Consider the following 144,179-nt stretch of genomic DNA (forward strand, 5'->3'; position numbering starts at 1 on the left):
ACGGGGGCAAGCTTTAAAGATCGGTAATCCATTTGTACATCTATAGATGTAGCTTGCATGTAGTTAGTGGCGAAGCTATTGTGGAGGCAGTGCTCGATGCGATTTCTAATCAGAATCCCAGTGCATCCATGTCCTTTCCCGTCTGGGTGATTCGTGTTGTAGAAGAAGTAGCCTCGAATTTGGAAATTATATTTATTTGTAAGATGAGTTTCTGCGAGTAGCATTACATCGATATGGTTATTATTAAGGAATTGAGTTAACTCGAGTATGCGAGTATGAGACGCCGTTGGCGTTCCACAGTGATATACGGAGTGGAGCCATTGATTACTTAGTCTGTTTTTGAGCAACAAGCAGCTCAATCAAAACGTTCTGGTTTTGCATAAGATCTTGCATAGTTGTCTGCATGAATGACATGGAATCCATTATACTTTGTTGAAGATTACATATCATTGTTTCAATTTTGTTCGTAGACTGTTCTCCTGGTTGATAAGGGGAAACTGATGATCGTTGGTTGGTGGGAGCGGTACTTTTCAGACCCAATTTTAGAGCAGTTGCAAAGCTTTCGGGTTTGTCGATGAATTCATTATTAGCTGAAGATTTAAAGGCTGTAAGGGGGAAAAAAAATATCGATATATTGATATTTTGATATATTTGATATATATATATATATTATGATAAATTATCATCAACCATAATGGGAGCTATAATCTGCGTACACATGTTTCAGGACGACTGTAAAAGTTTCAGATCGCTAGCTTTTAAACTGAGCTCGCAAACGGTATTGAAACAGACGGACAGACGGACATGGCAATATCGACCCCCCTTTTGATCCTGATCAAGAATATATATACTTTATGGGGTCGGAAACTTCTCCTTCACTGCTTTACAAACTTCTGAAAAAAATTATAATACCCTCTGTATAAAAAAAGATTAGCTATATGTCGCAGTGTGCATACATACAGAGTACAGTGTGTACAATCGGCAACAATGTTAGCCAAATTTGCAGGATCAGCACTATTCAAGTGCAAACGTAATTTGACCACGCACGCCACCAGCAAGTGAGAATACCCTCTGCAAGGGTATAAAAAAAGATTAACTGTATGTTGTAGTGTGCATACATACAGAGTACACACTGTACCATCGGCAACAATGTAAGCCAAATCTGCAGGATCAGCACTCTTCAATTGCAAACGTAATTTGACCACACACGCCACCAGCGAGTGATAAGTCGCGCCAGCTTATACTTACAGCTTGGCGACTGCAACAAATACATCCATGTATGCAAATTAATTAATTTGATTATGCCACGGGTGGTCCCTCGCAGTTGCAGATTATCCAGGGGGTGCGGGTGGCAAGGTCCGCCCCTGTGGTAGTTGGCCGGCTGGCCGAAGAATTCTCCAAGATGAATTATGAAGATTACTTTGGAAGGGTGACTGCCCTTCTTTACCTGCAGGCCTAGGGACTCCGACAGTTTTTCAGTAATAAGAATTTAAAATGACAAATCAACCTTCGTCGCATGCAGACGTGTATTTATTGTGCTCCGGGAAAAAGTATTCAATAAAATCACAAAAGTGCAGTGACCGTTTTAATAAATCTACTATAACGCGAAAAGACGCCTTCTGCGATGAAATCGCGAATGTTGATATTAATTGGTCATTTAATTAATATAAAACTTAACACTTAAAACTCTAATTAACTTTACCACGAATACAATGAGTCTGAACGACGTTCGCACACAACGTCAACGTGAGCAAGACTAGAGACGGCTCTCAGTACAAAGAAATAACGCGTACTTCTCTTTTAAAGCAACCGAAAATAATGCAAGCTCTGATCAAGCGAGGGCAATTTCCCCCAACTTGACAGAATTCTTAAACGTAGCGAGCGAGAGAGCGGGTTCTTGCTCCCCTTCGCTACCATCGACGTCTCTGCTGTCAAAGAGTGCTGAATGTGCTCCAATGCAGGTATGCAATAACCTAAGCTCATCAGCAGTAACTAGCACCGCAATTTCTTTAACAATGTCAACTGTAACTACAACAACAACTGCAACCGTATCGACTGCGCGTTAAATGACATCATCAGCTAGCAGCGCAAATATTAATACGTCTGCCGCTGCGCTGCCCGAAAAACAGAACAAAAACAATGAATATGCTAAGCCGGCTGTGCAGACTGGTATGGATCGCTACATCCAAATCAAAAGGAAGCTGAGCCCTCTAAATTCTCAACGCAAAATAACCCGTAACAATGCTAGCCTAGCTGGAATAGAAACGCCCATGAACTCAAACTGATTTAAAATCTTGCAAGACGCCTATGACGTTGAGGCGGCCGAATCTACTGAAGTCGAGAAAAGGAAGCTAAAGCCTCCGCCTATTTATATTCGAGAAAAAAGTTCCAATGTTCTTTTCAACAAAATTATCGAGCTTATTGGAAAGGATAGCTTCCACATAATACCTCTAGTAAAGGGCAACATCCAAGAGACAAAGGTTCAAATGAAGTCTGAAGATAACTACAGAGTATTATCGAAATATCTTACCGAGAATAAAAAGAACTTTTACACGAATCATCTAAAAAGTAGCAAGGGCCTGCAAGTCGTACTTAAGGGCATAGAGTCCGACGTAACGCCTGCAGAGATAACAAAGGCGCTACAAGAGAAGGGATTTAGCGCTAAGACAGTCTTCAACATCCTTAACAGGGATAGAAAGCCTCAGCCACTCTTTAAGGTTGAACTCGAACCAGAAAATAAGCCCCTAAAGAAATACGAAGTCCACCCTATTTACAATCTTCAGTTCCGGTACAATGTGCGAACTGCCAAGAATATGGTCATACAAGGTCATTCTGTAAACTGCGCCCGGTGTGTGTAGTTTGTGGAGATCTTCATGACTCCGCACACTGCCCAAGGAGCAACGATGACTGCAACTCGAAAAAGTGAGGCAACTGCGGTGGCAGTCACACTGCTAACTACAGAGGCTGCCCTGTTTGTAAGGAGCTGAAAAGTCGCATCCACCAGAGAGGAACTGCCGCCCGCACCCAAAATAAACAGATGACAGCATCCAGATCAAACCTATAAACTCTGATAAAAATGTGATTTACGCAAGCGCTTTAAAATTAGGTCTGGCTAACCCTGTCTCAAAAAGTTAATTTCTGCACTCAGCATACCAAGAACCGAACAAGGGTCAGCAGCAACAATTCCCGGAGCAGTCAAAAAGCAACTTTGAAGATATGATATACAGCCTGCAACAAAGCTTTACGGAGTTTATGTCGTTTATGCGCACAACTATGCAAGATTTAATGCGAAACCAAAATCTATTAATTAAATGCTGGTTTCACAACAATTTAAATAATGTCTTCCCTAAAGATATCTACGTGGACCGCTAACGGCGTCTCACAGCATAAACTTGAGTTAGCTCAATTCCTACTCGACAATCATATCGACGAAATGCTGCTTTCAGAAACACACCTTACAAACAAATACAATTTTCAACTACGAGGAACAAATCATCCAGATGGTAAAGCACATGGTGGAATTTTAATCAGAAGCCGTATTAAGCACCACTATCATAACAAATTTGCTAAAAATGACCTACAGGCCACATCTATAAATATACAAATAAATACTGGCAACCAACTTCCACTAGCCGCCGTATACTGCCCCCCTCGCTTCACTATAGCTGAAGATGAGTTTACCAAAAACATTCCAAAAAATCTGATCAGCGCCGAATGACTCTCGGATCTTTCATCTGAGCACTCCTGACCTGTTTATTCTACTTCGACATCCAGGCGCATTGGAGCAATCGTTTAAATTGACATCACAGAAAACCAATTGGGATAAGTACAAGAAATACATTAGCTCACACATTGCGCTAAGTCCTCATCTCAAGAAGATGCACATGTCCGCCGACGCTACATAAAGCAATTGTCAACGTCTAGTACAAAACACTCACTATGGAGAGCTCACCCAACTCTCAGCTCACCGAAAGTAACCGTGATGCCTATTAGAAATCCCACAGGCGGCTGGGCGCACAGCGATGCAGACAGAGCCATCACGTTTGCCAAACACCTTAAAAATGTCTTCCAACCAAATCCTGCCACTAGTGCGTTCACTTTGCCGACTTTAACACATGAGCCTCAGATTCAACATGAGCCAATTGAGTTTCGCCCAAACGAAATCGTTAACATCATCAAAAAACAGCTGAATCCGAAAAAATCCACGGGCTGCGACCTCATAACTCCCAAATTGATCATTGAGCTCCCATATTGCGCCGTTTGTACTATCACCCAGCTTTTTAATGCCATCGTATAACTTGGTTACTTTCCAGTGAGATGGAAAAAGTCGATTATAATAATGATAGCAAAGCCGGGAAAAGACCACACAATTCCCACTATACGACGCCTACTGTCATGCTTATCTAAACTCTTTGAAAAATGCGTATTGACTCGGATAAACACATACCTAAGAATCCAGGAAGGAATTCCGTCACATCAATTTGGGTTTCGTGAAAAGCACGGAACAATTGAGCAGGTCAACCGGGTAACATCAGATGTCTCTCAAGCATTTGATAGAGTTTGGCTAGAAGGTTACAAGATCAAGACAATGCTCCCCTACAACACCCATAAGCTTTTAGAGTCTTACCTCTATACAGAAAATTTGCTGTGAGATTCAACACTGCTATAACTGACGATTTCACTATTGGAGCTGGAGTTCCTCAAGGAAGCGTGCTTGGGACACCATTATATGTCCTCTATACAGCAGACATCCCAACAAGCACACGACTAACAACATCTACGTTTGCTGATGATACAGCCATTCTCAGCCGCTCAAAATGCCCGATGCAAGCAACTGCGCAGCTAGCTCTTCATCTGGTCGATGTTGAAAAGTGGCTACCAGATTGGCGAATTAAAGTGAACGAACAAAAATGCAAGCACGTTACGTTCACCCTGAACAGGCAAAACTGCGCGCCGCTCATGTTAAACCTTACTCTACTCCCGCAAGCAAACGAAGTGACATATCTAGGACCTCGACAGAAGACTCACATGGCGCCGGCACATTGAATCCAAAAGAACACACCTAAAGCTAAAAGCCAGTAGCCTTCATTGGCTTATCAACGCTCGGTCTTGAATATAAAGTCCTGCTGTATAACTTGGTACTAAAACTTATATGGATGTACGGCTCTCAGTTATGGGGGAATGCCAGCAATAGCAATATTGACATAGTCCAGCGAGCTCAGTCGAAGATCTTGAGAACAATCACCGGGGCACCGTGGTTCGTTCGCAACGAAAAAGTACATCGCGACTTAAACATTCTACCAGTCAAAGAAGTGATCGCAGAACAGAAGGAGCAGCAAGATCAACTCTACAGTGTCTCTAATGCCTTTGTCAATTTTAAGGCATGTGGCAAGTGGCGGTGCATTTGAGATGCTAACCCCGAAGTGATTTTCCAGCATGGCCCGAATGGTGTGCGAGTTCAATGAGGGTTCATTGTCGCAGTAAATGACTCTGGCTTTAGGGAAGACGTTAAGAAGTTGTAGTAAGGCCAGTTTGAGATCCTCTATTGTTCTAGAGGTAATTGGACCATTGCAAACTTTGAAAATTTGTCAATGCATGTGAGGAAGTATTTCTTATCAGTGCAGAAAATGTCTATGTGTAGCATTTCTCCCACCTGAGACGGAACTGGCGTTTCGCCGAGCTCGTGTTTCTTTAGATGTCCGTCGTATTTTGCCTTAGCGCAGGTTTTACAGGTCATTTTCGGGAAATAGTATTCCGAAAGTACCTGCTTGACATTCTGCTGTGCAGATCTGTGAGCCCTATTATGCTCAGTGGTGAAGACTTCTCGTCTCTCAGCGACTGCGAAAATATCTGTAACACGGTTCTTACAGTGCCAGAATTTGGTGGTTGGGAATTGCCGGACCAATTTATCCTGTATCATTGCCAGTGTGTGCAGATCGCAATGAATGGCGTTTACGCCTTTGGGGACTATAACGTCCCAGAGCTCCTCAAGCAGTGACTCCTTGCATGTGAAGTCAATGTTGTGCCGTCTCTTGATTCTAAAGAGCACGAAGTTGCGTTTAGACGTAAAGCGTGCTTCCTCCAGAGTTATCTGGTTCTGAAAGCAATTTAATGGCTTATCCGTGGTTTCGATGGTGTGAGTGAGCGACACTTCGCTGTGAATAGTGGCCGCACACGAATAAGCTTCTTCCGCCTCCACAACGTTAAGTTGCTGTCTGGAGAGGGCATCCGCGACGAGATTCTCTTTTTTCTGGGTCAGTTGTGGCACCGTTGTTGATGACAATAAAGCCCAAAAAGGTAACGATTTTCTAAAAAAAAAGCGATTTTTGCGTTGATACCCTCATATTGGCGTCGTGCAGGCTCTTAAGAACCCAATCCGCGTGCCGTATGTGGGCGTTTTCGTCATCTGAGAAAACGAGGACATCATCAACATAGACATAGAAAAATTTGCTAATCTGCTCTCGCAGTATGTCGTCGATGGTTCTTTGGAAGATGCTGGCAGCATTTTTCAAACTAAACGGTAGCAAGCGAAACTCGTACTTTCCTCCGTGAACGGAAAAGGAAGTTTTTTCACGGTCACGCCCTGCCAGAGTGATTTGGTGGTAGCCAGACTTTAAATAGAGTGTTGTGAAGTATTTGGCTTTGCCTAAATTCCCTAGTATCACAGAGATATTTGGCATAGGATAGCGATCAGGTATCGTCCTCTCGTTCAATTTGCGAAAGTCTAATACGAGCCGCATTTTGTGGTTGCCCGCTTCGTCAGTGCCCTTTTTGTCTACTACCCATATTGGGTTGTTGTAGGGGGACTTTGACTTTTGTATTACGCCATTTTTTAACAACTCTTGGATTTCGTTATCGACAAAATCAGCTGCCCCCATTGGGTATGGGTAGAGCTTGGCATAAATGGGCTCCTCACTAACCGTCCTGATGGTAGCTACCACCGATGTGTTGTAAGGTAGGGCCTCGTTAGGGTTTGCAAAGGCTTTTTTTCGTTCGCCGAGCATTTTTATAAAGGCCTCTCTAGCTAGAGGCGGCGCGTCCGAGCAATCAATGTTGGTAAAATTGACGTCGGGGCACGATTGGAATTCTAACTGTTCTACTTCGGAGCCCCATTTGAGGTGGTCGGAAGCTAGACAAAGCGATGCCCCTGCCTGTTTTAACAGGTCAAGGCCAATTATGGCATCGAAGGAGGACAAATCTAATAATATGAAGAACGTGGCCTTCAAGTTGAATAGGGAGACAAAGAACTTCTTAGTGATGGTGGTGACGCCATGGATAGAATGTATCGTAAATGGCGATTCTACCGGGCGAACGCCTTTCAATCCTCCGTATGGACGGATGAAATTTTTTGCCGCGCCCGTATCTGCCAAAAGCTTCATATCTACTTCCGCTACTCTTCGTCTGATGACGGGTAGCAGGGATTTTCCCCTAAAAAATTAATAACGTCTGAATCATATTCATGAATGGCGTTGTCATTGATTTCCTGGAACGCGCCTGAGGCTGCGGCGGTGTATTTTTCCTCTGTTTCGCCTGCGCTCTTCGCAATGTTGTTAACTCTCTGCCTCTTATGCGGGCCAGATCGATCGGACACGGCCGGTTTTCTGTTTTGGTAAGCCGGCGCTTGAGATGGCTTGAACATCCTGGACAGCGAAGGGTCGATGTCCATGGGCTCGGGAGTATTCTCATGAGACCTATCACTGCGTAGAGCAGAGTGGACTTGAACTTTGTGCTGCTTTGTGAAATATGGATTCTTGCTGTTTGGAAATTGTTATGAGGAGTGGCCTGTTGGCCTCCTGCGACTTTGGATATTGTTTGTTATCTCTATCCTCCGGGCTTTTTGCAAACGAAGCCGCGAAGGAATACCTCTCGTGATTTGCCTTCACCTCCTGGGTCAAAGCAAGCGCTGTTGGCATGTCCTTCGGCTTTGCCGAGAACAGGACATCTGTAAGGCTGCGTTTTAATCCCGAGATGAATACTCGAAGGGCATCATCCCGGAATTTCTCGCACAGGACCCTTGCCGCCGAAGCGTCGTGCGACATGGTGGCTTTGTTTGTGAGGAGGGTCAATTTTTTCTCGACCTCATCATAATATTGTAGCAGTGAGAGATTTCCCTGCCGGAGGGTGCCCATCTCTTGTTCTATGACATGCATCGGTCGCTTGTCACTGTATGTGAAATCGAGGCAATTTATAATCGCATCAAAATTCAATACAGTGCCAAACGAAGATAGCACGGCATCAGCAGGGCCCCTAATTTTGCTCCTAATAATAATTACCGCCTGGTAATGGCGCTAGTTATTTACATAATTTCTAAATATAAAATATGCAGCTACTGCCGCTTGCCGCCAAGAGGCATATGTCTCTTGTGCCCCCGTACATTCGGGCAGGCATTTAAAGGCGTCTAGGGGCTCGTTGCATTGAACATTGCCTGTGATATCAATGGTTTTCTATCTGGGCGGGTAATATCCGCGCCTCTGCCACCTGCCTAGCTAAGTCCTCTATAGTTTTGCGCATTTCATTTTCCCTGCGCTGGTCCTCGCCAGACTTTTCTGTTAGGGCGTTGGCGATAGCCGCCTGGATGACAGCTTGGAGCTGTTCCGCGTTTATGGACATGTTTGTATTGGGAGCGGCACTGGTAGCCGCCTGCCTCGGTGTAGAAGTAATTAGAAGCCTCTCAGAGTCTGACTCTGATTCGCTATTTTGTTTGGTATACCTATAATTTAGGAATGACATGGACAGCAATGCTAAATTCCAGAGCGCAGAGCGGGGCAGCAGTAAAAAAAACAAAAAAACCCCAAGATTGTTGCGAAGCTAATACAGAAAATGTTAGGTATAAGCAAAAAACACAACGACACAAAAGGGCTAAATTAAATGCCCACAATTCGATGAGACATCTATTTGTATTTCATATGTGGCCGTAATGTAGATGTTCAGCACTGAGATTTCCATATGTCTGATATATTTATATTTTTAGCAATTCAAAATACAAACAACACACAGAAACAAATATAATAATAACGCATATAATTCCACAATTTAAAATTCCACTATGTCACCAAATAATGAGTATGTCAATTAATATTGTATTTATTTTTTAAATTAACACCAAATTATGGAAGCTTAGCTTCAGAAAATATTCTGGCAAGGAGTTACTTGTTTTATTTATTCGAGCTGCAGAAGAATGTTCTGGCCGCGATTTATTTCTTTTATTTATTAGAAGTTACACACAAATACAGATGCCGGGAAGTACAAGAACTGAGGTGCTCACTTACATGATCCCTATTATACCGCTGTGGGTCCTTTTGCGTTGAGCGCCAATTAATTAATTTGATTATCCCACGGGATAATCACGACGGTTGTCGGAGTAGAATTTGTATGAGCCGCAGCTCTTTATTCATATAAAGTCAAATTTAAACTGAAACTTAAAGCATACAAAAAAGAGACTCATAGCGGCTACTCCAATGGGTAGTGTTTGCCGGCTATGCACGAGCTTCCGGCCAGACACTGTGTCAGCAATTTGGCCGGAGCGAGCCTTCGGACGATCGGTCATTGCCGTCGCCCAGTTAACTTAGTTATCTTGCACATAACATTCCATTCCCTCTCTCTGAGCAACGCTCTCAGAGATAAACATAAACTAACATATAAGGCTGTTGCGTCGCTGCAGGCATGACCAACAGCGCCGACTGCGCAGCATAGAGCTAAGCTAGGCCAAGAATATAGGCCAGCAGTCTAGAGACGACGGCGAACTAAATGAGTACTTTAATAAACGTATATGAATATGAATATATCTGATTGGCAACAACTTTTACCCTGAGCAAGGTATATATAAATAAATTAGATTTGCATAGTTTCATGTCAATAGCTTTTGTACTGCAAAAATGTCATATAGAAATAAAAAAAAGGAATATTTTCGCAGCCTTTAACTATTTTTTCTACGGAAGCTATAAGATATAGATTGGAAAAATTTATGTCAATAGCTTATACACTGCGCGAAATATTCTGGAAAACACCAAATTTTGACCGATTTCACCCTATTGTTCCTATGGTAGCTATAGGATATAGACTTCCGATCGGCACCCGCTTTTACCCTAATCAAGGTATGCATAAAAAATACGATTTGACAAGATTCATGTCAATAGCTTTTACACTGCGCGAAATATCATATAATTTGCCGCATTAATCGCCCCAGCGACCGTGTAGTTATTGTTGCTGTTTTATCATTCTCTCTCTCCCCCGGGTCCCTCACGCATGCACTGCGCTGCCGACAGCATAAACCAGTGAGCATTTCTCCTGAACCAAAGCCAAGGTCTTAAGTTCACCGTTCCGGCTCCGTTCGAAAATAATTTACAATTAAAATTATTATTTAATTATAAATATTATTAATTTATAATTATAACTATTATTTAATTATAAATATTATTTAATTATTTACGGCCTTTGATTAGTAATTAATTCATTTATTTTATTGCGAGTTTTCCTGATTTTTTTGAGACCGTAAATATTTCCCAACTCCCAAAAAATAAAGCTTCCCAAAATCACACTTTCGATGTGATGGGCAATCCATTCACAACAGGGCTGAAACCATAGAGTAAGAAACTATATAGAGGTTTCATTTGCTCTGCCCGGGCCTCTGCCAAAGCTCTGCTGAGAGCCAAGTTCGAAGCTAACTTCTTCTAACTTCGGTTTCTCACCACTTCTAACATGTGCGAAGCACAAGCTATAGTATGGGGAGTTCTCGCACCTATCCTTAGGAATAAGAGCGAGCAGTGCAGCAATAAGAATTCACCATGGGCATGGAATGAAGCTCGATTCGAACAAATGAAAAACTCTCTTTTTTTCCGTTTTTCCCCTACGTGGCATCACTGGCAAAGTCACTCGAGAGCGCGGGCAGAGCAAATGACGCCTCTATACATTATTACTCTATGCTGAAACTCCAACATGGAATGAGTAAGACTCGTTCTTGACAGAGCGTCATCGTACTCTGGAGGCTATCGACGACATCAGGCCTAGCAGTTCGGGGCAGTTTCCGTCAAGGTCGACACCTGCGACCGCCCCGGCGCGCAGGCTCAATTCCTACGAGGCCAGAGGATGCGATCTCTGCTCCAGGGAGAATCATCCTGTTCGCTTATGTCCGCGCTTCCTTTAGATGGATGTAAATGGTCGCTGCAGCTTTGCATGAACTGTTTTGCACGAGGGCACCTGCAACGATTGCACTAGCGCCCATAGCTGCTTCACATGCCACAGCCGTCATCACACCCTCCTGCACCGCGGTAATCCATTAGCGGCCGCTCCAAGTCCGTCTAAGGCAGCCAGGTCTCGACCGCGCCTATTACAAGAGGCACGGGCGCCTTAGAGGATCACTCTGATGTGCAAGTGTGCTTCGCTTCCGGCTCAAGAGCCGTTCTACTGGGCACAGCCCTTATTAACATTTGTCATCTAGGGTGCAATTACCAGGCGCGAGCCTTGATCGACTCTGGTTCCGAGGCAACCTTTATTACAGGCCCAAGTCTCTGGCCTTAATGAAACCGTGTTGCCGCTCAGTCCACGAAACTCTGTCATTTTTCTATTCAATCGCCTTCCAGACCGGGCTGCAATTAGAAACTGCAGCATACGTTCATCCGAAGCTGCCTTCGTATCCAGTCCCTCGCGATCTTCTTAAAGGAATTCCTGACAACCCTCTTGCGGACCACAAGTTCTTCGAGAGCTCCCAAATCGATGTGTTGATAGGAGCCGACATTCTTTCGTCTATCCTCCTCGGCAACTCATGGGCTAACATTTGCGGTTCACTTCTCGGCTAGAAAACCATTTTTGAATGTGTGTTGACAGGCCCAATATCTCCAGCGTGCAAGGTAACCGTCATCCACAAAATGAAGTTGCAAGCGTAACTCATGGGACACTTACCCTAAGAACGGATGTCCTTCTCGCGTCCTTTCACATATACTGGTGTGGACTATGCCGGTCCCTTCGACATCAAAAACAACAAGGGACGTGCCTGTCTTATTACAAAAGGGTATGTTTTGGTGTTCGTGTGCTTCGTTACTAGATGGCCATAGTGCCTACGTCCGAGCCTAGTGCCTAGGCTCTAACTACGTCCGACCTTACGACTGAGAAGTTTCTCGCCGTCTTCGCTCGTTTCGTGTCCCGAAGAGGATACCCTCGTCAAGTTCAGTCGGACAATGGGAAGACCTTTGTGGGTGCGACTGCCAGACTCTCCTGCGAGTTTCTCCAAAATCCAGCAGCTGCTCTGGCAGTTCATTCCTCCGGGAGCCCTCCACATGAGAGGCTTGTGGGAAGCAGGTGTTAAGAGCTTGAAGACCCTATTTTACAAGTCGACGCCAAAAATACGCGTTCGAAGAGTTGTTCACCCTTCTGGCTAGAATCGAAGCAGGATCCAGGGATCGCGGGGACTCAGTCGCCCCTTCACTCCGGTGTTCTAATTCATCACTCCAATTCGTAGCTTTAATTCATAGTTTCAACTCATCGACCGTTGTACGCCTACGAGCTGCATCGACGCGTCGCTAGCAGGGAGTTTCCGCTTGCCGACCACCAACGTTGGAGGCAAACATGCTGTCCGGCTCGACGTCGTCTTCAAAATAGAGCCTCACGTGCGCATCAGCACGCCAATCCGGGAGCTGAGCGACGCCGTGCGGACCCACTTCCAGGATATTACGCTGGCTGACGAGCACTTCTACCGCTCCGTCGATCTCTATCATCCTGGGCGCGGATATGTATCGGAATGAGATGCGGCCGGGCTTCCTTAAAATCCAGGATGGAGTACCCGTGGCCCAGGGGGCGCAATGTTTAGATCAGCGCTCTCCCCCTCTTGGACTCCCGCGCTCAATTTTTTAAGCTGCAGGATCGCCCCTTACAATCAATTCCTTTACTGGAAATAAAAAACTCCTTTACGGTCAATCACGAATACGGATAGTCTCAGTTAAATTTTTGTTTACCCATTTGATAATACAACATGTAACAACATGTGTGAAAATTTGCATACAAAAATATTGAAAAGTGAGTGAGATATAGTCGGTGTACATCGTAACTAATCACAAAACCATCCGAATTGAAAAAATAAAATTGCATTATTTACAGAAAAAAATGTTCCTAGGTAATGCTGCCGAGTTTTTATTTATTAATTTTTTCCGATTTTTAAAGGCACTTGAACGTCAAAAACCTCGATTTTCACAACTTATTTGTTGTTGTAAAAATAATTAATTTTCCCAAAACCGTAAAACTCGTCAGCGTTACCTGAGGAATTTAGTAAAAAAAGTACCGTGCAAAATTTCAAAACGATTCGTCTTTGAAAATGGCAACTTTTCAGGAGAGCGTTGTAAAGTTTTAGACACCCAAAACTAAAAAATAAAATGCGCTCACTTACCTACGTTCAAGTGCCCATGTTACCTAATTGGGATAAAACTTCTTTAAATAACTTTTACCTGTGTTATTCCTCATTTCCACTCAATACAGGGAGGAAGGGTTTATTCTAAAAAATGTTAGTCGCTGTATTCTTCGGGATTGTTGTCAAGGTTAGAGCCTTGTGTGTAATGTTCAATATTGTTTTCTATTTCGTAATCTGTCAATTGAAGATCTTATTCGGCTTGCGCTGCATAATTTTCTACAACGCATGTCAGAGGGTCTTCAGTCTGTACGTTAAACTGTCTCTGTCTTTTTTCTGTATTCGCAATGAGCATCGAAGTTCTATTACCTATTACGAATTGTGTTGAGGTTTAGGAACTGCAGGATAATTAGGTCGTTGAAAAAAATTTGTGGTGATGGAATCGTTTTTTGGGAATTATATCTAAAGTAGGGGTTCGCCATTTAATCTGATATTCGAGAAAACCGAAGACTCGCTTATCGGCATAATGCAATGTCAAGCATTTTGCTATTGCTTTCCAATTCAGGGGAAGATTATATGTCACTAAAGCTGTATCACCATTGCCGTTCCCTCTTGATCTTCGTAAGTAGTTAAAAGTCTGTTCCGAGAACTGAATTTGGATGAATCCTTAGAAAATTCTTGAATGCATTTTACAATGCCGGGAATTTTATCTAGCTCACTTATGTGTTTGCGATACTCTGCGAGAATTATTTGAACGGACAAGTTTGTCGGGCAAGATTGGTTAAATTCTGATTGAGTATTTGATTTGCGATTGTGGTTAAAGGCTAACCTTGCCCGATTAGGTTGCATTTGTGGTCTTACTGAAGTAGAAGGAGGGGAGCGTTAAGGACAGAGGGTCTAAAAAAAGGGGCTGTATCTGTTAGTTTTGCATTATTAAAGTGTAATAAAATTATGTTAAAATATAAGGATTTAAAGTAAATAGTAATGAGTAATACTCCCACCATCAGATTCGACCCTTGGCACAACAACAACGTGCAGCTGTATAACTTCTACAATCGAACCAAAAGTAACAGCAACAACTACAGCAACGGAAGCAAAACCAACTACTTCTACAGCAACGGCTCTTACCGCGGAATCGACTGCGATGTCATCTACTGCAGCGCCAAATATAACGTCAACTAAAATTATGCCAAAACAAAACCAAGAAAATATTGAACAAGCGGGACCGGCCATACAGACCGGCATGGATCGCTACATCCAAATTAAGCGTAAGCTTAGCCCGCAGAACACCGCGGTGGGTAATAAGCCAAAAATAAACCGTGTCCAAAGGGACAACGAATTACGCGGGAGATCCAATAATATCAGATTTCCCCTCCTAGCAGAAATTCAACCAGAACTGGGTCAAGAGAACCAACCGAAATTAAATTTACATTACGGAGAAAATCTCTGACGTCGTGGTCAACAAAATTGTTGCGCTGCTAAAGAACCGAAATTTTCATGTTGCTCCGCTCACTAAAGTGAATATCCACGAAACCAAACTTTAGTCCAAATCTGAAGAACATTTCCGAGCTGTGTCCAAATACCTGGAGGAAGCTAAGAAAAACTACTACAATTTTCGATTTGCAGTTTACTTTTTCTTTAGTTTTTCTCTTTACAGGTTGTTTGTATGTAAACTTAAACTTTTGAAAATTAGAGTAAATTTGTTGAAGTTTGGCTTCTTTTGTTGGGTTCCTGGGTGCGGTACTTGCAGGAAGTGTAGTCCACCGATGGGACGTTCCCATAACTTTTTTGCTGTTTTATTCACTAGTCTGGATTTTGACACAGAATGAAGTCGACAGCGAAGTCGGAAGTGGAGTTGGCAGCATTAAGAAATTAAGGAAATTCGGCAGCCAATTCATCGATTTTACACTTGAGTGTTATTGGAGACGGAGGCGTGGTGTTGGATTCGGATTCTGAGGTGGGGCAACAGTTCTTTTTGAAGAAATGTTAATGTGCTTGAGATCAGCAGGAAACTGATCAATACCCTTGGGTACAATGTTTTTGGGTTTTCTAAGAGGGCAATAACATATTGGGCAAGAGTTCCTGCAGTTTTTATTTTGATTGTCGTTTTTTGTGATTACAATTTGTAAACTTACACAATAACAAGGAAAATACCTTTCTATTATATGCTTATAATGAACTGAATTTCTAAAAAATGTCAAGTTTTAAACATATGTACACGTGTTTTTACGCCCGCAACACAGATTTTGAAAACTGATTAATTTTTTAAAACATTTCTTTTGGAAAATCTTTCGAATGTTTGTCTCTGAATGTACCCATATTTCGTTTAAAGATAAATTTCACAATTTTTTTTGGAAAAGTGTATAATATAAATGTTAGTGTAGCTTGCTATAACTAGAATATTTTAAGTGGGCATTCTCTTTTTCCAGTGAACATTTTGAAATGCGATTACTCAGTTTTAGTTGAAATCGACCTACAAACTAGTTTAAGTTATGTTTCTTTTGTTCCAAATATCTAATTTGCAAGCGTGGTAGAGTTGCGACCGTTGTCAATCTATAAGTTCTGCAGAGTTGCATGACAAAAATTCAAGCTCATCTACAAAATTGGATTGTTATTAACATTCAAAAACACTTTCTACTTTAGTTGTTCATACATTACATATCCCAGAGACACACAGAATATGATCAATTTGGTTTGGTTATTCTCTTTTACAAATCAATACATATAAAACTTTTGGTTTCCAAGATCTAAAGTATTTATTTTCTTAATTTCTCTTATCATATAAGACCAGGTAATAGGCATCGTGAAATGTTAAAAGTATGAGAATCGCCTTTTGGTCCCGGCTAAAGTTGATAAGGAAGAAATCATCGCGTTGGTGGGCACTGCCAAAGCTGGTGTACGACGAATTATACCAGATGCTGCTGTTAGGTGAAATCCTCTCTTCGAGTAAGACGATCTACAAGTTAGCTAGCAAATAATGTAAAGTTAATTTCCGGACAACCAAAACGCATGTGCAGCTGCCACACATAGAATGATAATTAAGCCGACTCCAGAAGACAATCTGGGATTGGTTGTGGGTGGCTTATGCAAATGGACTAGTTCTGTATCGACTTGATGGGACCATATCGCCAGTACAAAGCTGGATAGTCCCCCACCATCAGAATCGACCATTGGCACAACAACAACGTGCAGCTGTATAACTTATACAATCGAACCAAAAGTAACAGCAACAACTACAGCAACGGAAGCAAAACCAACTACTTCTACAGCAACGGCTCTTACCGCGGAATCGACTGCGATGTCATCTACTGCAGCGCCAAATATAACGTCAACTAAAATTATGCCAAAACAAAACCAAGAAAATATTGAACAAGCGGGACCGGCCATACAGACCGGCATGGATCGCTACATCCAAATTAAGCGTAAGCTTAGCCCGCAGAACACCGCGGTGGGTCATAAGCCAAAAATAAACCGTGTCCAAAGGGACAACGAATTACGCGGGAGATCCAATAATATCAGATTTCCCCTCCTAGCAGAAATTCAACCAGAACTGGGTCAAGAGAACCAACCGAAATTGAATTTACATTACGGAGAAAATCTCTGACGTCGTGGTCAACAAAATTGTTGCGCTGCTAAAGAACCGAAATTTTCATGTTGCTCCGCTCACTAAAGTGAATATCCACGAAACCAAACTTTAGTCCAAATCTGAAGAACATTTCCGAGCTGTGTCCAAATACCTGGAGGAAGCTAAGAAAAACTACTACAAGTACCAACTAAAAAGCAGCAAGGGCTTGTACTAAAAGGAATCCAGCCCGACGTAATACTTAATGAAGTTTTCAATGCCCTCAAAAACGTCAGCTAAGTCTTGACTCCGACTTCCAGGAGAACTTGCCTACAACGCAACGACCTTATAATAATTTTCAGTACCCCATAACTCAGAGCCAATCACATGACCGTTATTTAGGTTATTACTACAAGATTTTACACACTTATTGTTAGTAACGGAAAGGGGAGTTTTCAATAAATAAATAGCAAAGCATAAACAAAGTTTAAAAACATTTATATTATAGATAAATAAGACCTCTAGTCTTCACGGTACTGAGAGTTTTTTGCTTTTTGTTATAGGATTTTCGATTTGCAGTTTACTTTTTCTTTAGTTTTTCTCTTTGCAGGTTGTTTGTATGTAAACTTAAACTTTTGAAAATTAGAGTAAATTTGTTGAAGTTTGGCTTCTTTTGAACTTACTGAGGTTCCAGTCGCTGCTTCTTTTGTTGGGTTCCTGGGTGCGGTACTTGCAGGAAGTGTAGTCCACCGATGGGAACGTACTAACTTTTTTGCTGTTTTATTCACTAGTCTGGATTTTGACACAGGATGAAGTCGACAGCGAAGGCGGCGAAGTCGGAAGTGGAGTTGGCAGCATTAAGAAATTAAAGAAATTTAGCCTGACTTAAACAAAATTGTACAGCCGCTATGGTAAACAAAGAAGCGAAGCTAATAGAGTCGAAGTGTGAATGCGCGGTGTCGGGTTCGCGTACCGGCACAAAGCGGGGAAGCAGTAAAAAAACAAAAAAAAACCCAAGATTGTTGCGAAGCTAATACAGAAAATGTTAGGTATAAGCAAAAAACACAACGACACAAAAGGGCTAAATTAAATGCCCACAATTCGATGAGACATCTATTTGTATTTCATATGTGGCCGTAATGTAGATGTTCAGCACTGAGATTTCCATATGTCTGATATATTTATATTTTTAGCAATTAAAAATACAAACAACACACAGAAACAAATATAATAATAACGCATAAAATTCCACAATTTAAAATTCCACTATGTCACCAAATAATGAGTATGTTAATTAATATTGTATTTATTTTTTAAATTAACACCAAATTATGGAAGCTTAGCTTCAGAAAATATTCTGGCAAGGAGTTACTTGTTTTATTTATTCGAGCTGCAGAAGAATGTTCTGGCCGTGATTTATTTGTTTTATTTATTAGAAGATACACACAAATACAGATGCCGGGAAGTACAAGAACTGAGGTGAGGATCCCTATTATACCGCTGTGGGTCCTTTTGCGTTGAGCGCCAATTAATTAATTTGATTATCCCACGGGTGATCCCTCGCAGTTGCAGATTATCCAGGGGGTGCGGGTGGCAAGGTCCGGCGCTGGGGTAGTTGGCCGGCTGGACGAAGAATTCTCCAAGATGAATTATGAAGATTACGTTGGAAGGGTGACTGCCCTTCTTTACCTGCTGGCCTAGGGACTCAGACAGTTTTTCAGTAATAAGAATTTAACGACGGTTGTCGGAGTAGAATTTGTATGAGCCGCAGCTCTTTATTCATATAAAGTCAAATCTAAACTGAAACTTAAAGCATACAAAAAAGAGGCTCATAGCGGCTACTCCAATGGGTAGTGTTTGCCGGCTATGCACGAGCTTCCGGCCAGACACTGTGTCAGCAATTTGGCTTCAACAAATTTACTCAGTTAACTTAGTTATCTTGCACATAACATTCCATTCCCTCTCTCTGAGCACCGCTCTCAGAGATAAACATAAACTAACATATAAGGCTGTTGCGTCGCTGCAGGCATGACCAACAGCGCCGACTGCGCAGCATAGAGCTAAGCTAGGCCAAGAATATAGGCCAGCAGTCTAGAGACGACGGCGAACTAAATGAGTACCTTAATAAACGTATATGAATATGAATATATCTGATTGGCAACAACTTTTACCCTGAGCAAGGTATATATAAATAAATTAGATTTGCATAGTTTCATGTCAATAGTTTTTGTACTGCAAAAATGTCATATAGAAATAAAAAAAAAGGAATATTTTCGCAGCCTTTAACTATTTTTTCTACGGAAGCTATAAGATATAGACGTCCGTTCGGACTTGGAAAAATTTATGTCAATAGATCATACACTGCGCGAAATATTCTGGAAATCACCAAATTTTGACCGATTTCACCCTATTGTTCCTATGGGAGCTATAGGATATAGACTTCCGATCGGCACCCGCTTTTACCCTAATCAAGGTATGCATAAAAAATACGATTTGACAAGATTCATGTCAATAGCTTTTACACTGCGCGAAATATCATATAATTTGCCGCATTAATCGCCCCAGCGACCGTGTAGTTATTGTTGCTGTTTTATCATTCTCTCTCCCCCGGGTCCCTCACGCATGCACTGCGCTGCCGACAGCATAAACCAGTGAGCATTTCTCCTGAACAAAAGCCAAGGTCTTAAGTTCACCGTTCCGGCTCCGTTCGAAAATAATTTACAATTAAAATTATTATTTAATTATAAATATTATTAATTTATAATTATAACTATTATTTAATTATAAATATTATTTAATTATTTACGGCCTTTGATTAGTAATTAATTCATTTATTTTATTGCGAGTTTTCCTGATTTTTTTGAGACCGTAAATATTTCCCAACTCCCAAGAAATAAAGCTTCCCAAAATCACACTTTCGATGTGATGGGCAATCCATTCACAACAAGGCTGAAACTCCAACATGGAATGAGTTAGACTCGTTCTTGACAGAGCGTCATCGTACTCTGGAGGCTATCGACGACATCAGGACTAGCAGTTCGGGGCAGTTTCCGTCAAGGTCGACACCTGCGACCGACCCGGCGCGCAGGCTCAATTCCTACGAGGCCAGAGGATGCGATCTCTGCTCCAGGGAGAATCATCCTGTTCGCTTATGTCCGCGCTTCCTTTAGATGGATGTAAATGGTCGCTGCAGCTTTGCATGAACTGTTTTGCACGAGAGCACCTGCAACGATTGCACTAGCGCCCATAGCTGCTTCACATGCCACAGCCGTCATCACACCCTCCTGCACCGCGGTAATCCATTAGCGGCCGCTCCAAGTCCGTCTAAGGCAGCCAGGTCTCGACCGCGCCTATTACAAGAGGCACGGGCGCCTTAGAGGATCACTCTGATGTGCAAGTGTGCTTCGCTTCCGGCTCAAGAGCCGTTCTACTGGGCACAGCCCTTATTAACATTTGTCATCTAGGGTGCAATTACCAGGCGCGAGCCTTGATCGACTCTGGTTCCGAGGCAACCTTTATTACAGGCCCAAGTCTCTGGCCTTAATGAAACCGTGTTGCCGCTCAGTCCACGAAACTCTGTCATTTTTCTATTCAATCGCCTTCCAGACCGGGCTGCAATTAGAAACTGCAGCATACGTTCATCCGAAGCTGCCTTCGTATCCAGTCCCTCGCGATCTTCTTAAAGGAATTCCTGACAACCCTCTTGCGGACCACAAGTTCTTCGAGAGCTCCCAAATCGATGTGTTGATAGGAGCCGACATTCTTTCGTCTATCCTCCTCGGCAACTCATGGGCTAACATTTGCGGTTCACTTCTCGGCTAGAAAACCATTTTTGAATGTGTGTTGACAGGCCCAATATCTCCAGCGTGCAAGGTAACCGTCATCCACAAAATGAAGTTGCAAGCGTAACTCATGGGACACTTACCCTAAGAACGGATGTCCTTCTCGCGTCCTTTCACATATACTGGTGTGGACTATGCCGGTCCCTTCGACATCAAAAACAACAAGGGACGTGCCTGTCTTATTACAAAAGGGTATGTTTTGGTGTTCGTGTGCTTCGTTACTAGATGGCCATAGTGCCTACGTCCGAGCCTAGTGCCTAGGCTCTAACTACGTCCGACCTTACGACTGAGAAGTTTCTCGCCGTCTTCGCTCGTTTCGTGTCCCGAAGAGGATACCCTCGTCAAGTTCAGTCGGACAATGGGAAGACCTTTGTGGGTGCGACTGCCAGACTCTCCTGCGAGTTTCTCCAAAATCCAGCAGCTGCTCTGGCAGTTCATTCCTCCGGGAGCCCTCCACATGAGAGGCTTGTGGGAAGCAGGTGTTAAGAGCTTGAAGACCCTATTTTACAAGTCGACGCCAAAAATACGCGTTCGAAGAGTTGTTCACCCTTCTGGCTAGAATCGAAGCAGGATCCAGGGATCGCGGGGACTCAGTCGCACCTTCACTCCGGTGTTCTAATTCATCACTCCAATTCGTAGCTTTAATTCATAGTTTCAACTCATCGACCGTTGTACGCCTACGAGCTGCATCGACGCGTCGCTAGCAGGGAGTTTCCGCTTGCGCAATGTTTAGATCAGCGCTCTCCCCCTCTTGGACACCCGCGCTCAATTTTTTAAGCTGCAGGATCGCCCCTTACAATCAATTCCTTTACTGGAAATAAAAAACTCCTTTACGGTCAATCACGAATACGGATAGTCTCAGTTAAATTTTTGTTTACCCATTTGATAATACAACATGTAACAACATGTGTGAAAATTTGCATACAAAAATATTGAAAAGTGAGTGAGATATAGTCGGTGTACATCGTAACTAATCACAAAACCATCCGAATTGAAAAAATAAAATTGCATTATTTACAGAAAAAATGTTCCCAGGTAATGCTGCCGAGTTTTTATTTATTAATTTTTTCCGATTTTTAAAGGCACTTGAACGTCAAAAACCTCGATTTTCACAACTTATTTGTTGTTGTAAAAATAATTAATTTTCCCAAAACCGTAAAACTCGTCAGCGTTACCTGAGGAATTTAGTAAAAAGTACCGTGCAAAATTTCAAAACGATTCATCTTTGAAAATGGCAACTTTTCAGGAGAGCGTTGTAAAGTTTTAGACACCCAAAACTCAAAAATAAAATGCGCTCACTTACCTACGTTCAAGTGCCCATGTTACCTAATTGGGATAAAACTTCTTTAAATAACTTTTACCTGTGTTATTCCTCATTTCCACTCAATACAGGGAGGAAGTCTTTATTCTAAAAAATGTTAGTCGCTGTATTCTTCGGGATTGTTGTCAAGGTTAGAGCCTTGTGTGTAATGTTCAATATTGTTTTCTATTTCGTAATCTGTCAATTGAAGATCTTATTCGGCTTGCGCTGCATAATTTTCTACAACGCATGTCAGAGGGTCTTCAGTCTGTACGTTAAACTGTCTCTGTCTTTTTTCTGTATTCGCAATGAGCATTGAAGTTCTATTACCTATTACGAATTGTGTTGAGGTTTAGGAACTGCAGGATAATTAGGTCGTTGAAAAAAATTTGTGGTGATGGAATCGTTTTTTGGGAATTATATCTAAAGTAGGGGTTCGCCATTTAATCTGATATTCGAGAAAACCGAAGACTCGCTTATCGGCATAATGCAATGTCAAGCATTTTGCTATTGCTTTCCAATTCAGGGGAAGATTATATGTCACTAAAGCTGTATCACCATTGCCGTTCCCTCTTGATCTTCGTAAGTAGTTAAAAGTCTGTTCCGAGAACTGAATTTGGATGAATCCTTAGAAAATTCTTGAATGCATTTTACAATGCCGGGAATTTTATCTAGCTCACTTATGTGTTTGCGATACTCTGCGAGAATTATTTGAACGGACAAGTTTGTCGGGCAAGATTGGTTAAATTCTGATTGAGTATTTGATTTGCGATTGTGGTTAAAGGCTAACCTTGCCCGATTAGGTTGCATTTGTGGTCTTACTGAAGTAGAAGGAGGGGAGCGTTAAGGACAGAGGGTCTAAAAAAGGGGCTGTATCTGTTAGTTTTGCATTATTAAAGTGTAATAAAATTATGTTAAAATATAAGGATTTAAAGTAAATAGTAATGAGTAATACTCCCACCATCAGATTCGACCCTTGGCACAACAACAACGTGCAGCTGTATAACTTCTACAATCGAACCAAAAGTAACAGCAACAACTACAGCAACGGAAGCAAAACCAACTACTTCTACAGCAACGGCTCTTACCGCGGAATCGACTGCGATGTCATCTACTGCAGCGCCAAATATAACGTCAACTAAAATTATGCCAAAACAAAACCAAGAAAATATTGAACAAGCGGGACCGGCCATACAGACCGGCATGGATCGCTACATCCAAATTAAGCGTAAGCTTAGCCCGCAGAACACCGCGGTGGGTAATAAGCCAAAAATAAACCGTGTCCAAAGGGACAACGAATTACGCGGGAGATCCAATAATATCAGATTTCCCCTCCTAGCAGAAATTCAACCAGAACTGGGTCAAGAGAACCAACCGAAATTGAATTTACATTACGGAGAAAATCTCTGACGTCGTGGTCAACAAAATTGTTGCGCTGCTAAAGAACCGAAATTTTCATGTTGCTCCGCTCACTAAAGTGAATATCCACGAAACCAAACTTTAGTCCAAATCTGAAGAACATTTCCGAGCTGTGTCCAAATACCTGGAGGAAGCTAAGAAAAACTACTACAAGTACCAAATAAAAAGCAGCAAGGGCTTGTACTAAAAGGAATCCAGCCCGACGTAATACTCAATGAAGTTTTCGATGCCCTCAAAAACGTCAGCTAAGTCTTGACTCCGACTTCCAGGCGAACTTGCCTACAACGCAACGACCTTATAATAATTTTCAGTACCCCATAAGCCAATCACATGTCCGTTATTTAGGTTATTACTACAAGATTTTACACACTTATTGTTAGTAACGGAAAGGGGAGTTTTCAATAAATAAATAGCAAAGCATAAACAAAGTTTAAAAACATTTAAATTATAGATAAATAAGACCTCTAGTCTTCACGGTACTGAGAGTTTTTTGCTTTTTGTTATAGGATTTTCGATTTGCAGTTTACTTTTTCTTTAGTTTTTCTCTTTGCAGGTTGTTTGTATGTAAACTTAAACTTTTGAAAATTAGAGTAAATTTGTTGAAGTTTGGCTTCTTTTGAACTTACTGAGGTTCCAGTCGCTGCTTCTTTTGTTGGGTTCCTGGGTGCGGTACTTGCAGGAAGTGTAGTCCACCGATGGGAACGTACTAACTTTTTGCTGTTTTATTCACTAGTCTGGATTTTGACACAGGATGAAGTCGACAGCGAAGGCGGCGAAGTCGGAAGTGGAGTTGGCAGCATTAAGAAATTAAAGAAATTTAGCCTGACATAAACAAAATTGTACAGCCGCTATGGTAAACAAAGAAGCGAAGCTAATAGAGTCGAAGTGTGAATGCGCGGTGTCGGGTTCGCGTACCGGCACAGAGCGGGGAAGCAGTAAAAAAAAAAAAAAACCCAAGATTGTTGCGAAGCTAATACAGAAAATGTTAGGTATAAGCAAAAAACACAACGACACAAAAGGGCTAAATTAAATGCCCACAATTCGATGAGACATCTATTTGTATTTCATATGTGGCCGTAATGTAGATGTTCAGCACTGAGATTTCCATATGTCTGATATATTTATATTTTTAGCAATTAAAAATACAAACAACACACAGAAACAATTATAATAATAACGCATAAAATTCCACAATTTAAAATTCCACTATGTCACCAAATAATGAGTATGTTAATTAATATTGTATTTATTTTTTAAATTAACACCAAATTATGGAAGCTTAGCTTCAGAAAATATTCTGGCAAGGAGTTACTTGTTTTATTTATTCGAGCTGCAGAAGAATGTTCTGGCCGTGATTTATTTGTTTTATTTATTAGAAGTTACACACAAATACAGATGCCGGGAAGTACAAGAACTGAGGTGAGGATCCCTATTATACCGCTGTGGGTCCTTTTGCGTTGAGCGCCAATTAATTAATTTGATTATCCCACGGGTGATCCCTCGCAGTTGCAGATTATCCAGGGGGTGCGGGTGGCAAGGTCCGGCGCTGGGGTAGTTGGCCGGCTGGACGAAGAATTCTCCAAGATGAATTATGAAGATTACGTTGGAAGGGTGACTGCCCTTCTTTACCTGCTGGCCTAGGGACTCAGACAGTTTTTCAGTAATAAGAATTTAACGACGGTTGTCGGAGTAGAATTTGTATGAGCCGCAGCTCTTTATTCATATAAAGTCAAATCTAAACTGAAACTTAAAGCATACAAAAAAGAGGCTCATAGCGGCTACTCCAATGGGTAGTGTTTGCCGGCTATGCACGAGCTTCCGGCCAGACACTGTGTCAGCAATTTGGCCGGAGCGAGCCTTCGGACGATCGGTCATTGCCGTCGCCCAGTTAACTTAGTTATCTTGCACATAACATTCCATTCCCTCTCTCTGAGCACCGCTCTCAGAGATAAACATAAACTAACATATAAGGCTGTTGCGTCGCTGCAGGCATGACCAACAGCGCCGACTGCGCAGCATAGAGCTAAGCTAGGCCAAGAATATAGGCCAGCAGTCTAGAGACGACGGCGAACTAAATGAGTACCTTAATAAACGTATATGAATATGAATATATCTGATTGGCAACAACTTTTACCCTGAGCAAGGTATATATAAATAAATTAGATTTGCATAGTTTCATGTCAATAGCTTTTGTACTGCAAAAATGTCATATAGAAATAAAAAAAAAGGAATATTTTCGCAGCCTTTAACTATTTTTTCTACGGAAGCTATAAGATATAGACGTCCACTTGGAAAAATTTATGTCAATAGATCATACACTGCGCGAAATATTCTGGAAAACACCAAATTTTGACCGATTTCACCCTATTGTTCCTATGGGAGCTATAGGATATAGACTTCCGATCGGCACCCGCTTTTACCCTAATCAAGGTATGCATAAAAAATACGATTTGACAAGATTCATGTCAATAGCTTTTACACTGCGCGAAATATCATATAATTTGCCGCATTAATCGCCCCAGCGACCGTGTAGTTATTGTTGCTGTTTTATCATTCTCTCTCTCCCCCGGGTCCCTCACGCATGCACTGCGCTGCCGACAGCATAAACCAGTGAGCATTTCTCCTGAACAAAAGCCAAGGTCTTAAGTTCACCGTTCCGGCTCCGTTCGAAAATAATTTACAATTAAAATTATTATTAATTTATAAATATTATTAATTTATAATTATAACTATTATTTAATTATAAATATTATTTAATTATTTACGGCCTTTGATTAGTAATTAATTCATTTATTTTATTGCAAGTTTTCCTGATTTTTTTGAGACCGTAAATATTTCCCAACTCCCAAAAAATAAAGCTTCCCAAAATCACACTTTCGATGTGATGGGCAATCCATTCACAACAAGGCTGAAACTCCAACATGGAATGAGTTAGACTCGTTCTTGACAGAGCGTCATCGTACTCTGGAGGCTATCGACGACATCAGGACTAGCAGTTCGGGGCAGTTTCCGTCAAGGTCGACACCTGCGACCGCCCCGGCGCGCAGGCTCAATTCCTACGAGGCCAGAGGATGCGATCTCTGCTCCAGGGAGAATCATCCTGTTCGCTTATGTCCGCGCTTCCTTTAGATGGATGTAAATGGTCGCTGCAGCTTTGCATGAACTGTTTTGCACGAGGGCACCTGCAACGATTGCACTAGCGCCCATAGCTGCTTCACATGCCACAGCCGTCATCACACCCTCCTGCACCGCGGTAATCCATTAGCGGCCGCTCCAAGTCCGTCTAAGGCAGCCAGTCTCGACCGCGCCTATTACAAGAGGCACGGGCGCCTTAGAGGATCACTCTGATGTGCAAGTGTGCTTCGCTTCCGGCTCAAGAGCCGTTCTACTGGGCACAGCCCTTATTAACATTTGTCATCTAGGGTGCAATTACCAGGCGCGAGCCTTGATCGACTCTGGTTCCGAGGCAACCTTTATTACAGGCCCAAGTCTCTGGCCTTAATGAAACCGTGTTGCCGCTCAGTCCACGAAACTCTGTCATTTTTCTATTCAATCGCCTTCCAGACCGGGCTGCAATTAGAAACTGCAGCATACGTTCATCCGAAGCTGCCTTCGTATCCAGTCCCTCGCGATCTTCTTAAAGGAATTCCTGACAACTCCAACATGGAATGAGTTAGACTCGTTCTTGACAGAGCGTCATCGTACTCTGGAGGCTATCGACGACATCAGGACTAGCAGTTCGGGGCAGTTTCCGTCAAGGTCGACACCTGCGACCGACCCGGCGCGCAGGCTCAATTCCTACGAGGCCAGAGGATGCGATCTCTGCTCCAGGGAGAATCATCCTGTTCGCTTATGTCCGCGCTTCCTTTAGATGGATGTAAATGGTCGCTGCAGCTTTGCATGAACTGTTTTGCACGAGAGCACCTGCAACGATTGCACTAGCGCCCATAGCTGCTTCACATGCCACAGCCGTCATCACACCCTCCTGCACCGCGGTAATCCATTAGCGGCCGCTCCAAGTCCGTCTAAGGCAGCCAGGTCTCGACCGCGCCTATTACAAGAGGCACGGGCGCCTTAGAGGATCACTCTGATGTGCAAGTGTGCTTCGCTTCCGGCTCAAGAGCCGTTCTACTGGGCACAGCCCTTATTAACATTTGTCATCTAGGGTGCAATTACCAGGCGCGAGCCTTGATCGACTCTGGTTCCGAGGCAACCTTTATTACAGGCCCAAGTCTCTGGCCTTAATGAAACCGTGTTGCCGCTCAGTCCACGAAACTCTGTCATTTTTCTATTCAATCGCCTTCCAGACCGGGCTGCAATTAGAAACTGCAGCATACGTTCATCCGAAGCTGCCTTCGTATCCAGTCCCTCGCGATCTTCTTAAAGGAATTCCTGACAACCCTCTTGCGGACCACAAGTTCTTCGAGAGCTCCCAAATCGATGTGTTGATAGGAGCCGACATTCTTTCGTCTATCCTCCTCGGCAACTCATGGGCTAACATTTGCGGTTCACTTCTCGGCTAGAAAACCATTTTTGAATGTGTGTTGACAGGCCCAATATCTCCAGCGTGCAAGGTAACCGTCATCCACAAAATGAAGTTGCAAGCGTAACTCATGGGACACTTACCCTAAGAACGGATGTCCTTCTCGCGTCCTTTCACATATACTGGTGTGGACTATGCCGGTCCCTTCGACATCAAAAACAACAAGGGACGTGCCTGTCTTATTACAAAAGGGTATGTTTTGGTGTTCGTGTGCTTCGTTACTAGATGGCCATAGTGCCTACGTCCGAGCCTAGTGCCTAGGCTCTAACTACGTCCGACCTTACGACTGAGAAGTTTCTCGCCGTCTTCGCTCGTTTCGTGTCCCGAAGAGGATACCCTCGTCAAGTTCAGTCGGACAATGGGAAGACCTTTGTGGGTGCGACTGCCAGACTCTCCTGCGAGTTTCTCCAAAATCCAGCAGCTGCTCTGGCAGTTCATTCCTCCGGGAGCCCTCCACATGAGAGGCTTGTGGGAAGCAGGTGTTAAGAGCTTGAAGACCCTATTTTACAAGTCGACGCCAAAAATACGCGTTCGAAGAGTTGTTCACCCTTCTGGCTAGAATCGAAGCAGGATCCAGGGATCGCGGGGACTCAGTCGCACCTTCACTCCGGTGTTCTAATTCATCACTCCAATTCGTAGCTTTAATTCATAGTTTCAACTCATCGACCGTTGTACGCCTACGAGCTGCATCGACGCGTCGCTAGCAGGGAGTTTCCGCTTGCGCAATGTTTAGATCAGCGCTCTCCCCCTCTTGGACACCCGCGCTCAATTTTTTAAGCTGCAGGATCGCCCCTTACAATCAATTCCTTTACTGGAAATAAAAAACTCCTTTACGGTCAATCACGAATACGGATAGTCTCAGTTAAATTTTTGTTTACCCATTTGATAATACAACATGTAACAACATGTGTGAAAATTTGCATACAAAAATATTGAAAAGTGAGTGAGATATAGTCGGTGTACATCGTAACTAATCACAAAACCATCCGAATTGAAAAAATAAAATTGCATTATTTACAGAAAAAATGTTCCCAGGTAATGCTGCCGAGTTTTTATTTATTAATTTTTTCCGATTTTTAAAGGCACTTGAACGTCAAAAACCTCGATTTTCACAACTTATTTGTTGTTGTAAAAATAATTAATTTTCCCAAAACCGTAAAACTCGTCAGCGTTACCTGAGGAATTTAGTAAAAAAGTACCGTGCAAAATTTCAAAACGATTCATCTTTGAAAATGGCAACTTTTCAGGAGAGCGTTGTAAAGTTTTAGACACCCAAAACTCAAAAATAAAATGCGCTCACTTACCTACGTTCAAGTGCCCATGTTACCTAATTGGGATAAAACTTCTTTAAATAACTTTTACCTGTGTTATTCCTCATTTCCACTCAATACAGGGAGGAAGTCTTTATTCTAAAAAATGTTAGTCGCTGTATTCTTCGGGATTGTTGTCAAGGTTAGAGCCTTGTGTGTAATGTTCAATATTGTTTTCTATTTCGTAATCTGTCAATTGAAGATCTTATTCGGCTTGCGCTGCATAATTTTCTACAACGCATGTCAGAGGGTCTTCAGTCTGTACGTTAAACTGTCTCTGTCTTTTTTCTGTATTCGCAATGAGCATTGAAGTTCTATTACCTATTACGAATTGTGTTGAGGTTTAGGAACTGCAGGATAATTAGGTCGTTGAAAAAAATTTGTGGTGATGGAATCGTTTTTTGGGAATTATATCTAAAGTAGGGGTTCGCCATTTAATCTGATATTCGAGAAAACCGAAGACTCGCTTATCGGCATAATGCAATGTCAAGCATTTTGCTATTGCTTTCCAATTCAGGGGAAGATTATATGTCACTAAAGCTGTATCACCATTGCCGTTCCCTCTTGATCTTCGTAAGTAGTTAAAAGTCTGTTCCGAGAACTGAATTTGGATGAATCCTTAGAAAATTCTTGAATGCATTTTACAATGCCGGGAATTTTATCTAGCTCACTTATGTGTTTGCGATACTCTGCGAGAATTATTTGAACGGACAAGTTTGTCGGGCAAGATTGGTTAAATTCTGATTGAGTATTTGATTTGCGATTGTGGTTAAAGGCTAACCTTGCCCGATTAGGTTGCATTTGTGGTCTTACTGAAGTAGAAGGAGGGGAGCGTTAAGGACAGAGGGTCTAAAAAAAGGGGCTGTATCTGTTAGTTTTGCATTATTAAAGTGTAATAAAATTATGTTAAAATATAAGGATTTAAAGTAAATAGTAATGAGTAATACTCCCACCATCAGATTCGACCCTTGGCACAACAACAACGTGCAGCTGTATAACTTCTACAATCGAACCAAAAGTAACAGCAACAACTACAGCAACGGAAGCAAAACCAACTACTTCTACAGCAACGGCTCTTACCGCGGAATCGACTGCGATGTCATCTACTGCAGCGCCAAATATAACGTCAACTAAAATTATGCCAAAACAAAACCAAGAAAATATTGAACAAGCGGGACCGGCCATACAGACCGGCATGGATCGCTACATCCAAATTAAGCGTAAGCTTAGCCCGCAGAACACCGCGGTGGGTAATAAGCCAAAAATAAACCGTGTCCAAAGGGACAACGAATTACGCGGGAGATCCAATAATATCAGATTTCCCCTCCTAGCAGAAATTCAACCAGAACTGGGTCAAGAGAACCAACCGAAATTGAATTTACATTACGGAGAAAATCTCTGACGTCGTGGTCAACAAAATTGTTGCGCTGCTAAAGAACCGAAATTTTCATGTTGCTCCGCTCACTAAAGTGAATATCCACGAAACCAAACTTTAGTCCAAATCTGAAGAACATTTCCGAGCTGTGTCCAAATACCTGGAGGAAGCTAAGAAAAACTACTACAAGTACCAAATAAAAAGCAGCAAGGGCTTGTACTAAAAGGAATCCAGCCCGACGTAATACTCAATGAAGTTTTCGATGCCCTCAAAAACGTCAGCTAAGTCTTGACTCCGACTTCCAGGCGAACTTGCCTACAACGCAACGACCTTATAATAATTTTCAGTACCCCATAAGCCAATCACATGTCCGTTATTTAGGTTATTACTACAAGATTTTACACACTTATTGTTAGTAACGGAAAGGGGAGTTTTCAATAAATAAATAGCAAAGCATAAACAAAGTTTAAAAACATTTAAATTATAGATAAATAAGACCTCTAGTCTTCACGGTACTGAGAGTTTTTTGCTTTTTGTTATAGGATTTTCGATTTGCAGTTTACTTTTTCTTTAGTTTTTCTCTTTGCAGGTTGTTTGTATGTAAACTTAAACTTTTGAAAATTAGAGTAAATTTGTTGAAGTTTGGCTTCTTTTGAACTTACTGAGGTTCCAGTCGCTGCTTCTTTTGTTGGGTTCCTGGGTGCGGTACTTGCAGGAAGTGTAGTCCACCGATGGGAACGTACTAACTTTTTTGCTGTTTTATTCACTAGTCTGGATTTTGACACAGGATGAAGTCGACAGCGAAGGCGGCGAAGTCGGAAGTGGAGTTGGCAGCATTAAGAAATTAAAGAAATTTAGCCTGACATAAACAAAATTGTACAGCCGCTATGGTAAACAAAGAAGCGAAGCTAATAGAGTCGAAGTGTGAATGCGCGGTGTCGGGTTCGCGTACCGGCACAGAGCGGGGAAGCAGTAAAAAAACAAAAAAAAACCCAAGATTGTTGCGAAGCTAATACAGAAAATGTTAGGTATAAGCAAAAAACACAACGACACAAAAGGGCTAAATTAAATGCCCACAATTCGATGAGACATCTATTTGTATTTCATATGTGGCCGTAATGTAGATGTTCAGCACTGAGATTTCCATATGTCTGATATATTTATATTTTTAGCAATTAAAAATACAAACAACACACAGAAACAATTATAATAATAACGCATAAAATTCCACAATTTAAAATTCCACTATGTCACCAAATAATGAGTATGTTAATTAATATTGTATTTATTTTTTAAATTAACACCAAATTATGGAAGCTTAGCTTCAGAAAATATTCTGGCAAGGAGTTACTTGTTTTATTTATTCGAGCTGCAGAAGAATGTTCTGGCCGTGATTTATTTGTTTTATTTATTAGAAGTTACACACAAATACAGATGCCGGGAAGTACAAGAACTGAGGTGAGGATCCCTATTATACCGCTGTGGGTCCTTTTGCGTTGAGCGCCAATTAATTAATTTGATTATCCCACGGGTGATCCCTCGCAGTTGCAGATTATCCAGGGGGTGCGGGTGGCAAGGTCCGGCGCTGGGGTAGTTGGCCGGCTGGACGAAGAATTCTCCAAGATGAATTATGAAGATTACGTTGGAAGGGTGACTGCCCTTCTTTACCTGCTGGCCTAGGGACTCAGACAGTTTTTCAGTAATAAGAATTTAACGACGGTTGTCGGAGTAGAATTTGTATGAGCCGCAGCTCTTTATTCATATAAAGTCAAATCTAAACTGAAACTTAAAGCATACAAAAAAGAGGCTCATAGCGGCTACTCCAATGGGTAGTGTTTGCCGGCTATGCACGAGCTTCCGGCCAGACACTGTGTCAGCAATTTGGCCGGAGCGAGCCTTCGGACGATCGGTCATTGCCGTCGCCCAGTTAACTTAGTTATCTTGCACATAACATTCCATTCCCTCTCTCTGAGCACCGCTCTCAGAGATAAACATAAACTAACATATAAGGCTGTTGCGTCGCTGCAGGCATGACCAACAGCGCCGACTGCGCAGCATAGAGCTAAGCTAGGCCAAGAATATAGGCCAGCAGTCTAGAGACGACGGCGAACTAAATGAGTACCTTAATAAACGTATATGAATATGAATATATCTGATTGGCAACAACTTTTACCCTGAGCAAGGTATATATAAATAAATTAGATTTGCATAGTTTCATGTCAATAGCTTTTGTACTGCAAAAATGTCATATAGAAATAAAAAAAAGGAATATTTTCGCAGCCTTTAACTATTTTTTCTACGGAAGCTATAAGATATAGACGTCCACTTGGAAAAATTTATGTCAATAGATCATACACTGCGCGAAATATTCTGGAAAACACCAAATTTTGACCGATTTCACCCTATTGTTCCTATGGGAGCTATAGGATATAGACTTCCGATCGGCACCCGCTTTTACCCTAATCAAGGTATGCATAAAAAATACGATTTGACAAGATTCATGTCAATAGCTTTTACACTGCGCGAAATATCATATAATTTGCCGCATTAATCGCCCCAGCGACCGTGTAGTTATTGTTGCTGTTTTATCATTCTCTCTCTCCCCGGGTCCCTCACGCATGCACTGCGCTGCCGACAGCATAAACCAGTGAGCATTTCTCCTGAACAAAAGCCAAGGTCTTAAGTTCACCGTTCCGGCTCCGTTCGAAAATAATTTACAATTAAAATTATTATTAATTTATAAATATTATTAATTTATAATTATAACTATTATTTAATTATAAATATTATTTAATTATTTACGGCCTTTGATTAGTAATTAATTCATTTATTTTATTGCAAGTTTTCCTGATTTTTTTGAGACCGTAAATATTTCCCAACTCCCAAAAAATAAAGCTTCCCAAAATCACACTTTCGATGTGATGGGCAATCCATTCACAACAAGGCTGAAACTCCAACATGGAATGAGTTAGACTCGTTCTTGACAGAGCGTCATCGTACTCTGGAGGCTATCGACGACATCAGGACTAGCAGTTCGGGGCAGTTTCCGTCAAGGTCGACACCTGCGACCGCCCCGGCGCGCAGGCTCAATTCCTACGAGGCCAGAGGATGCGATCTCTGCTCCAGGGAGAATCATCCTGTTCGCTTATGTCCGCGCTTCCTTTAGATGGATGTAAATGGTCGCTGCAGCTTTGCATGAACTGTTTTGCACGAGGGCACCTGCAACGATTGCACTAGCGCCCATAGCTGCTTCACATGCCACAGCCGTCATCACACCCTCCTGCACCGCGGTAATCCATTAGCGGCCGCTCCAAGTCCGTCTAAGGCAGCCAGTCTCGACCGCGCCTATTACAAGAGGCACGGGCGCCTTAGAGGATCACTCTGATGTGCAAGTGTGCTTCGCTTCCGGCTCAAGAGCCGTTCTACTGGGCACAGCCCTTATTAACATTTGTCATCTAGGGTGCAATTACCAGGCGCGAGCCTTGATCGACTCTGGTTCCGAGGCAACCTTTATTACAGGCCCAAGTCTCTGGCCTTAATGAAACCGTGTTGCCGCTCAGTCCACGAAACTCTGTCATTTTTCTATTCAATCGCCTTCCAGACCGGGCTGCAATTAGAAACTGCAGCATACGTTCATCCGAAGCTGCCTTCGTATCCAGTCCCTCGCGATCTTCTTAAAGGAATTCCTGACAACCCTCTTGCGGACCACAAGTTCTTCGAGAGCTCCCAAATCGATGTGTTGATAGGAGCCGACATTCTTTCGTCTATCCTCCTCGGCAACTCATGGGCTAACATTTGCGGTTCACTTCTCGGCTAGAAAACCATTTTTGAATGTGTGTTGACAGGCCCAATATCTCCAGCGTGCAAGGTAACCGTCATCCACAAAATGAAGTTGCAAGCGTAACTCATGGGACACTTACCCTAAGAACGGATGTCCTTCTCGCGTCCTTTCACATATACTGGTGTGGACTATGCCGGTCCCTTCGACATCAAAAACAACAAGGGACGTGCCTGTCTCATTACAAAAGGGTATGTTTTGGTGTTCGTGTGCTTCGTTACTAGATGGCCTTAGTGCCTACGTCCGAGCCTAGTGCCTAGGCTCTAACTACGTCCGACCTTACGACTGAGAAGTTTCTCGCCGTCTTCGCTCGTTTCGTGTCCCGAAGAGGATACCCTCGTCAAGTTCAGTCGGACAATGGGAAGACCTTTGTGGGTGCGACTGCCCTACTCTCCTGCGAGTTTCTCCAAGATCCAGCAGCTGCTCTGGCAGTTCATTCCTCCGGGAGCCCTCCACATGAGAGGCTTGTGGGAAGCAGTTGATAAGAGCTTGAAGACCCTATTTTACAAGTCGACGCCAAAAATACGCGTTCGAAGAGTTGTTCACCCTTCTGGCTAGAATCGAAGCAGGATCCAGGGATCGCGGGGACTCAGTCGCCCCTTCACTCCGGTGTTCTAATTCATCACTCCAATTCGTAGCTTTAATTCATAGTTTCAATTCATCGACCCTTGTACGCCTACGAGCTGCATCGACGCGTCGCTAGCGGGGAGTTTCCGCTTGCCGACCACCAACGTTGGAGGCAAACATGCTGTCCGGCTCGACGTCGTCTTCAAAATAGAGCGCATCAGCACGCCAATCCGGGAGCTGAGCGACGCCGTGCGGACCCACTTCCAGGATATTACGCTGGCTGACGAGCACTTCTACCGCTCCGCGTCGATCTCTATCATCCTGGGCGCGGATATGTATCGGAATGAGATGCGGCCGGGCTTCCTTAAAATCCAGGATGGAGTACCCGTGGCCCAGGGGGCGCAATGTTTAGATCAGCGCTCTCCCCCTCTTGGACTCCCGCGCTCAATTTTTTAAGCTGCAGGATCGCCCCTTACAATCAATTCCTTTACTGGAAATAAAAAACTCCTTTACGGTCAATCACGAATACGGATAGTCTCAGTTAAATTTTTGTTTACCCATTTGATAATACAACATGTAACAACATGTGTGAAAATTTGCATACAAAAATATTGAAAAGTGAGTGAGATATAGTCGGTGTACATCGTAACTAATCACAAAACCATCCGAATTGAAAAAATAAAATTGCATTATTTACAGAAAAAAATGTTCCCAGGTAATGCTGCCGAGTTTTTATTTATTAATTTTTTCCGATTTTTAAAGGCACTTGAACGTCAAAAACCTCGATTTTCACAACTTATTTGTTGTTGTAAAAATAATTAATTTTCCCAAAACCGTAAAACTCGTCAGCGTTACCTGAGGAATTTAGTAAAAAAGTACCGTGCAAAATTTCAAAACGATTCATCTTTGAAAATGGCAACTTTTCAGGAGAGCGTTGTAAAGTTTTAGACACCCAAAACTAAAAAATAAAATGCGCTCACTTACCTACGTTCAAGTGCCCATGTTACCTAATTGGGATAAAACTTCTTTAAATAACTTTTACCTGTGTTATTCCTCATTTCCACTCAATACAGGGAGGAAGTCTTTATTCTAAAAAATGTTAGTCGCTGTATTCTTCGGGATTGTTGTCAATGTTAGAGCCTTGTGTGTAATGTTCAATATTGTTTTCTATTTCGTAATCTGTCAATTGAAGATCTTATTCGGCTTGCGCTGCATAATTTTCTACAACGCATGTCAGAGGGTCTTCAGTCTGTACGTTAAACTGTCTCTGTCTTTTTTCTGTATTCGCATGGAGCATCGAAGTTCTATTACCTATTACGAATTGTGTTGAGGTTTAGGAACTGCAGGATAATTAGGTCGTTGAAAAAAATTTGTGGTGATGGAATCGTTTTTTGGGAATTATATCTAAAGTAGGGGTTCGCCATTTAATCTGATATTCGAGAAAACCGAAGACTCGCTTATCGGCATAATGCAATGTCAAGCATTTTGCTATTGCTTTCCAATTCAGGGGAAGATTATATGTCACTAAAGCTGTATCACCATTGCCGTTCCCTCTCGATCTTCGTAAGTAGTTAAAAGTCTGTTCCGAGAACTGAATTTGGATGAATCCTTAGAAAATTCTTGAATGCATTTTACAATGCCGGGAATTTTATCTAGCTCACTTATGTGTTTGCGATACTCTGCGAGAATTATTTGAACGGACAAGTTTGTCGGGCAAGATTGGTTAAATTCTGATTGAGTATTTGATTTGCGATTGTGGTTAAAGGCTAACCTTGCCCGATTAGGTTGCATTTGTGGTCTTACTGAAGTAGAAGGAGGGGTGCGATGTCATCTACTGCAGCGCCAAATATAACGTCAACTAAAATTATGCCAAAACAAAACCAAGAAAATATTGAACAAGCGGGACCGGCCATACAGACCGTCATGGATCGCTACATCCAAATTAAGCGTAAGCTTAGCCCGCAGAACACCGCGGTGGGTAATAAGCCAAAAATAAACCGTGTCCAAAGGGACAACGAATTACGCGGGAGATCCAATAATATCAGATTTCCCCTCCTAGCAGAAATTCAACCAGAACTGGGTCAAGAGAACCAACCGAAATTGAATTTACATTACGGAGAAAATCTCTGACGTCGTGGTCAACAAAATTGTTGCGCTGCTAAAGAACCGAAATTTTCATGTTGCTCCGCTCACTAAAGTGAATATCCACGAAACCAAACTTTAGTCCAAATCTGAAGAACATTTCCGAGCTGTGTCCAAATACCTGGAGGAAGCTAAGAAAAACTACTACAAGTACCAAATAAAAAGCAGCAAGGGCTTGTACTAAAAGGAATCCAGCCCGACGTAATACTCAATGAAGTTTTCGATGCCCTCAAAAACGTCAGCTAAGTCTTGACTCCGACTTCCAGGAGAACTTGCCTACAACGCAACGACCTTATAATAATTTTCAGTACCCCATAAGCCAATCACATGTCCGTTATTTAGGTTATTACTACAAGATTTTACACACTTATTGTTAGTAACGGAAAGGGGAGTTTTCAATAAATAAATAGCAAAGCATAAACAAAGTTTAAAAACATTTAAATTATAGATAAATAAGACCTCTAGTCTTCACGGTACTGAGAGTTTTTTGCTTTTTGTTATAGGATTTTCGATTTGCAGTTTACTTTTTCTTTAGTTTTTCTCTTTGCAGGTTGTTGTGTATGTAAACTTAAACTTTTGAAAATTAGAGTAAATTTGTTGAAGTTTGGCTTCTTTTGAACTTACTGAGGTTCCAGTCGCTGCTTCTTTTGTTGGGTTCCTGGGTGCGGTACTTGCAGGAAGTGTAGTCCACCGATGGGAACGTACTAACTTTTTTGCTGTTTTATTCACTAGTCTGGATTTTGACACAGAATGAAGTCGACAGCGAAGGCGGCGAAGTCGGAAGTGGAGTTGGCAGCATTAAGAAATTAAGGAAATTCGGCAGCCAATTCAGCGATTTTACACTTGAGTGTTATTGGAGACGGAGGCGTGGTGTTGGATTCGGATTCTGAGGTGGGGCAACAGTTCTTTTTGAAGAAATGTTAAAGTGCTTGAGATCAGCAGGAAACTGGTCAATACCCTTGGGTACAATGTTTTTAAGTTTTCTAAGAGGGCAATAACATATTGGGCAAGAGTTCCTGCAGTTTTTATTTTGATTGTCGTTTTTTGTGATTACAATTTGTATACTTACACAATAACAAGGAAAATACCTTTCTATTATATGCTTATAATGAACTGAATTTCTAAAAAATGTCAAGTTTTAAACATATGTACACGTGTTTTTACGCCCGCAACACAGATTTTGAAAACTGATTAATTTTTTAAAACAATTCTTTTGGAAAATCTTTCGAATGTTTGTCTCTGAATGTACCCATATTTCGATTAAAGATAAATTTCACAATTTTTTTTGGAAAAGTGTATAATATAAATGTTATTGTAGCTTGCTATAACTAGAATATTTTAAGTGGGCATTCTCTTTTTCCAGTGAACATTTTGAAATGCGATTACTCAGTTTTAGTTGAAATCGACCTACAAACTAGTTTAAGTTATGTTTCTTTTGTTCCAAATATCTAATTTGCAAGCGTGGTAGAGTTGCGACCGTTGTCAATCTATAAGTTCTGCAGAGTTGCATGACAAAAATTCAAGCTCATCTAAAAAATTGGATTGTTATTAACATTCAAAAACACTTTCTACTTTAGTTGTTCATACATTACATATCCCAGAGACACACAGAATATGATCAATTTGGTTTGGTTATTCTCTTTTACAAATCAATACATATAAAACTTTTGGTTTCCAAGATCTAAAGTATTTATTTTCTTAATTTCTCTTATCATATAAGACCAGGTAATAGGCATCGTGAAATGTAAAAAGTATGACAATCGCCTTTTGGTCCCGGCTAAAGTTGATAAGGAAGGAATCATCGCGTTGGTGGGCACTGCCAAAGCTGGTGTACGACGAATTATACCAGATGCTGCTGTTAGGTGAAATCCTCTCTTCGAGTAAGACGATCTACAAGTTAGCTAGCAAATAATGTAAAGTTAATTTCCGGACAACCAAAACGCATGTGCAGCTGCCACACATAGAATGATAATTAAGCCGACTCCAGAAGACAATCTGGGATTGGTTGTGGGTGGCGTATGCAAATGGACTAGTTCTGTATCGACTTGATGGGACCATATCGCCAGAACAAAGCTGGATAATCCGACATGTTTGTTTGCTTAGACGACTTCTGCAAATTTGTTTGGCTTCAACCGATTTGACATGCAGTCGCCAGGTCACCGAGGTCGTTAAATTCCTTAAAGTAAACCTTTTTAACGGTTCGGGGTGCCAGAATATTCGCCGAATTACTTTTAATACTCAACGAAAAAGAAAAGTCTACTCGCTGTACGTGTTAGGTAACCATGGGAAAGAATGAAGGGGTATTTAATGCCAAGAATGGAGAACAACAAGACTTGAGCAGCATTGACCACGCCTTGGTCTACCTTAGAAGTTAGTTACAGCAAGAAGGCGTCCAAGGCAGACCGGCGTGAGGAGCTTCAAATCTTAAAAGAAAAATGTTTTACTGTAAACACAAGTTTCTTGCAAATGTAGTTAATCCCGTGAAACTGATCTGAGTGAAACGACCATTTAGGCCGGAAACACCGCCAACATAATAAACAACTTCGAAATTGTGGATCCATTTGGCAGACGAACACGTGTGACGGGGAAGATTTTTAAACGCTGTCCGATCGTATTACGATTAAGCGACTACTAAGCTTGTGAGACAGTGTGGACTAATGATAGGCGAACGTTACAATTACTTTCTTCTACAAGCACATTTAATATTTATTCTAGTTATGTAGGAAAGGGAAGACGCTTAACAAGAGAAGAGGGAAGAGGCTTCCCGAGAAACACGGCCAGATACGATGAGCTTATGCCGGCAGACAGATGCGTGATGATTGTCCTACATTGTCCTAAGTCCGTCAGGTCTAGGGTACTCTTATACCTCATGTTTCTACGGAGTGGTACTAAGAAAACAACACAAAATTACTTGTGTCTATTATAATTTATTCCAACGCATATATTTAAGGCTACTGGAATTCGATACATTTTTTATAAGCTCACTACAATTTTCTCAGTTTATAATTCGATTTGCAGACTACATTTCTATATATTTAAATGCCAATGAAAAAGTTTAGCCCTGAAGCCAGGGCGCCAGTTTTTATGCATGTTAATAGGCACATTTTAGTGTGATTTGAAGGATATTAAACATAAACTGTTTTTTTTGGTTTCATTATAAAAAAAATTAAGTTTTTCCTGCATAATAATTAATTAAGACATGATCTCTGAAAGGCGTTGCTCACACCTCTGCCAAAACAAAAGTATATATTATGGAAAATAAGTTAACGGTTTACATACAAAGTAAAGTGTACTTAAACACATTTGGACTCATTACACGTGGGTTTACTAATAGAATTTGCTATTTATCTTAAATATTTTTCTTCAGAAGTCAAACTATGGGTAATATAAAAAGGGTTGATAATTTTATAAAAGTTTTTATACCCGTTACTCGTAGAGTAAAAGGGTATATTGTATTCGTGCAAAAGTATGTAACAGCTAGAAGGAAGCGTTTCCGACCCTATAAAGTATATATATTCTTGATCAGGGTCACTAGCCGAGTCGATATAGCCATGTCCGTCCGACCCTATAAAGTATATATATTCTTGATCAGGGTCACTAGCCGAGTCGATATAGCCATGTCCGTCTGTCCGTCTGTCTGTCTGTCCGTATGAACGCTGAGATCTCGGAAACTATAAAAGCTAGAAGATTGGCATTTTGCATGCAGATTCTAGGAGTTCCTACGCAGCGCAAGTTTGTTTCAAAAAGGTGCCACGCCCCCTTTAACGCCCACAATCGCTAATATACGATTTTAAAAATTTAAATATTTCGGAAAAATAAAAATGCAGTTTTATTGTGTTTATCAATACCTATCGAAATGTAGAAGAAAGTTTTGAAATCGGACCATTCGTTAAAAAGTTATGCGTAATCAAAGTTTCTATCTCCATCTCCCTCGCACGCCCTTTACCTGAGTAACGGGTATCTGATAGTCGGGGACCCGACTATAGCGTTCTCTCTTGTTATACCCGTTACTCGTAGAGTAACTATAAAGTATATATATTCTTGATCAGGGTCACTAGCCGAGTCGATATAGCCATGTCCGTCTGTCCGTCTGTCTGTCTGTCCGTCTGTCCGTCTGTCCGTCCGTATGAACGCTGAGATCTCGGAAACTATAAAAGCTAGAAGATTGGCATTTTGCATGCAGATTCTAGGAGTTCCTACGCAGCGCAAGTTTGTTTCAAAAAGGTGCCACGCCCCCTTTAACGCCCACAATCGCTTATATACGATTTTAAAAATTTAAATTTTTCGGAAAAGTAAAAATGCAGTTTTATTGTGTTTATCAATACCTATCGAAATGTAGAAGAAAATTTTCAAATCGGACCATTCGTTATCGTTATCTCCATCTCCCTCGCACTCCCTTTACCTGAGTAACGGGTATCTGATAGTCGGGGACCCTACTATAGCGTTCTCTCTTGTTTTTAATTTAAATCTTTCATTTTATAATTTTGGATAAGTCTGTCACCAGTTATCCATAGAATAAAGAAAAGAATGACAAAATTTAAAATTTGGGTATTCCTGAGTAAAAATACAATACAAACTTATATTCGTTTACCTACAAGTTCCGCGATATTGCCAATAATAAGAATGTTTGTTGAAACACAATTTCATCGATCTTTCACAACCCCTAAAAATATATCTTAAATGGAAAACATTCTTATTTTTGAAATTTTGCAGTACTTATAGAGATATATAATAGCAATTCATGGACAGGGTCGTCTCATTGACATGCTACGGAAAGAAAAATAATCGAAATAGCCGAGTCGATCTAGCGGATGGTCTGTATGAAGATCGTGATCTCCGGAATTATAAAAGATGGAGAGTTGAGTTTATCATGTTCCTGTGATCTTTCATTTGCCACGCCCTCTTTTAAGCTATTAAGAAATTATTTAAGCATAATCAGTGACGTCACTACAGCAGTCAAAAATCCTTTTATGTAATTTTTCCACAACACATGACTCCTTTTAATTAGTGGTTTGCCGCGCCAAATGAATTGTTGGCTCTATCTGCCGGAGACATGTTTATTTTTATAGGGGGAACAGTGTAATGGGTTTCTTGACAGTCGACGCACTCGACTAAAGCGTATTGAGAATGTTGTTGTGTAGAGATTACATGAAGGTTTTTCCAATTATAAGGGCGTCACAATTCGAAACGTCACATTGGATCATGAAAACTGTGGGTTTATGGAAAATAAGTCTAAGTAAAAGCTTTACTCAGAATCATTTCAACAGCAGGGAAGTACAATGGATTCGTGAACCATTAACTTTAAACCATTAAAAAAATATTAAAAAACAAGAAAGGAAGCAAACCTTGGCAAGCCGAAGATTATACACCCCTGCACTTATTATAAAACGACTACATTTCGATATAGCTAATCGATAATCGGACGATTTTAATTTAATTAAAACCGTAATACCATAGTATTTAATTATTACAAAATCCCAAAGAGCAAATAAAAAAAATTAAATACAGCAAAGTTATACTTTCTAAATTTTGTTTACCGATTGTTCTTATGGGACCTTTATGATATACTCGCCCGATCCGGCTCATTCCGACTTATATACTATCTGCAATAGAAAGCAGATAGCTTTAAAGCTGAGGGACTAGTTTGCATAGAATCACGGACGGAGAGAATTTATAGGGTCAGAAATGTCTTATTCACTGTGTTGCTAACTTTTGACTGAAATTATAATATCCTCTGCAAGGGTATAAAAATGGTATTCCTTGATTAAAACTCATTAACCTCTTATTTGATATATTCATCGATTCGATGATTTTTAGGAGGACATCAAGTTTTGAATTTGAGCCGCGATTCAATAAAAATGCGAACTTTAGTTTAAGGAAATTCAATAAAGACTTAATTAGTTAATTTGTTGCTTCAAAAATAAAATAAGTACCAACAATAAATTTCGGTCAAATGGTAACAATAAAATAAACATATTAAATACGATTATCTAGTTAATAAGCTAGCCAAGCTGTTGTGCCTTTAGTCAGCCACGTCTACTTTATCTGCTTTTTCATCCATCAACCACAGGGGGCACATTCCAAGTAAACAGCCTACAGTGATGCCAACAATACGCCCCTAGAATTATAAACTTTTGTAATGATCAATTATCCATTTTAGGGGTGACCCTTAAAGCCTACATAACTGGATGACCGCTTGCTAGTCTTCAGTTCGAATTGCGCTGGAGTTAACTTGGGCTGCTTTAGACCCAATATCTGGCACCCATTCTCCACATAGGTGGCCATGGTGATGCCTAGAATATCGCTTATGGTGTTGCCAAGGCCAGCGGCTGCCATCGTAGATAGTGTTATAAAGTGGCCCAAATAATATTCAATATATTCGCCCTGCAAGTTGCATTCGCTAGAATAGTTAATGTGATAAGCCTGAAGACAAACTTACCGCCATGATCATGATAAAGTTGTCAAGAAATCCGAACGCGATAAACGGCACGGCATTCACAAAAAAAACTATAAATAAATGGCAATTTATTGGTTATTAAGTCAAAGTATTTGACACCTTACTTACTACTGTACAATTGGCCTGCGGTGGGTGGTGCTGCTGATTCAACTGAGAATTAGATAGAAGAAAGAATATATGTAGAAACGTTTAATAGGTGTGGTGTTAGTCCAAGTGCGTTTCAATTTTTCTGCACACGTCACTGAGTTAGTTGCTAATTAAGTCATTACCCATTTTTTTTCGCAGCCAATCATCTGGCACTGCACAAAAAGTGCCTGCAATGACCTGACCCAATGCCGCTTTATTGGAGAGTCGTCCGAATCGAGTGCGCCAACTGCCAACGGCCAGCTGGCCTGCAAACCCAATGATAGATTGATGTGTGAGGGTGGTGTAGACGAGACAGTTGAATGTTTTTGTTCCAGTGTTGTTTGTCGGAAGTGTAGGGTCGATTAGGAATAAATCGAAGATGGAAATCAAGAAGAATATGAAATAAATAAATATTGTTTTATTAAAGTCAAAAAGGATAAGAAAACTAAAAATGATGTAACATGAAATTTATACTAATCTGGCCCAAAAACCCAAAGTCGAGTTCCCTTACTAAGCAGCAACGTAGCTCGACCTGGAACAAAATTGAATTTTCTCCAAGAATATAATTGTTCTTTCTTGGTTCACGAACTTGTGAGATGGTAACTAGTGCCTAGTTAAGGTAAAGTACTGAATTGCGGTTGTCGAACGATCTGTCAAGGCACTAACCATACAACATATAGACTGGTCATTTCATTCAACCATAGAGTAAGAAACTATATAGAGGTTTCATTTGCTTTGCCAAAGCTCTGCTGAGAGCCATGTTCGAAACTAACTTCGGTTTCTCACCACACCCAACAAGTGCGAGGCACAAGCAATAGTATGGGGAGTTCTCTGCAGCTGCAGAAACTCACCGCCGGACTCGATTCCAGTTCGATCGAACAAAAATCACTCGAGAGCGCGGGCAGAGCAAATGAAACCTCTATATAGTTTCTTACTCTATGCCTTCTTCGAAATGCGCCTCTCTGCGACTGAACGACCGAACTCGTGCAATGAGTGCGCGAGCATCAAAATGAGAATAAGAATGAAAGCGCAAAAAAACCGAACGCGCACAATGTGTCCGGGGCCTGCCGCTTAGAGCCCTGGGTCCTGCCGCTAAGAAATTTTTGTGTCCATTTTCGTTGTATGAAATGACCAGTCTATATGTTGTATGGTTAGTGGTCATGGTCAGCTGTGTTAAAAATCACACAAAAAACGCTAGACAGAAATCAAAACAGGACAAATAAGCACCCCAAGACAACAAGCGGGTATTGCATTGCTCAACGGCGCCAAAATCTACAGTAGGTTAAGCTGAGATGGTCGGGCCATCTCCGAGTCCAACTTCAAAACACATGTTTTTGGCATAAACGCTACGCTCCTACAGCTGAAAAAAAAATCCATTTCCTATTATGGGATACCAAATCCGAGTATAAACGCAGACGCACAAAACGGCCGCACTCTACAGAGGCGCCAGGACCGACTTGCGAAATTAATCAGGTCGTGCAGTTTTCTCGAATCCGTTGGCCAGTATGTAAGTCTACAGGGTGAAAAGTAATCGATCTTATTTTTAACTTTTATAATAACGCTGTTTTCCATTTGGTCTTACAATGCAAGAGGCCCACGGCGTACGTTTCGGATTTAAGTTTCCTGCAGCTATAAGGCATTATAGAAATTATAGAAATCTATAAAATGATTAACTGTTAGTCTAAGGCGAGGAGGAAAGTATACAGGCGCAAGTATTACATTAACTCTTTCTATTGTTTAAGAATGTGGCTTGTACCGAATTTGTTAATTCTGATCAGGATTCCAGTTCTGCCATAATCATTTGGTTATATTGGTTTGTTCCATATGTAAGTTTTACTTATTTGTCAGGTGTGTTTCTACCAAAAACATGACTTGTTATGTAGGAATCGAATTAATTCAAATTCCACGATTGTCATTCCATAGAGCTTAGGGAAACCATTGATTATCGTGACTGTAGAGATGCAATTATTTGTTCGTTAGCTTCCTTTCAAAAGATGTTGCATTTTGTATATGAATTTTTTGCCGTATAGGAATTTCAGCAGCGAAATGTTCCGTTCTGTATTATAAACAGACGATGAGGGATTTATTGCTAAAGGTATAAGCTAAATTACTGAATGAACGGTAGGAACTTTTAATGTCATATTCTTAGAAATTACCACGCTGAACTGAACACTGATTGTGTTTTTTAAGAAGTGTAATTTGTAAAATTAATGCACTACATTTTTTTATCCCTGTCTGATTCCTGTGGCTTCCTGTCTTCATAAATGATATAAATAACGATTACGTGGTTCTACGCTTCAGAGACTTGTGCAGGGGTTACATTAGAATCAATACTGTTTAGTACAACTTGCAAGTGTTTAGTTGATTTGGACACAAATTCAATTTAATTCAAAGTACCATGTAGTTCTCTTCACATTTAAATGTTTCCTTTGACCAGATGGACTATGGAAAAGATTATCTTTCGTAATACGTTGTATTATTGTCGAGCGAACAGCTGACAACGTGACTGTAGTAAACGGTCAGCAATATACAAATGTTAAATAAATAATACAACAAATATTAAAAGATTTGTCCAATTTTTCACTGTTGTAGATTGTATTTTTTTCTTCAACTGCATTTGATTTTAATTATAACTACGAGAGCAGTTTGTAGACAAATAAAACAAAAACAATTATTAAACAAGAGAGAACGCTATAGTCGGGTGCCCCGACTATCAGATACCCGTTACTCAGGTAAAGGGAGTGCGAGGGAGATGGAGATAGAAACTTTGATCACGCATAACTTTTTAACGAATGGTCCGATTTGAAAAATTTTTTTCTACATTTCGATAGGTATTGATAAACACAATAAAACTGCATTTTTACTTTTCCGAAATATTTAAATTTTTAAAATTGTATATAAGCGATTGTGGGCGTTCAACTTGCGCTGCGTAGGAACTTCTAAAATCTACATGCAAAATGCCAATCTTCTAGCTTTTATAGTTTCCGAGATCTCAGCGTTCATACGGACAGACAGACGGACAGACGGACATGGCTAGATCGACTCGGCTAGTGATCCTGATCAAGAATATATATACTTTATAGGGTCGGAAACGCTTCCTTCTACCTGTTACATACTTTTGCACGAATACAATATACCCTTTTCTGCTACGAGTAACGGGTATAAAAAAGGACTAAGAATAACGTTGGCCCAAAGCAACATCGTATGTTTTAGAATAATAACACACGTATATATAGATGAGCAACAATTACAAGAGATGGTGAAACTAATCTAAGAATCAAGTTACACTAAAAACTATACATTAAAAAATGTTGAACAACATTGGAAAAAAAAGGGTAAAAGAAAAAAAATGGTTGACAAAAATGCTAAATGGTTTTAGAGTGAAATCGGCATTAGCGTATACGAAAGAGGGAAAGAAGAAAGAAAGAAACTGAATTGCTAAATATCAAATCACGCCTTACTCTCGCAGGCAAACTTTGAAAAAAGTTTAAAACAAGAAAGGCAAGCTAACTTCGGGCGGAGCCGAAGTTGCAGAATATTCTGTAAATTATATTCTCCAAAATTATTCATATGATGCATTCTTAATACTCATAAAAAATCCCAACTTTCTAACTTTAAAAACACCAAAGTTATGGCATTTCCAATCGTTCAGTTATATGGCAGCTATAGGATATAGGCGGCCGATCCTTATGAAATTTATTAGGTCGGATTGATTGGCCAAAAATAAAAGCTATAGAAAATCCCAACTTCCTAACTTTACAAACACCAAAGCTATGGCATTTCCGATCAATCAGTTATATACAGTCGGACATGCTTATATCAACTCAGGAGGTGATCCTGATCAAGAATATATATACTTTAGGGTCGGAGATGTCTCCTTCACTGCGTTGCACACTTTTGATCAAAATTATATTATAATACCCCCTGCAAGAGTATAAAAATCAAAAATGTTTTGCCAACAGAAGAAAAATAACAACAGAATAACAATAAACAAGAAAGTAAACAAACTTCAGCAAGCCGATGTTTATATACCTTTGCAGTTATTACAAAACGACTATATTTCGATTTCTATATATATATTACTCAAAACAATGAAGCTACATATGTCGATTTCGCGCTGTATTTTGCCATAGTTTCTATTTGATATTGTTGTCCGATTTTAATTTAATTCAAACCGTAATTGCATAATATTTAAATATTACCAAATCCCAAAGAACAAAAGAAAAAATGAAAAACAACAAAGTTAAATTATAAATTTTAAATAAATTATAAATACATTTTTTTTCCGTTTGTTCCTATTTACTACTTAAATAGAAAGACAACTTTTAGGAAAGTTTCAAGCAGATAGCTTTAAAACTGAGGGACTAGTTTGCGTAGAAACGGACGGACGGACGGTCGTACGGACAGAAGGTGATGGCTAGATCGACTCTCCTGGTGGTGCTGATCAAGAATATACATATATACATTATAGGGTCGGATATGTCTCCTTCCCTGCGTTGCAAACTTTTGGCTGAAATTATAATACCAGTTGCAAGTGTGTATTGCCGAAAAATGTATTAAAATCTAAGATCAATTTGGTAGGTCGGAATGATTTTCCAAAAATAATACCCATAAAAAATCTAAACCTCCTAACTTTACAAACACCAAAGTTATGGCATTTCCGATCAATCAGTTATATGGCAGCTTATATACTGCGTGCAAAGGAAAAAGTGTGTGTGCAAAGTTTCAATTAGATATCTAGATACCCTTTGCAAGGGTATTAAAATCTACCCAAACAAAATTCTTCATCACATTTTTTTCTTGAAGACCATATTCCAAATACGCATTATGCAAGATGGAATTGCTGGCACTGTCTTCGAAAATCTGAATCTAGACTTGCACAGGGTTTTTGGCAAAAAGCAGGGGGCTGTGTTTTAATGCAGTACTTACAAATAAATAAATTGTTATTAAAGTATTCGAGCGTTTCAAAAGGTAAAATATAGGCATGGTGAAAAAATTTTGCCTTGATTCTGATAAAACCAGGAGTGATGCTCCAATTTGGGGAGGAACTTCAATTTAACTTTTAAACGAAATGCGTACATGTATCCCCAGTGAATTGGTGATATGTATTCCGAAAATCTGACGACTATAAACCAAAGCTGTCATAGGAACGATCGGAAAATCGATTTAGATTAATTGTTTTTAAGCATTGAAATCGAACTATAGAATATTTCATTTTTATTACAGCTGTTTCATTGTGCAGTATAACCTAATATTCCACAAATTGATAAAGGTCAATAAGAAAATGGAAAGCTCTGACAACAAAAGGAGCCGAAGAGTGTGTAATGTCTTCAAAGAAACTCGCCAAAAAGTAGAAGCGATTTTCTCGAAAATAACTTTCGTGAAACTTGCATCTAAATTTTTTAAAAAAGCGAGTAAATGAATATTTATAAGCGACAAAAATGGCTAACTATAGAACGAAAGGCAGTCCAAAAAGAAATGGCCTTTTTTTCATGAAAATTTTACCAAATTGTTAAGGAAAACGAGCTATACAATACTGTATAACTTTATATTTTGCACAAGTTTATAGAAGTTAGCAACTAAGGTTGGTAGCTCTGAAAACGAAAGCATCGCTATTTTCTCGAAAACTGATGGTTTTAATACCCATTTCTCGTAGAGTAAAAGGGTATATTGTATTCGTTGGAAAATAGAGATGGAAGGAAGCCTTTATATATTCTTGATCAGGATCAATAGCAAAGTCGTCTATCGGCTTCGAAAATTACAAGAGATAAAACTTTGGGATTTCCCATGAAGATTTTAAATTTTCTTACGCAGCGCAAGTTTATTGCAAAATGTTGGCACACCCACAAATAACACTCAATATCCATCAACACTACAACAATTTTTATACCCTTGCAGAGAGTATTATAATTTCAGTCAAAAGTTTGCAACGCTGTGATTCCTTTCTTGTTCAAATTGTTATATTCGATGCAAATAAAAGCTTTTGTATATGTATGAATTCCTCAAGAAAAAGTCGTTTACCCACCCCATAAAAAAAGTTTATTGCAAATATACGAAATACTAAAATACTAATTTGACAAAATATTTATAAAAAAAATGTTTTTCCTGACAAAAAAGGTACGATTTCACCTTCAACACACAAACGTTGTGACGAAAAATGATTAAGCAGTCGACTTAATCCTTTTGTACATTTTTTCGTTATCGAAAGATATTCAAACCTGGAGATGAGCAAATTTGGCCTTTACATTACCAAAAATTCAATTTTAGTAGACCCAGCTTTTTATACCCTTGCAGAGGGTATTATAAATTCAGTCAAAAGTTTGCAACGCAGTGAAAGAGATATTTCCGACCCTAAAAAGTGTATATAAAATATTGATCAGCAGGAAAGTCGATCTAAAGTCTGTCAGTCCGTCCGTCCCTTTCTACGCAAACTAGTCTCTTAGTTTTAAAGCTATCTGCTTGAAAAAGTTGTCTTTCTATTGCAGGTAGTATATATGTATAATCATATAGCTCCCATAGGAACAATCGGAAAAAAAAAATGTAAAAAAGTAGAACTTTGTTTTTCATTTTATTTTGTTATTCTTTCGGATTTGGTAATATTTAAATACTACGGAATTACGGGTTTTATTCATTTAAAATCGGAAACTGATATATGAGTGCAGCTCCCATAGGAAAACCAAAAAATGATATATCAGAAATACGCTTTTAGTTTTATCAAAATCGGACAACAATACAATACTACAAATGTAGTCGTTTTGTAATAACTGCAGGAATATATAAACTTTGCTTATTTTCTTGTTTGAGTAAGTGTTCCCAAATCAATTTTGTGAAAGCAATCTTTCTTGACCCTGGTGTGCAGTTTTGACGAGAAGGAACCCATGGCCAAACTCATGGAGTTAGCCGCAGCATTGCTCTGCTTGCTGCTAACGGCAAGCTTGACCCGGAGGTGGGCACGAGATAGTCAAACAGTACGCGGTAAACTATCCAGCAAAGTTGAAGATGACCCTCTTAATCAGCAACAACGTCGGTAGCCATTACTGTGCCGCATTATCCCTGCAAGACTGCCGAATACTACGGAGCCTGTTCTAGGAGCGGGGCCATCAAATACGGACTTATGTAGTTTCCGCAACCCTCGTCTTGGACACGCAATGACCATTTCCTAGAAACGCACATACCCTTAAATTCGGTCAATTGAGAGTCAAGTGAAATAAACGTATTCCGAAAAGAACTCACTCTCGTATAACTTCTTCTCTTTGTCGGCGTCTATTTTGCCGAGGGCACAGCGCAGGTTGCTACGCTCCTCCTCGTCTAGGTTGCATAAAAGCTCCATGGCCCGCTCAGTAGACAGGTGGGTGCTAAACTTAGAGTAGTGGCTAGAAGAAGTGGTGCAGGTGGCGGCAGTAGAGGAGGACGGCAGGTTCAGCAGATGAGTCCCCAAAAGTTGGCCATAGGGCCATGACTGTTTAATCGTTGTAGAATTGCATTGGCGCACAAGGTTTCTGAGCGCGGAATGACATTGGTGTCGCATTGTTGATGTGCACCGGTTTGTATATAATTATTACACAATTTTAATCTCACACAGGATGTTTTTCCTCGCGCTTACGGTATAATTAATTATTTATAAATATGTTTTCACTGCCGGTTAAAATCGCTGAGCATTTAAACGCTATTGGTGCGAAAAAAATAGAGAAACTTATGTAGACACAAAAGGAAAACTCAATTATTTTAGTGATGGAAAAAGGGCATGAAATACTTTCCTACCGATAACAGAGTAAAAAAGCTTTTACACTTGGCAAACTCGAGTCTTCGAAACTGCTGTCATAAGCTTCATGTAAGCTTCTGCAATCGACTTTTGCGAATTTTTTGGAGTTTTGCCCTCCATTTCTTATAAAGTTCAGTGAGAAGCGCACGCCAAAAGATTAAATTTTTTAATCTTTTCGCTAGGGTTGACCCAAAGTTCATTTCCGCAGACTGGCAACGCTATGCAATTTTCTGGTATTTTTTTCGTCGATCAGGAGACCGAAGTGAAAAAAAGGCCCGACGAAAAGTGAACGCCAGCTGTTTGCCTCTCGCTCTCTCTCATGACTGGCGTACGGTTTACGTCGAAGTGGATACTAGGCTATATGTTGTTATTGTTTTCCTTTGATGGGCCTGAATTCAACGTCCACACGGGGCCCACATTTCAGTTGGGCTTGAATTTGATTTCACATGAAAGGCAACAAGTGGGACGGAATTAAAATCCTTATGGAAGTAAATTTATATTGTTTTTAGGAACTAATTTATTTAATATTGGGCCAGGAAAAATTATAATATTTTATATTGCGTTCATATACCTAAATTAAATTAAATATTAATTTATATGTACATTTATATTGTTTTAATTAGTTTTTTATACCCTTGCAGAGAGTATTATAATTTTGGTCAGAAGTTTGTAACGCAGTGAAGGAGACGTTTCCGTTTGTATATATTCTTGATCAGGATCAATAGGGGAGTCGATATAGCCATGTCCGTCTGTCCGTCTGTTTCAATACCGTTTGCGAGCTCAGTTTAAAAGCTAGCGATCTGAAACTTTCACAATCATCCTAAAACATGTGCACGCAGATCAAGTTTGAAAATCGGACGATCGGACGTCTATATCTTATAGCTCCCATAGAAACAATAGGGTGAATTCGGTCCAAATTTGATGATTATCAGAATATTTCGCGCAGTGTGTAAGCTACTGACATCAATTTTTCCAATTCTTATTTATTTACGCATATGTATCTTGATTAGGGTAAAAGCGCTTGCCGTTCGGAAGTCTATATCTTAAAGGGACACAGGGCGACGTAGGCCAATGCACGAAACAGGAACCCCGCTTGCGACTATTTTACAGGTCGTAAAAATTGTTTGAAACAAAAAATTCAAAAATTTTCTTATTTAGTATGAGTGTAATTATGGAATAGACTACTTTTATCGAAATTGAATAAAAAGTAACATGATTCCGAACTTATTTGGTCGGCCGTATACAGTGGTAATTGGTTCTAGATTTAAAGAAAATTATTTAATACGAATCGCATAAAATTTGGACTATTAATTACTGAAATCTGTTTTTATTACTTAAACAAAAAAAAACCATAGGTAGGGATTCGGCATTTATTCAATTCAGTTTCCACATTTCAGATGGGCATGAATTCAACGTCCAAATTTCGGATGGGCATGAATTCAACGTCAACATTCCACATGGGCCTGAATTCAACGTCCACATTCCACATGGGCCTGAATTCAACGTCCACATTTCAGATTTCTCTCATTTTACATTTATTTTGCACTCAATGGCTAAAAATTAGAGAAAACACAACTTTGTTATCGGTAAAACATGAGTGAAATGAGATTTGTGTTGAGAGCACGTTGTTGTATGGGTGCAACGTCGAGCCTCGTGACGTCACGTCAGGCCACGTCAGGCAGAGCGAACCGTTGAATTATACACAAAATCTGCTTGGCGGTTCGAAGTGTGGTGAAGGCATTGAAAGTAAACAAACTAAGGTTTTCCAGAAAAATCATTGAAAGAATAAGGAGTTTGCATTGCCATCGATTTATATCTAACCCCTGAGCCACATTTTCCAGAAAAACCCACAATTTCTACAAATTAAGCCATATATAAGCACATTTTTTGAATTTTATTTATGAGGCAACCTTGCTAAATGTCATTTGGGTTCTTTAAAGTGTAAATTTTGTTCTTTAACAGTACTAAAATATCATAAATCTCTCAAAATAAAACCAAAGCCCGCCAAATTTCTTGAATTCAACCCCTACTTGCTGTACTCTTCAATCGCACGCAGCTCTTACGGCGGTTGCATCCTATTCCTGGTCACTCGCACATGTTTGAACAGCTGATATTTTCACCACACCGTTCGAACATGGGCGTCGGGTCGGCGCCGAAAAATTGACAGGCAGAGCAAATGAAACCTCTATATAGTTTCTTACTCTATGCAGTGACCAGGAGCAATTTGTCGGCAATATTTGCTAACCATCACTGGTTTACTGGTAAAACTGTGACCAGGAGCAATTTGTCGGCAATATTTGCTAACCAGCCTCCCGTTCTGTGCTTTTCGGTTTGCCGTTTGACTTCCCCGTCATCACTCCCGATGCGATTAAATTAATTTGGGCGCCACCATGTTACAAACTGCTTATTTTGTTCTTTGGCAGTGCCGCTAGCTCAGTCTTCTCTCCGGGCGGATTCCCCCTAATGCCACAGCCCGCAACATAAACGTCGATGACTACACTGTCTCACATCACAAATTAATCGCTCATCACTAACAAACAAAACATACAAAATGTAAACAACGTAAATAATTATAGATGACGGGAAAATGTTTTGGTGGCTATAGTTGACCCAGCCAAGCACACCCACCCAACCAAGGATGCCCCGGAGGTTTTTGCAGGGACATCCCCCATATTCCAGTTGGTCCAAGTCACTCCTCGCGACTAGGACAGCTCCATCTCCCCCACAACGACAACTCACTCGCACATTTCAGTTTCCAGATATGTACATTTAATATCCACAGTAAGTACCTATGCTATACATTGTTAAAATGGCTCTCCTATAAACTAATTTATCCTTTCATAGCCTTTACGACCAAACTTGGCCACCGTCTTCAAATTTAACCGGTCAAAGCGGAAAATTACCTTCCCTCGGCAAAGGCTACAGGCGCCGCGGAATTAATGTTCCACCAGTCACTTATTGGTGGAACTAGCAGTGAACGAGGCGCACAAAAGCACACACACGGTTAGTGTGTCGGGTCACCTAATCCTGAGGAGCTCCTGGGGAAAAGAAGGGACAGGCCAAACGGTAAGTAATAAGCGCTGTAATCTATCCCGCCGAAAACTAACAATCGCGACCCTTTTTTACAGGCAACACGAGGACAACTAAGGTTTTCGGGTCTAAGTCCGAATAAATTCACAGGTCAACAACGGTAAGTATATATGTAAATTAAGTAATGGGTACATTTAAATAACATTCATGATTTTTAGCCGCTTCTGGGCTAGGCACCGGCAGTAAGCCAGTGGCGGGTCGCCGAAGGACAACTCGAGACCCTTATAAAGGGACGTGGCGGTCCGGAAACCGGTATTACGCCGTGCCTCGGCCACTGCAGACCGTGACGTCCGAGATGCCGGGTGGTAGGGGAGTCGCGTCGTGGTCGCGACGTTGTGCTGCTCGGGTTATATGGGCCGGAACGGACTCACCGAGGTAAAGTTGAATTTTATTGTGGTTAAATAACCTAACTGCCTGCGGCGGTGTTGGTTGGTGGTGATGGCTGTTACGGTGCCTGTGGCTGTTGATGTTGATGTTGCTACTGCTGCTGCTGCTGCTACCGCAGCCGCCTGTTGCTGATGCTGCTACTGGTGGCGGAGTACTCCCAACGAAAATCAAAGAAAACTGCCGGGGCCCTATGTACTAGGGTCCCCGGTGGACCTAAAATAAATAAATATCTACTTAATTTCCACCCGACACTAGCACTTTTCGCACCCTTACTTTTTTTTTGTATGAAACGTAAAACAAAAAAAATACAAAGAACTCCGTCTACATTGCTTTGGTCTCCGGCAGCAACTAAACCCGATTCCTGACCTACGCAATGTCATGCCCATCACGCCATATTCCCTTTCCCTCTCCCAAAAGTGGGTCAATGGACGAATCCAAGGCCATCCTAGCTATACCCAGAGCGAACCGGGCTAGTTTAAATAGCTAGATAGCCAAGGGCATGAGCAGAAGGGGGCACCACTAAAACCATCGCTCTATCATCCTAACCCATCGATAGAGTCCATTCCATTATCGACTCCAACTGCAACACTATTATCTAAACATAAATATTGTATATGTATGCAGTGAAGGATACATTGCCGACCCTATAAAGTATAAAATTCCAACTGTGCGTGAATTCATCAAAAATCAGCCGATATCATCATTGAAATTCATGGAAATGGAATTGAACATCTCCAAAACATCGATTTATCGCATTTTGACCAAACGAATGGTGTGTGCACCAGTTTGTTCCGCAAAAATTGCTCAGAATCCAACATTTGAAGGACGTCATTACAGAGGTCAAAAAGGACAAAAACTTCCTTGACAATATTGTGACTGGTGACGAAACGTGGTGTTTCCAAGATGATCCCGAAATGAAACGCCAGAGTGCTGAGTGGAAGTCACCGGACGAGCCGAAACCCAAAAAATCGCGCATGGAGAAGTCAAAAGTTAAGACAATGCTGATTTGTTTTTATGATTCCCAGGGTATTGTCCACAAAGAATTTGTTCCACCCGCCCAAAATGTTAATGCGGTAGAAGAGTTTTGAAGCGTTTGGAGCGCCGTATTCGACGTGTTCGGCCCGCATCTCGCGAAGATTAAAGTTGGCTCTGTAATGCGCCGATCGAGGCTTGTGACCGATTATTTGACTAAACACCTAATTTTAACCATTAACAACTCCTATTAACATTTGCCCATGAAAGGAAATCGTTATGCAGAAGGAGACTATTTTGAATTAAATAAATTCATTTCGACGAAACAACCATTTGTTCACTTTTTTTAGAGTCATATTTACTTTGAAACGCACCTTGAGTTTCAGAAAAAGTATTTCTCATTACAAATTAAACGGATGGTATGGCTAAGAAAGTGTGCAAAAAATTTGTTTTAAATCTTTTCGAGTGGCAACAACATTTCTAATAATTTATTACATCGAATAATATTTTTTTGTTGAACTCATTATACATATCTTAGATACAAACAAATTCTCGTTGTAAAATTTTGAATACTCTTGACTTTATTTGAAATTAAAGAGTAAATGGTTTTCTTTTTTGTTATATCTAAAATAGTTGTGGAACAAGAGAAAAAAATGTACTCGATTTTACAAAAAAAAAAAAAAACGAATTTATTGCATTTTCAAAATTAGTAAACACCAAAATTTTTTTTTTATTTTAGTATGGATGACCAATATGATTATAGATGACCTCAAACAGGTAGTTCTCTTGGATTCAGTGTTCTCTCGTTATTTATGTTTTGCGACACATTTCAGTATAAATAAGAGCGTCCTCAGCTCAGCCGGCAACAGTTTTGATTCGATGCCGCACGCATGAAGTGTACGCGAAGTAAGACAGCAAGTTATTGGATTTACTGCTAAGCAACTGAGTGAGTGTGAGCAAAGTGAATTAAATCATGGACACTTTCATTCAAGAAGTGTAAAGCAAGTTCATAGACATGAAGTAAATGAACGAATGCACAATGACGGAATGTTAACCCTGATGGTTCGATGTTTTGTACGCGTACGTGTACCGAATGAGAAATATACTGAGTCAAGCCGTTTAGAAGTGAAGTATATATGTAGATCTTTAACAAAATGTAAGTCTCCGCCTAAAGCAAGGAGGCTGAACTTTTTCTAAGCCAGAAAAAAAACGGGATGAATTTTGAACAGTCTCATGTGCCACATCGTTAAACCAATGAGGATCAGAAAACCATTCAGAGTTCTTGGCGTTCAATGAACTCACACAAGCAGCCAAGCCCCGACTTGATTCTGTGCCAGTGCGTCCCAATCCCCCCGTTGATTATCTCAAAACTTGTCCAACGTCTTTTTGTATATTTGGACTCTCCCTTAGGTTACATATTTATACCCGTTACTCGTAGAGTAAAAGGGTATATTGCATTCGTGCAAAAGTATGTAACAGCTAGAAGGAAGCGTTTCCGACCCTATAAAGTATATATATTCTTGATCAGGATCACTAGCCGAGTCGATATAGCCATGTCCGTCTGTCCGTCTGTACGTCTGTCTGTCTGTCTGTCTGTCTGTCTGTCTGTCTGTCTGTCTGTCTGTCTGTCTGTCCGTCTGTCCGTCCGTATGAACGCTGAGATCTCGGAAACTATAAAAGCTAGAGGATTGGCATTTTGCATGCAGATTCTAGGAGTTCCTACGCAGCGCAAGTTTGTTTCAAAAAGGTGCCACGCCCCCTTTAACGCCCACAATCGCTAATATACGATTTTAAAAATTTAAATATTTCGGAAAAGTAAAAATGCAGTTTTATTGTGTTTATCAATACCTATCGAAATGTAGAAGAAATTTTTCAAATCGGACCATTCGTTAAAAAATTATGCGTGATCAAAGTTTCTATCTCCATCTCCCTCGCACTCCCTTTACCTGAGTAACGGGTATCTGATAGTCGGGGCACCCGACTATAGCGTTCTCTCTTGTTTTAAATAAAATACCACCGGCGTTGCTACGTCGCAAGCTGTCTGGAATAAAAAAAAAAAAATAATTTCATACCAACGCCGAAACCGGTTCATACCGTTAGTTCTTAACCCAATTCTATACGGATTTAAGTATTTGCAAAAAGAAATAAAAAATTGGCGAAACAAAATATTTTTATGGAAAATAAGAAAGCTAAACGACAATAAACAAATGATTTTGGGTGACTATAATTAACTAACTAAATCCAATTGGTCTATGTAAATATTAATACAATACCATTAACCCCTTAGAATTTATTTATTTATATACTCATCTGCCCGAGCTTCCTTTTGAAAATTAACAACTCTCACACTATAAAAATAATTGACAGTTTGTTTAGAAAAAAATATAACTGATAGAGAAAAAAATTTTGTAACACTGATATAAAATTCTTTTTTGTTTAATTAAACCATAAGATCTCAAAGTGTAAACGAAAATGTTTAATGGACAGTGGACATGATCGCACATAAAGGGTCTAAAACATTAATAGAACATGAAAAAATTGTCGGGGCCACTTTTGACAAATGCTTAAAACTATTTTTCCCAATTTGTCACTAAAGAACGTACATACATACATACATATGTATATGTACATCTGAGATGAGTCGAGCCAACCGCAACGAAAAACTAATTTGTATGTTCATCACATTTCCAATCGTTTAATGTGCATGTACATATATGTATGTACATACATACATATGTATAAGAGGACACCAAAAACGTGATTATTTGAGCGAACTGATGTCTATTCAATTTATATACATATTACATTCTGTTTTTCTTTAACTGTGCCTCTTTGTTTTTTAAAGCAGAAAACAAGATTTATCTACATATCTACAGTGACAAACTTAATTATTGGCACAGCAAGCATGTTAAACTTTGAGGCTATTTTTCTTCTTATAATATGCTGATATTAATTAGATTAGATGATTAGATGTATTAGTGCCCTTATAACCACTGCCTGCAGTTCCGAAATTCATCACTACAAAAATTCATCGTCCTTTCATTAGCAGCAAACTGCGACGACGGCAAAGCTGAAACTCTCAGTCGCCGATCGTAGGACATGATACAAAAACAATATGCTATTATATCATGTCGTAGGAAACGCAGAAAAATTTCGATTTCCCTCTCTTACTCCGTCTCTATCCCCATAAGATGAGCTCGGTGGTGGAGGACAACCTATAAAAATCACAACGTCCGCTGCACACTTTTGATATTAAAAAAATATAATTTTTGTTTTTCTAATAAATATTTAAGTTGATACTTATTAATTATATTATTTTGTGGATATACGTTTTAAAATAACATACGTTATGATCGTTTTGAAAGAAATGGATTTATTTATTAGGTAAATTTAAATAATGTAATAATTTTGAATAGTCGGACATGCTTTTTATACCCTGCTTTGACGCGAAGCGAAACATGTAAAGACAAATTAGGCTAATAAAAAAATAATAGGATTAATGGAGCCCTGTTCTCAACCGAAGTTGTTTTAACCGTTTTTACATGCACTTGCATTTGAGAGAACCGAGAGAACAGATCGAAGCTGAAATTTTTGTGAAATGTTATAACTAAATTTATCAGAAATTTAGGTGAGTGTTATTTATTTAATTGTGTGAAGCTTTTAATAAAACTGTTGGTCGGCAAAGCAAGAAACGCAGTAAGTTTTTATATATTCTATATTTTCTATGTTAGATATACTAGGTCAGGAAGAGCCAGCACATAAAGCACGAAGTCAAAAAAAGGTGCCCAAGAGCATCGAGACCTCAAACATTCTCAACACCTCCGAGACAACTGAAAATGTAAATTGAATTAAGATTAATACTTAAAATTATAATAATTGATAATAACCATGAAATGTAAAAAAATATTATAATTAAATAAATGGAAATATTGATTAAATGATGTGTTTATTTACTGACGAAAATGCGTTGAAAAGGCGGTGAAAAAGCGATGAAATACTGATAAAAATAAGTTGAAAAAGCTATGAATTACTGATAAAAACAAGAGAGAACGCTATAGTCGGGTGCCCCGACTATCAGATACCCGTTACTCAGGTAAAGGGAGTGCGAGGGAGATGGAGATATAAACTTTGATCACGCATAACTTTTTAACGAATGGTCCGATTTGAAAAATTTCTTCTACATTTCGATACGTATTGATAAACACAATAAAACTGCATTTTTACTTTTCCGAAATATTTAAATTTTTAAAATCGTATATAAGCGATTGTGGGCGTTAAAGGGGGCGTGGCACCTTTTTGAAACAAACTTGCGCTGCGTAGGAACTCCTAGAATCTGCATGCAAAATGCCAATCTTCTAGCTTTTATAGTTTCCGAGATCTCAGCGTTCATACGGACAGACAGACGGACAGACGGACATGGCTATATCGACTCGGCTAGTGACCCTGATCAAGAATACATATACTTTATAGGGTCGGAAACGCTTCCTTCTGGCTGTTACATACTTTTGCACGAATACAATATACCCTTTTACTCTACGAGTAACGGGTATAATTAGATTAAAAAGCGATGAAAAAGCGGTGCAAAACCGATAAAAAAGCGGCGAAAAACCGATGAACTACTCATGAAATGTTATGAATTACTGATGAAAATGTGATGAATTACTGATTAAAAAGTGATGAATAACTGATTAAAAAGTGGTGAATTACTGATTAAAATGTGATGAATTTTTCACAGATTAACTCCTATGACATGGCAATGTTAAATTCATCACTGTTTTGATGAAATTTCATCAGTTAACAATCAGACATTTTTGGTGATGATTCATCGATTAAAAGGTGATGAACGGAACTGCAGGGTCGGTACTGCTAATTTCAAATAATTCAGACGTTATTTGACCCATTTCGATGGGCCTCGTTTGGGAGCTATTTTCATAAATTTTGAGGAACCTACGATCTCAAGTCTATAATTAAGATTAATAAGATTAGTTGAATAAGACATGTATTGCTTAAATCATTTATTACATTTAAAAAACTATTTTAAATTCATATATGTATGTATATACTCTGCTAAGAATCGAGCCCAGGCCTTTGCTCAAGAGTTAGCCGACTTCGCATTGCGCTCATATAAATCGTTAAAGGCCAAACCAAGGACTGCTTGAATTTTAAGAATTTTGTAATGATTATAATTTTATAAACATTTTTTTCACACTTTACTAAAAATGTAGGAATATAGTCTTAAAAAAAGTATTTCCTTAATAAAAAAATTTGTTTTAGGAAATTACCTAAATTATAGGACTGCAATTTAAATTTAACAAGAGAGAACGCTATAGTCGAGTGCCTCGACTATTAGATACCTAGCTAAACAACTTTAGATTTTGCATTAACATAATGTGAATTAGAGTGACCACAGGAAAAAGGACAAAAAGTTCAATTTATCAATTTGAATTAGGCGATCTCTTAGAGCTGGCAGCTTTACAGCACGAGCATCAGCACCAGCGCTGCTTTAGCACAGGCTGCTTTTGTCCTGCACCAGCATACACACATACGCCATTGTTTGACTCAGACCTCCAATTTGGCAAACTTGATTTGATTTGCATAGTTCTTGGGATATAGTTCGGTATTGACAAATGAAAACCATCGCAATTTCCTTTAATAGAAATCCTTATCGAGAATAAACGTAGACTCTGTTGAGCACCTTGGCCAGCTGTTCCAAAGTCATCCGTTAGATGCCGCTAGTGTATTGCGCAATCTACCCCAAGACATTGGTACCACGGGCCATGAAAGGCGGAAATGTAGGCGCTAGCCAGGCTTAAGCGTTTAATGAGTTTTTGGGCGTTAGAGTGGGCGTGGCCAACTTTTATTAGGCCAATCGATAGGTATTGACGAAACAAATAGATCTCGGAAACTATAAAAGCTAGAAGATTGGCATTTTGCATGCAGATTCTAGGAGTTCCTACGCAGCGCAAGTTTGTTTCAAAAAGGTGCCACGCCCCCTTTAACGCCCACAATCGCTAATATACGATTTTAAAAATTTAAATATTTCGTAAAAGTAAAAATGCAGTTTTATTGTGTTTATCAATACCTATCGAAATGTAGAAGAAAGTTTTGAAATCGGACCATTCGTTAAAAAAGTTATGCGTGATCAAAGTTTCTATCTCCATCTCCCTCGCACTCCCTTTACCTGAGTAACGGGTATCTGATAGTCGGGGACCCGACTATAGCGTTCTCTCTTGTTATACCCGTTACTCGTAGAGTAACTATAAAGTATATATATTCTTGATCAGGGTCACTAGCCGAGTCGATATAGCCATGTCCGTCTGTCCGTCTGTCTGTCTGTCCGTCTGTCCGTCTGTCCGTCCGTATGAACGCTGAGATCTCGGAAACTATAAAAGCTAGAAGATTGGCATTTTGCATGCAGATTCTAGGAGTTCCTACGCAGCGCAAGTTTGTTTCAAAAAGGTGCCACGCCCCCTTTAACGCCCACAATCGCTAATATACGATTTTAAAAATTTAAATTTTTCGGAAAAGTAAAAATGCAGTTTTATTGTGTTTATCAATACCTATCGAAATGTAGAAGAAATTTTTCAAATCGGACCATTCGTTAAAAAGTTATGCGTGATCAAAGTTTCTATCTCCATCTCCCTCGCACTCCCTTTACTTGAGTAACGGGTATCTGATAGTCGGGGCACCCGACTATAGCGTTCTCTCTTGTTTTGGTTTGAAAGACCCCGTTGCAAATCAACGGCCTCCACGTGGTGTTCCCTGGGTACCGATTTTAACATAAAAATCGGGAGCTAATTAGAGCGGCGAAAAACATACAAGAAGGCATATTTACATATATTAAGTTGTTTAGCTGAGTAACGGGTATCTAATAGTCGAGGCACTCGACTATAGCGTTCTCGTTTCTTTTCGTTTTAGGGAATATTAAGGGGGTATAGGTTACATATTTATACCCGTTACTCGTAGAGTAAAAGGGTATATTGTATTCGTGCAAAAGTATGTAACAGCTAGAAGGAAGCGTTTCCGACCCTATAAAGTATATATATTCTTGATCAGGATCACTAGCCGAGTCGATATAGCCATGTCCGTCTGTCCGTCTGTACGTCTGTCTGTCTGTCTGTCTGTCTGTCTGTCTGTCTGTCTGTCTGTCTGTCTGTCTGTCTGTCTGTCTGTCCGTCTGTCCGTCCGTATGAACGCTGAGATCTCGGAAACTATAAAAGCTAGAGGATTGGCATTTTGCATGCAGATTCTAGGAGTTCCTACGCAGCGCAAGTTTGTTTCAAAAAGGTGCCACGCCCCCTTTAACGCCCACAATCGCTAATATACGATTTTAAAAATTTAAATATTTCGGAAAAGTAAAAATGCAGTTTTATTGTGTTTATCAATACCTATCGAAATGTAGAAGAAATTTTTCAAATCGGACCATTCGTTAAAAAATTATGCGTGATCAAAGTTTCTATCTCCATCTCCCTCGCACTCCCTTTACCTGAGTAACGGGTATCTGATAGTCGGGGCACCCGACTATAGCGTTCTCTCTTGTTTTAAATAAAATACCACCGGCGTTGCTACGTCGCAAGCTGTCTGGAATAAAAAAAAAAAATAATTTCATACCAACGCCGAAACCGGTTCATACCGTTAGTTCTTAACCCAATTCTATACGGATTTAAGTATTTGCAAAAAGAAATAAAAAATTGGCGAAACAAAATATTTTTATGGAAAATAAGAAAGCTAAACGACAATAAACAAATGATTTTGGGTGACTATAATTAACTAACTAAATCCAATTGGTCTATGTAAATATTAATACAATACCATTAACCCCTTAGAATTTATTTATTTATATACTCATCTGCCCGAGCTTCCTTTTGAAAATTAACAACTCTCACACTATAAAAATAATTGACAGTTTGTTTAGAAAAAAATATAACTGATAGAGAAAAAAATTTTGTAACACTGATATAAAATTCTTTTTTGTTTAATTAAACCATAAGATCTCAAAGTGTAAACGAAAATGTTTAATGGACAGTGGACATGATCGCACATAAAGGGTCTAAAACATTAATAGAACATGAAAAAATTGTCGGGGCCACTTTTGACAAATGCTTAAAACTATTTTTCCCAATTTGTCACTAAAGAACGTACATACATACATACATATGTATATGTACATCTGAGATGAGTCGAGCCAACCGCAACGAAAAAACTAATTTGTATGTTCATCACATTTCCAATCGTTTAATGTGCATGTACATATATGTATGTACATACATACATATGTATAAGAGGACACCAAAAACGTGATTATTTGAGCGAACTGATGTCTATTCAATTTATATACATATTACATTCTGTTTTTCTTTAACTGTGCCTCTTTGTTTTTTAAAGCAGAAAACAAGATTTATCTACATATCTACAGTGACAAACTTAATTATTGGCACAGCAAGCATGTTAAACTTTGAGGCTATTTTTCTTCTTATAATATGCTGATATTAATTAGATTAGATGATTAGATGTATTAGTGCCCTTATAACCACTGCCTGCAGTTCCGAAATTCATCACTACAAAAATTCATCGTCCTTTCATTAGCAGCAAACTGCGACGACGGCAAAGCTGAAACTCTCAGTCGCCGATCGTAGGACATGATACAAAAACAATATGCTATTATATCATGTCGTAGGAAACGCAGAAAAATTTCGATTTCCCTCTCTTACTCCGTCTCTATCCCCATAAGATGAGCTCGGTGGTGGAGGACAACCTATAAAAATCACAACGTCCGCTGCACACTTTTGATATTAAAAAAATATAATTTTTGTTTTTCTAATAAATATTTAAGTTGATACTTATTAATTATATTATTTTGTGGATATACGTTTTAAAATAACATACGTTATGATCGTTTTGAAAGAAATGGATTTATTTATTAGGTAAATTTAAATAATGTAATAATTTTGAATAGTCGGACATGCTTTTTATACCCTGCTTTGACGCGAAGCGAAACATGTAAAGACAAATTAGGCTAATAAAAAAATAATAGGATTAATGGAGCCCTGTTCTCAACCGAAGTTGTTTTAACCGTTTTTACATGCACTTGCATTTGAGAGAACCGAGAGAACAGATCGAAGCTGAAATTTTTGTGAAATGTTATAACTAAATTTATCAGAAATTTAGGTGAGTGTTATTTATTTAATTGTGTGAAGCTTTTAATAAAACTGTTGGTCGGCAAAGCAAGAAACGCAGTAAGTTTTTATATATTCTATATTTTCTATGTTAGATATACTAGGTCAGGAAGAGCCAGCACATAAAGCACGAAGTCAAAAAAAGGTGCCCAAGAGCATCGAGACCTCAAACATTCTCAACACCTCCGAGACAACTGAAAATGTAAATTGAATTAAGATTAATACTTAAAATTATAATAATTGATAATAACCATGAAATGTAAAAAAATATTATAATTAAATAAATGGAAATATTGATTAAATGATGTGTTTATTTACTGACGAAAATGCGTTGAAAAGGCGGTGAAAAAGCGATGAAATACTGATAAAAATAAGTTGAAAAAGCTATGAATTACTGATAAAAACAAGAGAGAACGCTATAGTCGGGTGCCCCGACTATCAGATACCCGTTACTCAGGTAAAGGGAGTGCGAGGGAGATGGAGATATAAACTTTGATCACGCATAACTTTTTAACGAATGGTCCGATTTGAAAAATTTCTTCTACATTTCGATACGTATTGATAAACACAATAAAACTGCATTTTTACTTTTCCGAAATATTTAAATTTTTAAAATCGTATATAAGCGATTGTGGGCGTTAAAGGGGGCGTGGCACCTTTTTGAAACAAACTTGCGCTGCGTAGGAACTCCTAGAATCTGCATGCAAAATGCCAATCTTCTAGCTTTTATAGTTTCCGAGATCTCAGCGTTCATACGGACAGACAGACGGACAGACGGACATGGCTATATCGACTCGGCTAGTGACCCTGATCAAGAATACATATACTTTATAGGGTCGGAAACGCTTCCTTCTGGCTGTTACATACTTTTGCACGAATACAATATACCCTTTTACTCTACGAGTAACGGGTATAATTAGATTAAAAAGCGATGAAAAAGCGGTGCAAAACCGATAAAAAAGCGGCGAAAAACCGATGAACTACTCATGAAATGTTATGAATTACTGATGAAAATGTGATGAATTACTGATTAAAAAGTGATGAATAACTGATTAAAAAGTGGTGAATTACTGATTAAAATGTGATGAATTTTTCACAGATTAACTCCTATGACATGGCAATGTTAAATTCATCACTGTTTTGATGAAATTTCATCAGTTAACAATCAGACATTTTTGGTGATGATTCATCGATTAAAAGGTGATGAACGGAACTGCAGGGTCGGTACTGCTAATTTCAAATAATTCAGACGTTATTTGACCCATTTCGATGGGCCTCGTTTGGGAGCTATTTTCATAAATTTTGAGGAACCTACGATCTCAAGTCTATAATTAAGATTAATAAGATTAGTTGAATAAGACATGTATTGCTTAAATCATTTATTACATTTAAAAAACTATTTTAAATTCATATATGTATGTATATACTCTGCTAAGAATCGAGCCCAGGCCTTTGCTCAAGAGTTAGCCGACTTCGCATTGCGCTCATATAAATCGTTAAAGGCCAAACCAAGGACTGCTTGAATTTTAAGAATTTTGTAATGATTATAATTTTATAAACATTTTTTTCTCACTTTACTAAAAATGTAGGAATATAGTCTTAAAAAAAGTATTTCCTTAATAAAAAAATTTGTTTTAGGAAATTACCTAAATTATAGGACTGCAATTTAAATTTAACAAGAGAGAACGCTATAGTCGAGTGCCTCGACTATTAGATACCTAGCTAAACAACTTTAGATTTTGCATTAACATAATGTGAATTAGAGTGACCACAGGAAAAAAGGACAAAAAGTTCAATTTATCAATTTGAATTAGGCGATCTCTTAGAGCTGGCAGCTTTACAGCACGAGCATCAGCACCAGCGCTGCTTTAGCACAGGCTGCTTTTGTCCTGCACCAGCATACACACATACGCCATTGTTTGACTCAGACCTCCAATTTGGCTAACTTGATTTGATTTGCATAGTTCTTGGGATATAGTTCGGTATTGACAAATGAAAACCATCGCAATTTCCTTTAATAGAAATCCTTATCGAGAATAAACGTAGACTCTGTTGAGCACCTTGGCCAGCTGTTCCAAAGTCATCCGTTAGATGCCGCTAGTGTATTGCGCAATCTACCCCAAGACATTGGTACCACGGGCCATGAAAGGCGGAAATGTAGGCGCTAGCCAGGCTTAAGCGTTTAATGAGTTTTTGGGCGTTAGAGTGGGCGTGGCCAACTTTTATTAGGCCAATCGATAGGTATTGACGAAACAAATAGATCTCGGAAACTATAAAAGCTAGAAGATTGGCATTTTGCATGCAGATTCTAGGAGTTCCTACGCAGCGCAAGTTTGTTTCAAAAAGGTGCCACGCCCCCTTTAACTCCCACAATCGCTAATATACGATTTTAAAAATTTAAATATTTCGTAAAAGTAAAAATGCAGTTTTATTGTGTTTATCAATACCTATCGAAATGTAGAAGAAAGTTTTGAAATCGGACCATTCGTTAAAAAGTTATGCGTGATCAAAGTTTCTATCTCCATCTCCCTCGCACTCCCTTTACCTGAGTAACGGGTATCTGATAGTCGGGGACCCGACTATAGCGTTCTCTCTTGTTATACCCGTTACTCGTAGAGTAACTATAAAGTATATATATTCTTGATCAGGGTCACTAGCCGAGTCGATATAGCCATGTCCGTCTGTCCGTCTGTCTGTCTGTCCGTCTGTCCGTCTGTCCGTCCGTATGAACGCTGAGATCTCGGAAACTATAAAAGCTAGAAGATTGGCATTTTGCATGCAGATTCTAGGAGTTCCTACGCAGCGCAAGTTTGTTTCAAAAAGGTGCCACGCCCCCTTTAACGCCCACAATCGCTTATATACGATTTTAAAAATTTAAATTTTTCGGAAAAGTAAAAATGCAGTTTTATTGTGTTTATCAATACCTATCGAAATGTAGAAGAAATTTTTCAAATCGGACCATTCGTTAAAAAGTTATGCGTGATCAAAGTTTCTATCTCCATCTCCCTCGCACTCCCTTTACTTGAGTAACGGGTATCTGATAGTCGGGGCACCCGACTATAGCGTTCTCTCTTGTTTTGGTTTGAAAGACCCCGTTGCAAATCAACGGCCTCCACGTGGTGTTCCCTGGGTACCGATTTTAACATAAAAATCGGGAGCTAATTAGAGCGGCGAAAAACATACAAGAAGGCATATTTACATATATTAAGTTGTTTAGCTGAGTAACGGGTATCTAATAGTCGAGGCACTCGACTATAGCGTTCTCGTTTCTTTTCGTTTTAGGGAATATTAAGGGGGTATATACATTTTTTTGTCGAAAAAATAGGAAAATTTGTATTTTTTGATTATATATCTGAAAGTTTAGATTGTTGACAATGTTTATGCAAAAATTTGTGAAAAAATATTTAATAGTTTTTAAGGGGTGGTTGTTTCCCTTAAACGGCTTTTTTTGGAAGAGCCATGCGGTGATAATTCCCCAGTACGAACGGGTCAACTGAAACCGTAAAAATAAAAATATTTAATTAGTTTGGAGTATTTGTGTATACGGGAACGTTTTGTGCAACAAATGAAGTTTTTAAACGCCAGAATTCTTACAAAAGTTATATTTCGGCGACATACAAATTTTTACATGAAAAATCGATCGTTCAAGTACTAATAACATTCATTACGAACAATTTAAAAAAATTTTTGAAGAAAATCGCTTCAGTTGTTTTTCGCCAATCGATATCACCGCAAAGTAATTTTTCAAAAAACACCATTTCGAGATATTCGCGTTTAAAGCTTCAAGTTTGGGTTTGGGCGGGAACGAGGCGCGCGGCTAGGAGCGCTGTAACTTTTTTTCTACTGCTCAAATCTCTATGAAAATTTGGGGAAATGTTCTCAAAAAGTTCTTCTTTAAGATAAAGAAATTTTTTTGATTTTTCGAAAATGAGTAAGGTGTATACCCTCTTAAGTGGTTGTCGTATTTATAATCCTTTATCATCTTTGGTGTTCTTTTGATCATATTACTTCGATGGTAAATAAGACCGGCGGAGTGTTTGGATTAATTATTAGGTGATCAAAAGAATTCGATAATCCCTATGTCACAAAGACTTAATTTATTTTACAGAATGAAGTGTTGTCCCTTAGTATGGAGTACCCAATAAGGTGACATTATATGGATTATTTTTTGCTCTTCGGGGTTTTAACTGAGAACCGTCCGGTTATTGCGACGAAAACTCGATGGCTTGGTTGGTCCCCATACAAACTTATTTGATACAAACTTATATGGTTAGTGCGTCTTCCGGGTATAACGACGTAAAATCGTCGGTCCCTTGAAAGTCGCTATAACCGGATTCTACTGGATTATTATCTTACCCTGGTAGAATTCTTCTAAATCATTTACCATCCTTATCCAACCGTAACACGATGCTTGATTCTTCCTTTATTCGTAATTCGAATTCACGGGGATGTGGAGAGTCCCGAGTTTCTGGGTCGCCTGCTCTTCTCAATGCCTCTTATTATACCCGTTACTCGTAGAGTAAAAGGGTATATTGTATTCGTGCAAAAGTATCTAACAGGTAGAAGGAAGCGTTTCCGACCCTATAAAGTATATATATTCTTGTTCAGGATCACTAGCCGAGTCGATCTAGCCATGTCCGTCTGTCCGTCTGTCTGTCTGTCTGTCTGTCCGTATGAACGCTGAGATCTCGGAAACTATAAAAGCTAGAAGATTGTCATTTTGCATGTAGATTTTAGGAGTTCCTACGCAGAGCAAGTTTGTTTCAAAATGGTGCCACGCCCCCTCTGACGCCCACAATCACAAGCAGTGGCCACAGTTTTTATGCTATTATGAACATTTTAATTGATATTTATTTATTTCGTCAATATCTATCGATTGGCCTAATAAAAGTTTGCCACGCCCACTCTAACGCCCAAAAACCCATTAAACGCTTAAACCTGGCTAGCGCCTACATTTCCGCCTTTCATGGCCCGTGGTACCACGGTAGCGCCATCTAACGGATGACTGTGGAACAGCTGGCCAAGGTGCTAATTCGAGCGGCGAAAAACATACAAGAAGGCATATTTATATTAAGTTGTTTAGCTGAGTAACGGGTATCTAATAGTCGAGGCACTCGACTATAGCGTCCTCTCTTGTTTTTAATCATTGTAGATCGAACTATAATTTGCACAAACCTTTTAGAGTATTATGCAATGACGACATGTTGATAATCTCGAAATAATCAATTGTATTTTAGAGCGAAATGAGTAATAGTGTTAGTGTTAGTTTTTGTATTTTGGCTTATCTTGTTCGTTCCTATATTTTTATACCCTTGCAAAGGTTATTATAATTTCAGTCAAAAGTTTGCAGCGCAGTGAAGGAAACATTTCCGACCCTATAAAGTACAATCGGATTTTTTTTGGGTTTTCATAAACTTTTTATAAATTTCGGTATATAAACTTCGGCTTCGAAATTTAGTCGATTTGTAATAACTGCAAGGATATATAAACTTAGACTTGCCGAAGCTTGCTTTCTTTCTTGTTATTTTTGTTTTCAGCCCTTGCGATTTCGTTTTTACGATCCACGGGGAAACAAGCTTCGCGCGTTTGTTTTCGTAAGGACCTCTTGTTTGTACTGATCAACGTCCAAAAAAAAAATTCTTGGCTTGCTTAAATTTGCTTTAGCCAAATACTGCCAACATATGGGTTTAGATACAATCGCCACTTTAATATAAGTTTCGCTACAATTCCTTACAGCGGTACCGAAGATCTATTTTTTCCTCTGATTTCAAATCTCAGACTATTGAAAGTGCAATTTGTTGACTAATTGTAGGAGTTAGAAAACTAAGTTACAACATAAGAACTCATTCTGATCAAACGTCATAAAAATGATTTAACATAACCCGTGTAACATAATGAAAACATGCAATAAAGTAAAATCCACACAAAAACTATAATTTTAATTTATCATAAAATGATCCGTTCTTAAATAGTTTGTTTCGAATTTAAAGCTTAAAATACAATCTTGTTAAATCCGGTATGGGTTTTAGGTTTCAAAACATGTTAATGTTAAGGCAGGCTTGCACCTTGTTGGCGCCCAAAACCTGATTTTTTTCTGGAATTTATTTCTTGGAAAGTATGGTAGGTGTGGGAATAAAATTTTAGCCAGTTGTAGGGTACAGTTTATTGACGCTACACAATTTTTTTGAGTGCGATCCAAGCGAAGGGGGGAGGGGGAGTACCGAACAATGGCGGCATGTCCGCGAAAAACTCGTCCTCATGGCGGATTTTTTGGAATGTTAAGAAATAATCTGAAACGCAAAAAACGAATATATTCTTAATCTGTACACTTGCTCGCATGGCTTGAACTAGGATAATTGAAAAAACATAAAAAATGCAAAAATTATGAGCTTTGGAAAAAAAATCGGTTTTTTCCTCATATTTTCGTTACTCATTATTTTTTTAAATAAACAATTTTTAATATTTTCAAAAGATCCTAGTCTATACCATGCACATACTTCTGAGGAACATGTATAAAAAATTTCATGACGATTGCTCAATTTTTGCGGCTTGTACGACTTCCGCCAACTCGGAAAACATGGTTTCGAGAAAAACGCGTTTGAAAATTTTCACTATAATGGCAACGCGCTTGACACCGGTCCACCAAACGGCCGATAACTTTCGTAATTCAAGAGATTTCGACTTGAAATTTTGGGAGAGTAAAATTAAAACATGTATGTATCCGAAACTGCAAAAAAAAAAATTTGATTTTTTTGACTTCACAAGGTGCAAGCCTGCCTTAAAGTAATGAGAAACTTTAAAAAATATCCGTTTATAAACGTTTTAAATTTAAAAGTTTTTTTTAGTTTTTCTACATTTGAATCGTCGAAGATAAAACATACTTCTTAGTTAGTCATAGCACTTAAGAATTTTCCTTTTCACCATATGACGAATTTGATAAAAGTATTAACTAGAAGTGCTGCCTCTACCTCAATAGCTCATTGGCGGTCAACATTTGAAAGAATCTATACGTATTGTTTAACAGCTAATTGCAATTTACCGCTCTGTCAGATTTTTTCAACTCAAATTTCTTGGGTGCCACATAAGTTCGATCGATTTGGTTTTCGTTAGGGGTTAAGGGTTGACTTCTCCCAGAGTACCAGTTTACTAATGTTTCTTTCTTGTTTTTGCTTATGTTAAATTATCAAAATAAGTTTTTCTTTAAATTACTGATAGTTCTTTAGTTATTTGAAGTTCAAAGCTGATCTCCTATCAAAATATATTATTCAGCTCCATCTTTACTAAACAATTTTACACTTTTCCCACTTTTTTGTTGTGGTTTTCCGTCTATAATTTGATTTTCTAAACACTCTTGTCTGGCAACATACACTTCAAAAGATTACGATTTTCAATTGACAATCCATTGTCAAAATGTCGTCGCATACAAGAAAAACAGTAGAGGGCAGAATTTTTAGATGCGCATCGGACCCGTTTTAAAAATCAACATTACGTTGAAGTTTTACACAATTCTGATCATTTACAAGTTACTAAAATTCTAACATTCCAATCTGGTTTATGACTTCGTCTTTAATAATGAGTTTTGGTCGCATTCAGTAAAGGTAAAAAGATTTATCTACAGAGAGAGGAACAGTACTGATGCGGATTTAGCAATCGTTGATCTGGCCGGATCTTCATGAACAATTTACGATTTGTTCAAAATCCCCCAGTAATCGGCACCACTGAGGTAGCAACAATAAGTTTTTCCCAATTCTAAGCTGCTGTAATTATCCACTACCTGAGTGCGATGACCACTATCAACAATCGTTAATATTGTAGCCAGTATATCTGCGTTGTAGGCGATTTTAAATTTTCTTTGCCTCGGCGATGATTCCCAGTAATATGCATGTGGCTCATGAAATCCTTTTCGTTGATGATCGTTTAAGTATGGGATTAGTCTAGTTAAACAATGTATTTAATAAATGAGGAGATACTCTTGCTTGCATATGTGGATTTTTTCTTTGAATATATTCTGTCTTCCCTTTCTAAAATTGTTAGTATGTATTCTAAAACAAGAAAGAACGCTATAGTCGAGTGCCTCGACTATTAGATACCCGTTACTCAGCTAAACAACTTAATATAAATATGCCTTCTTGTATGTTTTTTTTTTTTTTAACATAATGTGAATTATAGTGACCACAGGAAAAAAGGACAAAAAGTTCAAATTATCAATTAGAATTCGGCGATCTCTTAGTGCTGGCAGCTTTAACGCACGAGCATCAGCACCAGCGCTGCTTTAGCGCAGGCAGCTTTTGTCCTGCACCAGCAGCTGAGTTTATGTTTATGTTTTTGAGTGCAATAAATTGACTAGAAATATTAAACATACATACTTATATTGGCTAAACACATACATTCTTAAATAGTATTATGTATATTAAATTCTAAATGTTTGCACAACACGAGTAACGGGTATAGCGAATAGCTTTCCCTGCAGTTCCGAAATTCATCACTACAAAAATTCATCACTGTTTAATCAGCAGCGGACTGTGACGCCGGCAGAGCCAAAGGCAAAGTCGGCAGAGCCGGGTGCGACGCAGGCAGAGCCGAAACTCTCAGTCCCCGATCGTAGGCAACGCAGAAAAATTTCCATCTCCCTCTCTTACTCTGTCTCATGATACAATAACATAAGGTAGTCTCGTCGGCAAATTTTGGAACCCTACTATTAAAACAATGAGTGCGAGTGAAATGGCAACTGTTTAGTAAGTGCGAGCAGAGCGACAATAGAATGTGTGGATTAACCCTTAGATGGTTCAGGGGGTTTTTTTTTGCCTTTCATAATAAAAGGAGTTTAATTTTTTTTTATAATTTAATTTTTAATAATTTTGAATTTGAAATTAGGCGTTGTTTTTGCCTCTGAATACTGAGTCTTTTGTTGAGATTCTTAATTTTAAAATATATTCTAATCTTAAAATAGCAAAGAATGTAAACGAACCTTTAATAATCGCAGCCGAAAATGTTAGTATAAGTTTAGACATAAAAACTTATACTAATATTTTCGGTTGCGATTATTAAAGTTTCTTTTACATTCTTTGTTATTTTAAAAGTATCACAGCGATTCCTCCCACAGCGCTCTTTTTTCCAAACATTTCGGTGCCTTTACGCCATCGACGTGTTTGCGGCACACATTGCAAAATGTCATGTTGCTCAAGGGTTAATTTCCTAAAAAATTCGTCCGCAGACAACCTTTCCCTTCGAAAGACGAACACGCACTGACCAAAACCCGAACGTTTAGACAGCCGACGAGACTACCTTATGTTATTGTATCATGCCTACGATCGGGGACTGAGAGTTTCGGCTCTGCCTGCGTCGCACTCGGCTCTGCCGACTTTGCCTTTGGCTCTGCCGGCGTCACAGTCCGCTGCTGATTAAACAGTGATGAATTTTTATAGTGATGAATTTCGGAACTGCAGGGTGTGTACAATGTAAATACATACATATGTATGTATATGCTTACATACATACACACATACGCCATTGTTTGACTCAGACGTCCAATTTGGCTAACTAGATTTGATTTGCATAGTTCTTTGGATATAGTTCGGTATTGACAAATGAAAACCATCGCAATTTCCTTTAATAGAAATCCTTATCGAGAATTAACGTTGACTCTGTTTAGCACCTTAGCCAGCTATCCAAAGTCATCCGTTAGATGGCGCCATGAAAGGCAGAAATGCAGGCGCTAGCCAGGCTTAAGCGTTTAATGGGTTTTTGGACGTTAGAGTGGGTGTGGAAAACTTTTATTAGGCCAATCGATATTTATTGACGATACAAATACATATCAATTAAAATTTTCATAATATCATCAAAACTGTGGCCACAGCATGTGGCTTGTGGGCGTCACAGGGGGCGTGGCACCATTTTGAAACAAACTTGCGCTGCGTAGGAACTCCTAAAATCTACATGCAAAATGCCAATCTTCTTGCTATTATAGTTTCCGATATCTCAGCGTTCATACGGACAGACAGACGGACAGACGGACATGGCTAGATCGACTCGGCTAGTGACCCTGGTCAAGAATATATATACTTTATAGGGTCGGAAACGCTTCCTTCTACCTTTTACATACTTTTGCACGAATACAATATACCCTTTTACTCTACGAGTAACGGGTATAAATAGAGTTCCAAGTTCTAACATACTACTATAAAGAATAAAGTTACTCTGAAAGCGGTGATTTTGCAGACTTCGATTGGCTTCCTCGACATTCCTAGAGCATTTGGCGTTTCATTAGCATCTATGCCGTAACAATGTTCTTGTATTCCCGCACTTTAAAATTCCATTTCGAGCCCTAGAGCACTGGCTAACATTTTTTTGGCTAGAGAGACTTGTTAATAAATGTAATAATTCTTATAAACAGTAGATTCCGCTCATATCGCTGTGCTTTGCTTATGATCTTATTGGAAATTCTGCCTTATAAGTTTCATCCGAAAACTGTATTGATTGCATGGCCAAAATCGGGGTACTTCCAAAGCCGTAAGTGGTAAGTGGCAAAGGGTGCCTGTACATTTTAGTAATGCAGAGTTAGATCGAGCTTTTGTTGCACGGTTAAGCCAGGCTTCAAAATAACATTCCTTAAAAGGTTCGAGGTCAAACACTACTCTGATTTTCGAGGTCGAACTTTGTGTTCGTAACACAGCATGGTGCTGGATTACGTAATTGAGCTGACTGTTCCCACTGCAGAAAACGACGCCTGTCGTTTTCTTAAGAATTTCTAAGGTTTGGTTGGAGACTGTGCAAGGGCACATGAATTATATACAACCTGAAGCCAACATAGCCGTGGTTTAGCGAAAATGTTGAACGCATTCTTCTTCTCGGACTGTGAATGTGACGTTCTGACTATCTTCAAATGCTTATACTTTCCATCGCTAAGATCCAGCGTCTGTGTTACATTGCAAGTAAGGGCGTGCGATACTAAGTCTGATTGACTTGAATCTTCCAGCTCTCCTCCTACAATCCACCCTAGAGAAGAGTTAAACAGGCACGGCCACCTATTTGAGTGCTTCAGTGGCAACCTAATGTATCCAATTCCAGTCACCGCACAATGTTGTTGGCTAAGGGGAAGGTATACAAGAAAGGTTATGCTTCATACCCTTTACCATACAAAAATGAATTATTTTATGTTCAGTTTAAAAACATCTTAATCAATAAAAATTTTATATAAAAACTGTTAGTACTTAAAACTTTTGAAGCGAATCCATTTTAATCAACTCAGCCGAACACATAACTCTAAAAAATCTTAATAGATTGCTTTATGTAATTCAGTATATGACAAAAGTTATTGCCAAAATTGCAATCTTTAGAAATGATGTTTTTTAGTATCTTTTTTTGTTGAACTAATGTAGCTTGTTATTAATCCCGGAGAAAAAAACTTATTTCTATTGACGGTAGTATATTCGTCGAATCGAGCCGGATCTGACGCCTATTTATATATAGTATGACAACAAAGCGTTTTTACAAAGAAAAAATATAGCATTTTTCTAGCCTTCCTGACACAAAAAAAATGTTCCTATCGAGCTCTAAATTTTGTTTTTATTATTTTAAATTGTATGAAAGTATCTTTGAGCTTGCCTTTGTAAAAAGGTAACAAATTTTTTCACTTCAAGTAATGGTAGAAAAGGGTATATATGCATAAAATCTAATGATTAAAAAAAAATTCGAAAATTGATTCAAACTTAATCTGGGTAAACATATGAAAAGACGATTGGGGAAGTTTCAAGTCTCTATCTTAAAACTAATCCCGCACACGGACATGGCTCTATGAACTAGTCTAGTTATGCCCTTCAAGAAGATATATTCAGAATAAATTCGGAAATGTCGTCTTCATTGTGTTAGAAACTTCTGACCAAATTTATAATAATGTTCTCTGCAAGAGAATACAAAATTTAACGACATTTAAAAAAATTTATCGTAAAACTGACATTAATTTATTATTTTTAAGCAAATATGCACAAATAGCGGTAATATAGTCGTCTTAAAGATTATTTCTTTTCTTATTCAAAAATGAATATTATCTGCCATATTCGCGATACTTTTGTGACAGACATTTTAACGAATACAATATTTATTTATAATAGGTAGAAAAATGCGGGTCAATGCGCGGTGTAGTCTTTACGTAAGTAAATTCCTGTGACCTATAAATTCTTTTCATTAACCTTCGCTTTATCGCATCAGGTGCTCTTAGCCACGCTAGCGGCTTTGGCAGTTGAGGCCCACATTCGCGTCGAGACACAGGAGGTTCATTTGGATTCCAACTACACTCCGATGTTCGTTCGTTCCGCGGTAGAGAGCATGCCTTTAAATGATGACGACGGTCACCTAATCCGTTTCAGTGCGCGACCCGAGTTTGGGGACGCCTTCCTGCCACTTCGTAGCGCCGTGGAGAGTGTTCCCACGCTAAATCAGAAAAACGTGGCTATGCTGACGGAGTCATTCGGCCTACGTTCTTTTGTGCGCGATTCCGTAGAGTCAGCGCCTAGTGATGAAGAAAATGTTGAGAACATGGATTTTATTACCAACTTTGAGAGTTACGTCAAGAAAATCGATGCAGAACCAAGGCTTGTAACGTTAACACCATTAGAACAACCAAATTTTTCCATCGTTTCCGACAAGTACGCCGCTTTTATTACTCCAGAAAAGTCGGACGACTTCCATCCGAAGCCATACCGAGCCGGCTCCCCACATCAGCAGTTGTTTAAGACGGTGAGTGTCGAACAGCAGTCCTACGGCGCATTGGGGCAGGAGGGTCTGGAAAGTCCGCAATCCGCCTATGGAGCTCTAGCAGAGATAAAGAGAAAGCATATTAACATCGCTACGAAAGTACTTTGTTATATGTCGAACTGGGCATTCTACCGGAAGGGTGAAGGTAATTTTGTTCCTGAGCAAATTGACCCAAAGCTATGCTCCGTCATTATCTATTCGTTCGCCTCCTTGGACCCTGACCACCTGACCATTCGAGAGTTCGATCCTTGGGTAGATTTGGATAACCAATACTATAGACGAGTGACTTCACTGGGAGTGCCTGTACTTATCGCTTTGGGTGGCTGGACGGATTCCAACGGCTCCAAGTACTCACGCCTGGCCAGTGACGATATTAAAAGACGGGTTTTTGCATCCAACGCGGCCAGTTTCCTGCAGCGCCATGGATTCAGCGGTCTGCACCTAGACTGGAACTACCCGAAGTGTTGGCAAAGCGATTGCTCAAAGGGACCTGTAAGTGACCGGCCCAACCTGACCAAGCTTCTCCGTGAGCTGCGTACGGAGTTCCAGCGTGTTAATCCTAAATTTCAGGTGGGAGTTGCTATCTCGGGCTATAAAGAGATTATAACAGAAGCCTACGAGCTTCCCGCTTTGTCAGATATAGTAGACTACTTAACAGTAATGACGTACGACTACCACGGCGCTTGGGAGCGCCAAACTGGCCATGTGAGTCCGCTTTACGGATCTTCATCCGATAAGTATCCGCAGTATAATACGGACTATACAATGAAACTGCTGTTAAAAATGGGCGCGCAGAAAGAAAAACTTATATTGAGCATTCCATTCTATGGCCAAAGCTTCACATTAGAGAAAAGTCCCCTAAAGCTAACGGGAACGGGCATTCCTGCCACCGGACCTGGAGAGGCAGGCGAATTAACTAAGCAGCCGGGAATGCTGGCTTTCTACGAGATCTGCCAGCGCGTAAGAGAGTCCAAGTGGTGGACTGGTCAGGATCCAAGCCGGAGATCTGGTCCTTTTGCCATGCTTAAGGATCAATGGGTGGGGTATGAAGATCAGGCCAGTGTCGAAGCCAAGGCCCGATACGCGGCCAAAAATAACTTTGCTGGAGTGGCAGCGTGGACCGTCGATCTTGACGACTTTCAAAACCGGTGCTGCAGCGAGTCTTACCCGCTACTTAAGGCTATTAATCGGGGGTTGGGACGATTGAACTCAGAACCGCCCACTCGAACGAACTGTGAACGTCCACCTTCAGTCGTCACTCCCGTGCCTCCCAAAATGACAACGATTAGTAGCGACAGCTCTGCAGGATTAGAACCAAATCACGATCACACAACATATCGGCCAAGTTTGAATACAAGCACTACCGCTACCCTCAGCACTACGAAAAGGCCAAAACCTTTAACTACAAGTAATACCATCAATGCCATCAGCACCTTATCCTGGTGGAGCTCGACTACAAGACGTCCGAGCGGGCCGACTAGTACAACCACCAGACCGACTTACACAACGATCCCCGTGCCAGCAGTGATTTACCCGGTGGTACAGGCCATCAACTGTGAGAGCGGCAAATTCTACGCCGACTTGAAGAATTGTAACGCTTACTACCACTGCATTATTCCAGGAGAGTTGCGCCAGCAGTTCTGTCCCGGCGGTCTTCATTGGAACAACGAGGCAAAGGGTTGTGACTGGCCGTCATCCGCACAATGTATAGTGAACCGTGAGCAGGAATCAAGCACAGTTCGCCCAAAACCGGTTACAGTATCTAAAAAGCCCAAAAAGACCACAACAACTTCAAAGCCCATTATGAATCCTACAAAGCCTGCCGCCCATCATCAAGTCACTTCCCACCGACCACAATTTTCGCCAAATCCATCAGCCACTTGCAACGAGGGGGAGTACTACACCCACAGGAACTGCGGAAAATACTATATCTGCGTGAATGGAGCATTGGTACCCAGTGAGTGTGGAGGAGAGTTGCACTGGGACGCAATCCATAAGATCTGCGACTGGCCAGAGAACGTGCAGTGCGTGACAAGCAAAAAATACCTGAAAATCATTCAGGCCAGTCGCGCCAACGAGGAGGATCCTTGCAAGGGCGAAGAGCGAGTACCTTATCCAAATAACTGTTCCAAGTATCTATTTTGCTTATGGAACCGCCTACAGGCGGGTGACTGTCCACCGGAGCTGCACTACAACGAGGCGATCGGGAACTGCGACTGGCCAGAGGCAGCCAAGTGCATTCAAAATGCTGGTAATGGCAGCGGTGGAGCAGAGTCAAGCGCTAAACCAAAGCCTCCGGCACTAGCCAAGCCAGCGCCCACTACCCAAAAGCCCAGCACCACCCCGCGACCAATCTACGGCACAGAAAAGCCTCTACTCAAGCCCCTTGACGGGCACTACAAAATTGTGTGCTATTTTACCAACTGGGCTTGGTATCGCAAGGGCCTTGGTCGTTTTACTCCCGACGACATTAACACAGATCTGTGCACTCACGTTGTTTATGGGTTTGCGGTGCTGGACTACTCCGAATTGATCCTGCGCACACATGATTCCTGGGCCGACATTGACAACAACTTTTACACGAGGGTCAGCAGCCTTAAAAGCAAGGGTATCAAAGTAAGCTTGGCGCTTGGCGGCTGGAACGATTCGCAAGGAGATAAGTATAGTCGTCTAGTAAGAAGTCCCTCAGCCCGGGAACGCTTCGTTCGTCATGCCCTGGAGTTCATTGAGAAATATGGCTTCGAGGGCCTTGATCTAGACTGGGAGTACCCAGTGTGCTGGCAAACGGAGTGCAATAAGGGATTCGCCGAAGAGAAAGAAGGTTTCACCGCCTGGGTTCGGGAACTTTCCCAAGCGTTTCGCCCTCGAGGACTTTTGTTGTCTACTGCAGTCTCGCCAAGCAAGAAAATTATTGATGCAGGATATGACGTACCCCTGCTGTCACGATTATTTGATTGGATCGCTGTGATGACGTACGACTTCCATGGTCAATGGGACAAAAAGACTGGTCATGTGGCACCTCTGTACTATCATCCCGATGATGATTTTGAGTATTTCAACGCAGTAAGTGTACAAAATGTTGGGACTTCGAAATACTGTGTGTATTAAATCCTTTAATCACCCAGAATTTCTCACTTAACTATTGGATCGAAAAGGGAGCCCCTTCACGGAAAATCGTTATGGGTATGCCGCTATACGGACAATCCTTTACTCTGGAAAATGCTAGCAACAATGGCTTATATGCCAAGGCTCCTGGACCTGGCCAAGCTGGAGAATTCACCAGAGCCGCCGGATTTCTGGCTTACTATGAGGTAAATAGTTTTGAAAGACTTCATTAATGTTTTTTTATTACTAGTGGCTTGGAATTTCCAAAATTCTTTTGTCGATTGGGAAAATAATTGAAGTGATCATATGGTATCATATTCTGGCAGTTCCAAACAAGAAAAACTATATATCCGATTATATGTTTCCCCTTAAAGTTTCCCTTACATAACGGAAAATGTTTGCTGTCATATATTAAGCAAAAACCATTGTTGCTAGACATTTTTCAATGGTAGAAACTTAAAAACAAGAAAAAAACTAAAACTAAGAAAATAAGCAAGGAAGTAATCTCAAGTAACACCGATAACTCTGGCTACGAACTTATTTAGGTAAATTAATGTATGTTATATGTTGAAATAGGAAATTCAACCATCTGGTAACATTTGGATTTTAATGACGCGTTTGCAAATATAAATAAAAGGTTATCTTTTTGCCCTCAATATTATTTTTCTCGCGAAGTCCCACGCCTTACCACCCGCCCACCTGATACGATAGATTTGAAAATGAAGGTAAAAGTGCGAGGAAAGATTTAAGATTAAAGAAAAAAGTCTATAATACTCCGAACATAATAACTACGCATTAGGTTATAAATAAAGACATTACCAAGCAGTACCAGATCTACGGTTGAATTTACTAATTAATAGAAGTCTGCTAGAATAAGAAAGTACGATTTTATTTGCATCCCAGCTTAAATCAACTGGAAATCCTAATAGGTCAGATTTCCGAACAAGTGATTTACACATTTAAATGCTTTACTAATTTCAGTATAAGAACTACTTTTGGAGCCCTTTATGACAAATGATGTGAGCTCCAAAAGGTTTTGGATCTACGTTTAATAAATCAGTGTTGACACGGAGATATAATTGATCTACAAAGGTGCTGCAAATGGGGAGTAATAATTTTTTCATAAATCTTACGGATATCTGTCAATTTATATATACCCTTATAAATACTAGTCTCTAACTTGATACCTTTCTTGTGAACAGGAGTTACGAATGATTCCTTCCAAATAAGGAAAGTTTCTAATAATAAGATAAATAATTCGTGAAGGGGCTTGAACAGGGCTCCAGCTCAATAGCAAAGCACGCATCCAGGAATATCATCCAAAAGAAGAGAACTTTTGGTTAAAGTGAGATAGAACATGAAATTCGGTGTAAAAAAAGGCTTTGTTAAATAATCTAAAAAGAATAAGTCGTTTAAAAAATGTGGGCAAAATACGCCGAAAGCAGAATGTTCGCCGGAGCACAAGTCCATGATTTGCTTATATAGGCGCAGGCTAGACTGGCAAGGTCTAGTTACGTGATTTAGCTAAGTTTCGATCAGCAATCCGACGCTGCCTCAATCCCAGCAGAAGTGGGTTCGATGCGTATTGAATAAAATGGCTTTTGTCCCTGCAATCACCAATTGAGCGATGTTCGTCTTCGTGTGGGGCTCCTTGTTCGAAAATAAAAGAGGTTGATTGAGCGTCCCGAGTAACAGGGAGGCTATGGACTCGGGGCACAGATCATGCAAATTAGCGTGTCGATTCAACAACGTCTGCAGGAACGTCTTCATGCTCACCAAGTTGGCGAAAGCCTTCTTGGTATTTTGGTATCCCCTTTAAACTCAAGCTAGGGGCACAAGAGCTGAGTTCGGCTTTTCGAATGTCATACCTGTCCGTCCGTCGGTCCGTTCGTCTGTTCGTCTGTTCGTCCGTCCGTTTCTACGCAAACTAGTCCCTCAATTTTGAAGCTATCTGCTTGAAACTTTCCCAAAAGTTGTCTTTCTATTGCAGGTGAGTCGGATCGGGGGACTATATCATATAGCTCCCATAGGAACAATCTGAAAAAAATTTTAAAAGTATAATTTTGTTGATTTTAATTTTTTTTTGTTCCTTGGGATTTGGTAATATTTAAATACTATGGAATTTCAGTTTTAATTAAATTAAGATCGGACATCTATATCATATAGCGCCCATAAGAAAATTAAAAAATGAAAAAAAAATGAAATACAATTTTCACTTTGCTGTTTTTCTGTTTATCAAAATATTTCCTTAAGATATAGTAAATATTTACTAAATCATAATTACGCTTTTAGTTTTTTTAAAATCGGCCAACAATATCATATAGCTGCCATAGAAACAATGGCAAAATGCAGCGCAAAATAGCATAGCTTCATTGTATTTAGTAATACAGGCATAAAAATCGAAATGTTTTGTAATAACTGCAAGGGTACATAAACTTCGGCCTTAACAAGTTTGCTTCCTTTCTTGTTACAAATGACTTTAGCTCCAAGAGATTTGTCGTCGTAGTCTTTCGCTGTGAGATGGCGGACAACTTAAATGTACCAATGGAATTGCTTGTACTAATTATACCCGTTACTCGTAGAGTAAAAGGGTATATTGTATTCGTGCAAGAGTATGTAACAGCTAGAAGGAAGCGTTTCCGACCCTATAAGGTATATGTATTCTTGATCAGGGTCACTAGCCGAGTCGATATAGCCATGTCCGTCTGTCCGTCTGTCTGTCTGTCCGTATGAACGCTGAGATCTCGGAAACTATAAAAGCTAGAAGATTGGCATTTTGCATGCAGATTCTAGGAGTTCCTACGCAGCGCAAGTTTGTTTCAAAAAGGTGCCACGCCCCCTTTAACGCCCACAATCGCTTATATACGATTTTAAAAATTTAAATATTTCGGAAAAGTAAAAATGCAGTTTTATTGTGTTTATCAATACCTATCGAAATGTAGAAGAAATTTTTCAAATCGGACCATTCGTTAAAAAGTTATGCGTGATCAAAGTTTCTATCTCCATCTCCCTCGCACTCCCTTTACTTGAGTAACGGGTATCTGATAGTCGGGGCACCCGACTATAGCGTTCTCTCTTGTTTTATATTTCTGTTTTCAATTAATAGCGATACTGGGTAAAAGGCGGATTTACGCTTAGTTGTAATAAAATTATCAACATATTTTGGCTCTTGTGAAATCCATACAACGATACAAATAGTTAATATAACATCGGACGTTAAGACCAATGACGTTTTTTATCGGGAAAAGACAGATTGTGATCCGCACGCTTTAATTTATTTTAAAGGGATACCATAATAGGATTGACAACCCTTCACGGAGCACATATATAAAAGAAAGATTTCCAGGGTGATATCGATCTTTCGTATCTTAATAGACAAACGCATTCTGGATTTGAAACAAAACACAAGTCCGATAAAAGTCCAAAAAAAATTCTGAACATAGTTTATTTGAGAAAGCGCAACGTCAAGTAAGCCGTCATTAAAGTCATGCTGCTCCAAAGGAAGTAAAATTTCTGAGTTATCGTCAGGAGAACAAGTCGCACTATGTATATTTAACTAACCTAATACTGATATCCACTTGAAAGTCTATTTAAAATTGACTGGATAACGAAAAGAAGATTCGCATAAATTGGGAACTCAGTTGATGGTGGAATATATGAACAAATAATATAAAACTACCGGGAAGTTATACTTATGTATATACGTAGGAATTTTATGTTACTAATAAGCCTCCCGTATTCAGATAGGAAAGAAGAAAGGAGGACACTAGTTTGCAAAGCAATTACTGTGTTGGGATTACATTATTGGGATTAGCTCTTCAATTGGACTTTTCTTAGCATTATACTCTTTTAAAATATGCTTTAGGGCCTAAAACTGAGGTACAGAGTTGCAAAATGCACAAAAGGAATACCAACATTAAATGCTGAAAGTGTTTTAGCAAATTAAAATTTAAATTAATATAAGCCGTAATATATTGTGATGAAAGGTCAGATCCGAGCTGTGAATCAAATATAATAGATGTTTTAGTTGAAGCACCCGAATGCATCTAACCGTTTTTGGTACCACCCATGTAACCTTTTTCTGGTTCTACAGAACCTTCGCAAGCTAGTTAGTTAAAAAATACTTTAAGATAACTTTTCTTGTAAATTTTTTTTTTAATATTCTTGATGCGTTGTCAGCTTTGATAAAAATTACTTAGTTTATATATTAATTTTCAGCTTGCACCTCAGAAACAGGTCTTAAAAGTTTTGAAAGTCCGCCGCCCATGTATTCCCATTAAATTGGGCCAAATTGACAAGGACTAGTTAAGGGTTGTCTTGATATGCAGAAATATAATTAATTTTTGTGTTGTTTTATAAACCATTTTTTTATATTTTTTTTATAGACTTTACTTTTATTTATTAAATCTTCTCTTAATTTTGAGACCAACAACAAGTTTACGAATTCTAACATTAAAATGTAACTAACAGTATAGTAAGACTGCATTCTGTTTGCGCGTCCCTCAGGTCGGTCGCTGGGTGGGTAAGCCACGAAGGCGTGATTGGTTGATCAACCTTGTTAGACCCCTCGCCAGGTGGTTAGGGTGCAAAGATAGCTTGGTAAAGTACTTTTCCTTCTGTTCTGCGATCACTTCTTTGACTCGTAGAATGTTTAAGTCGCGATGCATATTTTCGTTGCGAACGTACCACGGTGCCCCGGTGATTGTTCTCAAGATCTTCGACTGAGCTCGATGGATTATCTCAATATTGCTATTGCTGGCATTCCCCCATAACTGAGAGCCGTACATCCATATAGGTTTTAGTACCGAGTTATACAGCAGCACTTTATATTCAAGACTAAGGGGAGACCGAGCGTTGATAAGCCAATGAAGACTACAGGCTTTTAGCTTTAGGTGTGTTCTTTTGCCTTCAATGTGCCGGCGCCATGTGAGTCTTCTGTCGAGGTGTACTCCTAGATATGTCACTTCGTTTGCTTGCGGGAGTAGAGTATGGTTTAACATGAGCGGCGGACAGTTTTGCCTGTTCAGGGTGAACGTAACATGCTTGCATTTTTGTTCGTTCACTTTAATTCGCCAATCTGATAGCCACTTTTCAACATCGACCAGATGAAGAGCTAGCTGCGCAGTTGCTTGCATCGGGCATTTTGAGCGGCTGAGAATGGCTGTATCATCAGCAAACGTAGATGTTGTTAGTCGTGTGCTTGTTGGGATGTCTGCTGTATAGAGGACATATAATGGTGTCCCAAGCACGCTTCCTTGAGGAACTCCAGCTCCAATAGTGAAATCGTCAGTTATAGCAGTGTTGCATCTCACAGCAAATTTTCTGTCATAGAGGTAAGACACTAAAAGCTTATGGGTGTTTTAGGGGAGCATTGTCTTGATCTTGTACATTAGACCTTCTAGCCAAACTCTATCAAATGCTTGAGAGAAATCTAAAAATATTTTTAAGGTGGTTGGCAAACGTGCAGACTCTGTCTGCATCGCTGCGCGCCCAGCCGCCTGTGGGATTTCTAATAGGCATCACAGTTACTTTCGGTGAGCTTAGAGTTGGGTGAGCTCTCCATAGTGAGTGTTTTGTACTAGATGTTGACAATTGCTCCATGTAGCGTCGGTGGACATGTGCTTCTTCTCGCTGTAAAGCTTTTGTGAGTTGACGTGAGGCATATTTTAAGCGTTGCCCATCATATGGCGATCTGTGGAATTGCCACTCTCGACGTAAGCGTCGCTTTTCGAGGACGAGCTGTTCGATTTGTAGATTTGTCTTCTTTTGGTTGCATTGTGTACTTGTCGTTTGAGGTGTTGAAACTCGAGCAGCAGAGACGAGTATAGACTTCAGTGTATTAACAAAACTGTCTCGATGGCTTCATCGTTGAGATGAAGACTTAGCTCAATGTGTCAGCTAATATATTTCCTGTACTTAACCCAATTGGTTTTCAATTTAAACGATTGTTCCAATGCTCCTGGATGTCGGAGTAGAATAAACAGGACAGGCGAGTGATCAGATGAAAGATCCGAAAGGCATTCGGCGCTTATCAGATTTTTATGAATTTTTTTTTCTTAATTGCAAAGTCTATTAAATCGAGTAGTTCTTCGGGTCTGCCGGCCAGTTTGTTGGTGTCCCAAGAGAATCATAGTCCAGCTTGTTCTTGGCTTTTATAACTGCATTATAGAGCTGCTTTCCTTTTGGAGTCACGAGACGTCATCCCCAGTGTGTGTGCTTGGCATTGTAGTCTCCTGCTGCCATGAAGTGGTCTCCTAGTGAGTTTAAAAACTGCATAAACTCATCTTCAGCTATAGTGAAGCGAGGGGGGCAGTATATGGCGGCTAGGGTAGCAAATCTTAGCAAATTTGTTATGATAGTGGTGCTTAATACGGCTTCTGATTAGAATTCCAGTCCCACCATGTGCTTTACCATCGACTTCAGTAGACTCGGCCGCCTCAACGTCATAGTCGTCTGCCAAGATTTTGAATCGGTTAGAGTTAATGGGCGTTGTTATACCCTTGCAGAGGGTATTATAATTTTGGTCAGAAGTTTGTTACGCAGTGAAGGAGACGTTTCCGACCCTATAAAGTATATATATTCTTGATCAATAGGGGAGTCGATTTAGCCATGTCCGTCTGTCCGTCTGTTTCAATACCGTTTGCGAGCTCAGTTTAAAAGCTAGCGATCTGAAACTTTCACCCCGATCGGATGTCTATATCCTATAGCTCCCATAGGAACAAAAGGGTAAAATCGGTTAAAATTTAATGATTTTTTGGATATTTCGCGCAGTATACAAGCTATTGACATGAATCTTTCCAAATCGTATTTTTTATGCATACATTGATCAAGGTGAAAGCGCGTGACGATCGGACGTCTATATCCTACTAAGCTACTAACATAAATTTTTCCAATTCTTATTTATTTACGCATATCTTGATTAGGGTAAAAGCGCTTGCCGCTCGGAAGTCTATATCTTAAAAAAGATAGAAAAAATTTTTAAAGGCTGCGAAAGTATCCCTTTTTTTCTATTTGTATATGACATTTTTGCAGTATAAAAGCAATTGACTTGAAACGATGCAAATCTAGTTTATCTATGTATACCTTATTCCTTTCGCAACTTTTTCACTTATAGCAATTTCGGCAAAGTCTGCAAGGGTGTTAAAACTTCGGCTTGCCGAAACTCGGCTTTGACTTTCAAAGTGAACGGTCGTGTTTTTTTTCTGCGCTTCGAATTTTGCATTTTGTTTTCGTTTATTCCCATCGGTGGGTTTTATCAAAACAATTCTAATTCGCTTCCGGTTTATTTAAACTTAAATTTAAACTCCGTTCGCTTCGTGAGTGCACTTTGTATTTAATACTAATTAATTGTTTTAGTTTTTCGTAATTCTTATCTGTGTTTTCTTTTCTTATATCCCCGCCGTTTCTCTTTTGTGCATGCACTTTAACTTATTTACGCTCCCGCTCTCTTGCTCTCTTTGCTTTTGAAAGTTCTAAGCGTGCAGTTTCTGGGCTCTTGCGGTACTTATAACTGCTCGCTTATAAATTTCAATTTCGCTTTCTTGGTACAGTGGTAAATAAATAAAATGAATAATAAAAATTTAGTCTGCTTCTGCAAAAAATGCAGCGCCGTAATCAGGGCTGACCAGTCTAATATGACTTGCTGGCTGTGTGAAAATATGGTGCACACCAAGGGCACCGGTTTTACCGGCCGGACAAGTGATGACCTTTCAAAGGGGCCCAATTTGCAGTTTTGTTGTGACGCTTGTGTCGAGGTTGCGAACGAGATGAAATCGTTCATGCGCCAAACTAAAGGCGGCCTGATGGGACTGATTAGCTGTTTCGGAGTAGCTAGAGATAGTTTTCGCCGAGCTGATGAGCTCCTATCTGCGCTGGACTCGCAGTTTAATAGTCGTAAGCTATTAGAAGATTCCCCTAAGCGCAAAAAGGCCGCTGGTGGAAAGGAGCAAAAGGGGAACACCCCGCAACCGAAATCTAAAGAACAACAGAGCATTCCGGCGGATCAGCAGCTGATTTCAGCAAACCCTCAAATCCCTTACAGTGGTTCCACTAAAGAAACTAATTTTCGTTTCTCGGCTTTCCCCTGATCAAACATCTTCTGATGTATTGTCTTATATACAAGACAAAACTAAAGCCGATTGTAATAGTGTAAAGGTGGAAAAGTTTAAGTTTTCTTATGCTAGAGACATTTATAACTGTCCCTAACGAGCTTTTTGAAGCCATATGCTCGGGCGACTTTTGGCCGGATAATATGGTTGTAAAAGAGTTCGAGGCTAAGATAAAGAAGAAGGGGCCCGTGGGAGTAAAACTTCCTAGTCGAGGCCAAACCACTGTACCAATTTCAAAAAACTAACTTCTAACCTCCTTATTTCCTATCAGAATGCAAGAGGTTTGCGTAGTAAACTCACTAAATTGTATTCTGATAGCCTTTCCTTTGCATCTCATATTATTGTGTTCACAGAAACCTGGTTAAAGCCGGAGATCTTTAGCTCCGAAGTTTTTCCAGGTAAGTACACAATATATAGGTATGACCGTCCCTCTACACGGGGAGGTGGAGTCTTAATTGGAGTTGATTCAAACTTCCCGTCTGAGGAGTTATTTTTTGATGAATTCAATACCATTGAATTTATTTGTGTAAAGTTATCGCTTCCTGGTAACTTTATATACATAACTTGCTCATATATTCCGCCGTTGTCTGAACTTCCTGATTATTTAAATCACCTATCCGTTATTAAGTCCGTTGCAAATAAGCTTTCCGATAGGGATCAGTTGATAGTTCTAGGTGATTTTAATATACCTGGAGTTACTTGGTCCATTGAGGATGGATCGAATGTCTTACTACCTATAGCACAGCATGATTTTATTGATGGCCTGCTTGACATCTCTATCTCAAGTAAACCATGTTCAAAATTCATTAGGTCGCCTACTTGATTTGTGTTTTGTATCAAATCCTAAGGTGTGTTTCTGTCCAGAGTAGCACCACTCACGCAACCTGAAGATCCATATCACCCAACAATCGAACTTTCATTTGATACGGGTAGAGTTATAGAAGAAAAATCAGAAAAATCCAAACGAATGCATTGTTTTCGTAAGGCAGACTTTCTGAGGCTAAATAATTTTATTTCTGGCTTTAATTGGTCTGATCTTTACTTATGCATTAATATGTCCGATGCAGTTAATGTTTTTTACACTGCAATAAACTCATTTTTTAATTCCTGTGTTCCGTGGTACTATCCGTCAACTTCCAATAAATCACCTTGGTTTGGCAAAGAGTTGATACACTTAAGAAATGTAAAGTCCAGACTTTTTAGGAAAAATAAAAGTACCGGTTCTCAATCTGTTTTTACTAGATATTTAAGTGCTCGGTCAAGATTTACCGTGCTTAATGCTCAGTATTATAATAGTTACTTAAATCGTTGTAAGGTCCAGTTCTCTCAGGACTTGAAACAGTTTTATAATTTTGTTAACACCAAGCGTAAATCTAATTCTTTTCCTTCCTCGCTGTCGTTCGAAAACATGACGGCAACCACAGATCAGGCAATAGCCGATTTATTTGCCCAATTTTTTCAAACGACTTACTCTACTTTAGATTATTCGTCACAGCCTTATTCTTACACCATGTCCAAGTCAAACCTCATATTCTGTCCCACTTTAACAGAAAGCTCTCTTCTTTTGGATCTTCTTCGTATTAAGCCTGTTTATTCGCCAGGGCCCGATGGTATTCCTGGGTGCGTGCTTAGGTATTGCGATAAGGCCCTGTGCAAAACTCTTCACAAGTTGTTTTCCTTATCTCTAGAAACCTCCCAATTCCCAAATATTTGGAAGGAATCATTTGTTATTCCTCTTCTCAAAAAAGGTAACAAGTTAGCCAGTAACTACAGAGGTATTTCTAAGTTGTCAGCTATTCCTAAGCTTTTTGAAAAAATTATTACTCCTCATTTGCAGCACCTTTTCAGATCAATCATTTCTCCGTGTCAACACGGATTTATAAAACGTAGATCCACAATCACAAACCTTCTAGAGCTCACTACATTTGTGATAAAAGGCTTCATCAGTAGTTTTCAAACAAACGTCATTTACACTGACTTTAGTAAAGCATTTGAATCTGTAAATCACTTACTTCTCATTCATAAACTTGACCTTTTAGGTTTTCCAGTTGATCTGCTTAAATGGATTTCAAGTTATCTAAATGGCAGGTCACAAAGGGTCCTTTTTAAAAATTCAATTTCTGAAATTCTCCGTGTTACCTCCGGTGTCCCACAAGAGAGCCACCTGGGTCCGTTAGTTTTTACATTATTTATTAACGATCTTCCATCAATTATAAGTCATTCTCGCGTACTTATGTACGCAGATGATGTTAAGTTGTGCCTGCAGTATAAGGACATTTCCTGCCATTTAGACTTGCAATCCGATCTAGATAATTTTCAAAACTGGTGCCGAGATAATTTACTAAATTTAAACGGTTCCAAGTGCAAGCTGATGACTTTTTATCGGGCCAATCCGATATACGCGACTTACTCGTTGAGTGGCAGCTCTTTGGATAGAATAACTCTTATAAACGATCTTGGCGTTCTCTTGGACCCTAAACTAAAATTTTCTAATCACATTTCGTCCAGGGTTAATAAAGCCAGAGGAGTGCTTGGATTTATTAAAAGGTGGTCAAAATAATTCGATGATCCTTATTTGACTAAAACTTTATTTATTTCGCTAGTTCGTACGATTCTGGAGTATGGGTCTCCCGTCTGGAGTCCACAATACGGAATACATATTGGTCGTATTGAATCTGTACAAAAAAACTTCCTTCTTTTTGCTTTACGGCGCCTAAACTGGGATGCAAATCTTATCTTACCTTCTTATTGTAGTAGACTTCTTTTGATTAATTTACCATCCCTAGCCAACCGTAGAACGATGCTTGGTACTATCTTTATTTATAACCTTATACATGGTGATATTGACTGCCCCGACTTGTTAAGTCGGCTAAACTTTTCTGTGCCAAGTAGATTCCCTAGAAATTATATTCCCCTAATTTTAAATCATTGTAGATCTAACTATGCCTTGCATGAGCCTTTCAGAGTATTATGTTCTGACTATAATAGACTTTTTCCTGTAATATCAAATCTTGACTCTCTGCCGCTCCTAAAACGATTGATACTTGCTTCATTGGCACAAGATTGATCTAACTATTACTTTTTTCCCCGGACCTTTACCATTATTTTCCTATCTCGCGTCTATCCTATCGCGAATCGTGCCGTACGATACACGGCTGCGCCCCTCGGTCGGTTGGGCGGGTAAGAGGGCCGTGGGACTCCGCGCGAAAAAAAAAAAACAGAAAAAAAAAACTTCCGTCCTCGTTTTTGTTCTGTTTTTCGGGCAGCGCAGCGGCAGACGTATTAATATTTGCGCTACTAGCTGATGATGTCATTAAACGCGCTGTCGTTACAGTTGCGGTTTTTGTTGTAGTTTCAGTTGACGTTGTTAAAGAAATTGTTATATAATATATATTTTATTGTATGATAGAAAATATAATTAATCAGTTACCAAAAAAAAGTGTTTTGGTATCTTAATTCAATGTACAAATTGTACGTGCTCTGTTTAGGGAAATTTTTTTTTTTTTTAACTTTGCTTTTATTTATTGAATCTTCTCTTAATTTTGAGACTAACAATAAGTTTACGAATCTTAACATTAAAATTTAACTAACAGTATAATAAGACTGCATTCTGGTTGCGCGTCCCTCAAGTCGGTCGCTGGGTGGGTAAGTCATTGCGACGAAGGCGTGATTGGTTGATCAACCTTGGAAGACCTCTCGCCAGGTGGTTAGGGTGCAACGATAGCTTGGTAAAGTACTTTTCCTTCTGTTCTGCGATCACTTCTTTGACTGGTAGAATGTTTAAGTCGCGATGTATGTTTTCGTTGCGAACGTACCACGGTGCCCCGGTGATTGTTCTCAAGATCTTCGACTGAGCTCGCTGGACTATGTCAATATTGCTATTGCTGGCATTCCCCCATAACTGAGAGACGTACATCCATATAGGTTTTAGTACCGAGTTATACAGCAGCACTTTATATTCAAGACTAAGGGGAGACCGAGCGTTGATAAGCCAATGAAGACTACAGGCTTTTAGCTTTAGGTGTGTTCTTTTGCCTTCAATGTGCCGGCGCCATGTGAGTCTTCTGTCGAGGTGTACTCCTAGATATGTCACTTCGTTTGCTTGCGGGAGTAGAGTATGGTTTAACATGAGCGGCGGACAGTTTTGCCTGTTCAGGGTGAACGTAACGTGCTTGCATTTTTGTTCGTTCACTTTAATTCGCCAATCTGATAGCCACTTTTCAACATCGACCAGATGAAGAGCTAGCTGCGCAGTTGCTTGCATCGGGCATTTTGAGCGGCTGAGAATGGCTGTATCATCAGCAAACGTAGATGTTGTTAGTCGTGTGCTTGTTGGGATGTCTGCTGTATAGAGGACATATAATGGTGTCCCAAGCACGCTTCCTTGAGGAACTCCAGCTCCAATAGTGAAATCGTCAGTTATAGCAGTGTTGCATCTCACAGCAAATTTTCTGTCATAGAGGTAAAACACTAAAAGCTTATGGGTGTTTTAGGGGAGCATTGTCTTGATCTTGTACATTAGACCTTTTAGCCAAACTCTATCAAATGCTTGAGAGAAATCTAAAAATATTTTTAAGGTGGTTGGCAAACGTGCAGACTCTGTCTGCATCGCTGCGCGCCCAGCCGTCTGTGGGATTTCTAATTGGCATCACGGTTATTTTCGGTGAGCTTAGAGTAGGGTGAGCTTTCCATAGTGAGTGTTTTGTACTAGATGTTGACAATTGCTCTATGTAGCGTCGGTGGACATGTGCTTCTTCTTGCTGTAATGCTTTTGTGAGTTGAGGCATATTTTAAGCGTTGCCCAGCAGATGGTGATCTGTGGAGTTCTATTTGTAGATTTGTCTTCTTTTGGTTGCTTTGCGTACTTGTAGTTTGGGGTGTTGAAACTTGAGCTGCAGAGACGAGTACAGACTCCAGTGTATTAACAAATCTGTCTACGTTGGCTTCATCGTTGAGATGAGGACTTAGCTCAATGTGTGAGCTAATGTATTTCTTGTACTTAACCCAATTGGTTTTCTGTGATGTCAATTTAAACGATTGCTCCAATGCGCCTGGATTTCGGAGTAGAATAAACAGGACAGGCGAGTGATCAGATGAAAGATCCGAGAAGCATTCGGCGCTTATCAGATTTTTATACCCGTTACTCGTAGAGTAAAAGGGTATATTGTATTCGTGCAAAAGTATGTAACAGCTAGAAGGAAGCGTTTCCGACCCTATAAAGTATATATATTCTTGATCAGGGTCACTAGCCGAGTCGATATAGCCATGTCCGTCTGTCCGTCTGTCCGTCCGTATGAACGCTGAGATCTCGGAAACTATAAAAGCTAAAAGATTGGTATTTTGCATGCAGATTCTAGGAGTTCCTACGCAGCGCAAGTTTGTTTCAAAAAGGTGCCACGCCCCCTTTAACGCCCACAATCGCTAATATACGATTTTAAAAATTTAAATATTTCGGAAAAGTAAAAATGCAGTTTTATTGTGTTTATCAATACCTATCGAAATGTAGAAGAAATTTTTCAAATCGGACCATTCGTTAAAAAGTTATGCGTGATCAAAGTTTCTATCTCCATCTCCCTCGCACTCCCTTTACCTGAGTAACGGGTATTTGATAGTCGGGGCACCCGACTATAGCGTTCTCTCTTGTCTTTAATTAAATTAATAGAAGAGCCTGTGTCTACAACACATCGGAACTCTTGGTGATGATTCGTATGTAAGGGTTTCTATTTCCTGTTCGGTGTCCGAGACTTGTTGATGAAAATTTTCGGTATCCATTTTGATATGGCCACTCGTACTTTCGCGATTTCTTTTTATTGGTCGATTAGGAGCATTAGCCCCATTTTGTTGTGATTGATAATTTATAGGATTCCTAACCTGATTATAATTTAATTTTTGTTGGAATTCTTGTTTTGTTGCTTGATATAATGGGTGGTTTTCATAAAAAGTTTCGCTGTTATTTTTATTATAATTAGGCTTATGTTGGCCTTGAGATGTACTAGCCTGTTGCTTATATTGATTTGGGGAAATATTATTCTGCTGTCTGTTGCCAAAACCAATTGGCAATTATAGTTTTGTTGTTTATAAGTATTTTGTTGGGGTTGATAATTTCTCTTATCTTGGTTTTGACTTTGTGAATTCTTTGTTCGATCTGAATAAAATGTTTCATAACAACCTTCTTGTTGTGCTACACATTTTAGTTTATTAGCATTAGTAATATCATACCTAGCCAATGTCATAAAAATTCTGTCTGGCAATTTTTTCATAATAACATCTTTAACTGTATTATTAAGAGCATTTGTGTATAAAATTGTATTTGAAGCGTTATTTTCTAAGGCTAATTTATTTAATATTACAAAAGATTTGGAATCAATGTCCTCAACAAACTAACGTATACACCCAGGAAAGGTGGTGTTATACAGACGTCTTAGTAGTTCTTCGCAGGGCGTCTGGGTTTTATATTAGTTGATGAGGGCGTTCCTTAAACCCCTCCAGCATCTGGCTGTTGATAGTTGAGATATCCTCTGGGCATCTCCGTGAAGCTGCATTTCAATCGCACTGAAGAATACGCTCGACTGGCGTATACATGTTGTGGGGTACTATCTATCCTCCTGATGAACGGGCTGAGTTCGAGCGTGTTGCCTCCAAATTGCGGCACTTCTCTGATTTGGTTCAGGGTTCGTATATTAGCGACACGAACCGACACTGCGATTGCTGGCTTATAATTGCACTGGGACGAACGACATTTGGGTTCTTTAAGGATAAAACAGTATAAAAAGTTATATCCTACCGGCTGCGCCAATAACAAATTCGGGATTTAACACTTTGAAAAAAATATAATTTTTATTTATCAGAATAGTGTAAACGCGAACTGGGAGAGATAGGTCTGCTCCTTACAAGATTCAACTTAAAACTCAAACTTATAAACTAAGCTGGCGCTTATCGATTGAGAGAAAGAACTTTATTGATAATTTGAGAGTGTCCAAAATGAGAGCACTGAGCATGAGATCGATCTAGGCTTGAGCTACGTCTGCAATTTCACAGTATTGGGGGATAAAAGCTTTTTGGAGTTTGGGGACATTTGTTTATAATGCAAGAGGATGTTTACATTAATTGGTCAGTCGTGGGAGCCGACAATTTGGGGTTCTTTCATTTGTTTATAACTCAAGAGGATGTTTATATTAATTGGCTACTCTTGGGAGCCGATGATTTTGGGTGTGACAAATGCGTAATGTAAATATGTTTATGTGGTAGATATGTGGGTGTGGGTATGTTACTTTATGTGGTATATATGTGGGTGTGGGTATGTTACTATATATATAAAAAATTATAAAAAGCATTAGAGCTTTGGAACTTGTAAGGAGTAGTTGGGATTTAACGAGAATTCTTTTTTCATAAGCTCGCATTTGTCGAGTGGAAGCTTGAGATTACTTCTCGTAATTTTTTAAATACCTTTCCCAAAGATAATACATGTGCCTCTAATGAAGTGGAGTACACGATAATATCGTCCATGTAGACCAAACAATCCTTGTTGATCTACAAGGATAGTAGAACTTCTATGAGATAGTAAATTCGTAATGAGCATTTTTGGTGGAAACATATGTCTTTGAAATAGAGTTTTCATCCATTTGTATTTGGTGAAAACCTTTTGCAAGGTCAATAGTGGTAAAATATTGGCATCTACCAAGTTTGTCCAATATTTCATCCATGACCGGGATAGGGTATTTGTCATCCACCGTAATTTCATTTAAATTACGATAGTCAATTACGATACGGAACTTTTTTGTTCCAGATGCATCACCTTTCTTAGGTACTATCCAAATGGGTGAGCAATAAGGGGAATTTGACTATCGAATTATTCCCTGTTTTATCATATCTCTCATTTGCGAATCGACTTCTTGGTCGTAAGCTTGAGGATATTTGTATGGTTTTTTGTAAACCGGTTGGTCATTATACCCGTTACTCGTAGAGTAAAAGGGTATATTGTATTCGTGCAAAAGTATGTAACAGCCAGAAGGAAGCGTTTCCGACCCTATAAAGTATATGTATTCTTGATCAGGGTCACTAGCCGAGTCGATATAGCCATGTCCGTCTGTCCGTCTGTCTGTCCGTATGAACGCTGAGATCTCGGAAACTATAAAAGCTAGAAGATTGACATTTTGCATGCAGATTCTAGGAGTTCCTACGCAGCGCAAGTTTGTTTCAAAAAAGTGCCACGCCCCCTTTAACGCCCACAATCGCTAATATACGATTTTAAAAATTTAAATATTTCGGAAAAGTAAAAATGCAGTTTTATTGTGTTTATCAATACCTATCGAAATGTAGAAGATCAAAGTTTCTATCTCCATCTCCCTTGCACTCCCTTTACCTGAGTAACGGGTATCTGATAGTCGGGGCACCCGACTATAGCGTTCTCTCTTGTTAGGAATGTTTTTGGTAATTGCTAAGTCTATTAAATCGGGCAGTTTCCTTGGGTCTGCCGGACAGTAAGTTGGAGAAAACATAGTCCAGGTTGTTATTGGCTTTTATAACTGCATAATAGAGCTGTTTTCCTTTTGGAGTCACGAGACGTGATCCCCAGTGTGTGTGCTTGGCGTTGTAGTCCCCTGCGGCTATGAAGTGGTCTCCTAGTGTTTTGAAAAACTGCATAAACTCATCTTCGGCTATAGTGAAACGAGGGGGGCAGTATACGGCGGCTAGTTAAAGTTGGTTGCCAGTATTTATTTGTATATTTATAGATGTGGCCTGTAGGTAATTTTTAGCAAATTTGTTATGATAGTGGTGCTTAATACGGCTTCTGATTAGAATTCCAGTCCCACCATGTGCTTTACCATCTGGATGATTTGTTCTGTAGAATGAATAACCTCGTAGTTGAAAATTGTATTTGTTTGTAAGGTGTGTTTCTGAAAGCAGCATTACGTCGATATGGTTGTCGAGTAGGAATTGAGCTAACTCAATTACTACGTTTCACGTAGATATCCTTAGGGAAGTCATTATTTGGATTGTTGTGAAACCAGCATTTGAATCAATAGATTTTGGTTTCGCATTAAATCTTGAATAGTTGTGCGGATAAACGACATAAACTCCGTAAGGCTTTTTTGCAGGCTGTATATCATATCTTCAAAGTTGCTTTTTGACTGCTCCGGGAATTGTTGCTGCTGAGCCGTGTTCGGTTCTTGGTATGCTGATTGCAGAAATTAACTTTTTGAGACAGGGTTAGCCAGTCCTGATTTTAAAGCGCTTGCGTAAGTCACATTTTTATCAGAGTTTAAGGGTCCTAGTGAGGATCTAGTTGCAGTTGAGAAGAAGACTTCAGGGTTTGATCTGGAAGCTGTCATCTGTTTATTTTGGGTGCGGGCGGCAGTTCCTCTCTGGTGGATGCGACTTTTCAGCTCCTTATAAACAGGGCAGCCTCTGTAGTTAGCAGTGTGATTGCCACCGCAGTTGCCGCACTTTTTCGAGTTGCAGTCATCTTTGCTCGCTGGGCAGTGTGCGGAGTCATGAAGATCTCCACAAACTACACACACCGGGCGCAGTTTACAGTATGACCTTGTATGGCCATATTCTTGGCAGTTCGCACATTGTACCGGACCATTGCATTTATGCGGTTCCTCAAATGTAATTCTGCGGTGCAGCAGGAACTGAAGATTGTAAATGGGGTGCACTTCGTATTTCTTTAGGGGCTTATTTTCTGGTTCGAGTTCAACCTTAAAGAGTGGCTGAGGCTTTCTATCCCTGTCAAGGATGTTGAAGACTGTCTTAGCGTTAAATCCCTTCTCTTGAAGCGCCTTTGTTATCTCTGTAGGCGTTACGTCGGACTCTATGCCCTTAAGTACGACTTGCAGGCCCTTGCTACTTTTTAGCTGATACGTGTAAAAGTTCTTTTTATTCTCGGAAAGATATTTCGATAATACTCTGTAATTATCTTCAGACTTCATTTGAATCTTTGCTTCTTGGATGTTGCCCTTTACTAGAGGTATTATGTGGAAGTTATCCTTTCCAATAAGCTCGATAATTTTGTTGACAAGAACTTGGGAACTTTTTCTCGAATATAAATAGGCGAAGATTTTGGCTTCCTTTTCTCGACTTCAGTGGATTCGGCCGCCTCAACGTCATAAGCGTCTTCCAAGATTTTAAATCGGTTTGAGTTCATGGGCGTTTCTATTCCAGCAAGGCTAGCATTGTTACGGGTTATTTTGCGTTGAGAATTTAGAGGGCTCAGCTTCCTTTTGCCGGCTTAGCACATTCATTGGTTTTGTTTTGTTTTTCGGGCAGCGCAGCGGCAGACGTATTAATATTTGCGCTGCTAGCTGATGATGTCATTAAACGCGCAGTCGATACAGTTGCAGTTGTTGTTGTGGTTACAGTTGACGTTGTTAAAGAAATTGCGGTGCTAGTTACGGCTGATAAGCTTAGGTTATTGCATACCTGCATTGGATCACATTCAGCGCTCTTTGGCCGCAGAGACGTCGATGGTAGCGAGGGGTAGCAAGAACGCGCTCTCTCGCTCGCTACGTTTAAGAATTCTGTCAAGTTGGGGGTAATTGCCCTCGCTTGATCAGAGCTTGCATTATTTTCGGTTGCTTTAAAATAGAAGTACCCGTTATTTCTTTGTACTGAGAGCCGTCTCTCGTCTTGCTCAAAACAAAACTTGATTTTTTTGTATTTTTTTTTATAAAAACTCTAAATCACCGAAACACTGGTCTGGAGAGTACCATTATAGGTCGAGCGGAGATTTTAGGGTGTTTTTAGTAATAAAATTAAAATTACTATTAAAATTATAATTTAGTCAATTTTTGTGACGGGGTGGTCTCTAGGTACAGTAGTACAGCTTTTGATATATGTATATTTCCCAATTTAAAATAAAAATTTAATTTAAGTACTCAATTTATGAACGTCGAAATTCTCTCTGTGTGCTCAATGAGTCAACTCTAATTAAGACTCCACCTCCCCGTCTAGAGGGACGGCCATTCCTATATATTGTGTACTTACCTGGAAAACTTCGGAGCTACATATAAGTCCCTGGTTGCATGCATTCTGCTACGGATTGTTCGGATACTGAATCTTTTTTAGCTGCTGATCTTAGCAACATATGAGGGCTTGTTGCAATCAGCTGCAGATCCGCCGGAATGCGGCGGGGTTACAAGAAACACAGAACAGAATTACGAAATTAAAACAATTTTAGTTTACTCGCGAACGGAATTTAAATGTATATTTAAATAACTAACATGAAGAATATTTTAATTTAACCCACCGATAGGATTAAACGAAAAAGCATACAAAATCGGAGCGCAGAAAAAAATACGATCGTTGATACGTTTCAGTTTTAGACGCGACAGGCCAGTTTTGACTTAAAAGACCGCGATCGGATTTTCCTTTAAAAGAACAACATTTTTCTTGATAAACACCTTAGCTTTGTCTGAGTTTTTGCGGCAAAGAATGTTGGACCTATGTTGATTTTTAATGTATGGGCGTTAGTAGTATTCAGAGGTTTCAGATCTAGTATTATGTACTTTCGACATTTTGCAGAACGCTAGAAAAAAAGTGTTGCTAAAGTGGAGAAAACTTTTAAAAAACGTTTTTCTCTAACTTGCATTAAATATTTTTCTTGCATTGTAAAACATAAACACAAATGGTTCACAACAGATTCCAACCAAATATTTTTTTGGGTCATTTTGTCATTCGATAAAAATTCTGAAAAGGACCGGTGGATTCAAAGAAATTATTTGTATACAAATCAATCTAATTCTAAGGCTTACCTATAAAACGAAGTTTTATATTTAAGTATTTAAATTAGATTACGCAGTATTGCACCTAAAACATAATGGCATATGGTAAAAAATGATGCACAAGTAACGAATCCCAAAGTATTTTTAAGCAATTGTTTTTTAAGTCTTCTAACCAAAATTCATATCTTCGATCAAATGATTGAAGTACTCGAGGCCATGGTTCCAAAAGGCTGTATATTTTTATAATTCGGACCTGAGCTATTTGCATCAAAAACCTTCACAAAATCAGTGGTTCCACAACATTCTCCACATTTTCGAATCAGAAATGAGGTTTTTCAAAAAAGAATGGATATTACATTTTATATCCCAAAATTTCCAATCAAAATTTTGGCTTTTAATTAGATTAAAGCCAGCTATTGTTCCATGATATACAAAAAATATAAATTTGTAACGAAAAACAAAATTAATAATGTATTAAAAAAAAAAAAATTAACGTATTAAAATACATTAAAATACAAACTATATAAAGTTAAAAAACAACAGATGTCCTCTTACCAAAGTTAACGGAAAAAGAAAAATGTCCCCATTTCCAAAGATCCAAATTTCTATCATTTTTTGTGTTTACATTAAAAACAAAAAAACCATGTTAACGGTTTTGAGAAATTTTTTTGAAGTTTGACAGAACTTACAGTGATTAAAAATCCACCTTTATCACTTCAAGAACAATACCATTAGTAACAAGAAAGGAAAGCTAACTTCGGGCTGAGCCGAAGTTGATATACCCTTGCAGAATATTCTGTAAATTATATTCTCCAAAATTATTCATACAAGTATGATGCATTCTAAATACTCATAAAAAATCCCAACTTCCTAACTTCAAAAACACTTAAGTTATGGCATTTCCGATCATTCAATTATATGGCAGGTATAGGATATAGTCGGACGATCCCGGCCGTTTCGACATATATACTGTGTGCAAAGGAAAGAAGGGTGTGTGCAAAGTTTCAATTCGAAATCTTTAAAACTGAGAGACTAGTTTGCGTAGAAACAGACAGACGGACATGCTTATATCAACTCAGGAGGCGATCTCCTTCACTGCGTTGCACACTTTCGAACAAAATTAAAATACCCTCTGCAATGGTATAAAAATAGTAATTAGTTTAAGAAGTGTTATTAAGCATAAATTATCAGCCGCGTTAAGATATTGGAGCTAATATATATATTTGGACCCTGCTCTATCATATTTTACCCATTATCCAGCTTCTAAAAATATTGCTAGTTCAACTTCAAATGCAATTTTCGCGTTCTTTTACTAATGTGTATAGCAAAATTGTGTTAATTGTTTAATTCAACGGCATTTGTTTTTATTTGATTTTAAATGCCAAATAATATTGTTAATAGCGACGAACCTGAAAGAAAAACCGAGTACTAGATTTGACTAAGAATTGATTGCTTGCGATTTTTGTTTTGTGACATCAGGGTGGTTGTTACTCTCCTTGATTAATATAGTAGATTCTGTTCTAGGCGTTGTGAAACAGTTTTAAAGTTTCCATAAAAATTACTCGTACGAAACGTAATGTAAATTAGAACAAATTATTTAAGTTTATTTCCAAAACAAAAGACATTTAATGAGTGTGTAAAAAAAATGTTCATTAAAATCTGCCTATTATCCTGAAGTCCCCTTTATTTGCTTTTACGTTTTGTCATTTATTTTGAGTGCTCTACAGTTTTTATTACTTTGTTAGGAGAGTTTAATACAAATTTAACAATAAAGTTCTTCTTTATTGTGTTATTTTTCACTTCATTATACCCTTGCAGAGGGTATTATAATTTTGGTCAAAAGTGTGCAACGCAGTGAAGGAGACATCTCCGACCCTATAAAGTATATATATTCTTGCTCAGGATCACCTCCTGAGTTGATATAGCCATGTCCGTCTGTCCGTCTGTCTGTTTCTACGCAAACTAGTCTCTCAGTTTTAAAGCTATCGAGTTGAAACTTTGCACACATCCTTCTTTCCTTTGCACGCAGTATATATGTCGGAACGGCCGGGATCGGCCAACTATATCCTATAGCTGCCATATAACTGATTGATCGGAAATGCCATAACTTTGGTGTTTGTAAAGTTAGGAAGTTGGAATTTTCTATGGGTTTTATTTTTAGCCAATCAATCCAACCTTTCAAATTTCATAAGGATCAACCGACTATATCCTATAGCTGCCATATAACTGAACGATTGGAAATGCCATAACTTTGGTGTTTTTAAAGTTAGGAAGTTGGGATTTTTTATGAGTATTAAGAATGCATCATATGAATAATTTTGGAGAATATAATTTACAGAATATTCTGCAAGGGTATATCAACTTCGGCTCCGCCCGAAGTTAGCTTTCCTTTCTTGTTTTCTTTGTGTTCTAGCATTTTTGTTAGTCGAAGGCGGTAGATCAATGGGAAGACTGGGTTATTGCATACCTGCATTGGATCACATTCAGCGCTCTTTGGCCGCAGAGACGTCGATGGTAGCGAGGGGGAGCCAGAACGCGCTCTCTCGCTCGCTACGTTTAAGAATTTTGTCAAGTTGGGGGTAATTGCCCTCGCTTGATCAGAGCTTGCATTATTTTCGGTTGCTTTAAAAGAGAAGTACGCGTTATTTCTTTGTACTGAGAGCCGTCTCTCGTCTTGCTCACGTTGACGTTGTGCGTCATTGTATTCATGGTAAAGTTAATTAGAGTTTAAGGTGTTAAGTTTTATATTATTTAAATGACCAATCAATATAAACATTCGCGATTTCATCGCAGAAAGCGTCTTTTCGCGTTATAGTAGATTTATTAAAACGGTCACTGCACTTTTGTGATTTTATTGAATACTTTTTCCCGGAGCACAATAAATACACGTCTGCATGCGACGACGGTTTAACATTTTCTATCAACACTTTTTTTTGCTACACAATTGTAAATAATTTACAAAACTTGATTTTTTTGTAATTTTTTATTATAAAAACTACACTAAGTGACCTTTGCAAGAAACTTGTAAATCACCGAAACACTGGTCTGGAGAGTACCATTATAGGTCGCGCGGAGATTTTAGGGTGTTTTTAGGGTCGGGTAAACGAGGGTTAGGATAACCACGAGGGGAGTTGTAATTAATAATAAGGCATAGGTTTCTTAGATAAAGTGAGTTTTTTGTATGACAAGCAAAACCAATATAAAAAAGCACAGTAGAATAAATTTCCGATTTCATTTAATTTGTATTTTTCACTGTTGGCGTTCGCTGCACCGATCGCAAAAACAGAGAAAATACTCAATTACTTAATACCGAGAAAAAAATGGAAGCGGCGATCATTTCCTACTCTTCTTACCCCACCCCTAGTGTAAAACTTTGCTTGCACGTAGCTTTGTACTGAACCAAATTGGTTTGGTTTCATTTATTTATTGTTGATCATTAATTAGTATTAACATTAGTATTAAAATTATAATTTAGTCAATTTTTGTGACGGGGTGGTCTCTATGTACAGTAGTACAGCTATTGCTATATGTATATTTCCCAATTTAAAATAAAAATTTAATTTAAGTACTCAATTTAAGAACGTGGAAATTCTCTCTGTGTGCTCAATGAGTCAACTCTAATTAAGACCCACCTCCCCATCTAGAGGGACGGTCATTCCTATATATTGTGTGTTTACCTGGAAAACTTCGGAGCTAAAGATTTCCGGCTTTAAGTAGGTTTCTGAACACACTATAATATGAAATGCAAAGGAAAGGCTATCAGAATTCAATTTAGTGAGCTTGCTATGCAAGCCTCTTGTATTCTGATAGGAAAGAAGGAGGTTAGAAGTTAGTTTTTTTGAAATTGGTACAGTGGATGGCCTAGACTAGGAAGTTGACTCCCACGGGCTCCTACTTTATCTTAGCCTCAGAAGTTGCCCGAGCATATGGCTTCAAAAAGCTCGTAAGGGACAGTTATCTTGAAAGATGAAATGTCTCTAGCATATAGAAGTCCCTGGTTGCATGCATTCTGCTACGGATTGTTTGGATACTGAATCTTTTTTAACTGCTGATCTTAGCAACATTTGAGGGCTTGTTGCAATCAGCTGCAGATCCGCCGGAATGCGGCGGGGTTACAAGAAACGAAAACACAGAACAGAATTACGAAATTAAAAGCCTTGCACAATAATAACATTTTACAAAATAAACTGCTTTATTAATATATTTGTGTAAGTCAAAGCTTGTGGCGTTAACTGGAAAATACAATTAAGCGTAGCGAGCATTTAGCATCAAAAATATAATGAACATCTGAACATTTTCTACACAGATTTGCGAACGGGTTAACCACCAGGGCTGGGAGGTAGTCCAGGATGAATTTGGCCGCATGGGTCCGTATGCCCGCAAAGGAACACAGTGGGTGTCCTACGACGATCCAGCCATGATTCGGAAAAAGTCCCAATTGGTGAGATCATTGGACCTGGGTGGAGGCATGGTTTGGGCCCTCGACCTCGATGACTTTCGCAATCGGTGTGGAAATGGCGTGTATCCTTTGCTACGTGAGATTCACGATGTGCTTAAAGATCCACCGAGTTTTGTACAAGCAGCGCGTAAGTTTAGCCCTATACAATTGTATTAATAATTAATCTGATTTCTGTAGCTGTCTTAGCTCCCGTCGGTCTAGAGTCTGTGGAGGAGCAATCCGTTTCAGAAGAAGCAGGAACTTCTTCGGTTGCGAGCGTTCCTGGTGTAGAGTCGGAAGAGTCGGTCGATGGAGCAGAGGGCGTGGCTGAAGCTGTTTCGATACAGCCTATTGAAGTGGAGGCAGAGGACAGCAATGAGGGAGAATCCTTAGAGGGTTTAGAAGAAAACGAAGTGGAACAAAATGTGGACTTTGAGGAGGAAGACTTTGAAATGGAATCAAACGACCCGATTCCTAGTAATAGTTTGTCCATGAAATTTAAGGTCATCTGCTACTTTACAAACTGGGCTTGGTATCGCCAAGGTGAAGGAAAGTTCTTGCCAGAAGATATTGACGCCGATCTCTGCACCCACATAGTGTATGGCTTCGCTGTACTGAACCGGGAAAAGCTGACGATACAGCCTCATGACTCCTGGGCGGACTTAGATAACAAATTCTATGAACGAGTTGTGGCCCACCGCAAGAAGGGCGCTAAGGTAACTGTTGCCATTGGGGGTTGGAACGACTCTGCTGGCGATAAGTATGCCCGACTGGTAAGAAGCGCAGAGGCACGAGCCCGTTTCATTCGACACGTCCTAGAATTCATCGAGAAATATAACTTTGACGGGCTGGACCTTGACTGGGAGTACCCAGTGTGCTGGCAAGTGGATTGTAAAAAAGGTACAGTCGATGAAAAGAATGGATTCACTGCCCTGGTGCGGGAGCTGTCGCAATCATTCCGGCCGAAGGGCTTAATCCTCTCTGCTGCAGTGTCCCCCAACAAAAAGGTAATCGATGCCGGTTACGATGTTCCCGAACTATCCCGCTATTTTGACTGGATCTCAGTTATGGCCTACGACTACCACGGACAGTGGGACAAGCAGACGGGTCACGTTGCGCCCATGTACGACCACCCCGAAGGAACGGCTAACTTCAACGCCAATTTCTCTATAAACTACTGGATATCAAAGGGAGCTGAGCGTCAGAAATTGGTAATGGGAATGCCCATGTATGGTCAGTCGTTCTCGCTGGCTGCGCCTAGTGAGCATCAGCTAAATGCGCCCACCTACGGTGGTGGTGAGGCGGGTGAGGCCACAAGGGCAAGAGGATTTCTTGCGTACTATGAGATCTGCTCGTACATCCGCCAGCGCAGTTGGAACGTGGTGAGGGATGCCAGGGGTCGGATGGGACCATTTGCTTATTTGGGAGATCAGTGGGTATCCTTTGACGATGCTCCCATGATTCGGCATAAAAGCGAGTACATCAAGGCAATGGGTCTTGCCGGAGCCATGATCTGGGCTCTGGATCTGGACGACTTCAAAAATGACTGCGGATGTGAGTCCTATCCCCTGCTGAAAACCATTAATCGTGTGCTGAGAGGTTTTGGAGGTCCACATCCAAAGTGTTTACTTGAAAAAAGCGAAAAGACAATGAGTAAGTACTTATTAGTTATGACCCGTATTTTTATATATATAGTCCATACCGATCCCTAGTAGCAAGCGGCAAGCCGTCCATCAAGCCCACCGTAAACGCACATCCATTTCTTGGTCCTACTACACAGGAGGAATATATAAAGAACCATACTCAGATGGTATCAGCCTTTGAATGCGACGGCAAAAACTACTTGCCCCACGAACAAGACTGTAATAAATACTACATCTGCCAGCACGGAATGAAGATTGAGCAACGGTATGTTTTATTGTATTATTATTATGGGACAGTTTAGAAAGTGTGTTAAAAATTCCTTTAATTCGCTGGAAGGGAATTATATTTCCATTTGTCTTGGTAATTTTTTTTTATTATTAGAGCAAAACATTTTAATAAGATTGTGGGTATATTTAACATCAATAGGAACAAAATAATATAGCAAATTATACACTGGTTTGGTATCGACTAGGAAGTCTCGCTCCCACGAGTTCTTTAAAAATGAACAAACAAATCTTAGCTTCGAAGTCTTTTGCCACCTTATTATCCGTCCCAAAGTCGCCAGATAATAAAAAGACTCTAAAAATCTTCTTTGGGTCAGTGTTCTTGAAAGATGAAATACAACTTTATTCACCTTTGCGATCGGTAATCGGTTTTAGTTTTGTGTTGTATATAAGACAACACATCAAAAGATTTTTGTAAACCACAGATAGGGATTTCAGCCGGTAGTCCGGACTGAGTATACTATGAGGGTTAGCTGGATTCACTGATTTTAAAGCCACAGCGAAAAAATTAAATACACAAGAAATACAAAAGAAGGATTTCAATGAATTATAAATGCTATTACGGCTTCAGCCAGTTTAATACGTGAATAAAGTTCGGACTAGTCAAACCCAGCTATAAAGGTCTTTAAGCTTTGAAAGATAGCCCTACGATAGCTGTGGATTCGTTTCACAGACTTTTCCGATTTTTCATTCAACTCTGATATTACATCTACAGTAAGCTCTAGAGTTGAGTGATAGGATCTTCCGGTAGCGTAAGTGGTGACGTCCTTAATATTGATATTTTTAAATTGGTTAACTTGAGATAGCGCAATGTCAAGCAATCAATAAAGTCATGGTGCGCTAAATGAAGTAACATATTCCAGTTTTCAACGGGGACCAAGTAGCACTAGATATATTAAAATCACCTAATACTACTGCACGCACCCAATGTCCTTCCTATTTTCGTGGAGACTATTGTTCTTTATTGAGTTGCGCTTTACAATGGCCCAATAACTCTTAATGGGGCGAAATTTGATGTTTTTAGTACCAACTAACGTCTATGTTATTTTTGATAAAAAGGTATCAGACGTTTTTTAAACACTCTTTCTGATAAACGTCTACTTTAATTGTGCCCTTTGTGAAAAGTAGGCTGGTTTCTGTTCAAATTTATTATTTTGCACACTGAGTCGTACACTGTTCCACATTTACTTTTTGTATAAAATTGGGGTCCTGCTAAAGCTTTTGAGTCCAAGGGATGATAGAGCTTACGGACACTCGTTTTTCCGACTCTTACTTTTTTGGGAACTATTTGTTTGTATGTCTTTAAGTTATACTAATGTTACTACTTGTAATATTATGGGGTTTCTTTGCAAAATCTCGATCATGAAATAAGGCTAATACCTTCTTATCAACACTATTATCCTGTGGATTTTTTCTTACAGTTTTTGGCAAATCTCCAATAGAGCTTTTAACGTGTGTGTGCAGTTTCTTTTCGGCACATTCCTTATATAACAACCGGGAACGATAATTATATACCTAGGAATTCGATGTCATTTAATTCGAATTATATGAAAAGGAGAAACTAAACTATAAATAACAATTTCGCCCACTCTAACGCCCAAAAACCCATTAAACGCTTAAGCTTGGCTAGCGCCTACATTTCCGCCTTTCATGGCGCCATCTAACGGATGACTTTGGAACAGCTGGCCAAGGTGCTCAACAGAGTCAACGTTAATTCTCGATAAGGATTTCTATTAAAGGAAATTGCGATGGTTTTCATTTGTCAATACCGAACTATATCCCAAGAACTATGCAAATCAAATCTAGTTAGCCAAATTGGAGATCTGAGTCAAACCATGGCGTATGTATGTATGTATGTAAGCATATACATGTAAGCATATACATGTATGTATTTACATTGTACACAGTTGCAATTGCCCGGCAAAGATAACTCCTTTCAAAGAAAGCTATTCGCTATACCCGTTACTCGTGTTGTGCAAACATTTAGACTTTAATATACATAATACTATTTAAGAATGTATGTGTTTAGCCAATATAAGTATGTATGTTTAATATTTCTAGTCAATTTATTGCACTCAAAAACATAAACATAAACACAGCTGCTGGTGCAGGACAAAAGCTGCCTGCGCTAAAGCAGCGCTGGTGCTGATGTTCGTGCTGTAAAGCTGCCAGCACTAAGAGATCGCCGAATTCAAATTGATAATTTGAACTCTTTGTCCTTTTTTCCTGTGGTCACTATAATTCACATTATGTTAAAAAAAAAACACAAGAAGGCATATTTATATTAAGTTGTTTAGCTGAGTAACGGGTATCTAATAGTCGAGGCACTCGACTATAGCGTTCTCTCTTGTTTTTAATTATTATTTGGCTTTTATTCTTCTTACGAGACTTAACAATAAGTGTATCAAATCTTATAATATTAATTAAACTTAACACTAAAGCTGGTTTGGGAGGTCGTTGCGTCGCAGGCGGATTCTACTGGAAACCCGATTAAATCCCCGAGCGAGAGAATTTGGGTCTCAGGTAGCTTTTCTTTTTGTTCTCCAAATGGGTTTCAGAGTTGAGTAGTAAAGCAGGATCTTATACTCCAGGCAGCTTCAATCATGCATTCGTCCGATTTTGCTGAGATACGACTCGAGGAACTTGTGGGTGTAGATAAGCAAATGCCTTTTTTATTTTATACATAAGACCATAAAGCCTGACTCGGACTTTAGCGATACAATATTCTCGATGCTCGAAAGCTGACCGAATTTCTGATGTTATTCTGTTAGCTTGCTCGTTGTTCCATGGTTTCTTCGGAATTAAAACTGGTGTGGCAGGATTAATTTATGTGCTTCCAGATATGGTATTATGCGCGTTGGGAGGCATTTTTAAAAAAAGTTGACAATCAAGACGAAATTGTGTGAACTTTTCCGTAATTCGGTATTATTATGATGATACATTTTTATACCCTTGCAGAGAGTATTATAATTTTGGTCAGAAGTTTGTAACGCAGTGAAGGAGACGTTTCCGACCGTATAAAGTATATATATTCTTGATCAGGATCAATAGGGGAGTCGATTTAGCCATGTCCGTCTGTCCGTCTGTTTCAATACCGTTTGCGAGCTCAGTTTAAAAGCTAGCGATCTGAAACTTTCACAGTCGTCCTAAAACAAGTGTACGCAGATTAAGTTTGAAAACCACCCCGATCGGATGTCTATATCCTATAGCTCCCATAGGAACAATCGGATATAACTTGCAAGAATGGAAGATATTTCGCGCAGTGTAAAAGCTATTGACATAAATCATTCCAAATCTTATTTTTTTATGCGTACCTTGATCAGGGTTAAAGCGCGTGACGATCGGACGTCTATATCCTATAGCTCCCATAGGAACAAAAGGGTAAAATCGGTTAAAATTTAATGATTTTTAGGATATTTCGCGCAGTATACAAGCTATTGACATGAATCTTTCCAAATCGTATTTTTTTATGCATACATTGATTAAGGTGAAAGCGCGTGCCGATCGGACGTCTATATCCTATAGCTCCCATAGGAACAATAGGGTGAAATCGGTCCATATTTGATGATTATCAGAATATTTCGCGCAGTGTGTAAGCTACTAACAAAAATTTTTCCAATTCTTATTTATTTGGGCATATCTCGTTTCTATTTCTTTTGGAAGTAGAAATGATTTCATTGATCTCCTAATGGTACAGTTTGGAAGTTCGACAAGCATTTTTGGGGCTAGTAAGTCACCAGTGTGAGCTGATTTTCGTTCAGAAATTGTGTTAATTCAAGTTAATTGATATTTGTTGACTATGTATCGATTATTTAGACTGTTTTGCTACGAGCAACTGCGGTTTTGACCAATTGTTGAGTATAGTCGTTTCTATGAATGACATTAGTTCTATCATGCTTTGCTGTAGGGTAAACATCATAGTTTCCATTTTGTTATTTGATTGTCCTGGGGACTGCTGAGAGCTTTGCAAGTCTTCTAGGCAATTTGATTAAGATGTTTTTGCCAAGTGAGAAATCTGCTAGCTTTATCAGCCTTCCAGAAAAGGATGGAGAGATTTGGTTGCAGTAGGCTCTAACTTCACGTCGAAAGAGGTCAATAATTCCTTATAGTCCAAACTCCCAGATTATTTATATCACCTTTCCGCGATCCAATTATTTTTGTATGGGGCGGTTTGATACGGATCGGTTGGTAATTTTAGAAAATTTCAAAGTACCTGGAGCAACCTGGTCCACAAATACAAAATTTAAAGTTTTTTTATTAAATGAACTATGTTTGGAATTTACTATGTCACTTAGTGGGCTTGTTCTTTGAGGCACCACTTACGCAATCTAAAGACCCACTTTTTAACTGCTTTTGCAAGGCAGACTTCCTTGCAACGCAGTGAAGGAGACCTCTCTGACCGTATAAAGTATATATTTTCTTGATCTTCAAATTAAACATAATTATACCCTTGCAGAGGGTATTATAATTTCAGTCAAAAGTTTGCAACGCAGTGAAGGAGACATTTCCGACCCTATAAAGTATATATATTCTTGATCAGCACCACCAGGAGAGTCGATCTGGCCATGTCCGTCTGTCCGTCAGTCCGTTTCTACGCAAACTAGTCCCTCAGTTTTAAAGTATCTGCTTGAAACTTTCCCAAAAGTTATCTTTCTACTGCAGGTAAATAAGTAGGAAAGCGCCGGATCGGGCGACTATATCATATAGCTCCCATAGGAAAAACAAAATTAAATTAAAAAAAACTTTGTTGTTTTTATTTTATTTTTTTTTTTTGTGATTGGGTAATATTTAAATACTAAGGAATTTTGGTTTTAATTATATTAAAATATTAAACAAGAAATTAAAATCTATAAAATAAAGTTCCCATAGAAAAATCAAAAAATTAAAAACAATAAAAATAAAAAAAATTGTGTTTTGCTGTTTTTCTATTTAACAAAATATTACATTAACTTTCACTTTCGAGGTTCATAAGGCGCCTACCCTTCGAGTAACAGGCATAAGAAAGAAATTTTGAGGCCACAGAACAGGAATTCATACATAAACATCTTTTAAAATCCTGTAAATTATCATTATATAAACGACGGGAAATAGCACCGTTTAATAAAATTATAATGTAAAGAGGTATACGTGTTTCTTTAACATTTAAGACATGTTTGCTTGTTCTCTCTGATTCCATTTTGTAAAGTAATGTAAAATGTAAATTTAAATACATATTTTGTTTTATCCGTTTTTATTTTTTTGGTCATGTAATTTTTATACCCGTTACTCGTAGAGTAAAAGGGTATATTGTATTCGTGCAAAAGTATGTAACAGCTAGAAGGAAGCGTTTCCGACCCTATAAAGTATATATATTCTTGATCAGGATCACTAGCCGAGTCGATCTAGCCATGTCCGTCTGTCTGTCTGTCTGTCTGTCTGTCTGTCTGTCTGTCTGTCCGTATGAACGCTGAGATCTCGGAAACTATAAAAGCTAGAAGATTGGCATTTTGCATGTAGATTTTAGAAGTTCCTACGCAGCGCAAGTTTGTTTCAAAATGGTGCCACGCCCCCTTTAACGCCCACAATCGCTCATATACGATTTAAAAAATTTAAATATTTCGGAAGAGTAAAAATTCAGTTTTATTGTGTTTATCAATACCTATCGAAATGTAGAAGAAATTTTTAAATCGAACCATTCGTTAAAAAGTTATGCGTGATCAAAGTTTCTATCTCCATCTCCCTCACACTCCCTTTACGTGAGTAACGGGTATCTGATAGTCGTGGCTCCCGACTATAGCGTTCTCTCTTGTTTTTGATTGGGTTGGGCTTATATTATTAAAGCCAAATAAGTTTTTTATTGAGATTCCCAACTTTAATGGCTTTCTATAAAGTTAGTACAAGGTATAAATTGGTCATATTTCTACAAGTCAATATTATTTTTAAAATAAAATGTATGCTTTCCTTTAAAATGTAAATTTTCTAGCAAAGAATAGCTAAATACAATTGTTCCTAAATATATCTAAACAAATATATATATTTTTTTTTAATTCTAAGAGTAGCCCTCATAAACTTGAACGAGTTGAGTAAGTTGTACTTAATTTTTTCGAGAGTATTTCTTCCGGCTCGGGTCGCGCTTTTAGATTTAAGAATATGAAAAAAACGGTTTTTTAAAACTTCTTGAAGGTTTTAGAATTTTTAACAAAAAATTACAGTCATAAGATGTCTTGCCATGTCTTGGGTTAAAAACGCGTTAAAAAATTAACTTTATTTGTGGAAATCAACATAAAGTTTAAAATTTAGATTTACTGGGAGTCCATTGGAGTCGATTTAAACACCGATTCTGGAATAGTCCGCATGTACTCTTTGCATGTGCATGTTTTAAGTTTACTCTAAATTAAAGCTAAAGTAAAGCTTAAGGGGTTTTTGCCTTTGTTAAACGTTGGTTTAAGGAATTTGAGGATCCCTATACCACGAAACACTTATATATTTCCTTGGTTCGTCCAATTCTGGAATACTGCTCGTGTGTTTGACCTTATCGAATCGGTACAGAAACAATTCCTTTTGTTTGCTTTACGTGGTTTAAACTGGGAAACACATCGTCACCTACCATCTTATGTGGATAGACTGCGTCAACTGAACCTGCCCTCCCTCAAGGATCGTCGAACCTGTCACGGTGTCATGTTCCTTCTTAAATTAATAGCTGGTCTTGTAAATTCAAGCTACCTACTGGGTCAAATACGGTTCTCCATCCCTGTAAGGTCTACTTGTTACTTTCGACCTATTGCCCTTGATATTTGTGAGACGAATTTTGAAGTACATGACCCATTTCGCGTTTTATGTTCACAATATAACGAACTGTATTTTTTTTATATATTCTGAATGCTTTGTTAATTTAATTGTAACAAACATCCTAACTCACCTGTCCTTGCCCCCTCCCACATGATGCGAGTCGGGTACTATGTTTATGTTGGCAGATATTTGTTAACTTTAATGTAATAAATAAATAACAAAAAAAATAATAATAAATAAATAATAACTTCTGTTGGTTTGGTGATGGTTCCATTGTTTTCCGATTTTAATTTAATTAAAACCGTAATTCCATAATATTTAAATATTACCAAATCCCAAAGAACATTAAAAAATAAAAAAAAAATTAAAACAACAAAGTTATAATTTGTTTGAATTTTTTCCGATTGTTCCGATCGGCCTATGGTTCCTATAGTCGGCCGATCCGGCAAGTTCCGACATATATACCACCTCCAATAGAAAGTCAACTTTTGGGAAAGTTTCAAGCAGATAGCTTTAAAACGTAAAGGGTATAAAAATATATTGGTTACGATTTTAATTGTCATGTTAGTGTTAACTTGCCCAACAAATAAAATTATCAAAGGAATATGGCTAAATAAGATAAATTTGATCATCCTTTCTTAATAGTTTTTTTTTTTTTTTTTTTTTTATACTTTATTCTTATTTATTGGATCTTCTCTATTACTTAAGAGACTAACAATAAGTTTTCAAATCTTAATCTATGTTACGTTAACTTATGTTATTGAAAAAGGGATGGGAAATCATTCCGCTGTAGACGGGAATGATAGCTTAGCCGGTTGAGTTGTCTGGCAAGCAGGTTTGGGTGATTTGATAATCTGGCTTCATATTTAATTTTTCTGGAAACAATTTCTTCTTTTACGGGATTTATATCCAGGTCTCTCTGGATGTTTGCATTGCGGATGTACCAGGGGGCTCCAGTTATTGTTCGTAGGGTCTTTGATTGTACTCTTTGAATAATTTCTATATTGCTGCTGCTTGCGTTTCCCCAGAGCTCGGAACCGTAGGTCCAGATCGGCTTTAAGCACGAGTTATACAGTAGTACTTTATATTCGAGTGGAAGGGGGGAGCGGTAGTTCATGAGCCAGTGAAGGCTGCTGGCCTTTAGTTTTAAATGAGTCTTCTTTGCTTCTATATGCTTTCTCCAGGTAAGCCTCCTGTCTAGGTGTATGCCGAGATAGGTGACTTCGTCTGCTTGTGGAACCGGCTTGTTGTTTAGCGTCAGTGGTGGGCATTTCGACAAGTTTAGTGTAAATGTAATGTGCTTACACTTTTGCTCATTGACTTTGATACGCCAGTCTGCGAGCCATTTTTCTACAGCTACCAGGTGTTCTTTTAAATGGGCTGTAGCTGTTTTTGGGCATTTCGAGCGGCTGACAATGGCAGTGTCGTCAGCAAAGGTTGAGATGAGGGTCTGGCGGCTTGTTGGAATGTCTGCCGTGTAAAGGATGTACAAGATTGGTCCAAGCACACTTCCTTGGGGTACTCCAGCTTCGATGTTACGGATGGTTGAAGTAAAGGTTTTACATCTCACGGTGAAAACTCTGTTTCTGAGGTATGACTCAAGCAACTTGTGAGTGTTTTCCGGTAGGAGGGTTTTGATTTTGTATACCAGACCGTCGATCCAGACGCGATCAAATGCCTGTGATACGTCCAGAAATAAGGCACTGCAATATTGCTTGTGTTCGAAAGCCGTGCGAATTTCAGATGTTAAGCGGTTTACCTGTTCGATAGTTCCATGCTTTTCCCGAAATCCGAATTGGTGCAGAGGGATCGTTCTGTTGTTTTGAAGATGTGTTACTAGATGAACAAGAAGCAGTTTTTCAAATAGCTTTGATAGACATGGGAGCAGACTGATGGGCCGGTACGAGGAAGGCTGGGATTTGTCTTTTCCTGGCTTCGGGATCATTGTAATGACAGACTTTTTCCATTGGTCAGGAAAGTAGCCCCATTTCAATATTGAGTTAAATATAAATGCGATGCATCTGACTGCGCATGCAGGTAATTCAATTATCATTTTTGGAGAAATAAAATCGTGACCAGGAGCCTTTTTTGGGTTTATGTGTTCTTTAATAGCCTTAAGTATTGTGCTGGTTTCAAGGGTGACTGGGGAGGACGGCGACGCTAGCGAGACATTCGGTAGAGTGAATTGGTTGGATGGCGGGTGGGGCTTGAAGACGTTTTCCAAGTGATGGGCAAAGGTGTTAGCCCTTTCTTCGTCACTGCGCGCCCAGGCACCTGTTTGTGATCGAATTGGCCAATCGGGATCTATTGGTGGCTGCATGTTTGGGTGCGCTCTCCATAGTGGGAATTTATTACCCGTCGGGGATAGTTTCGCAATGTAGGCCCGTTGGGCCTGGTTCTTTTCGGTAGAGAGGGCCTTCGACAATTTTCGAGATGCTTCATTAAGTCTTTTCTTAGTAGCTGGGGACCGATGAGTCTGCCAGTCTCTGCGAAGTCTACGTTTTTCAAGTAGGAGAGACTCGATCTGGATACTTGAGCGTCCAGTTCTTAGCGGGTTTGTGGATGAGGGTTCTGGCGTAGAATGTTTGGCGGCAGAGGACATTACGTCCGTGAGGTGTTTAAGCGACTTGTCAATGTCAGATTCAGAGGAAATTTCAGGATCAAGTTCGATGTGTGCACTTACATATTTTTTGTACTTCAGCCAGTTTGTTTTGTTTGATGTTAGATGTTGGGGGCGTTCCAGAAGCTGCGGCTGTTCAGATAGACAGAGGAGAACTGGCGAATGGTCCGATGTAAGCTCTTCTAAGGTTTTTATGTTTATCAGCCTGTGCGAGACTCTTCTAATAACAGCGAAATCGATAATGTCAGGTTGTTTATTTGGATCTGTGGGCCAGTATGTAGGCCTAGCTGGTGAGACAAAGTCAAGCGCATTACCAGGAGTGATAATAGCGTTGTATAATTGGCGGCCTTTGGGGTTGATAAGACGAGATCCCCAGTGGGGATGCTTTGCGTTATAATCACCGGCAGCTATAAAGCAGCGTCCTAGTGAGTTGTAGAAATTCATAAACTCATTTTCTGCAATACTGAAGCGTGGGGGGCAATATATGGCGGATAGGGTAAGTGGGCCGCCAATTAGGTTTATACGTAGGGATGTGGCCTGCAGGTAGTTAGTAGCGAATGTCTCCAAGGGATGATGTTTTATGCGTTGTTTTATGAGTATACCGGTACCTCCGTGTGCTTTACCGTCCGGGTGGTTGGTCGCGTGGAATATATATCCGATGATATGGAAGTAGTTTTTATTAGTTAGATGGGTTTCAGAAAGTAGCATGATATCGATATTGTGGCTGTTTAGGAACTGTAGGAGTTCGTTTTTGTGCCGGGAAACGCCGTTTGCGTTCCAGAAGCATATTCTTAAGGAGTCCATTTATACAGACTTTTGTTTGATCAGCAGTTCCATTAGAAGGCTCTGGTTTCGCAGTAGTTCTTGAAGGGAACTTTGAATCGTCATCATGACGTTTGCAAGAGTAGCTAGTGTCGATTCTAGACCGCTAAGTGTTTGTGGGGGAAGAGTTTGGTTTTGCTGCGTAGAAGGTTGACTTGTTGTTTGGCCATTTTGGCTTAAGAGCGGGAAATCATTTAGGTTTGATATGGGTGGCTGTGGACGCAATGCTGCAGGTTGGGCGGTAGATGTCTGTGAGATTCCAGGGTAGCGGAGTGCGTTGGCAAAGGAGACACCAGGAGTGGTTGTTGATGGGGTGAAGATGTTTGGTTGAGCAGAGTGTTGAGCCGCGAGTGGATTACTGCGTCTCTGATTTAGGCGGCTCTTGAGTTCTTTGTAGACGGGACAGCCCCGGTAGTTGGCAGTATGATTTCCCCCACAATTACTGCATTTCCTCAGAGTAGGGTCTTCTTTGTTTCCCAGGCATGCTTCAATGCAATGCAAATCTCCACAGGCGACACAAACTGGACGCAGGGTGCAGTAGGTTCTTGTATGCCCGAACTCCTGGCAGTTTGTACACTGTACGGGGCCGTTCCGCTTATGCGGTTCCTCTACGGTGATTCTTCGGTGAAGGAGATATTGCAGATTGTAAATAGGATGCACTGCATTTTTCTTTAGAGGTTTCGTCTCTGGGGCCAGCTCAATCTTAAACAGTGGTTGGGGAATTTTATCCCTGTTCACTATGTTTACGATGTGCTTAACGTCGAAGCCATTTTCCGTGAGGCCTTCAGCTATTTCTGCTACCGCAACAGTCGATTCTATACCTTTAAGTACAACTTGTAGGCCTTTCTTACTTTTTAGTTGGTAAGTGTAGTAATTTATAAGCTCATTGTCAAGATATCTTGTTACAGAACGGAAGTTGTCTTCGTTGTTAACCTGGAGTTTTGTTTCTAATATGTTTCCTCTTTTTAGGGTATTGATATAGAAGTGGTTAGGCCCGATTACTTGTTTAAGCTTATTAATCAGATCGACACTGTTGTGTTTCCTAATATATATTGGCGGTGGCTTTACAGCTTTCATGACTTGAGGCGCCTGACCCTTGTCTTCTTCGGTCTCGCCAAGTATGGCAAATCTGTTTTCGGATGTTCGTGTGTTGCCTAAAGTTTTTGGTACTTTTGGCCAATTTGAGTTTGCGTTTTTTTGTGGACTAAGCTTTCTTTTTATTTGTACGTACCGATCGATCCCCGTCTGTACGAGAGTGTTATTCGTAAGAGGGTCAGTAGAGCAAAGTTTTACTTGTGGTGTTGAGATAGGCCACTGGGTAGCCGCAGACGTTAAAGTTGTTGTTGTCGTTGACGTTGCTGTAGTAAGAGAGGGTACAGTGCTGGTGGGCGCACAAGCCGAAGTAGTCGGCTTAATAGTTATATTTAAAATAATTTTATTTCAGTTCCTGAAAAGATCTGTAATACTTTTGATTTTAAAGTGTTATTGCCCCATTGAAATAAACAAATTTTAATAAGATTAATGTTTAATATCAATTCATCATGAAAATATGTGACTTAAACATATTTATATACAAAAATATGTGACTTAAATCTATTTTCATGATGAATTAATAAACAGACGATTTTCTCTTCGATTTAAAAAAAATTTTAGATTCATCAGATTTTGTATTCTTTTTCTATGGAATTTTGTATTTATTTTTAAAAACACACATTGTAAAAATAAGAATGGACAATTTTCTGACTTTGTTGTACAGTAGTACATTTTCCATTTTTCCATTTTTGCATTTTTTTATTTGACTTTTAAACACTTCATAATGTTTTAATAATTAAAAATAAAACAAATGTTTGATTTTTGAAGATCACTCGTTTTAAAGTAAACGGTACGTGGAAAAAAATGTAATTAGTTTGAGTTTGTCTGCACTTATCACAGCTAACAATCACAAATTTAGATTATTTTCCGGCATATTATGGATCATATAATGGAGCAGATTAAAATTTGTTGTGGGAATCCATAACCCATATGATAGGATTTATTGGAGCTTCGGTTTTCGAAGTAAGCTAATTTCCAACAAGTATATTCTTGGTTTAATTGAGTGAATGTTTTTCAGCTGCCCTGTGGGTCTTCAATGGAACAAGAACTTCTGCGACTGGCCGAATAATGTCAAGTGCTCGGTGCGGTCGGATCAGACTACACAGCCACCAGCAATCCATCGCCCCAAACCCACAAGCACCACACCGTCGCCACTAACAAACAAGCCTTTGAGCCTGCCTAATAAAAATCCCATTTCACGACCGAAGCCGTCAACAGCTCCCCAGCTGGGCAGCAGCGAGGAGTTCAAGGTAGTCTGCTACTTTACTAACTGGGCTTGGTATCGACCGGGCCAGGGAAAATATGTGCCCGAGGACATAGACGCCAACCTGTGTACGCACATCGTTTACGGCTTCGCGGTCCTCGATAGCAACTCGCTGACCATCAAAACGCATGACTCCTGGGCAGATATCGACAACAGATTCTACGAGCGCGTAGTCAAGTATAAGGAGAAGGGTCTTCGTGTTACGGTGGCCATTGGTGGGTGGAACGATTCGCTGGGCAGCAAGTACGCGCGCCTAGTGCTCGATCCACAGGCTCGGCAGCAGTTTATTAAAAGCGTGCTAGCATTTGTAGAGAAGTACGGTTTCGAGGGCCTGGACCTGGACTGGGAATACCCGGTGTGTTGGCAGGTGGACTGCACAAAGGGGGCACCAGCGGAAAAGCAGGGATTCGCTGCTTTGGTAAAGGAACTGTCCCAAGCCTTTAAGCCTAAGAGCCTGCTACTTTCAGCTGCGGTCTCGCCTAGTAAGCTGGTCATCGACGCAGGATACGATGTGCCCAAGCTATCGCAGTACTTTGACTGGATTGCTGTGATGACGTACGACTTCCACGGTCACTGGGATAAGCAGACTGGTCATGTGGCCCCGCTCTACCAGGTAGAGGGGGACGCCAATCCACACTTCAATGGAAACTTTAGCATCCTTTACTGGCTGGACCAGGGCGCTCCCGCCGGCAAGATTCTTATGGGAATGCCCATGTACGGCCAGTCCTTTTCGCTGGCTAACCAAAAACAATGGTCACTAAACGACAAGTCCGTAGGTCCGGGACAGGCAGGCACCTACACTCGCGCTGGTGGATTTTTGGCGTACTATGAGGTTTGTGAAAAGGTCGGCAATGGCGGCTGGAGCGTGGTAAGGGACAAAGAGGGGCGTATTGGACCTTACGCTTACAGTGGTAACCAGTGGATATCATACGATGATGTGTCAGACATTCGGCGAAAGGCTCAGTTCATTAGGAGCTTGCGCCTGGGTGGCGGCATGGTCTGGGCTCTTGACCTAGACGACTTCCGCGGCCGTTGCGGCTGCGGCAAACACCCATTGCTGCGGACTATTAACCAGGAGTTGCGAGGTATTCCCGGACAGCGCACCAACGATTGCACATGATATTTTGCACACAAAACGCTGTTGAACGGTTAAATCTATTGTAAAGACTTTTGATTATTTCTTGTATTAGCACACAACTCTTATCAACCAATTAAACATTCCATTGAAATTAAAATCGTATGAATATTTAGGAATAATGCTAGTACACCGGTAGGGTTCGTAAAGACATAGTTTTGCGGGCACGAATGGCGGTCAAAATTGCGATGACCGGTAATAGTGGGCAGAAGGACCCGAGATTCGCTGGATCAAGTAATCAGTATGAAATTGGTGTCGGCGGTTTTCAAATTAAAAATATCCTAAGGAGTTGCGAGCTTATAAATTCGATATCAGCACCAAGACCTTAATTTAAAAGTGCAGTATCGGATGATGGCCTGGTCAAAGACCTGCGGTGATTTCGTTCTGTATAGTTGGGGGAACCATAGAGAATCTGGAATTTCGTTATCGGTCTGTCGAGACGAGAGAGATCTTGGTCAGGTTTCTGTTACAGGGGGTGGCCAAGCAGAAAATGTACATCTAATTTTAACACATTTATCACCTTAAGAGTCAGACAAAGACAGAGACATGCAAGTCAGTTGTGAAATTTCTTGGGATCACAAATAGAGCTCTAACTAAACATGACAAAAGACGTTCACAAAATAAATAAAAAGGTTTAATCAATCAAAAATACACTATAAATAATAATTAAACCAAATTAATTTCACAAAAAGTCTTTTTTTTGTTTAAATTTATAAAATAATTAAAATCGAATAGCTTTCAAATAAAAATTTATATTGGAAAAAAGGTCGAAAACTTTGCTGAAGCGATCACAAACGATTGATATTCCAGACGGAAAGCCAGTAAAGTAAAGTCAGCTTAAAAGCGTTATTCTGATATAGTAAATAATTACTATATCTTCAAGGAATATGTTAATAAATAGAAAATCAGGAAAATAATATTTTTATACCCGTTACTCGTAGAGTAAAAGGGTATATTGCATTTGCGCAAAAGTATGTAACAGCTAGAAGGAAGCGTTTCCGACCCTATAAAGTATATATATTCTTGTTCAGGATCACTAGCCGACTCGATCTAGCCATGTCCGTCTGTCTGTCCGTCTGTCTGTCTGTCTGTCCGTATGAACGCTGAGATCTCGGAAACTATAAAAGCTAGAAGATTGGCATTTTTAGGAGTTCCTACGCAGCGCAAGTTTGTTTCAAAAAGGTGCCACGCCTCCTTTAACGCCCACAATCGCTAATATACGATTTTACAAATTTAAATAATTCGGAAAAGTAAAAATGCAGTTTTATTGTGTTTATTAATACCTATCGAAATGTAGAAGAAATTTTTCAAATCGGACCATTCGTTAAAAAGTTATGCGTGATCAAAGTTTCTATCTCCATCTCCTTCGCACTCCCTTTACCTGAGTAACGGGTATCTGATAGTCGGGGCACCCGACTATAGCGTTCTCTCTTGTTTTTATATTAATATTTTTTAATTTTTGATTGTTTCTATGGAAGCTATATGATATAGATGTTCGATCTTAATTTATTTAAAACCGTAATTTCATAGTATTAAAATATTAATAAATCCCAAATAACAAAATAAAATGAAGTACAAAAAAGTTATACTTTTTTTTAAATTTTTTCCGATTATTTCATTTGGAGCAATATGATATAGTCGCCCAATCCAGCTTATATACTACCTGCAATAGAAAGACCACTTTTGGAACAGTTTCAAGCAGATAGCTTTAAGACTGCGGGACTAGTTTGCCTAGAAACGGACGGACGGACGGTCGACCATGACTAGATCGACTCTCCTGGTGATGCTGATCAAGAATGTGTATACTTTATAGCGTCGGAAATGTCTCCTTCACTGCGTGGAAAACTTTTGCCTGTAATTGTATTACCCTCTGCAAGGATATAAAAAGGAAGGTGATCCGAATCCACGGATAGAAATTTCCCTAAAAACGAAGATATAAAACATACCAAAGTCTTATATAGCAAGGTAGCGTGGGGTAAATTTCATGGTTAAACAATTTGCATTTAATTGATATAAATTTAAATTATCTAAAGATTCCGGTACTTTTTCTATATATTATTTATGAATTCATTTCAGATAAGTTATTAAAAAGTTTTATTCAAGTGTTATTCTTTTAATTTTTTTCTATTTTTGATTCACATTTTTTATACACTTGCATAATTTTGGTCAAAAGTGTGCAACGCAGTGAAGGAGACATCTCCGACCCTATATATTCTTGATCAGGATCGCGTTCTGCCACCGTATTTCAGAAATTTCTCCAGTTAGTTGGTCAAATAAACAACATCCGCCTTTGGCAACAATTTCTGGCGGCAAATAACTTCGGCACCAGCAGGAGATATTTTTGCTAGTTTTTACCGCGATTTGGGTTTAGAATAGACTGGCTGCCACACAAAACCGACTGGCCGCCCCATAAATTGCTGGATGACACGCACAATATTATATTTCGCGCTTTTTAGCTTTTTAGCACGTCCGTTCCTCTTGCAGGGTAAAATAGAAGAAGGTATCCGAAGTCGGACAAAGGCCAATAAGGTTGTTAGTGTCACTTGTGTCAAAATTGAACTTTCCAAAGCCTCCCTATCTTAGCTGCGATAAATAGCGAAAAACCTTTTTAGGTGGCAAAACCCAATCAAACTTAGGTTTAGGCTTAGATCATGTGTAGTAGGCTTTTAGGCTAAATTTCTGTTTGCCAGTTGCTACAGGCGCCGTTTCAAAAACCCCAGGTAGAATCAGGCTGCAGTATTTAACTCTAGATACTAATGACAAATACAGCCTAAAGTGACATAACTGGTGAGTGTCTTTAGCGTGGTAGTTGTCGACCTTGCAAGTCTTCCAGTTTGTAATAGGAACTTCCCAGTTTTCTTCGAGCACAAAATAATGGACCAACCTAAAGCAACTTTGTTTGAAGTTGCGGCGAAACTCTTTTTGAGGATGATAAAAAACCCGATATTCCCACTTCTTGAACGCGGGTAAGGTCTAAGTAATTTAATGCGATTACGCTGAAAAAGTCGTTGGAATTTTTCTAAAGGTGGCCTAAGAAATTTGCACACAAGCATTGATGAACGCCTTAATCTCTAGTATAAGACAAAGTCGAAAATAATATAGCCTTACGCGTTCAATAGTTTATGAACCCCCATGAGAGGCTAAAGGACTGTTGGGAGCTTGAAAAAAGGTATCCATAAATTTCCACGCATATTCATCGTGAACAGTTAAGTGTTGTGCTTTCCACCTTCTGCTTTCAGGTCAGAGCAATTGGCTTTGTTAGCCTCAACCTTCGTCATTAGATCTTTATCTTCAACGGACTTAAAGAGTTCTAAATTTAAATCAACCAACAAGCCTTCTCGCAATGGACTAAGACTACTCTTCAACAGTTTAAAGGCTTTCAGTGCTTCTAGAGTCGAACTGAACTTTCTTTTGGATATCATTCAAAAGGTTAAAGGCGAAAAAAAGCGAGTGAAACCAAATTCGGAAAGAATTTTCGTTACCAACCACATAAGCCCATAAAACCTTAAGCCTCGTACAGTTTTCGGATCAGGGAAGTCGATGATTGCTTTCACCTTTTCTGGATCTGTTCTGCATAAATGTCTTTTGCCCATACTGAACAAAACAAAAATAAACCCCGAACAGAGCGGACGTGCGAGCTCCGGGAAAAGTTGAAGAAAGTGGATGTATTAAACACAAATAAAATTTTAAAAACTAAATTTGTGTATTACAAAAAATGCGAAAAGACGCTAAAACAAAAAAATCAGTAATATGATTAAATCAAGTGCAATAAAGAGCGCATAAGCTCGGTGAGCCGAAGAGACGGGTATTTCTCGTATATCTCTACGCGCGATAGCGAAGTGCAAAAACGTCTACAAAAAGCCACCCGGCTCTACTGTCAGTTGTAAGGATGTTTTCTCGGCCGGGGTACAGATCTCAGTCGGATCCAAGAGTCCTTTACAAGAAATTTGTAAATCACCGAAACACCGGACTAGAGAGTTCCGTTCTACAGGTAAACAGATGATTTTAATGGGGAGTCTGCACCGAGGGTTCTTGTCCGTGTCGGCGGAAACGTAGACGTGTGGAATCCTTGTCGTGTTTCGCGTCGAGGGCGAAAAATCCACCGGGCTGGACCTTCGGGCGAGGCCGAGCCGGGAGAATACTTGGCGGGTGTTAAATTCCTGAGTCTCGCGTCGAGGGCGGAAAATCCACCGGGCTGGACCTTCGGGCGAGGCCGAGCCGGGAGAATACTTTGCGGGTGTAAAGTCCTGCGTCTCGTGTCAAGGGCGGAAAATCCACCGGCCTGGACCTTCGGGCGAGGCCGAGCCGGGAAGATACTTTGCGGGTGGAAGTCTTGGATCTCGCGTCAAGGGCGGAAAATCCACCGGCCTGGACCTTCGGGCGAGGCCGAGCCGGGGAGATACTTTGCGGGTGGAAGTCTTGGATCTCGCGTCAAGGGCGGAAAATCCACCGGCCTGGACCTTCGGGCGAGGCCGAGCCGGGAAGATACTTTGGGAGGGGCGGGGCCGGATTGTAAAAGGACAGAGGGATTCGACTTGTCTGACCGGCCGGGACGGGTGTCCACGTGCCAGTCTCCAAACTACTACGTAGACCAGACACTAGGTTAATAGATCCGGCGGGACGGGTGTCCACGCTCAAATCCCAAACTACGCAAGAGGGATGGGGAAACTACCGGAGAACGGATCCGGCGGGACGGGTGTCCACGCACAAATCCCAAACTACGCGAGGGAGTGGGGAAACTACCGAGCAACGGATCCGGCGGGACGGGTGTCCACGCACAAATCCCAAACTACGCAAGGGGGATGGGGAAACTACCGGGGAACAGATCCGGCGGGACGGGGGTCCACGCACAAATCCCAAACTACGCGGGGGAGTGGGGAAACTACCGAGAAATGGATCCGGCGGGTCGGGTGTCCACGCACAAATCCCAAACTACGCAAGGGGGATGGGGAAACTACCGGATCGAACGGGAAGGGGTCCGCGTTCGGGTCCGATGGTACTACTCGGAGCGAAAACTACGGCTACAGTGGCGAACGGGAAGTATGTCCACGTTCGGGCCCAAAGTAGCTCTGGGAATGAGGTTAGGTTAGGTTAGGTTCACTTTTAACTACGAAATGAAAACACAAGATCGGGAGATATGATTACACGACCGTAAAACTTTATTGGGATTTTTCTCCCCCGAGTCCGCTACACCGTTCTGAGCGTATTCAGGACCTATTTGTACTAACCTCTTCAATGTCATCCACGATTGGCAGCGTGGCGCTTGGCCAAATTAAACCCGCGGAACACTCGCGAAGGGAGAACTGCGAAAGGTCGCGTCGGGCGTCCCGTTTGACCTACTTGCGAATACACTTGCGGCTTGCACGTGGAGCCTCGAAGTTTCGCATGAGCCGTGTGCCGATCACACGTCTGCCTCGTTTCGCGATCCCGAGAGAAGAGCCTAGAGGCCCTGCTCCAGGTTATTGTGTGATCGCGTGCCCTTTTCTCCTTGTTCCCGCATTCGGGATTTCTAGTATTTTCCTACTACTGGTATCTTAGCTCCTTACTTTTCTAGTATTAAATGCGCCTCGGCTAAATATCGGTTAGCGTTGCCACCCTGGGATTTGAACTTAGATATAACTTAATATTTATTGTACTCCATGTAATTTCTCTTAAAACTATTATAAACGTAAAAAGGAACCATTGTGGCGTACACGCCTCCTAGGCGGGTTCGTCACACCCCCCTTTCTTCCCGCGGCGCAATATAGAGACGTCCATCGCTCTTGATTGTGACGGTAAACCTGAAAGCACCTTCTCCGGCGGCTATCCGTACCCGACGTCCATCTGAATCAGTAATCTAGACTTATTGGTATAACCCTACCTCTCGAACTCCCTACCTAACGGTGTAGCTAACAAAGGACTCGTTAATCTTAACCTATTACAAGTATGGATCTTAAAGTTATTTCGTAGTTCCAGGCCGCTTACCGTGCCGGGTTACTTGGCCCGGTAATGTCGTCGTCGCCCGCATCGAGGGCGTCCTCTGCGTAGTAGGGTTTAAGTTGAGATATGTTGGCGATCCGCCGCCGACGGTCTCCTGGGCGCTGCAAACGTACCAAGTTCGGCGATGTGAACTTCGCGACGGTGTAGGGGCCGTCATACTTAGGAGCGAGTTTGGCGGCGAACCCCTCGGTCGCTTTTGATAAGGGATGCTGTCGCAGCCATACTTGGCTCCCGAGCGTTGGTCTCCATTCGCGCCTCCTAAGGTTATAGTGCCTCGCCTGCTCCAGAGATGCTCGTTGCAGATTCGACCGCACGATGTCGAAGGTCCCTTGGAGGTGTGACGCCTTGTCTTCAGGACCTGTATGCGCGACCGCTGATCCAGGGGTGAGTTCGTCATACAGCATCGCAGGCAAGCGTAGCTCCCGTCCCTGAGTGAGAAATGCGGGAGTATACCCAGTCGAGTCCGATACACTACTATTGATAGCGAGGGAAATCTCCGGCAACATATTATCCCACGTACTCTGGTCTCCTTCCGACAGCTGAGAAATCAGCGTCTTTACCGTGCGATTGGTCCTCTCGGTGGGATTCTCCTGCGGACAATACGGAGCCGTGTACTGGACTTCCACGCCGAGCTTAGTAAAGTAATCTTTTAGGGCCCGACTTGTGAATTGGGTTCCGTTGTCACACACGAACTTCCGGGGAGTGCCCACTCGCCCGAGTATACGTTCCCGAAACGCTTTCTGGACTGCCGCAGCGGTGGCTTTCCGGAGTGGGACCAACTCTACCCATTTGGAGAACACGTCATGGAAAACGAGAAGCATCGATCGGGGCAGCGGACCTACAAAGTCGGCGCAGAGAATGTCGAAGGGTTCGCTTACGACACGGGTAAGCATTTTCCCTGCTGCTTTGGTCTGAACGGTCTTAAATTTCTGGCACGACTCGCAGTGCCGAACGTGTTGTTTTGCATCGCGGTACATGCCGGGCCAGAAATATCTTTGCGACAGGCGGGTGATCGTTTTTCGGACACCCAAGTGTCCTGCGGTTGGGGAATCATGACATTCGTATAAGACGCGGGCTCTACAGAAAGTGGGTACACAGAGTTTCCACGGGAAGTAGTCCTTGTCGTCTGCTCGGTAACCCATGTTCCTATAGAGCTGACCATTCTCCAACATGTAGTCAGAGAACTTATCAGGCTCGTCGCGTACCTTGTCTTTCATCTTCCTGATCCATTCGCAGTGGTCCTTGAGCTCGATAGCGCCTTGAAATACCTCACAGGGCTGTCGCACGATCGGTGCGCTATGTGGGCTCCTGGAAGGCTCGATAGCTCCTGCACGGAGCAGTTCGTCTACTTGGGTATCGATGACGTGTTGCATCGCGGGGTTCCTGGGATAATACCTTTGCTTTAAGGGCTTATCGTCGCGCATGACGATGCGATGCTCTGCGATCTGAGATACTCCCTGGAGGCTCTCGAACAAAGCTAACTCTTGTTCGAGGAAGCCTTGTTGCCTCGGACTCAATGGCGCAATCCGTCGTCCTTTGTCGTGGTCCTCCGCCTCCGTCCTAGTAGTTTTCCCAGTGTCTTTTGTCGTGCCGCGTTCCACGTAGGCGTAGGGCTAAGAACCTCTGTTCCTCCTTGTCTGGCAGTCCCCAATTGGACCCTAAACTTGTCAGAGTGTACCGCTCTTTCTCGATCGTCCCTCGGAGGTATGAGCACTGGTTGTAACAAAGGATCCCCTCTTGCTTGGGGTTCAGATCGCAATTCGAGGGTGGCCTGCCCACATCGCACGAGCGTCCCGGCTGCTTTGAGGAAATCCATCCCAAGTATCACCCGGTCCAACATGGTGGGCATCACCAACATGGGTAAGAGAACTGTGGTACCCGCCAACGTGACCGGGGTGCGCCACAATTTTGTCACATCCAGACATGACCGATCGGCCAACGCTATTCTGGTGACAACTTCACGGACCTCGTCTGCGCGGGCAACCAGCTTTGTAAAACTTTCACTGGCGAAACTCCTCGATGCCCCCGTATCAACGGTGGCGTCTACCCACCTTCCTCCGACTTCTATCGCTGCTGTGATGAGTCCACCGTGTATCCTTAACGGGGGTTTTGTTGGGGTCGGGCCGTTGCTTCGTTCGTCTCTGCCGCACCCGGATTCCGGCGGAGACGTCCTCCATTTCCCGAGGCATTTCGACGGCAGCACTCTATTGTTAGCACTCCCACCCGGCCACAATCCCAACAAAAGTCACGACGTGGGTTGGGACAGTCGCGACGGAAATGTCCGTTCTCACCACAACGGCCGCAGGCACGCTGCACGTCCACTCGTGAGGTTTCTTGCCCGATCATCCGGTGAGTCACGTGTCCTGCCTGTGTAGTACTCTCCAAGTTCCGAAAGGGGTTCGGACCTGTCCGTCCCTCCCGTGGTCCCGTCTCGAGTCGACTCGAGTTGTTTGACAAATTCGTACTCAGTAGCCATGTGGGTCAGTTGCTTCAACGTCCCGAATTCACTGCGCTTGATGTATAGCCGATACTCTGGAGCCATGTTTTCGTACGCGCGGTACAACTCTTCCTCTTCTCGGTACCCGGCCTGCTGCATCTTCGTCCTAAGCTCGATCAGGTATGTTTTGAAAGGCTCTCCTCTTATCTGCAGGTGAGTCCGAATCTCGTCCTCTAATCGTTCGAAATATCGCGGAGGTAGGAAGAACTCCAGGAATTCCCTCCGGAAAGTTCCCCAAGAGGCAGACTGCAGATGGCTAGTACGGAACCACCGTGCCGCCGGACCCTCGAAGATTTCGGACATAGCCCGGGGGATCTCTTCCGGATTTATCCTATACGTCGTCATCTTCTCCTCGAGTACAGCGATGAATGTTAGCGGATCCGAGCTACCATCGAACCGTAGGTTCCACTTGTGTATCTTCTCAGGAAGCAATTGCTGAGTGGGAGTCGTATTACTCCGCACCTCCTGCCCCTGCAGGCCAGTGGCCAAGCGAACATCTTTGAGCGGCATCCGGGCACCGTGTGCCGTTCCGGGATGTACTCCTCGATGACGAGCGGGAACCTCGAGCGGCGCAGCGTCGGAGATGATGGGGATTCGGAGGGACTCTGCGAATTGCTCCATCTCGTCGTTCTTTCCGGTGGGAACGGGGCTCGGGGCCCGACTGCTGTACTGCTCCTGCAGCTGAGCTAGCCGGCTCCACACGCGTTGTGGGAAGGACCCTGCGCTGACCAAGTTGGCAAACGCCTTCCTGGCCTCTTCGACGGTGCCATCCGCTTTGAAGCGGAACTCAACGGCAAGGGAGTTGAGTTCGTCTCTTCGGCGTGCATATATCCAGCGGACTCCTACACCAGGGTTCTTGATATAATTATCTTCTTCGTACTCACCCTCGGGTTCCTTAGGAGTACTCATCGTCTTATTTTCCTGGGCGGTTTCCTTCTTATATCCTTCTATTCCTCTGGTCGTTTCGTCTCGGCTCCCCGGGCGACTCTACCCTTTTCACAGTGGGTCTTTAGGCCACTTGTATAAATCTCTAGCTAGTCCCGGCGTCCCTGCTCGGGCGCCACTTGTAAGGATGTTAGCCGGGAAGATACTTTGCGGGTGGAAGTCTTGGATCTCGCGTCAAGGGCGGAAAATCCACCGGCCTGGACCTTCGGGCGAGGCCGAGCCGGGGAGATACTTTGCGGGTGGAAGTCATGGATCTCGCGTCAAGGGCGGAAAATCCACCGGCCTGGACCTTCGGGCGAGGCCGAGCCGGGAAGATACTTTGGGAGGGGCGGGGCCGGATTGTAAAAGGACAGAGGGATTCGACTTGTCTGACCGGCCGGGACGGGTGTCCACGTGCCAGTCTCCAAACTACTACGTAGACCAGACACTAGGTTAATAGATCGGGTGTCCACGCTCAAATCCCAAACTACGCAGGGGGATAGAGAAACTACCGGAGAACGGATCCGGCGGGACGGGTGTCCACGCACAAATCCCAAACTACGCGAGGGAGTGGGGAAACTACCGAGCAACGGATCCGGCGGGACGGGTGTCCACGCACAAATCCCAAACTACGCAAGGGGGATGGGGAAACTACCGGGGAACAGATCCGGCGGGACGGGGGTCCACGCACAAATCCCAAACTACGCGGGGGAGTGGGGAAACTACCGAGAAATGGATCCGGCGGGACGGGTGTCCACGCACAAATCCCAAACTACGCAAGGGGATGGGGAAACTACCGGATCGAACGGGAAGGGGTCCGCGTTCGGGTCCGATGGTACTACTCGGAGCGAAAACTACGGCTACAGTGGCGAACGGGAAGTATGTCCACGTTCGGGCCCAAAGTAGCTCTGGGAATGAGGTTAGGTTAGGTTAGGTTCACTTTTAACTACGAAATGAAAACACAAGATCGGGGGATATGATTACACGACCGTAAAACTTTATTGGGATTTTTCTCACCCGAGTCCGCTACACCGTTCTGAGCGTATTCAGGACCTATTTGTACTAACCTCTTCAATGTCATCCACGATTGGCAGCGTGGCGCTTGGCCAAATTAAACCCGCGGAACACTCGCGAAGGGAGAACTGCGAAAGGTCGCGTCGGGCGTCCCGTTTGACCTACTTGCGAATACACTTGCGGCTTGCACGTGGAGCCTCGAAGTTTCGCATGAGCCGTGTGCCGATCACACGTCTGCCTCGTTTCGCGATCCCGAGAGAAGAGCCTAGAGGCCCTGCTCCAGGTTATTGTGTGATCGCGTGCCCTTTTCTCCTTGTTCCCGCATTCGGGATTTCTAGTATTTTCCTACTACTGGTATCTTAGCTCCTTACTTTTCTAGTATTAAATGCGCCTCGGCTAAATATCGGTTAGCGTTGCCACCCTGGGATTTGAACTTAGATATAACTTAATATTTATTGTACTCCATGTAATTTCTCTTAAAACTATTATAAACGTAAAAAGGAACCATTGTGGCGTACACGCCTCCTAGGCGGGTTCGTCACACAGTCGATACCCAAAGAGCACCCTCTCTACTCACTGTTACTCCCACTCAAACGGCGTGCAGTTCTTAATGTAAAACCCACCCACCATCAGAATCGACCCTTGGCACATCAGCAACATGCAGTGGTAAAACTTCTGCAATCGCACCAAAAGTAGCAGCAAAACTAACAACTTCTACAGCAACGTCTCTTACCGCGGAATCGACTGCGATGTCATCTACTGCAGCGCCAAATATAACGTCAACTAAAATTATGCCAAAACAAAAACAAGTAAATATTCAACAAATGGGACCGGCCATTCAGACCGGCTTGGATCGCTACATCCAAATTAAGCGTAAGCTTAGCCCGCAGAACACCACGGTGGGTAATAAGCGAAAAATAATACGTGTCCAAGGAGACAACGAATAACCCGGGAGATCCAATAATATCAGATTTGCCCTCCTAGCTGAAACTCAACCAGAACTGGGTAGAGACCCAACCGAAGCCAAAGCCCCGCCAATTTACATTAGGGAGAAAAGCTCGAACACAAAATTGTTGCACTGGTCGGGGACCAAAATTTTCATGTTGTTCCGATCACTAAATTTACGAAACCAAACTTCAGACCAAATCCGAGCTGTGTCTAAATACCTGGAGGAAGCTAAGAAATAAACTACTACACGTACCAACTAAAAAGCAACAAGGGCTTTCAAGTTATACTTAAAAGGATCGAGCCCGACGTAACCCCCAAAGAAATAATCAATGCCCTTAAAGAAAATGGTTTTTCTTCAAAGAACGTTAGTAACATCATTAACAGTAACAAAAAGCCGCAACCTCTCTTTAAAGTAGAGCTGGAGCCAAAAATCAGTGCAATGTACAAACTGTCAGGAGTGTAGACACACCAGGACATACTGCACACTGCAAATCACACGGCAAACTACAGGGGCTGTGTGGTCTATAAGGAGTTGAAAGACCGCATGCGACGAGTGAAAACAACAAGCCACCAAAACACTCAAAACGTGTACACTTACTGAAAAACGATGCCAGAAAACGTTCAGCAGGTCCCAAGACAGTCACAAGGCCCACTGGAAGCTATGATGGTTACCATGCAACAAAATATGATGGAATTTTTGTCCTTCGTGAAAACGACCATGCAAACACTGCACAGTGGTTCCGCTTGTATGGAAGCGCGGCCAAAAATGCTTTTAATGGCATTAGAGGGCTGAAAGTTTTACCAAGCTTCGTAAATAGTGTATGTAGTTGAAAAGATCCGCCAACCAATGAACCCCAAACAATAAAATTTAACAAATAATTAAACAATAACAATTTATGAGCCATTTAAGTACTAAACAACCATTGTAAATTTTGTTTAACTAAAAAATTATACAAACATTTTAGGATGACTCATCAAGCAAGCTATTAACTGAGGGAAATCATTTTAAATTGTCCTTTTTTTCAATATATGAGTCGGACCGTAAAAGCAAATAATTCAATATGTCTGTATTTGTAAGTATTCGTGACATTTTGCGGGTATGATTCAGACTGCATTTCTTTATTTCTTTGTTGTTCGCCTCTGCAGCTTCTTCCGGGAGCTCTCCAATTGAAACAATTGCGTGCTCTATAATAGCAGATCCGTGAATAAGCACCTTGTGAACCGTCGCAGGTAAATAGTACCAGGGGTACTCCTTGATTAACCCTTTGGCAGCATCGAGGGCATATTCATTTAATTTGTGTACGTTGATTTTGTATCCCGATGCCAAAGCTTGCAGTAAGGTGGAACAACGATGAATCAAATTTTCATTAAGGCCTGTAATTTCTGCAGACAACCGAGGATTCGAAAAAAATTTTCTCGCTACATTGCCATCGTTGGATGTTAAAAAACAAAAATTTTTAAATATTACGAAGTTTTTATACACTATGTAAACCACAAGTAAAGACGAAGACAAACACACAAAACAAACACAGGGGCTCTGCTGGACAAGTTTGACCTTGAAGAAATAAAAAGATGCGTTAGATTATTGATTGTTTCACACACATCTGCAAGTTTCTGCAGCTGACTTAAACACTTTTATTAAGTAAAAACTCTTATTAATACAATGAACATAATATCTGTGGGGGAATCGGAGGGGAACACAACTAAAACTTTAGGTTAACATAAAAAAGACGTTCCCAAAATACACAAAAAATATTAAATCGATTTTGTTAATTTCACTAAAAAATTTGTTGGATTTATTTAATTCTTAATATATACATTTAAAGTAAATACCTTCAACTTTAAAATCCTTTTTGAATAATGAAAATCAGATCACTATATCAAACGTTTGACCACTTTGAAGCGCAATTTTGTTTTGTAAGAATTCTTGCTAAGTACAGCTGCGCTGCAAAAATGTACACATGATGACGCTTTGCATTCTATTTTTAGAAAGTCCCGTTAGATTTCCAGACAAAACCGGGTTGCCATCATGAAGTTTGAACATTTTAGAGACAATTTGCTTGCAATTTTTTTCTATTCGTTGTTATCATTTTTTTGATTTTTAGGCCGCTACCCGAGGCGTCTGAGACGTGCTTGGCAAACCAACAAATCGCCATCTTCAAAACAACGTCTTAAGGAAGCAACTCGCACACTAAACCGAGCCCTGAAGAAAGACGCCGAAAATGCACAGCTGCGGTACATCGGAAAACTTTCGCCAACCAGTACAAATCATCCTCTGTGGAGGGCTCACCCAAATCTGAGCTCTTCAATCGAAACTGTCTTTCCGATAAAAAAATCATCAGGTAGCAGGGCCCGCAGCGACGAAGATAGAGCCGAAACTTTTGCTTCACATCTCCGAAGCCAGCCCAACCCTACCACTGGTCCATTTTTCCTACCACAAATCGAATCTGAAACTATATCCTTACCAACATTGCTTCAGCCAAAGAAGATCGCGAAAGACATCGGGGATCTAGAAAAACATAAAGCGTTCAGCGTTCTTTTCCTTTCGAAAAGTTTTAACATATAGACTTGGGCCTAGCTGATATAGAGGCGAAGCCGGAAAATTTCGAGGAAGATTATTTGCAGCCGAGTCCTAGAAATTAGGGTAAGTTGCATTTAAAAAGAAAAATTAGGGTTTTCCATCAGCAGGGTGTTGTATGGCTTTTAGGGGCTCGGCAAGCAAAAAAGTCGGTTATGACATTCGGAGAAGCAAAACAAATAAATCTCCAGCAGCTGAGCGGACACCTTGAAATTCTCATCGGAGTGATTTGGGAGAGAGGGCATCAGTGTCTACGCGGACGTCGCGGAAAGCGATCAGCAAAAATCTGATTAAAATGATGTGCGAAACCCAATAAGATTGACCCAGTCCCCAATATCATTTTTGTTACCCAAAAACCCCTGCCCAGAAGTGCCCGTAAAGAAAAAGAAATGAATAGCTAAAAAGAAAAGAGTGAGGAAAAAGAAGAGAAGAGAAAGGTGAAAAAGAAAGAAAAATATAACCTCCCAAGTGAGAAAGAAAAAACTACAAAAAAAAGAATAAAAGAAAAAAATGTCAGAGTTTTCGGGCAAAAAAAAAATATATATTAGGTTTTTAGGTTAGTTAATTTATTTGAAAAGTTTTTAAAGTGTATTCGAAATCCTGTCTTATGTGTTTGTTTGTGAGCCTCAGAAACTTCCGCGGTCCCTCGGTATGAGAAAAAAATTCCCAATAAAATTAAAATTTATTCGCCAGCCTACCCCATATAAAAAAAAAAAATATAAAAAAAAGAAAGTGTTTAAAGTGACCCCTAGGTGCCCATAACAAAAAAAAAATATTATATATTTCTTAGCAGCAATTTTCAGATTCCTCGATCAAAGCGCTTTCTTCGACGGATACTGCTGAAAGAAAATGGTGAGTAATATCATTTAAACCAAATATTATGCGGCAATTTTTTTTAAGAAAAAAAAATATATATTTAAAAAAATGTGCTGTTAGATGGCAATTTAAATTTATATTGTCGCTAAATCGGCATTGCTTAACTTAAAAGAAGTGCATGTTAAAAGCAAAATAAAATTTGAGGGAGACCCGAGTGCAGTGGTTTTTAAAGCGGAACAAAAAACACTCAAATTGCGATGTGAGGCATTGTCTTTGCACTCTCTGAGTCTTATTTCTGTTTTGGTATGCAATTGAGTTCAAATAAAATTCATAAAATCTAAAGTAAAAGTCAATGAAAGTTAATCAATTAAAATATTTAAACATGCCACAATAGTTTTATAAGTTATTTATGGAATTTATTATATTTATTGTACTTGTTTATATTTATTATCTTTAAACCAATGCTAATTTTATTTCGTATATTGGGCGTTTATATTTTTGTCCGAATTTTAATTTGTTAGTTAAATCTGAGTGTTTGTCCTCGGCGGACATGAGGCCCCAGTAAAACCTCAATCGCAAATGGGAAAATGGAACGGCCGATGGAAGGGTGGGCTGAACGCCGCCTCCCTAACAGCTGAGGTGGAAAAGCGGCAGAGTCGATCGCAGGTGAAAAGGGCTTTGAGCCCGACAATAGACAAGTGTAGGAGTGCCTTCTCTCCCCAGTTATAATTTTCGGTTTGTCGTAGCACGCAAATTGAGTATTTGATAATAATCGAGTAGGCCTGGAAGAGTTAGAGCAAGAGTCCACCCCATTAGCCGAGGAATATTTTTGCGTGCGCTCTAATTCTATCAGTAACACCGAGCCTTAACTTTGTTTATAGATGCCCGTTACATACTTTATTGACCAACGTTAATATTTAATATGCAACAAAATTGGATTATACGTGTACCATATACTCCAATATATAGTGTTTTATAAACGATTTGAGAAATAACCTTCATTATATAATATTTAATATAGAATTTTTAATTTTAACAACAGATTTAATATTTTTTATATTTCAATATTGAAGATTTACAAATGGGTTTACAAATACATAGCAAGAGCAGGAATATTTAACGTAAAAATATTAAAACATAAAGAGCTAAAGACCATAAACGAAGAATGATAATAAATGAAGAATGATGATGAAAATTGAGAATTATAAATATTTTATAAGAGATAAAATAAAAAGTATTTTATTCAAAAAATGAACGCGTTACACTGGGGTATAGCCAGTCGACTCTGTGGTAGGGTCGTAAATCTGGGACGATGTGTTAACTCAAAACCTTTGTCTTTTAAACGCACGCGGTGAGGCGTTAAATAACTCCTCACAAATAATAATAGAGAGTTTGGAGAATACAGCTGGAGAGAGTTTGGAGAGTACAGCTGGAGAGAGTTTTGAGAGAACGAGAAAAGAGTTAGGAGAATGCAGGTGGTGAGAGTTTGGAGAGAACGAGGAGAGAGAGAGTTTGGAGAGAAGAAGTAACGGTAGAAGGCGGCGGACTTTGGACCCGAGAATTAGCAGGATACGCCGGCCTATATAAGCAGGCCGAGCGCAGGAAGCGGGATCAGTCGATCACAAGGAGTCAATCCAACAAGATCAGTAGACAAGCAGAAAATCAGTGAACAACACAAGCCAAGTTTACATTAGGAGGAAGCAGAACCGCGCCGAGTCAACAAGGAGAAAGATCGCTACATAAAGACGTTCGGGACTTAGAGTTGAAGTCTCCGAGCTAAGGAACAGGTAGCTGAGGTCCTTAAGGCATCACGCGGCTAAGTCCAGGCGCTTTGTTCTAATTCTTGTCGCGATTCGAGCTTGGAGTATTGCTCGGCGAGTCCGACAGAGTTGAATAAAAAGAGTCCTTCGACAAAGAACCGTGGGCTCGGAAGGAAAGTTGTCCAGAACCAGCTGCCGTGCGAAAACAATTGCCTTGTCGAATTGAGAATTGTGCAGGCCCTGGTGCGACTAGCCAAGAAGGACGCGCGTCTGAACCACGGGTGTCTCGAGAGGCGTCGAGAGCACAGTAGTTCACCGCCAGAGTCCTAGAAAGGCAGCTGACCAAATCCCGAGAGCCAAAGACCCGTTGCACCTAGTCTCACAAGAGCACGCGGACAACGGAGCCAGGAGATCGCGCCGTGAGCAGAGCAAGGACACAAGAAACGACGAGCAGTCGTCGCAGGCCCAGCAGCAACCAAGCCATACTCCGACGTATCCAGTCCACGGCTAAGAGGCGAGGGCGGAAGCGTTCGTCTTGAACCTAGCGTCCTGGCACAGCGACTGCATTGGCGGCCTTCCGGCGTATGCCTGAACCGTCAGGTAGAAGCTGTGTAGGCGTCGGGTGTGACCGGCCGGGACAGATCCAGGGACAGGAGGCTGTGGTTGCGAAAGGCGTATGCTCTGAGAGCCCAGTGCCTGTTCACCCTAGTCTGGGTAACGGTAACGGTAACGCATCCCTAGACCCTCATAGCCCCGAGGCCAAAGACAACGGAGGCGTTCCGGACCAGCGAGCAACGAGGCAGCGGAGAGCGAAGGTGGGGCAGCCACAATTCATCAGCGAAGGCGTTGAGACAACCATCTGTCACCATTAGTCCCAGGCCGAGGGAATAAATATCCTAGTAAAAACATCCTAACATTCTGCGCGTTCTCACTAGACAATCGGGCGGTCACGTTTATATAAATTTGGTGGGACGAACAACACACATCTTCTGAGCTAGCCGCACGATACTCGTAGCGAGCAGACCATAAAAATCAGTTCGTTACAGAGGAAAAGCTCCCCAGCATGCATGTTGCCCCCGATGGGTGCAACCACAAGGGTACTTGACTACTATTAAAATTTTGTGATTCCTTGAACCTTAACAGATTTGATAAAATTTCTTATGGTTTACTGGCTGATAGGCGAAGATATGTTATATAAATACGAATCGGTAAACTGAATAACTTCCTGGATATGAGCAACTTTTTTCGATACGAAAGTATTCCAGCGATTAGAATGAGAAGCCAGCCAATTGGAGACAATGGGAGTCAGTTAAATACTAATATATTATATTAAAACCCGACGCGCAGACGAAACTAGCTAGTCGGGTTCACTCCCAGTGCAAGTGTGCTGCAAGCTAAGTGGAAAAACGTTGTGTTATAGAAGAATTTAAAATATAACCAACCAATACGTAGCACATTTAATACTGATGAACTCTCGAAAATGGTGTCACACTGGATAGATTAAAGTTTTTCCACTGGCGAACTCGTTTTACGATCTGAGTACTTCAGATTTGAGTTAGAACCAACATAGCTTCCTTGTTTTTTAACATATTTGCATATGATCGTCACTACATATATGGTAATTTTAAAACGTTTCAGTTGTAGATTTTAAATTTTATAAAAATAAGTCATATATTTTACATAGCTTTAATAGATACAATCGTTATAGGCAGCACCCCAGACATTTATTTCACTCTTTCTGATTGACACTGACTTCAGTGACTTTGCCTTTAAAACTGATTTTCTTATTGACAATGGTTGAAAACAGTACTGTGTGTCAATAGATATTAAACGAATAACTGGTCAAAAATCTTTTATAAAGGACAAAGAAACTTCGGCTTGCCAAAGTTAGCTTTTTTCTTATTTTTTATGGATTAGCCTAGCTTAAACCCTAGGTTAACCCATTGTAATTTATGTATTCTTTGTTGTATTTTTTTCAATGGATGTAGTCCCTTTGCCAACTGCTCATGAAATCTTGTTTGATGAACATCACGCATTGCCATCTAGTAAGATAGCGCAATTCGGAGTCTTTGTCTTTCTCTGCTGGGTTGTGGAGAGATTCATCTAGTGCTTACAGAAATGGGGTTAGCTGCAATCCAGCTCCATTATTTGGGTCGTCCGATACTGGTGCAATGCGTGAATTTAAAATTGCTTCTATTTCTGCGATGACGGTCAGTAGCTCTTCGTATGTAAAAATGAACTCCCTCATTTTGTTGGCAGCTCTAACCAAGTTATTACCGCTGTAGATGCGTAGCAGCGATCCAGGCGATAATCCTTCAAATGCAGGACAAGAAAGAAAGCATTAGTTGTCAACTCGGGAACTTGTTCGATGTGAGTAGCCTTCTTCGAAAGCCTGGCTTTTTTCATATTGTTCTGGGTCGGTATTAATATTTCTGCCAAAAAAAAATTTCTAATGGTCTTTTCTTCGTTACTGAATGTATTGTGCAATTGTATTCGTAAATGGCTCTGTCTAATAATTCTTCAAAGGTGTTGTATATTTGTTTGGTTTTAAGGCATCTCATTATTTCCGAAAGGGTCGAATGAAATCGTTCAATCTGTCCGTTAACTGAACTTTTGTAGGGAGGAGCTTTAAAAATGGTTATATTTAATTGATCTCTCATCATAAAGGTAATAGATGCTGAATTAAAAGCTTTTTCATTATCCATTACTATAAATTTGGGTACTCCATAGTAGAATATTATTTCGTGTAACTGTTTTTTAATGTCTTCAGTGGATTTGGATTTTATAATTTTTGCCTGTGCTAATTTGGAAAATTTATCTATTGCGGTCAATACTAATTTCTTTTCTGTTGAAAATATGTCAATGTGGATTATGTGTCCAGGGTATTCAGGAATTGGGGTTTCTTTAATTTCTGGATTGGGGGGATGTCTATCATATTTGCCTTCTTTACATACCCTGCATTGTTTGACTAATGTTGTTATTTTTTGTTTCATTTTGGGGAAATAATATTTTTCTGCAAGTTGGTTTTTGTTTTCTTCTGCGTTTCTATGTGCTCTGTTATGTGTTTCTAATATTAATTCTTCCTGCTTAGTTTCTTCTGTCAAATCTTCTACTTTATTTTGTGTGAATCTGATTTTAATGGATCCGAAATGTTCCGGATAAATTCGCTGTATCTCTCCCATTATCTCTTCTGATGTGAAAATTCCATTTAGGATTGACGGATTTAAATGTTTTTTTAATATTTCAATAAGATCAATATTCTGAAAGTCTGGTCGAGTTATAACGTGTCTATGAAAGGTGGGGAACGGAATAGTAAATTTGTAGTCGGGGGGTTTTCTTTGTAAATAAATATCTGATTCTTAAAGGCATTTATTGGTACTTCGACGCTGGGGATAAGGTTATGACCAGAGCTCTGCGCGCTGTGTTGTGTTGCTGTTAATGAGTTAATTTGGTTGCTTATGGGGATCCTAGACAAAGCATCGGCCACTATGTTTTCCTTTCCGGGTTTATAAAGTAATTCTTTATTATATTCGTCAAGATATGATTTCCATCTCTTGATCGCTATCCCTCCCTTCCAATTACAATCGTGTGTAAGTGGTTCGTGGTCAGTATAGATTTTAACCTTGGTTCCACCGTAGAGATATCCTCTAAGTGTTTTTACTGCCCATGAAATGGCTAACATTTCTTTCTTTGCCGTTTCGTAGTTTTCTTCGGTTTGAGATAGTGTTCTAGATATGAAAGCTATAGGTCTGTCTTTTTGTGAAAGTACTGCTCCAATTGCGTGATCGGAGGCGTCTGTTGTCAATACAAATTCCTCGTTAAAATTTGGATATTGTAATATTACGTCTTCTGAAATTAGGGTGCTTTTTAATTTATTAAAGGCCTGAATGGCTTCATTGTTGAAGTGAATAGATTTCTTCGATGAAGCTTTCTTCGAAATTCTCCCATCCTCGCCTCTAAGTAATGTGGTGAGTGGTTTTGCTAGTGCAGCGTAGCCCATAATAAATCGTCGGTAATACCCTGACAGTCCAAGGAAAGATCTTAATTCCTTAACGTTTTTGGGAATGGGGTAGTTAGCGATGGCCTCTACCTTTGTTGGATTAGTTTCTATTCCCTTATCTGAAATTACAAATCCTAAAAATTCAACTTTATTTTTGAAAAATTCGCATTTATCCAATTGGCATTTTATGTTAGCATTATTTAAGGTTTCAAATATTGTATCTAAATTTTTTGAATGAGATTGTGCGTCTGGACTGAAGACAATTATGTCATCGATGTAAATATAACAGATTTGCCCTATGTGTTCCCTAAGAATGTCGTCTAGGGCACGCTGAAAAATAGATGGTGCGTTTTTCAGTCCAAATGGAAGTCTTGTGAACTCAAACTTTCCGTTATTCACGGAGAAGGCTGTCTTTTCTATATCGCTTTCTTTTAAAAGAATTTGATGGAACCCACTTTTGAGATCTAACACAGAAAACATTTTATTATTTCCCAGTTGTGCAAGAACTGCATTTATGTCTGGTATCGGGTATCTGTCTGCTATTGTAACACTATTTAATTTTCTGTAATCTATTACCATTCTATATTTCTCTACATTGGAGGCATCTAATTTTTTTGGTACAATCCACACTGGTGAATTGTAAGGCGATCTGGAGGGTCGTATTATATTGGTGTCTAAAAGTTCTTTTATTTGTCGGTCAATTTCGTCTTTGAGTGCCATTGGATATTGATAAAATTTCGAGTAGACTGGTGTGTCAGTGTTTGTACGTATCTCAGCTTTCACGTTTGTTGTGTAAGTCAATTTTTCGTTTGGTTCTGCAAAAAGATTCGGATATTTCTGAATAAGTTGGTTAAGATCTGATTTTTGTGTCCCAGTAAGATGATCTGTCCGAGGAATAATTAAATTTACAGCTTTGAATTTTTTTTCTTTAATATGGATTGTTTTTCCATTTTTTAAGTGCATAGATTTGGTATTAGTGTTAATTATTGCTCCTAAATTTTTTAAACTGTCGTTTCCCAGAATGGCATCAAATGTTTTTAAAGTCGGTAATAAAAAAAATTTAATTGTTGTATTAGGGTCGTTAAATAAATTGGCTGATTTGTGATGTGTAATTTTAATACTTCCGCCAACCGAGATGGCGTCAAACGGGGATTTATTTTCTATAGGATTTTTTACGAATTTTGGCAAGATGTAATTATTGTTTGAACCGGTATCAATTAATATTTTTAAAATTTCTCCACTCCTCAGTTTGCATTCAAAATATGGCAATGAGGAGTTTGTTAGTCTAAAAAATGAAGGTAGGTATAATCATATTGGTATTCTTGGTCGGCTTGGTTTATGGATTCAGAATATTCTGTTAGGGATTCGGGATATTCAGATTGTGATTCGTCCTGTGATTTTATGGTTTCGTTATATTCGTCAAGGGTTGGTGTTTCATCTTCCACTTCTGAAGAAGTGTGAGGGGCTGCTTGAATATTAAAATTTCTGGATTTTTTTACGGCTTCGTTTAGAGGCATTGGTGGTCTTTTACCGGCCTCGAAACGTATGGGTTTGTTCATATAATTGATATGTTTTGATTGCATGGTCCTGTCGATGTCCATGGGTTCTGGTCGTGGTTGTGGCTTTACAGCCAAAGGTCGAGTCGGAGGAAAGTTTCCTGAAGGTCGAACTGCAGTATATTGTGGGACTGGTGGAATTTGATTGTTATTGTAGAACTGGGGTCGTGGTTGATTAAACATATTATTATTTTGTCTAGGTGGAACTAGAGGATTTTGATACTGGTTATTAATGGGGAATGACCACTGTGGCCTGCTTGGCTGTGGTCTGGTTGGTTGTGAATGTGGTAAGTTTTGGGAAGGCACGTTTCTAAATCCGGATTGTTGCCCTCTATTAACTGCATGGTTTGCACGGAACGCTTGGTTCTCTAACTTTAAACAAAGATGTAAAGCTGAAGGAAGATCGGTTGGTTCCTTCATACCGAGAAGACGAGATAAATCTCCGCGAAGTCCGCGCACAAAAGTGTCTAAGGCTTTGTCCCTATACATTTTCGTCATGAGTTGTTCGGCTTCCATTCCTAATTCCATACATCCAACCTTATTAAGAATAAGCGAAAGGTGTTTGTAGACTGACTGATGAAATTCCTCTACCGACTGGTGAGCACCCTGACATAGAGTTGTCATTTGGTATTCAAGAGTGCTTAAATCCCGCTTATCTGCGTAGTGCAAAGTTAGACATTTAGAAATGGCATTCCAGTTGAGTGGAGTATTATAAGATTCCAACGCAGTGTCTGCGTTTCCCGTGATTTTATTACGTATGGTATGTAGAATCCCAAAATACTTAGATGTGCCTACAGTGTGTTCATATGTTTTAAGAACTCTATCCACACCCTTTTTCCAAGAACTGAATTCTGTTGGGTTGCCAGAAAATTCCCTTAAGCTTTTTACGATGTCTGGTACCCTATCCAAACCTTCGAGGTTAGCTCGATTTTCATAGGAAATTTCCTGATTTGGAATCTGTGCAAAATCGAATCCTGTGTTTTGAGCTTGTTGTAATAGGACCGGTAATTGTTCAGCAATTATTTGTCTGACTGCTTCTTGTAACTCTAATGCTGCCATATTGTCTCTGTGTTCCTGATGTAATTCCTGTCTATGAATTTGTCTTTGATTTTGAACTATGTTAGCTGGACGTTGTTCTACCTGATTTAAA

The 144,179-nt window shown here is 40.2% G+C and overlaps 2 protein-coding genes across 11 annotated transcripts; one reads left to right on the forward strand and one right to left on the reverse strand.

Annotated features, from left to right (window-relative positions):
• Positions 1-527: 527 nt before the first annotated feature.
• Positions 528-51,554, reverse strand: LOC108037355 (transmembrane protein 65). 6 transcript variants are annotated; one of them, XM_017113908.1, is made up of 6 exons: positions 51,418-51,554; positions 43,958-44,080; positions 43,793-43,838; positions 43,671-43,738; positions 43,412-43,615; positions 42,992-43,349 (listed from the first exon to the last, which is right to left on the reverse strand). In XM_017113908.1, exons 2-6 carry the CDS (start codon positions 43,979-43,981, stop codon positions 43,254-43,256), a joined length of 438 nt encoding a protein of 145 aa, XP_016969397.1. In that variant the 5' UTR covers positions 43,982-44,080; positions 51,418-51,554; the 3' UTR covers positions 42,992-43,253. The 6 variants fall into 6 exon arrangements, with proteins under 6 accessions (XP_044316720.1, XP_016969397.1, XP_016969393.1 ...); XM_017113904.1 differs by having other exon boundaries at positions 43,797-43,838; positions 51,048-51,551; XM_017113907.1 differs by lacking the exon at positions 51,418-51,554 and adding an exon at positions 51,048-51,160.
• Positions 51,555-53,774: 2,220 nt separating this feature from the next.
• On the forward strand, positions 53,775-121,062 carry LOC108037356 (probable chitinase 10). Of its 5 annotated transcripts, XM_044460766.1 has the most exons (13): positions 53,775-54,357; positions 54,421-54,642; positions 54,705-54,766; positions 54,825-55,041; positions 56,765-56,802; positions 56,859-56,971; positions 77,312-77,349; positions 77,409-81,017; positions 81,080-81,265; positions 105,197-105,476; positions 105,527-106,981; positions 107,041-107,236; positions 119,577-121,062. In XM_044460766.1, the coding sequence occupies exons 7-13, from the start codon at positions 77,320-77,322 to the stop codon at positions 120,940-120,942; spliced, it is 7,122 nt and encodes a 2,373-aa protein (XP_044316701.1). In that variant the 5' UTR covers positions 53,775-54,357; positions 54,421-54,642; positions 54,705-54,766; positions 54,825-55,041; positions 56,765-56,802; positions 56,859-56,971; positions 77,312-77,319; the 3' UTR covers positions 120,943-121,062. The 5 variants fall into 5 exon arrangements, with proteins under 5 accessions (XP_044316701.1, XP_044316702.1, XP_044316703.1 ...); XM_044460767.1 differs by lacking the exons at positions 56,765-56,802; positions 56,859-56,971; XM_044460768.1 differs by lacking the exons at positions 53,775-54,357; positions 54,421-54,642; positions 54,705-54,766; positions 54,825-55,041 and having other exon boundaries at positions 56,788-56,971; positions 107,044-107,236.
• The last annotated feature ends 23,117 nt before the right edge of the window (positions 121,063-144,179 follow it).

Source organism: Drosophila rhopaloa, unplaced genomic scaffold, assembly GCF_018152115.1.
Source record: "Drosophila rhopaloa isolate 14029-0021.01 unplaced genomic scaffold, ASM1815211v1 contig_218, whole genome shotgun sequence".
NCBI lineage: Eukaryota > Metazoa > Arthropoda > Insecta > Diptera > Drosophilidae > Drosophila > Drosophila rhopaloa.

Coding starts and splice junctions, on each gene's coding strand:
- LOC108037356 (XM_044460766.1), top strand. CDS start 77,320: ATGCGGGTCAATGCGCGGTGTAGTCTTTAC. Junction 106,982..107,040: donor AAAAAGCGAAAAGACAATGA/GTAAGTACTTAT, acceptor ACCGATCCCTAG/TAGCAAGCGGCAAGCCGTCC. Junction 107,237..119,576: donor GGAATGAAGATTGAGCAACG/GTATGTTTTATT, acceptor AATGTTTTTCAG/CTGCCCTGTGGGTCTTCAAT.
- LOC108037355 (XM_017113904.1), bottom strand. CDS start 51,342: ATGCGACACCAATGTCATTCCGCGCTCAGAAACCTTGTGCGCCAATGC. Junction 43,739..43,796: donor CGCAGGCCAATTGTACAGTA/GTAAGTAAGGTG, acceptor ATTTATTTATAG/TTTTTTTTGTGAATGCCGTG. Junction 43,350..43,411: donor GCAAGCGGTCATCCAGTTAT/GTAGGCTTTAAG, acceptor TTATAATTCTAG/GGGCGTATTGTTGGCATCAC.